The 130914-nt window shown below is 40.8% G+C and overlaps 5 protein-coding genes and 1 pseudogene across 9 annotated transcripts; 4 read left to right on the top strand and 2 right to left on the bottom strand.

Moving 5' to 3' along the window:
• Positions 1-6126: 6126 nt before the first annotated feature.
• Positions 6127-13100, bottom strand: PDP2 (pyruvate dehyrogenase phosphatase catalytic subunit 2). Of its 4 annotated transcripts, XR_002777302.1 has the most exons (3): positions 12924-13068; positions 8652-11047; positions 6127-7971 (listed from the first exon to the last, which is right to left on the bottom strand). XR_002777302.1 is itself a non-coding variant. In XM_011380420.2 (2 exons), the coding sequence occupies exon 2, from the start codon at positions 10990-10992 to the stop codon at positions 9376-9378; it is 1617 nt and encodes a 538-aa protein (XP_011378722.1). In that variant the 5' UTR covers positions 10993-11047; positions 13016-13100; the 3' UTR covers positions 6127-9375. The 4 variants fall into 4 exon arrangements, 3 of the variants coding, with proteins under 3 accessions (XP_011378722.1, XP_011378721.1, XP_011378724.1); XM_011380420.2 differs by having other exon boundaries at positions 6127-11047; positions 13016-13100; XM_011380419.2 differs by having other exon boundaries at positions 6127-11047.
• Positions 13101-25546: 12446 nt separating this feature from the next.
• CA7 (carbonic anhydrase 7) lies at positions 25547-34458 on the bottom strand. Its single transcript, XM_011380418.1, has 7 exons — positions 34315-34458; positions 31583-31780; positions 28813-28931; positions 27913-28008; positions 27746-27808; positions 26818-26973; positions 25547-26318 (listed from the first exon to the last, which is right to left on the bottom strand). The coding sequence occupies exons 1-7, from the start codon at positions 34352-34354 to the stop codon at positions 26196-26198; spliced, it is 795 nt and encodes a 264-aa protein (XP_011378720.1). The 5' UTR covers positions 34355-34458; the 3' UTR covers positions 25547-26195.
• A 4343-nt stretch (positions 34459-38801) lies between these two features.
• NAE1 (NEDD8 activating enzyme E1 subunit 1) lies at positions 38802-58072 on the top strand. Its single transcript, XM_011380417.2, has 20 exons — positions 38802-38905; positions 41461-41564; positions 41650-41710; positions 43075-43105; positions 43850-43921; positions 44154-44233; positions 44796-44905; positions 46476-46585; positions 47432-47494; positions 47896-47959; positions 48275-48366; positions 50186-50245; positions 50338-50471; positions 51838-51913; positions 52217-52256; positions 53479-53565; positions 54064-54156; positions 56560-56674; positions 56760-56809; positions 57832-58072. Exons 1-20 carry the CDS (start codon positions 38853-38855, stop codon positions 57939-57941), a joined length of 1605 nt encoding a protein of 534 aa, XP_011378719.1. The 5' UTR covers positions 38802-38852; the 3' UTR covers positions 57942-58072.
• Positions 58073-59384: 1312 nt separating this feature from the next.
• TERB1 (telomere repeat binding bouquet formation protein 1) lies at positions 59385-86727 on the top strand. Its single transcript, XM_011380571.1, has 18 exons — positions 59385-59449; positions 62054-62116; positions 64105-64215; positions 64411-64539; positions 66232-66363; positions 67195-67255; positions 67351-67466; positions 67569-67691; positions 71126-71278; positions 72521-72652; positions 73650-73775; positions 74919-75073; positions 78931-79280; positions 80318-80382; positions 80691-80786; positions 83010-83159; positions 83449-83514; positions 86504-86727. The coding sequence occupies exons 2-18, from the start codon at positions 62080-62082 to the stop codon at positions 86725-86727; spliced, it is 2226 nt and encodes a 741-aa protein (XP_011378873.1). The 5' UTR covers positions 59385-59449; positions 62054-62079.
• A 3925-nt stretch (positions 86728-90652) lies between these two features.
• DYNC1LI2 (dynein cytoplasmic 1 light intermediate chain 2) lies at positions 90653-113877 on the top strand. Of its 2 annotated transcripts, XM_011380416.2 has the most exons (14): positions 90653-90813; positions 90943-91016; positions 93277-93393; positions 96700-96930; positions 101524-101693; positions 102824-102917; positions 103888-104023; positions 106146-106257; positions 106797-106856; positions 107621-107662; positions 108053-108170; positions 109229-109345; positions 110622-110689; positions 111623-113877. In XM_011380416.2, the coding sequence occupies exons 1-14, from the start codon at positions 90707-90709 to the stop codon at positions 111647-111649; spliced, it is 1473 nt and encodes a 490-aa protein (XP_011378718.1). In that variant the 5' UTR covers positions 90653-90706; the 3' UTR covers positions 111650-113877. The 2 variants fall into 2 exon arrangements, with proteins under 2 accessions (XP_011378718.1, XP_011378717.1); XM_011380415.2 differs by having other exon boundaries at positions 110622-113823.
• LOC111731734 lies at positions 100204-100322 on the top strand (annotated as a pseudogene).
• Positions 113878-130914: the final 17037 nt, after the last annotated feature.

The raw sequence follows: 130914 nt of genomic DNA, 5'->3' as shown, positions 1-130914 counted from the left end.
TGTGAATCTCCACTTTGGCCATCCCAAAGTGTAGGCCCAGGGGTTCAGAGAAAGCAAGGTCCTTGCCTGAGTAGCCCAGCTGCCAAAAGGCCCCCTCCCTGCCAATCTGAAGGAGCCAGAGTCAAGTACAAAAGCACATTTCTGGAAAGGCTTGTGGGGATTTTCCAGGAACAACTCCATCCAGCTGGAGAATTCCATTCTCGGCTGCGCTGCTCAGGGTCAGGCTCAGGAGGGGATGTTCCGGCTCGTTCCGGTTCTGCCCAGATCCCGCTTCTCGCCTGCAAAGTCCAGGTCAGGGTGCCCACACCACATTCTCTTGCTGTTTGCTGTGGAGTATGGGGAGCCTGAAGTTCTGAGGTCTTCCTCAAGGCCCTGGCACAAAACAGTGCTGGACACACCGTTGGTCCTCTCTTGACCCCCATCCCTTCTAGGGATCCTCCTTTTCCTTCATCTACCATGTCCTAGCATTTTTCCCTGGAGTCAGCCCTTGCTCTCAAGATCACTCCAATAAACATGAACAAGCCAATATGATGGACACTGACTTGGGGAGAGATGGCACCTAACCCAGCTCAGGGGTGAGGGCTGACAAAAGCAGCTGGAGTGGGGAAGGGTAGCCAGGCCGGGACAACTGCCTGGGCAAAAGCCCAGAGGATAGGGACACACTGTGACATTTCCAAGAGGCTGGAGCACAGATTTGAGGGTGTCTGATGGGTACTGAGGTCAAGGGTGGGAGTTGGAATGAACTCAGTTATTTGCTGAGCTAGAATTAGACCCCTTTCCCCTCCCAGCCCAGGCCTCTTCCCTCCACAGCAACTCCCATCAGGGTTTCTCCCGGGTTCGTTAGGGTCCCAATTGGGCCCGGGGAACCCCAGACCTACTCTGCCATTTTATCTCAACTTCAGCCCGGCACCTGTACCCTATACAGTTTCCTGTACCCTATACAGTTTCGGCCACCATCTCCACCCCTGGGGAGCTGGAACAAGGCCACTCTCCACCCTGCAGGCCGGCACCAAGATTTATAACCCAGTACAGAAGTCTCTGAGAGCCACATGGGTGGAAAAAGTTACCCAGTTCTAAATCTGCCAGCCTTTGGGTGATCTCATCCCCTTCCCAATATAGTTGTGGTCCCCTCCCCCACCAGCTGGCCCCCTGACCAATGGGGTAAGTCACGAGGGAGCTGATGGAGGGGTGTGCGTGAGGGCTGGGGGAAGGGTTTCAACTTGGGGTCACAGTGTACATTCTGTTTTGTAATCTGATTTCCCACTCCACCTCCTCATTTACAAGTATTTACATTTAGCAGCTTCCTGTCAAATAATACAGATCTTCTTCTGTCACTTTCTTTTTCACTATTACTTGTAAAGTCCACCAGGATGGATACACCAGAATCTGTCTAGTATGTAGAAGAAGGACATGTCAGTAGTGTCCAGTTTCTCTTTCTTAACAAACACAAGAGCCATGACCATTTTTGTTCAAATCCCCTTGTGAAGTTGCCTGACCCTCCCTCCCCCTCTCTCCCTCCTTCTCCTTCCCTTTTCCTCTCTCTCCCTCTCCTCCTCCCACTCCTTTCTCTCTGTCTCTGTCTCTCTCTCTTTCTCTTTGTCTCTCTCTTTCTTAGAGAAATTCCGACAGGCGCTGGGAAGGAGAGCAAGCCTCACTGTTTGGTGAGTTCTGGGCTCTTCCCCCAAGCCAGAATTGCTAGGCCCAGGGCAGGGAGAGGGATCAGAGACTAGTCCAAGTTCACAGGGTCAGAGGACCAGAGCAGGTCGTTGTCTGCTGGTCCCTCCTTCCTGCTCAAGACCACCACTGCCCCCTTAGCTTCCACCTGCTCTTGTCCTCCCAAAGCACAAGCACGGGGCCCAGCCTCAGGGTTGGACCACCCATAGTCTACCAAATTTACATCTTGCCAAGTGTTCCCTCAACTTTTGCTAGAATGCTTCCATGGACTGACCAACAGCTCACACTTTCCTTCCAGGCTTTTGGAGAGCATAGAGAGCATGTTTTTGTTTTGTTTTGTTTTTTAATTAAATGAATAGCTATTTGACAGAATTGCATGATGGCTCAGCAATCCCATGACAGCTAATAGGCAGCTTTGGAGTCAGACACCAGGGTCTGAAACTCAACTCTGCTTTTATTTGGGCACATTATTTAACGTCTCCAGGCTCAGTTTCACCATCTGTAAAATGTGTTCATAATATTTGCCTTATACGATTGTGACATTTATTATGGGGGAGTGGCTCATGTGGTTATAGAGACCGAGAAGTCTCACAGTCTGCTGTCTGCAAGCTGGAGGCCCAAGGAAACCAGCGGTGTGGTTCCAGTCCAAATATGAAGGCCTAAGAACCAAAGAGCCAAAGGTGTAAGTCCCAGTTAGAGTCCAAAGTCCTGAGAACCAGGAGCACCAGCTGTCCTAAGGCAGGATGTCCCAGCTCAACGGAGAGAAAATTTTCTCTTCCTTCTGCTTTTCTGTTCTGTTCTATCCCTCAGTGGATTAGACGATGCCCATCTACCTCTTTACTCAGTTTACTGATTCAAATGCTAATCTCTTCCAGAAATACCTTCAAAGCTATACCCAGAAATAACGTTTACCAGCTCTCTGGGCATCCCTTAACCCAGTCAAGTTGACACATAAAATTAACTGTCACAACCCTCTATCAGATTCACCAATTATCAAGACTTCGCTGCACATTAACTTTGTCAATCTCCAGTGTCACTTTGCTGTGTTCAATTGGTTAGAAACCAATTGAACACAGCAAAGTGCTAAAGCCAGCCCAGTTTCGGGAGGAGGGGAATTAGACCCCACCACTTGATGTGAAGAGCATTTGTGGTCATCCTCAAAACTACCACAAGGAGCAAAAGGTGGAGGGTTCCAGGTTCCATCCCTAGGGTGACCAGGGGGGCCAGCCCAACTCTTGAAAGAGGTGACTCCAGCTTGTAGGGGGAAGACGAGACATCTTTTTCTTTTTTAACACTTCTCTGTATGGCAGTAGTGAATGTATGCCTGGAGGAGGAGAGGAGGCTGGGGAGACCAGCCTGGGGATGATTCTGAGCATTTTCCCCAGGGTGATGGGGAACCATGGAGGGGTTCAGAGAAGACTGACATAGTCAGATTTGAGTCTGACCAAGATGACTCTGACTGCTGTGTGCTGGGTGGGGTTGACTGGAGGGGAAACCTGTTTTGGGGTGGGGGAGGATAAAGATGGTTTGGACCATTCTTGGGGCTGGAACAGAAGGGAATGGACCCCAGAGCTGCTGGGAGGGTGGCTGCAGGGAGTGGAGGAGGATGGGAGTGGAAAGGGCTCAGAGGTGTGGGGCAGTCCACAGAGGGGAACACCCACCATGGGGGAGACTGGTAAAAGTGACAGCCATTCGCCCACCACCTGTAGCTCACCCTGGGACCCAAGCAGCCTCTTCCCCACAAGGCAGGGCTGAGTAACCACGGGACAGTGTCCTCCCCCAACCCCACACTTATTCCAGCCCCAGTGATGTTCAGGGTCTGGTGAGGCTTCCTGAAGGGTGTTCCAGGCTGCAGTCTCAGGGAGACCCTGCTCCGCCTCGGGGTGAGCCTCAGGGCCTCATCTCAGGAACACATTCTTGCTATTCCACCTGCTTCTGATGCCAACATGGCCAAATAGCGACACCTAGAGGCAGCCTCCTGCCTCATGTTGCTTCACCACAGAATCCCACAGCCAAGGGCCTGTGCCAGCCCAGGACTCCCCATTGGTGCTCTCATCATGCCATCCTCAGGATTTAGTGACAAAGCCACCAAGCAGAGCTCAGAAGAGGCCCAGCTCTTCCATCTCTCCATGCCAAATAACAGTGCGGGGTCAGCAAAGCCTCTGGGACCCCAAGTGAACCCATGGATACTCTTCCCTCCCAAGCCAAGAAACTTGTCGGCTTGTCCCCCACGCGCTGCATTGCTTTGTTTCAGAGGGTCATCTCAGCAGCTCAGGCAGCCTTTTCTTATGGAGCTGATTCCTCATTTCTGCTTCACCATCCAGGCCTGCCCTGTGTCCTGAGTCCCACGTGAGAATACACAGTGGCCTTCGCCTTTCTTTTGTGATTTTTTTTTTGGCAAATGATTCATTTCCACCCACCCGCACCCATGGTCTTCTCTGGTACTGGCCATTCCTCTCCCTCTCTCTTTTCTTCCTCACCACCACACATGGTTTCCCTCCTACTTCTCTGACCTCTCTCTCTTTCTTTTGCTAGTTCTTCTTCATCTGCTCCTCCCTTAACCATCCATCCATCCATCCACCCATCCATCCACTTGTCCTGCCCATCCTTCCTCACTCATTCTACTATCAATAGGACAGGGATGGGGGTGTGGAGGAGAAAAACAAGGACAAATGCCCAACAATACCTGGTCATAATGCTGTGGGGAAAGTGGGAGGATTGAAGTAGTACTTTCTGCATTGCCTTCACCCCTTTCCAGGCTGATGAAGAGCAAGTCACACCACAGTCCTCTGAGGTTGTTGCATGGCCTTACTCACTTCTCCATCCCTCAAGACCACCTGAGGGGCTCCTCCTTGCCCTCCCAGACACTTTTGGCTATCTCCTCCTCAGCCTTCACTGCAACTCTCATTCCTATGTCCACGATGCCCCGGGAGCCTGTTCCCAGACCTGCTGGTCTGAACCGCCTCTGTGCTTTTTTTCCCTGGACTGGCCCCTTCCCGTCCTCATTGTGCCCAGTGTCATGGGCCTCTCAGCCCCAGGTGGATGGGGCCATCCTTGGTTAGCTCTGCACACCTGACCCCAGGGATGGGCAAATGAGGGCTTTCCAGAATCCTGGAAAGGCAGGGATATTTACGATCTGCGATAAAGCTGGCTTTGGAAAGTCAGTCCCTCTACAGACCACTTTTCCACATGTCCGGCCTATTTACTCACCGCCAGCAAAGGTCAGAACTGGAACTCTGGCCACCTCACTCCCTGCCTGTTCCTCCCAGCAAGTGATTTCTCATGTGGAGCAGGTCAGGTAATGGGGCCAATGGAGCAAAGACACTCTGACCCATAGAAATCCTGTAAAGGTTCACCCATCCCAGAGGGAGCCATTTGGAGCATCTGTCATGCACGGTTCACAGGATCGTCAACTTGGGAAATACTTAAGGGCATTTAAGGGCATCAAGCAAAGTTAAATAAAAACTCTACAGGAGAAAGGAACAGTATGAGCTTTCTCCCTCTAGTTAAAGAATGCAAAGAGCTTAATTTTTAAAATTTAATTGTTTTCCCTTTTATCATGTTCCAAAATGATGAAATATTGGAATGTATATGTCAAATATATCTAGCTTCTTTTTAGCACCATCTACTTCTCTTCCTCATCCCAAATTACCTGGGGCCAAAATTGAGTAATAAGAGATGTTTCATAAATTACTGTACCTTTCTGAAAGCTCAGTATTAGGATAAGTGCATGGGCTGTAAACTTAGCTCAAATCAGGTTGTCAAGGGCAAGTTTCTAAACCTGTAGGCCTGTTTTATCATGACAAAAAGAAGGCAATAGGTCCTCTAGTCAACCTTATCAGACTTCAGACGCTCCCTTTCCACCTTTCCCTCCTCCAAATCTGCTCAAGGCCCAACTTACCCTAGTCCACACTAAGTGTTAATGACTGATGTTAATGACATTAATAATTAATAATAATGTATTTGCATTTTAAGAAGCATCCATTGGAGCAGTCCTTATGAACTGTACCACTCCAGCAGCAATGAGACCTAGTACAGTCAGTGGGGGTAGGAAGAAATGGAGACTTTAACTCTATGGAGGTGGCTGCCTAGACCTCTCCCCAAAGCTGGCTCTTCATTTAAGATTAACATAAATTTAAGATTTAACAAGCTCAGTTAAATAATATGAAATCCCAGCAGACAGGCTTTGGCACTGAGTGTGGAAATCCTCACGACAAAAGCCTTTACTTCCTTTTCCTTTTTTTTTAGGTCTCTGCACACATGGTTAACACTAAATGAGGACTTCCTGTGTGGTCAGCAGCCACAAAACATTTGCAGAGAACACTTCTCTTTTGGGTGGACTCTTGAACAGACTAAAATCTTCCATGGCCAGATAAAGGTAATGAAACAAAGACTGGTCTCACTGGTACCCTGAGGACCTAAAAAAAGAATATTCAAACCAAAGAAACCAAATTTCATTTGCCTCTTTTATTTATAAGTTTTACTTAAATATCGCTAATGGTTAGAAAATCAGTGTTAAATATGAATGTTGGCATACAGCTTTAAATACAAATGTCAGTAAATATTAAAGAACATAGTTAATAATTTTTCCAAGTAAATGCTTGATAAGAAATATTTTCCAGGAGGCAGGTTAAATATTAGGTGCCTGAGGCATTAAGGGACAGAGCCTCAGCCTGTTCAGGAGATGGTGGCACAGCAGTCCAAATGTGTTTTCCACTCAGTAATGCACATGGCAGCACACATGACAAGTGCTACCACCAGCATTCATTCCCCAGCTCTAAAGCTACATTGGGGCTCTTACCGTCATGGGAAACAGTCACATTCAGAGACAAATGAACCACTTTAAGATAGATAAAAGTAAGGTGGCTCAGTTCCAGGACATTCTGGCTTAACCTGGGAAGTTAAGGCTTTCCAAAAATTGTCAGACGAACATGGGTCACCAGGGGCTGATGGACAAAAGAGTCAAGACAGACCCATCCTGAACACATTTTCTTGGTCCCTACAATTATTCTCTTCTTTAACTCAAGTTTAAGCTGTTTATATTTCACTTATGTATAAAAGGTGCCAGCTCAATTGTGTCTAATCTGAACTTTACTCAGTATGCCCAACACTAGGGATCTTTTAGGCCAATCATACCTCTGGGAGAAATGTTTATATATAGTAACATACCTCAAAGTTTACATTTTCATTATAATAAATTAGCTTTAATGTTACAATTAACATCTCAGAAAACTGAATATCTAAGTAACTTGACTTAGCATACTAATTTGAATTTAGAATACCATCTTCTCTATCCATTTTGACTAATCCCCAGAATCAGCAGGGCTGTATTTTACTTATATATAAAATACCTAAATTAGGATAATATCATCAAAGTTTCTTATTTATAATAATAAATATGCAATTTAAAGCATCAAAGCATACTTTTGAATAAAGTTACAACTAAAATATTAACAGTTGAATCTCATGTTTTAGTTCATTTTAGAAGTGTCAAAATTGAAATCTTTACATAAAAGGAATGATAAATGCTTTTGATAAATGACAAATGATAAAAGACTTGACAAGTACCACCAAGCCCCTCTCAAATCCCAGTGCCCTAAAGTAGTAGCCCAACAGGAAGGCCTGTGACAACAGAACTGTGGTCAGAGAGACAAACACCGGGGTTTAACCAGAAGGAGGCACCCCTTGGAGCATTCACGGAAAGAACTGACAAAGTCCACAGTGGAAGAAGGCAGACAATAAACTGGCCTTTCTTCTCTCTCAATACATCGATTAGAAAGCAGGAAATCTATGAAGCAGAGAAACAGCTGGAAAGTCTGTATTCTCTCAGATATCCCACAAGTTACTGAATCAGATACATTTATGACCATGCTGGCTCTAAAACAGGATTCACTATACTCCAGGTAAATGCTCCGCGGTGTGCCAGGGTTAAGCGGGCATAAGGAACAAAGGTTGTCAGACAAGCAGTCTTTGGCTCTAGCAACGAACCTTCATAAGAGCAGAATGGTAGTATTTCACATTTTATTTCTGAAATAAGATCTAAGAGATTTGAAGGAATATTAATGGTTTCAGAATATTAGGACCAAGACTAAGCATTCGAAAGAGAATTTCTTAGATGAAGCCATATCGCTAACCAGTTGCACTGGAAAATGTACAGGGAAATGTCCTCAGGCTAGAAGTATCCCAATACACTTGAATAAATGTCACTGAGACATGAAGAAAAATGAGGAAGTTTGTTAAATCTAGTTATTTGCTTTTCTTTCAGTGGATGGCACCAGAGTGTGAGATGAGAAAGATCTGTGAATATAGAACAGGAAAATAAAAATGTCATTTTTGTGGGATTATACTGTGTTTCCATTTAAGGACACATTTTTTGTTGTTTAAATGACATAGGAATTCGTGGGAATATAAAACTCATCCCCCCAAAAAAGATTCACATGAATTAATTTTCTAAAAAGCACAAAGACTGTGCAGCTGATGGAAGCCGTTACAGGTTACATTTATTTTTGCCCCAACTCCTATGCTAAATATGGTCTAGTTCCTAACAAGTAGCAATGGTTATTTATCCCACATTCTAGGGGCAAGAGTTCCATCTGATGAATCTCATTCCTTCCTCCTCCCCACTGCCTCTCAAGATGCACATAGGAAGCCTTGATTAGTGACTGTTCTAAAGTCTTCTCCAGATTAAGGCTAAATTTTAAGTCCACAATCCACTGCATAAGCCAGTCCTACCTAAACATCTGACACAAGGAGATCACATTTTTCCTTCCCTACAACCATCTGAAGAAAAAGCATTCTTTCCAGGTAGTCAGCAGCAGGATGAGAGTTCAGCATAGCAAAGGTAGGAATTAATAAAAGAATTGTTGAGAGGTGTAATTAGAAAGGTTAAGTGCTATGACTAAACCTCTAAAGGCTAAGCACTGGAGGAAATGATAAATGTAGGAAAGGCCAGGAGTTAAGGCTTGAACAGTAGTTACCTCCTAGTATGGCTTGAAGGTTCAGGGGGTTAAGAAACAGTGCTGCACAAGTAAATTCCGTTGGTCCAGAGGCCTAGCCCCTCTCACTCTCAGCTGAAGACAAAGATGAGTCATTCCAAGCATGCTGACAGCAGGCCTGTTTGCAAGTTTGAGGACTCAGTTTTTTTAAAAAGCTAAAACAGAACTAGAATTCAGCATTATAAAATGTTTTCAGACGTATAATCACAAAAAAGGTTAGACCGTTGCATAGAAAAGTGTTCTGTAATATCCTTTATAAACCCAAGTCTTGGTAAATAAAAAACAGATAACACCTTCCTTCATAGTCTAAAAGTCCATGATTGTGATTGAGAAGAATGATCAAGTTTGCAGATTTTGAGCAAGACCCCAGAAGATCCTGAAGTCCTTCATGTGCTTAGAATCATGATTAAATTTATCCTATGAAGGCTCAGGCTGACTGTTTAACAACAGTGTCTTCATAAAAGGATTTGACCTACATGAGCTCAAGCCAATTCTATGGTCTCTATTCTCTGTCCTCTCTGCATAGAAGAGGTGACCGAAACACACAGGGATGTGAAATCACTGCTATTGTTTTTAAACTTAGGTTGTTCTTTTTTTTTCTTATATTAGTCTATTATTAAGCAACCTATATCTGCCTGTCCTTTTAACAGTAAGGTTTGAATAGCCAGTTTAAGAGTAAGGAAAATGTCTTAGATGAGCATTTAAGTTACTCTTGGAAATAGGATGGGAGATTCTTAACACTCTTGTAATATGCATCAATCGAGTCTGAGTTAAAATATACCACAGTGACAGTGATATCATCCCTGTACATCCTCGCCAAGTCCTCTGGCAACGTCAGCATTGCTGTCAGCCGCTCCGGCTCCATCTCGCCATACTCATTGCTCCCTATGGCATATCTGATCAGACGTGTGGCGGCATTTCGGTCAGGAGAGTGGAGACCCTGGACTTTCCTCTGCAGGAGCAGGCTCTGCATGAGTCCCAGGTTGGCAGGTCTCTGGGCCAGGTCTGGCTTATACCGATTTGCTTCATTCAGGTGCTCCATCACCAGCCTCACCACATTGTCATTGTCCAGCACATCCCATAAGCCGTCTGAGGCCAGCACAAGGAACTTATCCTGGGGCCTCAGCCTATGGTATGTGACCTCGGGCTCAGCAGTCAGGTAGGGTGGAGTGTAGTAGTGGGAGGGAGTGAACTGGTAAATGTTGAGGGCCTCGGTGTCAAAGCCCCTCTTCAGGACACTGCGCTGTAGCTCTTTACTCCACTTCAGCTGGACATCCCCAAACGCCCTGCAGGGCATGAGGACGCCCAGTAGCCTGTCGTCCATGATGATCGTCTTGTCTTCTGACTCAGGATGCTCCCTTTTCAGCCGTGACAGCTCAGCCTGGTTCCGGGCATTATGGTCATGGGTGAGGGGCAGACAAGACCACACGCCATTGTCCTCCTGGACACCAAGGATGGCCCGGCAGTCACCAGCGTTTGCCACATGCAAATGAATTCCATCAATATGGGCCATGCAAGCTGTTGCCCCAGAGAAAGCAACCTGGAGTGAAAGGTTTTTTGTCATCTCGTCTTCTAGAGGGGCCTGGATTTCCAGCGAGATGTCAGAATCCAGTCTCTGGAAGGAGTACATTAATGCTTCCTTAATGTTCAGTCCCATTTCCATGTGCAGGTCAAGTAGCTCCTGCCAGTAGACCCGGAGGTGATCAAGGTGGACTGATGTGACATCCTTGTAGATACTGTCCCCGGGGTGCTTGAGCCACTGCAGTATGGGCAGCATGGGCTTCATGTTTTCCATGGCTTTCTCCATCTGCTCCAAGGTCTGCTGAGACATTAGTGACACAGCCACATAGTAGAAGAGCCTCTCACTCACTGCTTGAGCACATGCATGGCCACCATGTCCATCAAAGATGCCAAACATCAGCCCGTTGGTCTGCAGGCAGGAGGCTACACCTCGCCGGTCCTCCACTGGGGAATTGGCAGCCAGCTGGTTGCTCTCAAACCGCAACACCGAATTTGGGACTCTACTGAGGTTAAGAATCTTGTGGGCTGACTCGCCAGCTCGCAGCACTTCATTTACCTGCTCAGGGCTGAGTTGTAAGTGGAAATCATCTTCCTCTGTCCATGTGTGTCTGTAGGCTTTCGGCAGAGCAAAGCTGCCATGTGGGGGATTGTTTTTTAGGGTGGTCGGTATCCAGGAAAAGAGCTTCCACTCTGATTTATTCCTACTTGAGGCACACCTTGAATACAAACGTCCACTTCCTTGTAATGTGGCAATACTGTTCCTTGCAGAATTTAAGATCCAGTAGGACGCAGTACTTGACATTCTGAAACTATACCAGCAAAATGTGTTTCTTGAGCAAGGGATTTTTTTTTTAAACCTGAAAATTAAAGAGTTTAAGAAAGTTTCAAATGTAATACCTTAATAATGACTTCTGAAAACATTTAATTTGCTACTATCCTGAACAAAAGTGATTTAAGGTAAACTGTTTAAAAGACTTGACTAAACTCAAAATACCAAAGCAAGTCTCTCTACCACCCGTGGTAACACAAAAACACATTCCAGAAAATGTGTAAAACAGGGATTTTAGATGCTCTCTGCTCTTACAGAGCCACTGAGGGTTCTCATTCCTCACTCTTTCCTCATGGCTGACCCAGCATCTCTCTATTCTTTTCCTTCCCAAATCCTTTCCCTTGCTACGGCTTAGCTGTCTAGCTCCCGTGTTCACCATCCCTAGGCAGACTGTAAATGTTTATTCAAATATCTGCTTTCTCACTAGTCTGTAAGCTGCATGAATTCAGGAACTGTGGCTGCCTTACCAGTGGCTCTCCAGGGCTCAGTCCTGTACCTGGCACACAACAGGCTCTCAAATATTGGCTAAATGTGCACTTTTAAAGGCCCAATAGCAAACTAGGTATAACACTAGATGTCCAGCATCAGACACACTGCCCAAACTCCAGCTGTCCATCTGTAGGATGAGATTACTAGTCATATAAAATTTGGTGAGAATTTAATGAAATATGACCCTTCTGCTCCAAAACAGGTAGTTATTACTTTTATCATTAGGTGTATACTCCTCCAGTCATTCGGTGCACATTTTCATATTGTTGTAACCACAGCTTTGAATCCAGTATTCCTGTTAAGAGCATTTTATTCATGAAATTACATTTCATGGATGTGTAAGATCTCATTTTGGTATAAACAATCACAATTTACTTTTAACTATTCTCTGTTGGGAATTTGAAGGTCATTTCTACCGCTATTTATAAAACATTAAACTGCACTGCCTTATGCATCCACCTTTTCTCTACTTTGATTTTATCCTACTTATTTCCAAAATAAAGAATTAGTAAGTCAAAGGGTGTAGGCTTATATTGCCAAACTGATTTCCAAAATGTTCACAACTGCCTCCACAATGGCATGAAGGAATCATTTCCTAACACCTTCAACCGCCTCTGGTGGTATTTTTCCTTAGACAAAAAAAAAAAAAAAAAAAGCTGCTCTATTTTCTACTTTCTATTTTTGCGGGTGACCCGGTAGAAAGAGCGTTTCCCACGTGTTTTGGGATTTCGTTTACGAATCTTAATTTCCCCGAGTTTGTCTGCTGGGGTATCGGAGAGCTCCCAGAACTGAGGATCGTCTCCCCTCACCCCAACTCACCCTGCCCAACTAAGGGGCAAGAGTCGAGGGCCAGGGCACGCAGAGGGCGCCTGCTTCCTTCCCCGCCCCAGGTCCTATAGAAAAGCTGGGTAGCACAGGCCGACGCCAGGCGGTCCGCCGCAGCCTGGACCCAAACAATTTCATGTTCCTAAAGGAAACAAGCAGGTCCCAAGTTCAAGTCTCTGACCCACGGCCTCGTACATAAGAGCGTGGCCTTCTGAGTCCACCAATTCCGAATCTCCCTCAAACCCCGGCGCGGCCGTGATCCTGAATCCCAGCTTCCCAGCCTATAAAATAGGGAGATTCAGTCAAGATGCCGCGCTCACAGAGGTCCTCCAGGGGCTCTAGCAGCTAGTGCCCCGGTACGCAGCCAAGGGTTCTTGGCTCGTCGCGAGACCACGTGGCGCGTGGCGCGAGTGGGGTGACCATGGCTGTGAACACAGCTCTTCCCTGTCCACTGCGGACCCGCCCCCTCACCTCACTTCGGCTCTCCACCCCATCATCTGAGGCAATGCCGCGGGAGGGGGAGGCCCAGGCCTCGGGGAGGCCCGGCGAGGTTAGAGGCATCCACAACCCGCACTAGTCCCCTTCCCTACCTCGGACTTTCGCACCGCTCTCACCAGCTTGCGCCACTGACGCGGAGGTCCCTCCCGCCTGTGCCGCAGAACTGCCACTACTCCAGCCTCACCTCTAAATGCTTCTAGCGCAGATCCAACTCAAGAAGGAAAAATCCTCTCCCCAGCCTTTATTGGTTCATCTGCGGAGGCGGGCCCTTGACAGACACTAGAATTGCCCAATGGTGAGGAGGGTGAGTGCGCAGGCAGAAGGGACGGACCAGGAGGGGCCAAATCCGGTTCCTCCTCTCCTATCCCGAACCCGCCTTGCCCCGCTCTGACCCAGAGTAGGTTGGGAGCGGGGCTACTCTATTCCAAGCCTCTCGTCTGGTCTCCCCACCTTCAACTTCGACTTGGCTGTAGCCACCCTTCCTCTACAGAGCAGGTAGGGTGACCCTTCTTAAACTCAAATTCCTGCTCTAAAATTTTCATTGACTCCCCACTGACATTAGACCTTGAACTGACAATTACATTGGCCTGACCACTGACAGTTGCCACAAATGATTAGTGGTTGCTAGGTTGAGAAAGGCTGAGAACCAGGACACCAAATATGTATTCCCTCGGTCCTTTCTCTTGTGGGCTTCCGGTTATCACCAGCTTCCTTATAAATTGCTTTAATGGAACTCCTCTAACTGTGATGAGTCAAATGCAGCCCTTCTCTGGAGGCAGGGAAAAATAGGAGATAACCAGAAAAGGCCACTTAGAATCCTGAGAATGTGGTCTTCCAGAAGGAAGACACACTGGTTACCTGGGAAGCCAGGCCAGCCCACCTGGACCCCCCAAAAATGTGCCTGCCATAAAACCGCTCCTGTCAAACTTGCCCCTGTTATAATAGTTATACTGCCACTCACCTTGGCCCTTTCCGGAAGTTTTACCAATAAGTGAGAATTTGCACTATCTCTCTTCCTGGATATTGAGATGACTGTTTCAAACTCAAACTAAAAATAACTAAGGAATTCTAAATAAGTGGATGTGTCCAAGTAAGAAGGTCCAAACCTATAGAGAATTTTTATAAGAGTTTATTTTAACTAAAACCAATGCCGTATGCTGGGGAGCAAGATTTCAAATGCTCCGGATTGCAGCTTCTTTTATGCATTTGAAATTAATGTGGGAATGTAAGGAAGATTATGTGAGGGCAGGAAGAAAGCAAAGTGGGGATTGGATTAGAATACTAGAAGATTATGTGCTTTCTTAAGGGTGGTTATGCCTCCAAGTGACCTGCCCAATTAAGAATTCATGATATATTACAGAACCCCTTTTTCGTCCGCAGGTACAAGGTGTTTTTTGTATAGATAGTTCATTTGGGGTTACAGAGGGCCCTGCTTCAGGACAGAGGCAGCAGAGTTTAATTACTCAGTCCGCAGGCATTAATGGATACCTACAAATGTGTTAGGCTCTGGGCCAACTACTGGAGACACACAGATGGCTGCACTACCACACTATCCTGAGAAAAATTACATCATTCCACTAAAGCTGAAGCCACAGAGTTTTTCTAAGTTACCACACACACGCCACTTCCAAAGTAAAAATGCACCCTTGAGGATTTTGTGCGTACTGGAACTTTTGTTTAAAGGCTATAACCAGCTCAGTCACCCAGTATGTGATGGCCAACTCAAGAACCCCATCCAGTCTTCTAAGGCTTCTTTGAACCAAGCTATTCTACAGAAAAAATGAAGGAAAATAATTTATTTCTCTCTTGAAAAAGAGAAAGCAGCAGCTCGGCTGCCATTTTTCTGAGAAAATATTTTAAAATGTTCAGCCTCACTCACAACCAAACAAATGTGAATTAAAAAGAGATGCTGATTTTTGTCAATCAACCTGACAAATATTAAGACGTGAATAATACTTAATGTTGGTGAGTGGGCATTGCCATCTTGGTAGGTGGAAGTGTGAACTGAGGCTACTCAATGGACAGATCTTTGATCTATTAATTCTACTTCTTTTAATTTATCCTAAAGAGAGAGTCAAAGATAAACATTACAATTTTTTTACAATAAACATACATTGCTACCTCTGGCATTATCTTACATAATCAGAATCATTTGGAAAGAGCAGTTGTGTGGGCCTCGTAGTTGCCATTTGCACTTTAAATTGCCAGTGACTCATATTATTTCTTGAAAGTAAATTTGGAGAGGAGCTTCAGGAGTCTGGTGTAGTGGAGAGGAGGCAAGAAGAAGTTGGGAGACAGCCCTGGAGCCCCCAGAAGTAGATTCAATCAGCAAGCAATGTCTAGCATGGTATGGCCTGTGCCGCCCTGTGAATGTAGTTCTCCAGGAAATTTACCCTGTGGCCTCTTCCGCAGCTTCTGGGGAAGCCCCAACCCGAGTGCCTGGGGAGCCCTTTTCGGCCCATGGGCAACTCCATGAGGTACTTGCAGAGACCCTGGGCTGGATGCAGAGTGAAGGGGTGGAGTGTCAGTGCCTAGGCCTGAGCAACGGCCCCCAGCACCTAACAGGACAGTAAGTATGAGGTCGGAAAGGCCCAAAAGAGACAGAATGTCAAATGGAAAAACCAGATTACAACAAAGAAGAGAGGACCTTTTGATAATAACAACAATTACTTATTTGTGTATTTCTTCCTTCCTTTTGTGTGTGCCTCTTTGTATGCAAAGTTTAGTAGGACACATGCCAGCAGTTAACAATGCTTTTTCTGGCTCACGAAACTCTATGAACTTTCATATTCTTTACCTTTCCATTTTCTTATTTACTTAAAACATTTTTTAACATGCAGCATGTATTTAATTAGGCAAATCTCTAATAATGTCTGTCCTACACATTTGCACATAGGAGCAGGAGGGAAGAAAACACAGCACAGAGAGATGTGGGCCGTCCTGGGGTACGGGAGGCCACCTGGGGTACGGGCAGGGCCTCCAGAGTGCTATTTTAGCTGGGAAATCAAGAAAGGCTCCTCTAATAAGCTAGGCTTTGGAGAGAGATCTGAAGTAACTTAGGGCATGACCCTGGTAATGTCTGGGAGAGAGCATATCTACAAGAGAAAACAGCGAGGACAAAGGTTCTGACTTTGTGGACCAAAGGAAAGGCTTGAATGTTATGGCCAGGACTGCCTGTCCCATCTCCAGCCCTTGGGCCAGAGATAGAAAAGACTTGAGAGAGCATCTCACTCGAGCTTTGCTAGAGTGTGCTCGTCAGAACACTATCCCAGGAAATGTTCTGAGAAAAAAGGGCACATCCCTACTACCCGCCATTGGAAGAGGTTCAAAATGAACAATGGCTTAGTTAAGACACTGAAAAGTCATGCAGAAAAATGAATTTGTCCAACTATACTGCAGCAGTCCCAAACATTTCGCCGAGAGCCTCCTTTGCGCTGTAATATCTAGTCACATCTGGCAGAACCCATATACTGTGTGAGACACCCATATATCCATTCTTTGAAGAGCAAAATGAAGTCTGCAGATCTGAACTGACTTCCCCAGGTTCCACGGGGGAAGTCAGTTCAGACTCCTCTCAGCCACTTTAAGCTTGTGGCTGAGAGGAGTCTGTGCTCTGCTTTCTGGACTCACAGCCAAGCTATGCTCCTAGAAGCTTCTTATCCACATTTAACATCTTGAGGGACCAGTTTGGGCTTCTCCAAATCCAGAGAGAGAACTCCTGTACACTTCTCCAGGGAAGACAGTTACCTTCTCACCATACATATTGTATTTTCGTTTAGCCCTCTTTAGGTAAAGACCAAAGTTTAAATAAGGCCTTCATCTCCATGGGTGCCAACAATGGGTGCCAACAATGGAGGTGCCTTTTCTGAGCCTGGTCCCCCAGTGGGCAATGCAGGCCTAGTGCATTTCAAACACACTCATGAAAAACCAAATATACTTTAATCAGCCAATAGCAACAATCAGAGCCTCCACCTGAATATGCCACTTATCCTAAAAGGCTGAGAATCCATGGACTGGGTATTTTTGATTCCCTGCTTAGAACCAGGGTGGCACTGTGGCCTTGAGGCTCATTTACAAAGTGCCAAGCCACTGAGCGCTTTTTACACTTGCTTTTCCAAAAGCAAATGCCTTCTCTGGCACAGGGCACCCATGTAATGTGGTGATTTCAGAAGCTGGGCCTTGGGTCAAGCAGACACGAGAACCCTAGCACTGCCATCTATTGGATATATGACTTGGGAAAGGAACCTCAGCTGAATTTAGAGCCTATGTTTCTCCATCTGCTGAATGGGGGCAGCCATTCCCATGTATGTAGTATAGGCAGACCCCTCCCCCAATCTGTGCAGTAGTTACACAATGGAGACACGGGGTGGGGTGTGGGGGGATGTTAAGGAAGAGCTGTCCTCCTTTCTTTGGCTCCAGAGCTATTTCTGTCCGAAGAACTGGGTCCTGTCACTGTAATCAGGACACCCCCATCCCCAGGCTATGCTGGAGACTGGGTCAAATTTAATTCAGCTTTATTCCACACTAACTTGCAGTTCCATATAACTACCTCCAGGGCCTTTGCTCCTGATGTTTCCTCTCAGGAACATGCTTCCGTATCCTCTATACCTTTGAGGAATAGTGGGGCCACTGCCTCAGGCCTCCGTGCCTGCCATTCCTTAGTAGCCCAGTGGTACTCAGTGGCACTGACCAGCTAGCTGCCTGCTCTGCCCAGGGCTGGAGCCCTGGACAACAGAGGAAACAAGAACTTACTGAGCCAGCGAAGCAGGAACACAAACAACAGCAAAATTATACAAATATTTTGACAATCTGCTGGGCAAGGTTCATTCCCAGCACAGTAATCCTAGACCCCTGCTGCTGGTGGATAGCTGGCTAAGGGACCAGAGACCAAGATACAGCTTCACGTATGGCCATGAGGGGGCGTAAACACACCAAGCATCTCACTTCCCAGAATTGGTGGAGGCAGTGCGCGCGCGCGCGCGTGTGTGTGTGTGTGTGTGTGTGTGTGTGTGTGTGTGTCCCCCTTCACAGTGCTTAATACCAGAAATTGACCTGTCAGTGGTAGAGAGGCCAACTAATACCTTTTAAGGGACCTAGAGAGTGGTGACTCAGATTTGGATCTGAGGTAGGCCAGTCCTGGCCCCAGCAACTCCTGCTATGTGACCTGGAGCAAGAATCTTAATTGATCTGATCCTCGATATTTCATCTACAAAATAAGGATAAAAATGGTACCCACGTCAAAAGGTCTTGGGTCTAATTAAATGAATGAATTCATGAATTGTATTCACTGGTTGGTCACCCCACAGGCACATGAAGTATGTTTTCATAGGCATCAAAGGAAGGTGCTTTTATTAAAATAAGGCATAATGAGGGAAATCAGAACCATATTTACCTTCTTTATAGTTACCTTTCAGTTAAATATTATTTTGTATAATTTTCATATTTAATTACATATGTGAGGTCCCCATAATTTTTGCGGTGCATGAAGGGCCCCCATAGTTTATTGTCCTTGCAGGGCCCAGGAAAGTGTAGGTCTTGGTGGCATCCTCTGGGGAGGAGCTGAGTGATGGGCAGCCAGGTCCACAGAAGGTCCCCAACCCTTTCTTCCCAGAGACCAACTTGCTACCCCAGGAGCTGGCCACTGGGAAGTCTTTCCTTAGAGCCCTCCATCAGTGCTCTTACCTGGGATCCCACTTCCTTCAGGCCATGCTCAATTCTCTACCCCATACCCTCATCAGGTACTCTCCCCCTGTGGTTCTCTGACCCCCAGATGGCCTCCCCTCTCATCCCTTTGACTTGTGGTGCCACCTAAAGACCATTTGGAGAATCTGGGGGTGGTTGTCACATGGTTGGTGAGACCCCAGGGGTGCTAGGAATCCTACAAGGCAGTTTCATACAACAAAGGATTGCCTGAGTCCTGCTCTACCTTTGAAGGTCTCACCTGGATGTTCAGACAGGTGAAGAATCCATTTATCTTCATTTGAGCCTACAACCTTTTTCCATTTGATTTGCAAACACAAAGTCATCTTTGCACAGTCTTAGTATAGCAAATTATTGTACTTTACATTGTTTGGAATTTTACAAGGAGTTGTTTACCATCTAAGAAAATCACACCATGAAGGCAACCATTCTCATGTTCATCTGCCCGGAATGCATTAGGAGCTGCCATGTTATGGGGCTTCTGAATATGGGGACAAACATCAGAAGACCTCATCACATCTTTAATGTCCTTGTGCTCCAGCATTCACATACTGACACACATATTACTTCATTAAAAATTACCTGTTTGTATATATTTTTATTATATATTATAAACAACTGCCTTTATATTATAGCTAAGGCATCAGATTGATTTTTGAAATCGTACGTATAGATAAATTATATTTTCTTTAATTTTTATTGAAGGCTTATAATGGGAAGCATTGCATTTATTATAAAAGTTGTCTCTGAGAATCTCACAAACATAATATGAGCAAAAATAGCCAGAAACTAAGGTGGTTTCTGATATGAATGATTTCATTTATTTGAAGTTCAAAACCAGACAAATGTGATTTATACTGTTAGAAGTCAGGATGGTGGTTCTTTTTGGGAGGTAGGAGTCTGATGAGGGTATGGGGGAATTGGGGGTGCTGGAAATGCACTTTTGTTGATCTGGATTGTGATTCCACAGATGTGTTCAGACTGTGAAAGTTCATTGAGTATATGTACTTTTCTGTATATATACTATGCTTCAATTTAAAAAAAGCAAAAACAAAAAGCAAAGTTAACATCACCAGTAATGGGACAAATCAGCATCATGCGCCTGAGGACAATACAGGATCATTTTTGCAACATTCCTACGAAAAGTTTATAACTTGAGTTTCTTCTTGAGGAAACGCCTGACAAACTCAACTGAGGAACATCCTACTCCCTAACTGGTCTGTACTCTCCAATCATATCAATGTCACGGGAGACGAAGACAGACCAAGGAACTGCCAGAGAAAGAGAGACTAAAAGGACTGAACAATTGAATCCAATGCCTGATCCGGGAATTTTGGGGGTTACAAAAAACATTATGGGGACAATTAGCAAAATCTAAATAAGGCATATTGATTATACAGTGGTAATGTAACAACGTTAATTTCCTGATTTGATCCTTGTACTGTGATTGTGTAAGAGAATGTCCTTGTTTTTAGAAAAACTGCTGAAGTATTTAGGGGTCAAAGGGTATCATGGCTGCATCTTATTCTCAAACACTATATATATATATAGTGTTTATATATATATATATATATATATAAATTATATTTTCTTTAATTTTTATTGAAGGCTTATAATGGGAAGCATTGCATTTATTATAAAAGTTGGCTCTGATGTGATATATATATATACCTGATAAGGGTATGGGGGAATTGGGGGTGCTGGATAAAACTCCTTGTTTTATCACATTTATTCTCTCTCTATATATATATATGAGAGAGAATAAATGTGATAAAACAAGGAGTCTGTGTGACCAGTTTGTGGGTCTTCGTTGTGAGGTTTTTTTTGTTTTTTTTCAATTTTTCCATAAGCCTGAAATTATGCTAAAGTAAAAAGGTTTGGGAGTAAGGGGCTCTGGGTCTAAATGTTAGCTGTTCCTTTCCCTCTTCCCAGTTATTCCAGGTATCAGCGTGAAGAAGGGCAGAAAGAAGGAACCAAAGCCTGACATTTCCTGACATGGCCCAAGTCACCGAAGGTCCATCTCTAGGGGTCTTAGCTTATAGCAAGAGTTCAGTGAATTGGCTGAGGTTGGTCAGCTCTTGACTGTTGCCAGACACCTGAGTTTCTTTCCTCAACATGACCTCTGACCTCAAAGGGTGCTGGGATGGAGGTAGGCACCCAATGACTGTAGAGCTGCTGTTGCTTCCCTGACTCAAGCCCCAGGAGTTCCTGGAGCCACCACTGGCGCCAGTTAAACAGGCAAGTTGGTGCTCAGCCCTCCACCCCAACCCAGGGTCAAAGAGCCCATGTGACCAGCTCTGTACCTTGCCAACCTGAGCCACATGGGGTGAGGAGCTCCCTTCCAGATCCCCTCTACATCCCCTGGGAACCACAGGCTTCTGGATTTAGTGCTGGGGCCAGGGTTTCAAAGGCTTGGCTGTCCCCAAAATGTCTTCTCAGCTCACCGGACCCTGTCTAAAATTACACCATTAGACCTCTGCTCTCCTAGGAGAAAAAGCATTTCCAAGCATCGACTTCTCCTAAAGTACAGATGCTGCTGTTGTGTGGGTCATAGTTCATGGACTTGCTTATGTGAAACACATGGAATGTCTTTATTTTCTGTAAATCAATTAAATCTAGCTCTGAACCCCCATTATACTGGGCTGGTAGGAATTTCCTGTCACATTGATAGGCAAAGGTCTCAGGGTCTTGTGAGGCTTTTGCAGTTATCTGTTCCTGCTGGTTTTAGCACAGCACCATAGCCCCTTTCAGTTTAAGGGGCTCATGGGTCACCTACATCCTGAAATCCAGAGCTATCTGCCTCCAGCTCGATCACAGCTTGACTCTGTTTCTGGAAAATCTGCTTCCTCTCCTCCCTCAAGTCCTAACTTGGGCCCCTCGGGGCTCCCACAGACCCATTTTATAGATACGGAAGCCAAGGCCAAGAGAAGAGGTCACACAGCAGACTGAAAAGATGGTGATAAAATCATACCCCCATATGGTGTTACTGACTGTAAGGCCCTCCAGGGGCACTTCATTTCATCAGGAGACCATGTCTTAACTGAGCACTGAAGCTCAAATGACAAGATTTCAGGCTCCATGACAGGCAAGTAGGGAATTATTCCCTGTAAAGGTCTTTTTGACATGTAAAGTTCTCCTGATGAGTGAACAGCACTGGACCGAGAGTCGTAAACCCTGAATCTCCCACCAACTCACTTCAGCAGACTTTGTTCCTTCTTTGGATCTCAGTTCTATCTGGAGAGTGGGGTCAGACCAGGAATTCTTTCAGCTTAGATACTCTGGGATTCCCTGGGCAGCTTATTAATTTCTGCCATGGCTTCCTCTGGCTGAAAGAGTTGTACTATCACAAAATTCAACTCTTGAACACTCAGGAGCAGCAACAGCAACAACCCATTCCCCAGTTGCCTGGAGGCCTGAGTAACTGGAGAGACAGGCCCCTGGATGGAAAGGTAAACTTCTGCTTGGCATTTGAGGCCTCTAGACCCTGGAGACCCATATTTCCAGCCACACACCCCTCTTTGTTGATACATGCTGAGCGAGAGCCAGGCCTTTCTCCTCTGTGTCTGGTAAATGTTCACAGGAGCTGCTGAGGCTCCTGTGCCTCTGCTGGAATGCCAACTACAGTTGACCCTTGAACAACACAGAGGTTAGGGGCGCTATTCCTCCATGCGGTCAAAAATCCACATATAACTTTTGACTCCCCCAAAACTTAACTACTAATGGCCTGCTGTTGACCGGAAGCCTTACCAATGACATAAATAGTTGATTAACACATATTTTGTATGTTACATGTATTATAGCAGTTCAAACCCATGTCGTTCAAGAGTCAACTGTACTTTGCTCTGGGCTCCTCTTCCAGGAAGCCCTCTCAGACTAATGAAGTCTCTTCAACCAAGCCAGGACACTTCTTGGGGATACTATCACCTTCCCACACTCTTAAAAGTCTCTTGTGGTCAGTTTCTTGCTGAGGGTCTTGGCCTTCTCCTGGGGAATAGCAAAAGTCCTGCAGAGTGGCCTGGGGTCAGGGTCAGCCAGGATGGAGTGAGGTTGGGGTTAGGGAGGTTTCTTGGAGGAGGATGGAGGGAGCCAAGTTGGCATCATATGTTCTGAGACTGCCCTTATGGAGGACAGAGTCTTGGCAGATCTGACTCCTGCCACCACCTTGCCTGGCTACAGGCCCAGCCAGAGGGCCTGCTTGGACTCCTTGCTAGCAGATGGCCCTGCAGAAAGTAACATTTATTTCAGGCTGTTCTATCCACTATGGTAACCACTGGCCACATGCACTCTTGGGCACTAGCAATGTGGCTAGTCTGAGGCAAGGTGTGCTGTAAGTATAAAATGCACACTGGATTTCAAAAGTTTAACCAAAAAAATGTAAAATATCTCCTAAATTTTTTTATATTGATAATGTTAAAATAATATATTTTGGATATAATTGAGTTAAATAAAATATATTATTCAAATTAAATATACTTGTTTCTTTTGATCTTTTAAAATAGAGCTGCTAGAAAATTTTTAATTACATATGTGGCCAACATGACATCATTTCCATTTTACAGAGAAGGACACAAGCTTCAGAGGCCTTGAGTGACACGTGGTGCAAAGCCCAGGTGTGGAGGATGGTGCATCTGCTCTAGAGTTTGTGAGCAGAGAAGATACCAAAAGGAATACATTTTCCAGGCCCTGCCTCTGGCTGCAGGACAAATACCAGAACCTTCCATGCTCAAAAAGTCACATTACCCACTCTTCTCAGAATCTTGATGAACCAACAGTACATTCTGCCTTTGAGGGTGGGCTCAGAGCTGATGCTGTGACCCATGGACATGGGAACTCCCCAGGATGTCCAGGCTGGGCAGACACTACTATCCGATCACCTTCCCCTCCCCCAGGCCAGTCCCAGCTGCAGCTGACAGGCCCTATCAGCTTGGACATCAGCGTGGCCGCCTTTCAGACATCAACTCTTCCAGCAACTTTGTTAAGTTACTTTGTAACCTTCAACCCCGGACCTGTCTCTGTCCCTCTTCCCAACCCTTGCTCAGGGCACGGACCACTCGCCCCACAGATGAGTGCCTTGGCAAGTCGGTGTCCCTGGCCTGCCCTAAGGGGAGCCCCTTCCCAGGGCCTCTGCAGCAGTGGCAGCTGTAGAGGTAACCGTGGAGTTGGGAGCAAGTCTTCTGCAGGCAGAGCTCTGGGGCACTGGGTCTTCACAGCCACCCTATCTCCAGAGACCAGCCCTGGAGAAGGGAGACTCTCTCTCCAGAGTTCAGGGCCTGGCTCCTCCAGGAGGTGCTTTGAGGGAAGGCTGTGCCCCTACCCTGGCCACAGACTGGGCATGCTGTGACCACTAGCCTGAGCCCCCAGCCCAGATCTCTTTGACAGCCACCCTGGCTCCCCAGAGAGGCCTTCTCAGGGATCGTGGGAACAAGCAGAGCCCATCTTGTCTTGGGTGCCCCAAATGCCCAGCATCACTTCCAGGAGGCAATCTTGCCTCAGTTGAGGATTCAGGATCCAGTCCTGGGTCTCTTGGAGCCAGGTTTGCTGGAGGCATTTGGGAACCAGCTGGGCATCTCATTAGAATGTAATAGGGTCAAAACTCGGGTTGTGATTATAACATAAAGAGGCCACTTTCGGTTTTAAAATAGTTTTAAATTGAAAAATGAATTAAGGAGAAGGATTTAGAGAGTGAGGATTCTTGGAAGCCTTGGGATGATTATTATAAAACCAGCTCCCATCTCTCAAGTCCTCTGTGGTGTCAGGACTGTGATGCCACCATCCTCGATTGAGGCTAGCAAGGTCCCTGGCACGATCAGTAGTATCAGACCTGTTGTGCCTTCTCCATGTGGCCACTACCATACCCATCTGTCCCTCTGTCGTACCAAGCTCTGGCACAGAGTAAGGGAATTTATCAAATAGACCCAGGTTCAAATCTTGCTCTCCTACTTGCCTACTTATCCTCCCCCAGCCTCATCATCGTCATCTGTAAAAGGGGGGTAATGACAGTTCTTGGATCAAGGCGAGAGAGCCAGATATCTGCCCCAGGCCCTTTGCCTGCCTTCAGAGGCAGCATGACCAGCATTACTTCCCTGCTGCCACCTATCCCCAGCTGGACAAACACTGTCTTCCAGACACCACCCTTCTCACAGTCTCCTGAATTATGGAGAGAGAAAAGGGCCTCTAGATCAGACCAGGAGTGCCTGCAGGAACAAAGCTGTCTTCCAGCCATCCTGGGTCCCCTCTCTTACCCACCGCCTTTGGTTAAGATGCTCCAAAGTAACCCCCACCCACCACCTCCCTCCTCAGCTGAGACCCAAACATCCCACTGCTTCCTTATTCTTCCCTCCAGGGGCCCAAAAATGCTGTGTGTCCACCCTGGTGAGCTCCACCCCAGTCCATGTGGAGGCCTCACTCTCCACCCAGGGAAATATCCCAAACTCTTCTCCCCCTCACAGATAGCCAAATGCTGTCTTTTGGGCTTTACCTCCTGAATCTCTCTCTTGTAGCCCTCTACTCCCCCATCTCCACCACGCTGTCCCCTCTTCTAGCCCTTGGCCACCACCTCCTTCCTGCTGCTACTCCTGCCTGCCCAGCTACGCTCCACAGGGATCTACCCCCTTTGAACGACAGGCCCTGGCCCCCTCTACCCCAGACCCTTTATGACTCCCCATTAGCCTTGGGAGAGAGTCCCAGGCCCTCCCCCAGTCCCACTGGTGCTTTTCAGCTCCACAAATACTCTGGGCTCTTTCTCAGCTCTGAGCTTGCACACCTGCCCTTCCCTCAGCTTCAAACATATTATCCCCTTCTCTCTGCCTTGAAATACTGAATGGAATTTAATTTCTTCACCAGACGACGTGGGCTTCCCCTTTTCTCTGTCCCCACAGCCCCTGCTATGCCCTCTATATAACCCTTACCTGCTCAGTATCCATGTCCCTCCCAACATACTATGCTTGACTCACCCCCCTCCCCAATGCCTAGAACAGAACTTGACATAGCACAGGCACTCAATGGGTATTTGTCTCATGAATGAATGAATTTATTAATCATTGCATGGATGGATTGTCATGTAGGTGGCTTTAGTGGCTGGGTGAAGAGAAGGGGAGATACTACATAAGCTGTAGCCAGTGTTTGCCCATGGCAGCAGGTGGCTGGAGGGAGACGGTCATGTCACCTCCAGCAGGCTGGGTGCTGATTTTAATGGCCTGGCAGTGAGGTTCGTGCATGGCGGAGGTCTGCAGAAGAGGTAACATCAAGAGGGTAGCTCTGCCCACCTCTAATTATTGCTTGAGTCTTTCTGGAAATGCCAGCTGCCTGCCCCAGATTGCTCAGTCTTGTCCATCACAGTGTGAGCTCAGGGTGGGGCTGCTGCCACTACCAGTGGGAGAGACAAGAGGAGGTTCCCAGGGGCCTTTGGGTCTCGAGAGCAGAGACAGCCCCAGGCTTGGACCATGCTCAGCTGCTGTCCTTCCAGTCCCCAAGGCACCTGAAGGGTGTCTCCCAACTCAGGATCCCATCAAGAAGCCGCCAGGGTAGCTGAGGAGCAAGCCAGCTGAAGGGGAGGGGTGCTCCACAATACCCCTAGGCAGGGAGCCTCATATGGTTTGGTGTCTGCTGACATGGAAGCCCTTGGGAAGCTGGTGCCCTAGTGGCCGGCTGGGCAGGTGAACAGCTCAGGCCCGGAAGGAGGCCTTGACCACACGTCCCTTCAGTGGCTGTGGTGGCCGGAAGTTGTTCACCATGTGGATCCTCTCATCGTCCTCTGAGGTAATAAGTAGGCTCCGGAATTTCTCCATCTTGAGGAGGCAGAACTGATGCTCAGGGCAGAATGGGGTGCTGTGGTCCTCTCTGATCCCAGACACATCATCTGGCATACCCTGCTCAGCCAGCTCTGTCCCTCTCTCCTCTTTTCCCTAGGGCTTGTCCCCAATCCTCACCACTCATTCTGTCTTTGGCACCCCAACTTCAGTTACCTTCTCACTAATGGGCCTCTGAACCTGGACCCTGCTCTACCCAGTTCCAGTTCCTATCCCATCTAGCTAAGACTTATCAGCAAATGCAGCATTAAGATTCTAACACAGTAGGTACGATCCCAGGATCCAGGGATCTCCCCTCCCAGACTGTGTCTAGGTCCTAATCACTATCAGTCAAGCTAACTCCCATCTAACTATCTAAATATTTATTAGCAAAAGATGGGACCACAGACTGTGGGTTGCTGATTGGGAGAATCATACTGCCCGGGGTGAGCGCTGAGTGCAGCATCCCTCGACCTGGTGGTCTACCTGGAGGACTCACCTGCCTTTCAGAGATGCTGATGGGCTCCCGAAGGATGATCCAGGTGACACTCTCGCTCAGTGGGGGCGTTGTTAGAGAGCCTGGGTAGGTCCAGAAGTGCCGGCTTGCAGGCAGGAGGCACTTGGGGTTGAAGCAGTTGAACTGGGCCTTAGTATCCTGGGGCAGGGTAGGGGAACCCAGGATTAAGCATAGACCTCCCACCAGGACCACACCAGCAGCCTCCCCACTCATTTCTGTCAGCAGGATCTAGGTTTCTCCTCAGCTCATTAATGCAAATTGTGGGTAAATGTCTGTGATTCCAGATGCCATCTCCCAGCAGGGGCCAGGCCCTGCCCACCCATTTGCTTGTATGTAAAAGCTAGGGCTCCAGGAACTTTTTAGCCATCATGTCCTCTCCTTTGCCTTCAGCGGCCCTTAGTGGCACTACCTGTTGGATTATATAGATACTTGTGCACAAGCACACTGATATAAAAACAAGGGTATGCATTGTAGCATTTTTTTAAATGTAAAAAATTACAAACAGTATAAATGTAATCAGTGATATAATAAATTTTGGTATACCTATATGGTAGAGTACTGTGCATCTTATAAAAAAGTATCTCCTAGTACATGCTATAAGTATCTCCTAGTACATGCTATAAGTATCTCCTAGTACATGCTATAAGATGCTTGTCACAACCATTAAGGGATGTGACAAGCATCTTATCAATCCTATACCCACCCGGCTGCATGCTGGGCACTCCATGGGGCCACTGACCCTGGAGAAGAGGAGTCAGGTGCAAGATACTGCAGGTGCTGACCTGCACCCTTCATCTCAGCGAGGGTTTGCTGCCAGAATGGAGGAGTAGATGGGTCCACTCTGTGATCTAGACCCTTTCTCCCTTTCCACCAGGCTGCTCTGGTCAGAGGCATGGACTCCTGGTCTCACCTTAAATCGAACCATGTAGAGTGCGTCAGTCAGACGGTTCATGCTGGGGTGCTCATCCCCTGTCTGTCAGGGAGAGGGTAGTGTGAGCCCAATATCACTGTGTTCTGGAACTATGGGCAGTACCTGACCTCCCATGCCCCTCCTGGCCCTGGGTAACCACCCCTCACCTCCAAGAAGACACCAACCACAGCCAGGCCATCGGGAGCTGAGGCTGCCTCTCCGAAGGTGCTGTACTTCTTGGCATTCCAGTGAACAAGGTGCAGCTACAAGAGTAACAAGAGGCCAGGCCAGTGCTTAGCGCTTCCCAGGGGCCATGGGAATTTAGAGTCAGGCTTCCCTCACTCTCACCAGGTTATTGGCCCCTCTACAGGAGGAGCAGGCTGTCACACCTCCCAGGCCTAGGGTCCAATGTGGCCCTGGGGAACCCCCAAAGAGCACAGATAGCATCCACCCTGCTCTGGGTCTAACCCTTTCCTGAGCCTCAAGGGACCAAAGAGGAATCTGGCTCAGGCTCGCCCTCCATGAACTATCTGTGAAAAAGATAATAGCCATCCAGTGTGACACTCCCTGGGAGGCAGCACCTGCTGCTGAATCCAAAGAATAATTAGGGGGTTATCAGATAGAACCCTGGGAGAAAGATATTCCAGGCAGACAAAACAGCATGGGAAAAATCCTGGAGGTATGAAACAGCCAGATGTGGGCAGGAGATTCACCACCTGCAGGTCAGCATACAGATCAGGGGAAGATAAGGCCTGGCAAGGCCAGTTCACACAGGGCCTTGAATGCTAAGCTCTATCCTTGAAGAACTGTTAGTAAGGATCTGGTGGGACTGGATTTGCTCTTCAGAAAATTCCTTCTGGACACACAGAGCAGGACAGCAATGGGCAGAGTTCAGGTGAAAGACCCTGTGCTGGTGGTGGGTGGAGGGTGTCTCTCCCAAAGGTCCCCAGATGCTCCTCCTCTCTCTCTCCAAAGCCCCATACCACGTACCCACCAAGCCCCTGCCTATCCAGTCCCCTACTCCTCCCCGAAGCAGTAAAAGAATTCAGGCTGAGGGAGGCCCTTACCTCGCTAGGGAATGACTTGCCATCCACGGTGTGCTCTGAGCCCACATTGTGCTTCTTGCCCCAGTGGAAATGGAACTGCTTGAGCCGGTAGGGCCCATCCAGGGGGCCCCCAGTCACCACTGCAGGTAGAAGCGGGGCGTGTAGCAATTGGTGTGAGAGAGCCCAACTCCCAGCAGGCAGTAGTGCCAGGATCAGGGCAGTGCCTCGTGGGGAGATGCATTTTTCATTTGGAAAATTGGTTGGGCTATTTGGTCTTGGGTCAGTCCCCACTCAGTTCCCTAGGCTCTTAGCTGGGCCAGGGCAGAAATCCTGGCAGCCTGTAGGTGGCAGAAGAGTCTGGTACCAATGGAGCACCTCTCTGCATTCTCTCAATTGCATGTGGAAGCTGGGATGTTGCCTCTCAGGACCCCAATATCACTAATAACAGTCCTCCTATGTCTGAAGCCCTGACCTAGGTTGGGTAAGAAGGATTACTTTGTTTAGTCCTCATAGTGGCCCACGAGGAACAGAACCCATTATTACCTTCATTTTATAAAGGAGGAAACAGAGGCACCTGAGAGGGCAAGACATTTGCTCAAGGTCACACAGCAAGGCATTGATAGGATAATAAGCTTTCATTTCTTTTGAAAGTCCAGAGCCCAAGTCCCTAGTCATCAGGCCTTGCTGCCACCTCAGGACCTGGTATTGTCCAGAGGGGGTCCTGAGGGTCCCTACTTTGGTGGCCAAGCCTAGGTACTTTCAATGACCCTCCCCCATGGCCTCTTTGATAGGCCCCATTTGTGCTGGTTTTGTGACTTTCTCGCTCTGATATCTGGTGAGCTGGGGTCATGCACAAGGCCTCCTGGGACTGATTGAATTTCTAGCTGAAAGAGATCTGGCAGTGGAGGGAGCCCCAGCTAGGCCTGAATGTGAGCCCCTGGATCAAGTGACGGCCCTAGGCTCAGAGTTCCACTAGGTCCCTTCAGAATGAGTCACCAGGGCAGGGCCTTGCCTGCTGTGGGCCCCTTGAAGAAGATGACAGGACAATCCAGAGGCCCCTCCTTGCTGCCCTGACTTATCTGAGAAGCAGGGCCTGCAGGATGAGACCCCTAGTATGGCCTGTGGGGGCCCACCCCTCTGAGCATACCCCACCTGGGACCCAGAGTGTGCTCTCTCAGAGGGTGAACTCCCTCCCTAATCCCTAGAGCTTGGCTCCGTTAGCCTCCTCCCTTCATCCTGGCCATAGATTGCATTGTCATTCACTGTGCATTTACTATGCATTTGGTAGTTAATAGGTGTCAAAGCACACAGAGACCTTGAGAAGGACACACTTTTATCCCTGTTGGACAGATATGTGGGGCTGAGGCTCAGAAAGGTAGGTATCTTGCCCAAGGTCACCCAGCTGGTGAGTGGCAGAACCCCAACTGTCTCACTCCTGAGCCAAATTTCTTTCCTTTGGCTCCCTGCCTCCTCAGGACTGGGCATTCTGGTAGGAGAAGAAATCCCAGCCAGAAGTGAAAGTGGGTCCCTGGGTCAGTGGTCCAGAGCCATGCCCCATTGGCCCCTCCCCCACCAACAGTGGCCTTCACCGAGCTACTGATGTCTGAATTGAACCCTCAGTGGCCTCTGAAGGCTGTTTAGAAGGTACAGGTATATGAAAAATTTTCCTTCATAAATTCTCATCTGGGGTCGTCAAGAACCCAATGTCCCTCCCCAAAGTTCTAGGTAAGAAGCTTTTCTTAGAATTCAGTACCAGGAAATGCTGTGTCTCTCTTCTGAGGTTCTGCTAGATTTCTTCCTTTCTGCAACAAGAACTATAACTGATCATCTCTCCCTTTTTTCCTAGCCTACCAGAGAACTCAGGGCTAAGCAACTAAGATAACTCCTATATGGCTTCCCTCCTCTTCTCTGCCCTTTGATTTTCTATTTGAAACTTAAGTTCCCTTCAGTGCTTTTATTATGTGTGTATGAGAGGGGCAGAGTTCTAGTCACTTCCTATGTAAGAAACTCTAGCATGTTTCCTCCTTGCCCCACTCCACCCTTCATAGGCCTGATTGTAAGCACATAATCCCTTCACTGAAGAGCACTCCTGAGGCCTCTGTCTAGGAATTTATCATAAAAGAACATGGACTTTAATCTCAGGACAAAGAGGCCTTGGAAAGAGGCCTTTTGCAAGTTTCTGCTGGCCTCTTTCTGGCCCAAGACAGTTGGGATCTTAAGGTTCTATCTGGGGTGGTGAGAAGACTTTTAGAGTTAGACTGGGCTGGTTTGGGCCCTCCCTAGCTTATTGAGTCTTTCTTGCCCATCTTAGAGGTGAGTTCTTGAGAAGAATAAAAGAGCTGCTTGTGACCTTAGCAAGGGGCCTGGCACACAGAACATTTTAGCTTACTTCCCTCTCTGCTGGGCTTGGCCAAATCACAAAGAGAAAAGGGTTTGGCCTTAGGCCACACAGCAGGTCAGTGATGGGGCAGGGAGTGAAAACAAACCCAACCTAATGTACTAAGTGGAAGAAAAGAAAGGGAAGTAGCATTTCTTGAGCTTCTGAGTATTTTGCTGTATAAACATCACCTCAATTTTTCATTTTTTCCTCTCTATGATCTTAGGGAGCAAAATAAGTTCCTATTGCTCCTATTTTATGCCTAAGGAGACTGAGGCTCAGCCCCCAGCTTTATATCTGCTGAGAGATGGAGCCTTCCTTCCCCACCACAGCATGCTGCCCCTCCTGAGCCTGTCCAAAACAGGGTTAGGCCCCCAGGTGGACGGATGCCAGGATCTGTTAAGGGTCACTTACCAGTTCGATCATCACTGTCATTGAACTCCACCTGAACAGAGTGGCCATTGTTGGCAATGCTGAGGGACGTGCAGGCCTCATAGGAAAGCTCCAGTGGCTTCAGGCTGGGTGAGTACACAGCCTGGCTGGATACAATATTGATTGGCGATTGGCGGTCTCCCTGGGCAATGGGATACAGCTTGTGCCACTGTGAGGGGCCTGTGGGGGTTGGGGGGAGAGGGCAAAGACTCAGGCCAGCCTAGATCTCTGGGAGACAGGCTGAAGGCACCAGCGGGGAATGATTGCCCTGGTCCTTTCGGACTTTAGCCGCTGCTTTGGGAGATGCGCAGTCTGGAGCTCCAATCCCAGCTCTGCCACTTCCCCTCCATTTCAGCTTCTCTTTCCTTGTCTCCAAAATGGCCTTGCTAAAACTCACCACCCAGAGCTGATAGGAGGCCCAAAGAGGTGACATGTAGAAGGGAACATAATACAGCCACAGGCTCAGGGGCAGTTTTGGGTCGTAAATCCTCCTCAATATCTAATACATGCTCAGAGAGGACCCCAGGCATCTGAAGTCCCTGACCTGACCCTCCCAGGCATCTGACCTCTTCTCGCACCTTGGACATGTTTGTATTGTTGTTTGTGATAATAATAACAAAAGCTCCCATTATCCTGGCGTTGGCTCTATGACATACATTTGTTCCTCACAACCACCTTGTGAAGTAGAAACCAGCATGATCCCCATTTCACAGATGAAGGAACTGAGGGCCACCCAAACATGCAAACACACATACACTTGGGCGCCGGTATAAACACAGCACATGCATGCACTGCCCCCAGCTGCCCTCCCTAGGCATGTGCCTACAGATCCATAGAGATTTTCATGTGTGCACACACGTGCACAGTGACCTGGGCTCACCGGGCCCAAAACGGCTAGGCCCAACAACACATATGTATACAAACACACACACACACACACCCTGCCAACTACATCTGACACACTTATATGCACTCTCACACACAAATACCCACTGTTGCTCGCCCAGGTCTACACTAAGAGACTACAAGAAAACACACACCCGCATACACACACAGACACACATACACACCTGTGTGCACACCCACGGGTGCCCACCACCTGCCTCCTAGAGGCTCCATCTGCAGCTCAGCATCTCCCTAAGGAACATCCTGAGATGCAGCCTATTTTTAGAGCTATTGCCGGCTGGTGCTTCTCCCTGGTTTTTTTTTTTTTTTTTTTTGCCTTCTTAAGTTTTCCTGAGAAAATAGCAGCAGGTGCTGACAGAGCTGTGTCCCCAGTGGATGACTCAGAATCGTGGCCCAGACTCACTGGGTTATTTTTGAAGTCCTATGAGCATGCTGCATGCCAGCACCTCTGTCCTTCCTTCCCTCAGTGCCCCTAGACTGGAAGACCTGGGTCTGGCTGGGTGAGGGACAGTGGTCTGAGAGTGGCTGGCCTAAGAGCAGGTCATATAGGATACTGGGTGCTCAGAGCTGGTGGGCAGGACTAGCAAGGAGGTGGGAGTTAGGGGACTTTGACTCTGGAGGAAGCATCCAGAAGCTGGCTTGGAGCAGGTTCTGAGGGGAAGATGATCTATAGGTTTTGTCAACTTGCCCCTTCTCTGCCTCTCTCTCCATCTCTGCTGATCTCCGTTGCCTTTTTCTGAATGTCTCTTTCCAGCTTTTGCATGACCAGATCTGGGGTTCTCCCTTCCAAAAGATGCTCCTGTGTCCTTGGGGTTCCAGAGGGGGCCAGATACACCACAGCACCTTTCTAACTCCCTCTGGTGGGTTGCAATCTCCTGAACCCCAGACTGTAGCCCAGGACCCTCACCCACTTCACAGAGTGACTGCCTCCCCTTTCAGCCATCTCCACCTGACCTGCCTGGGTCTCCTCCTGGCAACCAGGATCTTGGGTCCTCATTATTCATCTCAGGGAAAGGGGGAAACATTTACCCCCACCCCACCTCCCACCCCCAGCCTGGGTTGTAAGAAACAACCCAAGAGAGAACTGACTTGCCCCAGACCCACACTCAAGCTGTCTGGTTCTCACTTTCTACCTTTTCTCCCTCCTTCTGTATCCTAAGGAAACTGAGGCAGAAACGAAGAGCTTTTTTCCAGGTCAGGCCAGGAGGCTGGTATGGGCCACTGACTCCCATGCTTTGCACCGGGATGTGTTCAGACAACCTGACACATACCTGCACCCCCAAACGTCCCCTTCCCTTACGTACCTGTCGACAGGTAAGCTCGGACACCCCGCGGGGAAACTCTCTGCCAGGGACCCGCGCCCTTGCACACGCTGAGCCCGGCTCCCGGCAGGTCCCCGCACACACGCGGTGCGCGCTCCCGGCACTGGCACCCGCGCACAGCGCTCCTCCCCGACCGCCCCCGCTGCCCTAGGCCCCCTCCGTCCCCCGCGCCCGCCAGGGGTGAGTGAGTGAATGTCCGGGCCCAGGTCCGAGCGAGAGCAGCCTTCAGGGGCTGCGCGTAGGAGGCGGCACACTGCAGCTGGCGGCTGTGCCTGCTGGGGCGCAGCGAGGACTTTGCGCCAGGCGCAGAGGAGCCAGGGCTCGGGCCGTGCAGGTGGGCCGGTTATGTGGGCTGGACGAGAAGCGGGGGGAGGGGGTCCGGTTCTGGCCTGGAGGTGGGTGACTTGCGAGTCCGGGAGACCTGGCCGGACGCTAGGGTCGGGGGTGAGTGCCAGCGCATTGCGGCCGGCCGGGGTCTGCGCCTACCGTCGTTTTGGCCGTAGCCCCAGCCGTGGTGGCCGGTCATGCCGCTGCCGTTCCCGCAGCAGGGCACCTGCTGGCTGGGCTCAGTTTCGCTCGCTCGGGCTGCGGCTCCGGCCCCACTAGCTGCGGCGAAGCAGCCTCTTAAAGCTGCGGGCGGGAGGAGCAGTTCCCAGGAGACCCGCCCCCCCAAACCCCCCCCACGCAGGGCGACAGAGGCCGGTCCTGCCCCGGCCGGGTCTGCAGGCCAGTTGAGCCTCGAGTGGAGATGCGGGGGTAAGGGGGATGTAAACTTCTCCCCGCACCCCACTCCTGCCCTGGCCAGATGACTCTCCCTTCTTTTCTCCAGCACGTGTGCAGGCTCTGGGACATGAGAAGCAACTCATGCTGAGGGCTGCCCCGATTTCTCCACATTCCCTCCCCTCCTCAGGCTTGTCCCTGAGCAGTAAATCCCACCACTGAGGATCTAGGCTCTGGGCCCTGAGTCTTCTGGTATTGGAGAGTCTCCTTTAAACTACAAATTTCACTGACCATCAAGTGTTCAGAACTGGAGCTTTCCTGTTTGCCAGACACTGGCAGGTGCTGGGCCAAGATTTGTCATCGAATCCTCACAGCTTTCCTACGGCCTAGAGTGGAGTGGTACTTCCGGTAGCCCTTTACAGGGAATAGGGCATTGAGGCCTAGGGAGGTGAAGTGACTTGCCCTAGGTGATCTAGCCAGCTAGTGAGGGATTCATTCCCAGTTTGTCCCACTCCAGACACTGTGCTCTTTACCACTTCCCCTTTTTGCTAGGAGCAAGGGGCTCCTGTGGCTGTAGGGGTCTGGGAACCCTGGGGGAGGGGGAGGGAGAGGGCAGGATTAGCAGTCCGAACCCCTGGTCCAGGATGAACCTTAAGAGGGAAGTGGAGAGTTTTAGCACTAACCAGTGGGCATGAAGACAGACAGACCCACAAACACCAAACGGCTTCCCCCTGGAATCAAGTCTGAGGCCCCGCCTCCCACCCTCTCATTCTCTCCCCTGTTTCCTCCTTTTGTCCAGAACTCTTTGCCTGTCCCTGTGCAGCCCACTGCTTGTCCCTTTCTGCCTCCTCATGACCTTCTGCATACCTACTGGGAGCTCAGGCCTCTCACCCTGCACTCAACCTCAGTGCCTGCCTTGGCCCAACATTTTCCCACCCTCCAGCCCTGGTCCTTGCTGTGCCCTCCACCTGGTACATCCTTTGTCTTCCACCCACTGGCTCCAGCAGGCCCAATCTGATTCATCTTAGGATGTGGCCTTGTGCCAAAGCTAAGACATATCTCTAGCTAGGCCCTTGCAGACAGTTTTGGCAAGACAAACAGATGAATGGATGGAAGGACAGACAAATGATCCTACCCAGGGACCTGTACCCAACAGGAGTTAAAGGACCTTTTGTAAAATGTCTGCCAGTCTGACTTTGATCAAAGGAGACTATTTTAGGCCCTGCTCTTGGCTGACCTTGTGAAGAATTCTGCCATCCTGCCTGCCCAGCTCCCCTACAACTCTGTGGTTGTCTCAGTTTCCCTTTCCTAGGCCCTGAGCCCTAGTTCCCAAGGAAGAGTCGTGGAAATTAATTGACAACTTTCAAGGTCAGTTAGTGATTTCTCAGTTCTACCTAGATGCCCATCTCTAACAAAGGAGATGGAAGGGGCCCTTAAGATAAATTTGACCCTTGGACAGGGACAGGAGACAAGATCAGCATGACAGAGAATGCAACATTGTCAAAGCCCCAGATCTCCAATCCAGAAACGTCATCTTCAGGCCAACAAGATGAAGGCTTGCTTCCAAGTGAGGCCTGCAGCCTCCGTCCTTTATAGTATTAAAAAATAGAATTGAAATTATTCATACAGTTTTGTACCCAGTTTCATCTGCACAGCAGCCCTGTGGAGACTTTCACCCTATTTTACAGATGAGAAAAGCAAGGCTCAGAGAAGTTGAGTTACGTTATACAGTGAGTAATAAAGCAAGGATGAAACCCCAGGGATGTTGAGTCCCTTATTCAACTAGTCTAAAATTGCAAGGGGCAGGGGGAGGAAGTGAATTTTAAATTTGTCATTTGTGTACGTCTGCTTTGCCTATGTATGCAAGACTTTGGAAAGAGTTAAGAGAAGCCAGAGAGAATATTTGCCTTCAAGGAGGAGACTGGGAGACCAGAAGGGTGGGGGAGGGTGTAGAATGGGGATGGGAAGGACACTCTTTACTGCTTACTCCTTTCAAAAGAATTATTGCACAGGTCCAGTTATATGCAGATTTTTTTCAATAAATACAAACGTACTGTAAATGTATTTTCTCTTATGATTCTTAGTAACATTTTCTTTTCTCTAGCTCACTTTATTATAAGAATACAGTATATAATACATATGACATACAAAATATGTGTTAATCAACTATTTACATCTGTAAGGCTTCTGGTCAACATAGGCTATTCGTAGTAAGTTTAGGGGGAGTCAAAAGTTATATGTGAATTTTTAACTGCTTGGGTGGTTGGCACCTCTACTCTTGCTTTCAATGGTCAACTGCTTTCAAGGGTCTTTTAAGAGTCAACTGCTTTACCTCTTTAATAACGAAATAAAAATTGATCCAATTCTTTCCTTCCTAGAGCCTATCTGCAGCAATTTTCGCTAGGCATTGGAGTTCTGGGAACTTAGACAGGTGAGATGAAAGGATAGAGTCTGCCAGTCTCGGGTGAAGTCCTGGTTGACCCAGTAGCCCACTCAGGTCAATTTGGGAAAGCCTGTGCCCTTATTCAGGTGCCTCCTGTCTCAATTATGTGTTGTCTTTAAAGCTGAATTGATTTCACTGCTCTGGAGTGAAATCAATTTACTCTTTGGTTTCATTGGCATCCTGGATTTTGCTGTTTCTGGAGGAGGGGGAGCATGGGGATATGAGGACCATGATGAAGGGCTGAGGAAGAGGGAGGAGCAGCTTGCACAGCCACACCTCATTCATCCAGTGACTTTGACCTGATCTCACTTCCCCTCTAGAAGGTACGGTGTCTTCACTCTACCAGGTGATAAGGGAATCATCCCTGCCCTGCCCACCTCATGGGGATCCCTGTGAACATTGGCTGAGATAACAGATGTCCAATCCTGCACCAATTGGCAGAATCATACAGACACCAACAGGGCAAAACTTTTCAAAAGCATACATATTTTCATAGGCAGTATGACTCCCCTTGACCAAATTTGGGGCAGACCATGACTTTTGTGCAGACCATGACTGTACTCAGTATGAGAGGCTAAGCAGTGAACTCTCACCTGTTGCCTTTTGACCTTCCCATATTCCCTAGGCATATTTTATTATCCCTTATATTTTACCTGTCCAACTGGAGAAGGAAATGTGACTGCATAAGCACATGATGAGCTGGGAGAGCCTTATGCCTCTATTTCCCATCAGTTGTGTTCCATGGGTGTGGTTAGGGGGCCAGGGAAATCATGAGAGGGTGTGCCCTGACCTTGATCCCGAAGACAGCACCCACAAGCCTCTTCTCTCTTCCCTTTCCTCGGGGGTAAATCCTTTCCTTATAACCCATCCCCACAGGGCAGCCATCCTCTTTCTGAAAGTAGTTCTTTTTAAGAAAGCAGAGGGTTTTAAATTCCTCCTTGCTTTTCTGTTCATGGTCCTCATAATTTGGCCCCTGCTGACTCAAACCTCTCCTGACCACCCCCTACCCTTCTTCACGTAACTCTTTACCACACCAAACTTCCTTTAGCAGTTACAGCCTGCCATTTCTCCTCTGCCTCCTAGAGATGACACCTGCTGTTCCTTCTGCTGTTCTTCCTTGCCCACACCACATGAAACATTCCTGGAGAGGGGCAGTGAGTGGGGTTCTTCTGTGCTCCTCTCAGCTCCCCAGCTTCTATCTATAGGAGGGACACATTGTCTAGTAAGAACTTGTTTACTGTTCCTCTCCCCTCTCAGGACTGTGAACTCTCCAAGGTCACTGCCCCTGCAGCCGGGAGAAGCTAGCTTTGTGGTTCGAAATAGGCCCTCAGTGTGGGCTCGTTGCATGAGGATGGATGAAACGGATGAATAATAATGATCATAATAATGAAAGTTACTGTTCAGAAAGGACTTTTTTCTGAGTCTGGCTCGGTGTATTCGAAATCTCATTTAATGCTAATAGAACCCTGTGACAGAAATCCATTTATCCCCATTGCACAGATGAATAGGCAGAGGATTTGAGAGGTAAGGAGTGGATCTTCCAACTAGTAAGTTAAAATCCAAATTAGCCTTTTTCCAAAGCCCGAGTCCCCCACAATTACCGCACATACAAAGTCACCCACTGGCTGACTAGCGGGGCTGGCGCATCGGGGGAAGGCTGGATCACCAATCTCAGTCCTGGTGATCCTCGCTGTGGCCGCAAACAGCCGGGTGTACCGGCCACGCGTGCGCAGTGCAGTGGCGGCGCCCCCTGTAGGCAGCGAGTAGGAGGCAGCGGCGGCGAGGGGCACTTAGTGCGCCTGCGCGTTCGTGGAGGTGGTGGTGGTGGTGGTGGTGGTGGTGGTGGTGGTCTGCAGGGGCAATGGCGCAACCCGGGAAGCTGCTCAAGGAGCAGAAATACGACCGGCAGCTGAGGTGAGCCGGGCCTCACCGAGTTGGGCGGGCGGGCTAGCGGACAACCTCCGCGTCCGGGCCGGGCCTGAGCGAGCGGGCAGCGCGATCGGGCCTCCCTCAGGCCTCCCGCCCGGCCGGGCCGTGCGTGGCTCGGGAGCCGGCACTCGGGACTCCAGCCTGGAGCCGGGGGTACTCCTCTCCTCCGTGGGGCGCACCCTCCCTACACGTTGTGTGCAGTTCGAAGTGCGCGGTCGTAGCGTCAGCCGTTTCACCAGGGCGGCTGCGGGCCTCACCTCGCTGCTCCCAGGCGCCTAGTTTTGCTGAATGAGGGCATCACAATTTCCCTATCCCGGCGGCCGAGAGTGGCACCGAGTGTTAGGTATTGTTCCAAACCAGCATTGTTCAATAGAAATATAATGCTAGTCTCATGTGAGCCACATATGTCATTATACATTTTCTAGTAGTCACATTAAGAAGAAAAAAAGTGATGAAATTAGTTTTTAATAATAGTTTATTTAGCCCAGTATGTCCAAAATATTGCCATTTCAACACGTCAATCTACTGTCTTCGACATCAGGCATTTTACACTTACAGCGCATCTCAATTCAGACAAACTTCATTTCTAGTATTTAGTAGCCACATGTGACTGATGGCATCTCAATTCAGACAAACTTCATTTCTAGTATTTAGTAGCCACATGTGACCGTAATGGACACTGCAGGTCTAAGCCATCAGGCAGGTCTTTGGCTGTTTCCTCTACCCTGCTTTTTTTCTTTACACTCCCCATTCCTTATTTATCAAGCATCTTCTATTTGTTGAAGCTGCGAAAGTAACACAACTCTTGGCTCCCCTTCTTTTTGGAGCCTCCAAGCTAGAAATTAAAGTATGCCCTTCAGGACTGGAGCTCCCATTTGCACATACAATCTAGTGCTGTGTTAGAGGCTTTAGGCACTCAGTTTCCCCATCTATAAATTCTCTGCTTTATAGATGGGGAAACTGAGTCTTGAAAGATTTACATAACTTGCCCAGTTTCTCATGTTTTTGAGCCAGGATGTAAACTCTGGCCCTTTGGTCCTTTTTAGAGGTGGTACTCAGTCACGTACTCTGCTCCCAAGCTTCTGGGGAAAGAAGCAAGGTGGCAGAGCCCTTATAACTTGTAAATTCTTGGAGTTCCTTATGTTTTGAATGCAGGTACATGACAGCTGAGGAGATATTTTAGGTTACTAAGTAACTAACAAGAGTTTGCTGAGTCCAGTCCATTTAAGGACTGAACTTTATCTTTCATAGTAAGATCTGGTTATTGATTTTGAAGTGTCAGAGGGAAGCAGTTAGAAGTGAAGTTGTGCAGCCAGCCCCCAGTCATTCAGGCTCTTCCTGCCTTAGGCCAACGAGTAGAGAGGTTTGATTCTAGTTTGGGCCATTTCTTGAAACGTGTTACCTAGAGACGCACTAGTATTCTCCTAGGCTCACTCTCCAACTACCCAAGTATCCATCAACCAAATATGTTAAGTGTCTTCTGTGTACCCTACTTTCATAGGAAAAACAGATGTTTCCAGTCCTTCTGGTTCTTCTAGGTTTTTCCTCCATTCATTTGACAGCTCTTCAGTGATCACTCAACTCTGGGCAAGGCATAGGGCTCCAGTGGTGTATATATGGAGTGGTCTCTGCAGTTATGGAACTTAGAGTGGAATAGAAAGATGGATGTTCAGCAGATAAAAGCCAAGTGAGGCAACTACAGATGTGATACACTCCGGAGAACATAGCAGCTATGCAATAAGGGAATCCACTTTAGGTCAGGTGACAGAGAAGGCACATTAAAGTCTATCCGTCCTCCAGGCAATGGCATTTTTCTCATCTGGGCTGTCTACTTCCTATGCTGACAAGAAAAGAAATTAGTTAATAGGCTTTCTGAGTGAAGTTAACCAGGTTGGCCCAGATGCCATGATACATGTATGGTCATGTACCTTGCCCTATTAATGATATGCTGCTGTTAATCAGGTTATAACATATATTTCTAATCCTTATTATATCTTCATATTTGTTAATGCATTTATTAATCATGCTATTCAAGTGTTCATTGTGTATTGTATTTTAAAGTACTCCTGTAGAAGTCAGTGTGAGGCTTTTCAAATGATAATAAATCAGTTTTCTGGGTAAAGCTTTTCTCACTCTTACAGATGTCACAGTGATAAGTCCTATGTCAAGGTCTTAAATATGCTGGATCCATGTAACTTAAGGAGAAAAGAAATAGAAAATAGAATTGGTTTTAAATCTAAGGCACTTCTTTAATGTTAATGAGTATATATAAAGACTTTCTGTTCTGTAAGTTAACTGGCTTGAAAAGAATAATGGACAGGGAGCTTGAAGACCGTGTTTCTAGTGCTGATTTGATGCCCCCGCTCCAATTTGTCTTAGTCTTATGTTATGTAATCTCCCCCACCACTGTTCTTGTCTTATATGTTTTCCATGGTTATCACATTAGTTAGTCTGTGCAAGAACACTTTAAAAATCATGAAATAAGAAATATTATTTTTGTGAAAGTTTTAAAAATGCTGAATTTGTTTCTTGTTTTGTAGGTTATGGGGTGATCATGGGCAAGAGGCGTTAGAATCTGCTCATGTTTGCCTAATAAATGCAACAGCCACAGGAACTGAAATTCTTAAAAACTTGGTATTACCAGGTAATGTCGTTTTGTGGTTGTAAACTTATTTTTTAAGGTTTTGAATTAGAAATATATATTCTTGACTGGCTGTTTTGTCTCCCAGGTATTGGTTCATTTACAATTATTGATGGAAATCAAGTCAGCGGAGAAGATGCTGGAAATAAGTATGTTCTATTCTTTTCAAATAGATGCATGTTAGGGCAGGTAGTGTACTGTCACAGGAGAATGAGGCCTCAAGTTCACCTCTTTAATCAGGCAACTTGATTCTCAAATGGAAATAATCCCTATGTTTAGGATTATGGCGAGGATGAAGGGAGTTAATATATGTCAAGTGTCTGGCAAATAGGCCATTAATAAAAGGTACCCATCATTACTGTCTTTATTAATAAATAAAGTACCCATCATTACTATCATTATTAATGCAATGGATAGTCATTATTCCTTTATTTGTGAAATCTGGACACTTCCTAAGTCCTTGCATTGATTCCTAGTTGTTAGTAATAATTGTATTTTTGAATTATAAGAATAGTAAAACTACTTTTTGTTGTTGTTGTGTCTTCTAAGCTTAGCCTAGATATTTATCTCTCTCTACACTACACTGTCTCCATAAAAATATTGTTTTAAAGATGGCCTGTATGCCTTTCTTTAAAGATGATCATATTTAGACTTTCAGAGCATTCTCAAATTTGGATTTCAAGCTTGCCTTTTTAGGGATTTGGAGTCTGAGATCTCTCATTTTATTTGTCAGTATATAGTAGCAATGAATAAATACAAGGAAAACAGCATTTGGTTCATATTGAGCAGTGATATGTTTTCTTTGGGTGATAGTGTATCCACAACACAGCCCTTTTATTGATAACTATAAAGAAAAAGTCCTATTTTCTTTGCTTACTTGGTTGGTTAAAGCAGAATGTAATAGGAATAAGATTTCTTTTTCTTATGGAGCCACTGAGCTTGTGCTACAAAATGGCACCCTGACTGATCAGCAACCTCAGATATGTGCCTTGAGACATGACAGGAGTGTGTGTGGGAAGAAGCCTGAATAGATCTGTTAATAGTTACCTGCAAAAGCAAACAGTTCAATACAGCATTTCCCAAGTGTCTGTGAAACATTGGTTCTAGGGAATGTTAATAGCTGCTAAATGGCAAAGGGATTACATGGTCATATGAAGTTAAACATTTCTTCAATATAAGACTTGAATTTCATGTATTATATATTATGAATTTCCAATAGGGAAATATAACATATGGTGTTTCCTAAACTTTTTAAAGCCAGAGAGCCCTTTTTTTCTCAAAACATCTTATGAAATTCATACTTTGTGGTTCACACTTCTAGAAACATTTATTTATTAGCTTGTCTTTGATTGTAACTTTCATCCAGTTTTCTTCCTTTAGGAAGGATATTACAATCTATAATCAAAATATAGTTCGTTTTATACTATGAATGAAATATATCTGGTATTACAAATAACCTTTCCTTTATATACTCAAAGAAGCCCTTAATTTTTTTTTATTCTGTCTGTTTTAGTTTTTTCCTCCAAAGAAGCAGTATTGGCAAGGTAAACAATCAGTTTGTTATAGAGTATAGTTGAGTTTGAGCATCTTATGATGCCACTATATTTTGATTTCTTGAAAAGCTTTGACTTTAAACAAGCTTATTATTTATCAGAGAAAAAACTTAAATTAATTCATGTTTTCTGATCTTGTAAGTCTTTGTATACCTGATAGTTTAAGAATGTAGAAGTAATGTCTGTGCTTTTATGCTGTACCCTATATTAAAGCTAAATCTTGAGTGATGTTAATGTTCAGAGAAAGCAGTATTTTAGTTATCGGAGTTTTAACTCTGAGTTATCCAGAAGATCTTATATTTTTGTATTTCATATTAAAAATCTTACAAAGCCATTTCAATCAGCTTAGTACAATGTTCTGAGTGGAAATGACCATTCTTTAATGATTGACCTGTCTAGTGCAGGATTGCATATGTGAGAGATTAGAATAAGTCTGAACTTGATCCAGAATATCCCTGCTTGCTACCCAGGGTTTTCTGGTCATTTGCCTAATCAGAAAAGTAGGATGCAAATACTGTAGCCACTTTTAAGAACTCTGAATAATGATGGTTTAGTTCTGTTTTAAGTAATATTTTGTTTGAGTCTCAGTTTAAACCCCATGAAAAGCAGAGAGTCGTCATATCTATGTGTGAAATTTGGGTAGTTTTATAGTGTGTTTGCTTGATCTATAAATTGAGGGGTTCTGTTATAACCAAATTTTTTCTAATTCAAGTCAAATGCTTTGTTTTTAAAAAGAACCGAGCTCAAGCTGCCATGGAATTCTTACAAGAATTAAATAACGATGTCTCTGGGAGTTTTGTGGAAGAGGTATATATGTATATACATTATTATTTCTGTGCAGAAGTTTTATTTTTTTAATAGTTGAAAGCTCTAGGAATTTAGAATTTGAATATTTGTATATTACATTTAGTTGAGAGTTGAATTACTTTAACATTGAAGTCTAGCATGTTGCCTTTTTTGTTCTAAATAGCTTAACCGTTTCTTCCATGTTTAATATGATTGTGAAATTGTTGGATTTTTTCCCCCCTGTCCTATTTAGAGTCCAGAAAACCTTCTAGACAATGATCCTTCATTTTTCTGTAGGTTTACCATTGTAGTTGCAACTCAGCTTCCTGAAAGGTAAGTCTTTATATTAATTTGTTGTTATTTGGATCTCTTATTAGATTTGCATACTTTTGTTTTCTCTGCAGAGTATGGCTTTTAAAATTCTTAAGCTCTACAGAAACCTTTAATTGGAAGCAATTGTAAAACTCTAGCGTTGAGAAGATAGGAAAGAGAAAAATATTGAGGTGTGAAACTTAAAAAATAATATTTAGAGCAGTTAAATTGAACATTGCTTATTTTTAGTTAAAAAAATTGGAATTATAGGGAGCATTCAGGGTGTATGCAAGGATATGTACATTTTATAAATGTTTTCTTCTTTTGTATGGAAATGTTTAAGAAGTGTCTTTCGGTAACATTCTCCTTTATACAAAAGTCAAGGCTTTTATATCCTTTTAGTCCAAAAGATATGTTATCTTTGAAAACTACAGTCTTCTGGAATTGCTTGCCTTTCAGCATATCCTCAACCTGCTTATAATGTAACAGATATATCTTTGCATTAATTTAGTAATAAAGTTGCTTTATTTTAAAGCATTTTCATGTTTGACATATATCCATTTGCTTGTGCCTTCCTTTACAGTACATTACTACGTTTAGCAGATGTCCTCTGGAATTCCCAAATCCCTCTTTTGATCTGTAGGACATATGGACTAGTTGGTTATATGAGGATCATTATAAAAGAACATCCAGGTACAATTCTTGCGTATATGGGGGTTGCTTTTGGCTGCTTTAGCTATGATTTTAGAAACTTGACAATTTAGAAAGTCAATTTTACATTACAAAGCAAATTCTTAGCAGCACAACTCTGGTTATAGGTTCAAAATGTCAATCGAATTGGTAAGTTTTAATCTAGTATTTCCTTTACTTAGCATTATGGGAGGATACAAAGCAGGAGATAGAACAAATACAACTTCTTCATCTTATTAGGGGACCCAGCAGCTGTGCAAGTACCTAGCTTTTTTTGCCTCTCAACCCACATAAGGCATGTATGGCTGCCACAGGTGGGAGCCAAGGTATGTGGATCACACTGACACATAGAGATCACACTACCTTTTTCTTACCAATCTTTTATTCCATTTTCATACAGGCCTTTGGCTCCCCCAGTTCAGATACAATTCTATACAACAAGCAAAACATTTACCTAACTACTGTTCTAAGGAAACAGTGTTATAGGAGACCAAAGTCATTCATAGGCAGATTTGCATCAGCTCAAGGCTGTTATTAGCACTTTACTTAGAAAATTTTAATCTTAGATCGTCAACTCATACATTGCTTGGAGCCAGGTAGTTTGCTAGTACAATGATAGCCATTGATAGCAGCACTGAATGGTAGTATCTGCTTGGGCAGTTAGGGAGTGGTTTGTGAAGATAAACTTCTGGCAGATTGTGCTGGGCCATTTAAGAATTATAAGTGGGAAAGTGACAGGGTAAAATTTTTATTTTAAGTGGATCACTCTGAAGCTGAGTGGAGAATGAGTGGATTTGAAGGGACAAAGACTAGAGGCAATGGTTGCTGTTAGGAGATTTCCAGTGGTCTAGGTGAGAGAGAAAGAGCGAGCTCCTGACTGAGGGCAGATGTTGACAGGGAAGATGGAGTAGAGGATAATAAAAGTTAACATTGTTAGCTGTGTGCCTGTCTTTTTGTGGATTATTTCATTTAATCTTTCTAAAATATTTATAAGGTAGATACTATTTTATCTGCGTTTTACAGATGAGGATTCTGAGGCACAGAGAGATTAAATTATTTGCGTAAGGTCACACAGCTAGCAAGTAACAGAACTTAGCTTAAACATTCACTGAAATTACATACTTTTCTATATTCTTCTATGTGGAGAGTTGTGTATGAAGTGACATTAGGATGTGGGGAGTGACTGATGTTGGGCCAGGAAATAAGAAGTCAGGGATGACCATCAGGTTTCTAGGGTAGAGGTCTAGGTAGGTGGTGATGCTGTTTGTCGAAGATGACAGGTGGAAGGGTAGATTGTTAGGTGCTATCTGAACACATTTTCTCAATTTTGATCTTTTCCAATTATAATAACAAGAAAATTCTGCTCTAAAAAGAATCTTGTTTTACCTTTATTAAAACTTATGGTTTGTGCATTTAGTAAAATATGAATGTAAATTTACATCAATGAACAAAAACAAAACCTGTAGATGCTATGCCCATTTAAAAATTATGGATTTTCCAAGTTCCTGTAATGTAATATATTGCCAGCTGTATTACTAAAGAAGTAAATTTCTCTTGTGGGATTGTTTCACAGTCATAGAATCTCATCCAGATAATGCATTAGAGGATCTGCGACTGGATAAGCCATTTCCTGAACTGAGAGACCATTTCCAGTCTTATGATTTGGATCATATGGACAAAAAGGTTGGTCGTATGTGTGACCTTCAATTTATAGATAGGCTTAAGACAGTTCTTTTAACTTAGGGTTTTTGAATTACACCAATATGAGAAAATACTTTAATCCTGTCAAAATACTTTATTCCAGATTATGTAGTAACACTATATTGTACCTAATTTGTTTTAAATAAATATATTTTTCTGCAGAATTTAAAAGCTTTTTTATTGAAGAAAAGTACATTAACCAAATGTATCTGCATAATCAACACCCAGTTAAAGAAAATGATCCTTTCCCAAACAAATAGATTTGCTTTTTAAAATAGTTTGAATTTGGGGTGGATGTTGAAAATTGATTCCTCTTGAAACTTATTTTTAGTGTTAGAGAATTACCAAGGCAACTGCATATTTTGGTACGGAAATGATATTTGTAACAAACCATATAATTTAAGGAGTATTTGTATTTTTTCCCGACTACGTATTAATTAAAATGCAGGTATTTGGTTCAACGGAAAGCACAGAGGAGATCCTCTTCTTATAGTCTAGGATTGGTATCTGAAATCAAGAGATTTGGGCTTTATTTTTGGGTGGCAGTCCTTATGACTATTTTCTTGATGGTAAAATGGGAACAATCATAGTATATACCCACCACATTAGGGTCAAATTGGACACTCCAAAAAAATTTTTAAAGCAGTTTTTATTAACCCAATTCATTTTCTTCCATTCATTATTCCACATATATGGGGGTGATCATACGTATTATTGAATTTCTTGAAAGTAATGTAGTGTAGTGAGGAATAAATTTCTTGAAAGTAATGTGGTGTAGTGAGGAATAAATTAACTAATAGAATATTTTCTTTTATTCTTAAATTTTAGGACCATAGTCACACTCCATGGATTGTGATCGTAGCTAAATATTTAGCACACTGGTATAGTGAAGTATGTCCTTTTTTAAAAGAAGAAATTCCGTATGTAACTGTATTTTCAATTTATTATAAAGGATTTGATTGGAGGGGGTGGGAGATGAATTGTTTTTCCTTGTATGGCTTACGGCAGGTGGGTGCTTTTTAGTTTAAATCTAGCAGTTCCTCTTTTGATACTGATATTTTTATTAACAAAATTAAATTTGAATAAATATTATGCTGAAACTAGCAGTGGGGAATGAATGTAGTGAAATGGCCCACAGTTTCTCTTTTTAATCAAGTCAGCCTCTGATTTCACTGAGGTATATATTTGCTGATGAAATCTGTGTAGATGGGAGAATGGGGGAAACTTTGGACTCTTAATTTCCATATTTTAAGTTTTTATAACTAGATTTTAAAATTTTTTAACCAATTTAGACAAATGGACGAATACCTAAGACGTATAAAGAAAAAGAAGAGTTCAGAGATTTGATTAGACAAGGTAATATTATGGGATGTGATTAAATGTTGTATAAAGTTTGAAAAGCAAATTGCTTGAAGCTAATCTATATTGGATTTCTGTGGACACCTTGTCAGATAATGCCATCATGAGCTTTTATTTTATGTTTCCTCAGGGAAGGTTAAAGAGTCACTTTGTATAGTTTTAAGAAGGACTAATGATAAGTCATATTTCTTCTTGAGGTTCAATATCTGATCCTCCCTTCAGAATCTGACAGGGTTATTTCTATAATGTTGCGAGGTGGGGAGAGAGAGAAGATAAGAGCTGTTATTTGTTAACCAATTTCTGTTTTAATAGGAATTCTAAAGAATGAAAATGGGGCTCCAGAAGATGAAGAGAATTTTGAAGAAGCTATTAAAAATGTGAACACAGCACTAAATACAACTCAGGTATTAAAGGAGTTGCTGAGGGAGTCATATAAGATAGGTGTTTTCTGAAGTCCTCCTGGTGAAATAGTTGACTTTAAATTTAAGTTAATATTTTCTAAATTGTATAGTTGGTTAGAAATTAATATCTATAATACAGATTGACTCTTGTTTTAATAAGAGTCGGTATTGTCCTTGGTAAAATGGACATCGATGCTTCAGTGATACAGTGATTTATGCAAATTATTTGAAGTGATGATTTGTGAATAATAATAGTTTGGGGGTAGGGATTATATACTGAAGGTCATGTTTTGTTGGTCCAAAATAATGTTGCCTGAAAAGTTAAATCTTAACCCTGCATTTGCTTTTGACAGTAATTATTTGGACATAAGGAAGATGTTCTTAAATGACATTGTATACCTTAAAAATTAATTGGAAGATAGTTTAGATGCCTTTTTGTTGTTTTGTTGTTGAAACCTGTGAGGTCTTTGGGGAACTTTAGAATAATATAACTGGTAGATTTTCTTATAATTTAAATCAGCAAAAAATACTGTCTTTCAAGATAGGAAAGCACTTAAGCTGTCATTACATTGTTTTTGGAGGTAATTAAGTAGTGTTGCTAAATGATTAAAAGTGAGTACTTTGGAATCAGTTTTTTGGGGGTGATGAAAATTTTCTATGTCATAATTGGCGTGATGGTTAAAAGTACATATATAGTTATCAGAATGCATTGAATTGTACATTTAAGATTTCACTGAATGTAAAATTTCACTGAGTGCAAAATTCCTTTCACTGAATGTAAAATTTACACCAATTAAAAAACCAAGGTTCTCATAACTGGGGGACAATGAACTAAGCCAACAGATAAATGCAACAGGTGCTATGAGCAAAATTAGAATAGGACAAAGAGGTAGATAGAGCATGATGGTGAGGATTGAGAGGAGGTCAAGGAGACTCTCAAAGAGGTGTGTTTAAGCAGAAGCTTGAGTGAAGTGACATGCAGAGATTGGTGGAAGAGCTTTTCAGGCTGAGGAAGCACATGTGTAAAGGACCGGAAGTGTGATAAAGCTTGGCATTTGTTCAAAGATCAGTAAGAATGCCAGTGTAATTGGAGTTAAGTGAAAGAGGGGGAAACTGGTGGGAGGGATTTGAATTTGGAGAGGCAGAAAGGGCCACATCATAATAGCCTTTCAGGCCATTGAAGTTTTTTGAGCAGGGGAGTGGAGTAACTTAATTTATGTCTAAAAAATCATTCTGGCTCTTGCAAGAAGAGACTAGGGAACTGGGAGTGAAAACAGAGAGACCAGTTAAGTTACCAGTGAGAAATTTTTTTTCCACACAACAGTAGAATCAAAGCCTATAATTTCTGAAGTTTTTATTACTGTATAATGATCTTGCTAGCCTTAAAAGCCCTTAATTTAACTATGTAGTTTTTGTCAGAGTGATTCTTTCAGCAGTCACTAATTAGAGTATTAGGGTTTCAAATTTTGACAAGATGGAAAAATATGGACTATAAATCTAGCTTGGTATTAATGTCTGTGATTTTTGCTATATTTTCAAATGTAAATATATAAAAAGGTTTACTTTGGCTTCTTCTTTACTTCATTTATGATGGAAAAGAACAGGTCAATGCTAACAACAGTGGGAAGAAGGGCACTTTTTTCCATTTCCTCTTTCCTCATCAAATCTCCATCTAATATGATTCTAAATAAAAGTCTAAGCAAATCAGAAGTCTGTATTTGATTACAATTTGAGAATTCAAAAACTTGTTTAGAGAAATAACAGTGAAAATAAAGGTGGGCAAATTCTTAGTATAAGTAAATGTTTCATATTCCTTTGTTAGATCCCAAGGAGTATTGAAGATATTTTTAATGACGATCGCTGCACAAATATCACCAAACAGGTAACAACAACAAAAGGTAAAAATAGTGCTGCCTTAAGCTTTAGTTCAAATTCAAGTGCCACTTTATATTGATTTCTTTTTTATTCTTTTAGACTCCATCATTTTGGATTTTAGCTCGTGCCTTAAAGGAATTTGTGGCCAAAGAGGGTCAAGGAAATTTACCTGTCCGAGGCACAATTCCTGATATGATTGCAGATTCAGGCAAATACATAAAACTGCAAAATGTGTAAGTCACTGTTTTCAAACTGTGAAACAAAAATTGATTTGTTTATATTAGAGATGAACATATTTTACTAGTCTATCAGAAATGAAAGTCTGTTATAATCTAATTGCTTTGAAAATAAGCTAAATAACTTAGGGGGCAGATTTTTTAAAAATTGAATTTATATATTAGTATAGTTTTAGATTCACAGCAAAATTGACTGGAAAGTAGAGAAAGTATGTGGCCCTTTCTGCCTCTCCAAATTCATATACCTGCTATGGCACAGATTTTTTTTCTTAACATATTTCATGATGAAACCTAACGTTTGAGCACTAAACTCTGCTATGAACTATTCTATGTATTAACTAGTATTCACAACAACCCTATGAGAGAGAAACTATTATTATCCTAATTTTACAGACGAGGAAACCGAGGCATAGAAAAGGTAATTTATTTAATGTCAGACAGCTGGTAAATAGCAGAACCAGGATTTGAACCCATGGAACCCATCTCCATACTCTTAATTATGGCCCTATATGTTTTTTATCTGTAACTTAAAACTTTGAAGTCTTTAGTTTGGATGACTTTATTATTAATGTTTTATAATTTAAAGAGTTCGTGACTATAGATAAGATACCTGTGATCTAGATATCACTAGCCTGAACGCTGATAGACTGTCCTATGGATGTTTCTCAGTGGATATTACCCTTGTATAATTTGGGCATGGTTCTGATGAATCCAGAGCTGATGGCTTGATTTCTTCATGGGCCATATAATGTCACACAGAGAAGATCTCTGTTTAAACAGATTGCACTCTTCAGTTTAGTCATTGTCTAATTTTTGTTGTGCTAGCCTAAAAATTCAACTACTTAAAACTTGGGAAAAGTCAGTTGAGGATAGGAAGAAGTATGACCTCATATTGGAGGTAGTTAGCTTAACACTGATCATCTTTAGTGGGCGAAGATGTAAATAAATAGACTTAAAAGTTTTATGTGAATTTGTAGATGGGCAGTTTTGAAGTATTTAACTTTCCTTGAACTTGACTTCAAGGAGATAATAAATCATATTCTTCAGTAACATTTTGTCAGGTCCTCTGTCAGAGAAGTGTGGATCATGGATGCCTTTAGGAGGGCTGTTTTTAAGTTGGTTGCTGTTAATTATAGAGGGACCCCAGGTATTAATGGATTCCAAGAGTCTATCACCAACACTGAGAAGATCCCCAGTTACTAACAGGTGCTGTTGGTAGCATTTCCATGGCATTTTCTCATTTCGTATTTTGCCAGACCAGTAATTTTTTCATGAAAAGGAAAGACATTTTTTGTTTGCTTTGGAATATTTAAAATTTAATGATTTTAAAATTTAATATTAGCTTTTTGTTTTTCTTTTCCAGTTACCGTGAAAAAGCAAAGAAAGATGCTGCTGCTGTGGGTAATCATGTTGCAAAATTGCTGCAGTCTATAGGCCAGGTGAGCTGCTGGGCACACTGCACCTTTGGTGGACAGTATAGCTCCATGTAGGCCTTATCGCACAACTCCAGCCAGAAAAGGTTTTGAGATGGAGGGCATGGTACTGGCTCTGTGCTGCTTTAAAGGGATCTCTCACTTGCCTGCCTAATGAGGAAGACTGTTATAAGGAAACAAGATGTTTTTCCAGTGCTCTCTCAGCACTTGGAGAAAGGCTCCCTATCTCACAGTGATCGGCTTTGTGCTGTACCTTCTGTTAATCTTCTCTTTGATACTGGAGCAAAATCTGCATTTATCTCTTTACAGGCACCAGAGTCCATTTCAGAGAAAGAATTAAAATTACTCTGTAAGTCCCCTTGAATTAATTTCCTTATTTTGCTTGACAAAAATGTGCCACAGGGAAAGTTCCCAGGAATTTTAACTGGTTGAAATTTAATATTTTCCATGGTCTCATTGGTATAGATAAATATAATTATTGGGTAAGATTGGGTCAGAGGTAGAGCATATCTATCTATGGCAATACTAAAAAGACATGAAGATCAATTAATTGAAAGTTGTCATTAATACAGAATTATTTTCAGCTTACTAATTTTAAATAATTTGGGAAAGTTTTATCTGAAGGCTTTGAGTGTGAAGTCCTGAGTTACATGTACATTGACAGTATTGGTTTAATTACTCATTTTGATCTGTGTTAAGTGACTATAATGGAGTTAAGAATTTTGCCATGTAGTTTCAGAGTGGCTAGGCTCCTGGCATCTTTTCGATAATTCTTTAGTAGGCCTGAAGCATTTTTTATTTAAGAGTTAATTTAAGAGAATAATAAAATCTGTTTTACATGCTATCTGAAGATTTTTCACTGTAGCTACTGTCTCTAGTTTCTGCAAAAGTGTGTATTTTGCATGCTCTTCAGCCTTAAAATATATTTATCCAAGTTCTCCATTTCATGACTGCCACAACATTTGTTTAGGCTTAGTTTTAACGTTTTCTTCCATTATTAATCTTATACCTTGTTTCTACATTAGTGTTTGTTCTACTAGATTATATGATACCAGATTAAAAGCTGGATGTTGGGTATTTGAGGGTTTATTATTCTGTTCTACTTTGGGGTATGTTTGAAAATTTCTGTAATACATAGTTTTTTTTAAAGCCTTACCTATACCAAGAGCACGATATGTATAATACTCTACTTTGACTTCTTATTCATAATAATGATAAAAACTACTGTTCATTGAGCCCTATTAGGCATTGTGCTAGGTATGCACTTTACACAGTTGCACATTTAATCCACAAAACAACTGTGAAAGGTAAACAATATTATCCCCATTTTGTAAATGGGGAAATCTGAAGCTCAGAGAGGTGCCATCACCTCAGTGCTGAACTGGTTGTAGCACCAAGGACATGAATTTATGTTCTAGTCCCTTCTCAGCTAACCATTAAAGCCAAATAAAAGACACATTTCTATATCTGTGAAGAGTATACACACAATTTCCTGTTCTAAAAGTCACCTGTGATTTGGAATATTCATGTGTCTCAACGATTTTCCTCTATGATGTCTTCCCTTTATTCAGGCAGCAATTCTGCATTTCTTCGAGTGGTAAGATGTCGATCCTTAGCTGAAGAATATGGCTTGGATACAATTAACAAGGATGAAATTAGTAAGTATAATAATTTTTTGATGGTAGTTTATTTTAATTTTAAAGTTATAAATATTTTGTTTATAATAGTATAGAGTACATAATGATGATATAAAGGATAATGGAAATAGCTTTACTCTAAATTTTATTCTATAAACCTAAGTAGTCATATTTCAAAATATAAAACTTAGTATATACATAAGTCATATTTAGGTAGGTTACTGAGCAAGTTGTATGTTACATAGATAAGCTAAAGTCAGCATGTTACGACTTTAGTAGAGATTATATGGCTATAGCTAATAGTCCATAAGACAACTGAGTTTTATCTTAATGTATATCCTTTTATTTTACTATTATTTACCATTTTGTGACAAAACATATTTTATTTTGTCACAAAATATTAAAATTTTGTGACAAGATTGCCTGGTGTCTTGAAACTTGATATATAGTAAATTCAGTCCTTTGTTGTTTTTACGTCATGAATTACCCAAATTATACTGAATTTTTTTTTCCTTTCAGCTTCCAGCATGGACAGTCCAGATAATGAGATAGTATTATACTTAATGTTAAGGGCTGTGGATAGATTTCATAAACAACATGGTAGATATCCTGGTAAGAATAGCAATTGAATTATCAAATATAATGAAATCTTGAATAAACACTTGAATTAAACCTTAAAGTGTTCTCGGGTATTTACAATTGGTCTTTGAATTTTACATTATAAACAATTTACACCTAGTTCATCTCAATGTGAACTACCATTTGTTTTGTAAGTGTAACTATTTGCAAATAGTGTTTGATTCTAAACTATTACAGAGGAATATTTGTTGAATGCATGTAAGAAAAAACATTTTTTTCCTGTCAGTTTTCATAGTTTACTTCTAAGACTCACACTGAGTTTAATTTAGTGGAAATGAAAAGCCACAAGAAGTATGCTAGTGACTTCTGAACTCAGAACTTTGAAGATGTAAAGATTTTTTTGCTCAGATGCTAATTTTTGTTGCCTGTAAATGTAGTAGTAATTGGGGAATTGGCATAATCTCATAGATCTTCAGTTGCCCATAATATTTTTATTAAGATGATACTTTTGATTGTGCAGGATTATTACATAGCAGTACATTTTAGGTGTATCATAAAACCTGTTGTCCCGACTGGTGTTGTGTGCCCATTGAGTTAATAGTCTTAATGAGCAAGCTTACCAGAAGAAAGAAAACACATTCAACATGAATTGCTTTATTTGTATTATTTGATTAGAATGTATTTTTGGTTATCACATAACAAACCATCTCCAAACTTAGTAGTTTAAAATAATAAATTTTTATCTGATGATTTTGTGGATTGGCTGGGCTCAGTTAGGCAGATCTCAGTGGGGAGAGGGGATCTCACAGAGTTGCATGATGTTTGGGACTGTAGTCATTCTGAAAGCGTGACTGAATTAGACATCCAAGAAGGTATTTTCACTCAGGTGTCTGGCACTTTAGTCAGGATAGCTGGAACTGCTGAGGGCTGATCAGGCATCTTTTGCTGCATGGCTAGCTGGGCCTTCCTTTTAGCATGGCTGTCTTAGGATGGTCTTCTTACATGGTGGCTGGCTTCCCCACAGTAGCATTCCAAAAGACCCAGGTGGAAGGTACAGGCTCTTTATGACTTAGTCTTGGAAATCACACAGCGTCACTTATATTGTGTCCTATTGGCTTCATAGGGCCAGCATAGGTGAAGAGTGGAAGAGGACTACATGAGGACGCAAAGGGATGTTTATTGGGGAGCCATCTTGGGAGACTAGCTACCACATACAGCAACAGTGTCCAACCTTTTTGACATCAGGGCCTGGTGCTCCTGTGAGAATCTAATGCCCGATGATCTAAGTGGAGCCAAGGTGGTGATGCTAGTGCTGGGGAGCAGATGCAAATATAGATGAAGCTTTGCCCGCTCCCCCACTGCTTATCCCCTGATGTGCGACCCAGTTTCTAACAGGCCACGAAAGGGTACCAGTCTGCAGCTCGGGGATTAGGGACCCCTGACATACAGCACAGGCTTTGAACCTAGGTTCATATCCAAGCTCTGTCACTTACTGTCTTTTGACCTTGGATGAGTCACTATTTCCCTCCAAGTCTCAGCTCTCTCATTTATGGAATGGCAATAATAGTATCTACCATGTGAGACTGTTAGGATTAAATATGTGATGTAATAAAAACATTTAACATACTGCCTAGCACCTTGTAAGTAATAAAGAGTAGATCTTACTATTATGAGGAAGAGTGGTGGTTTAAACTTGAGTAGTTAAAAAATAGTTTTTTTTTTTTTATAGTGCCTGAATATTAAGGCGATTATATTTTTCCTTCCAGTAGTAGTAGTAATAATAGCTTACCTTTGGAGACATTATGGTTTAATCGTTAAGAACTGCCTGGACTCTTATCCCAGTTTTGCTATTTATGAGCTAAATAACTCAGGCAAATAACTTAATATGTGCCCCAGTTTTCTCATCTGTAAAATGGGGATAATAGTACCTACCTCATGGGGTGGTTGTAAGGATTAAATGAGTTAAATAATATCTATGGTGCTTAGAACAGTATCCAGCTCAATTAATGCTCAATAAATTTTACCTGTTATTATAGCTTTATGTCCTCAGTTTTATTTACTCTCTTGGAAAAATGGATAATAAACACCATTTTTATAAAAGGTATAAATAGGACATTACTTTCTCATTCATTCATTTCTTCTATCACATAAATATTGAGTACTATATGACAGATACTCTTCAGGATACTGGGTATGGAGCAGTGAACAAAGCAGACTTGTCAAACTTGAATTTTAATAGGTTTTGATGGTTCGATTATTACAGGTTTGTGTTATTTGCAAATATTGGTCTCATACTTTCCGTTATTTTTGTTCTTTAGTTTCACGTCTTACTGTTTTGACTAGAACATCTGAAACCAGATTAAATAAAGGAGGTAGCCATTCATTTTGAATCACATATTTATTTTAATGGAAATTAATTTGCATATATGTTTTTAGGGGTATCTAACTATCAAGTTGAAGAAGATATAGGAAAGTTGAAGTCTTGTCTCACTGGCTTCCTTCAGGAATATGGACTATCTGTAATGGTGAAAGATGATTATGTCCATGAATTGTGAGTATTTTTTTAGGGCATATAAGAGATAATACCTTACCTGTCATAAGCTAGTCTAAATTCTTGTCTCCATCCTTTCCTGTAGTTGCCGATACGGAGCTGCTGAGCCACACACCATTGCTGCATTCTTAGGGGGTGAGTTCAGAAGATGAAAAGACTCATCTTTTGTTACATAGTACAGTTATGAAGTTTTATTTTCTTAGCTATTTTAACTAGAGAGGTTATATATTAAGTGGCGTAACACCATTAGATTCCCTCACTTCTTTAAATTTTTTGTTTAAATATTATCTTCCCTATGAGGCCATCCCTGACTCCCTGATTTAAAACTGAGTCCCTCCTCTTGCACTCATATCCTCCTTCCTTGCTTTTTCTCCTTAGCACTTAAGAGTCATTTGACATACTATACATTTTACTTATTTGTAAATGATCTCTCTTTCGCTACTAAAAAGTAAGATCGGGTGGGGGGCGGTGGGGGGCAAGGATTTTTGTCTTTTGTACCCTACCTTATCCCTGATACCCAGAAGTGCCTGGTACTTAGTAGCCTTACATTTTATTGAATCAATGAATGTATGTGAAAGGCGAAGCTTCAGATTGTAAAAGATGAAGAATTTTTTTCTTGGTAATTTTTGTTTTTTTCCTGTTGTTTTGAGTAGTTACAGCAGTCTGGCAGTATTTAATATAGATTCTTTCCAAATTACAAATGTACTTAGAAAAAAATATTCCTTTAATCCCTTTTTATAAAAGTAAAGCAAGCACAAAGTATAATTCAAATGCAACGAAAGGGTGTACTTTGAGAATCTTCTCTGCCCATATGTATCCTTTAAAATACAATCAACCATATTACTGTTTTGACTTTTTAAATTTATCTTGCTAATCTTTTTAAACCACTATAATTAAAAATAATTCATTCTTTTAAACTGGCCTAATAACCCAATGTGTGAATTTATAAAACAAAACTTTTATTTCCTTTTAATAGCATAGTTATAAAAAATTGTAGTCTTTTATTTTGATATATTCAGTAGACTATGTTCTGGATTGCTTTTAAAAACCTTTGCTTTTGGAAAAAGTAAAGGTTTTCTTTATAAAATTGAATATTTTTGTATAACTCTTGAAATTTACTTTTTTCAAAGATTTGCTTTTCCTCTTTTTCCTTGCAGGAGCTGCTGCTCAAGAGGTTATCAAAATAATCACCAAACAATTTGTAATTTTTAATAATACTTACATTTATAGTGGCATGTCACAAACTTCAGCGACTTTTCAGTTGTAAAATAAGCACCCTAGACAGTGTGTTAATAATCGAAACTAATGACCTTCAGGTTGTGCTCTAATCTGTAAAATTCTGTTAAGGAATATCTGTTAAAATGTTTGCTCAATAAACGTTTTTTTCATTTGTAATAATGCTGCCTTGTTGTTTGGGGTTGGGGCGAAGGAAGCAGTCATTTTCCCCAAGAATAAAAGCTATCCATTTGTAATTGAATTTGTTATTTTCGGCATTGTTTCAAACTTACTTATCATAGAAATCTCTTGTTTCATTAGAAATAGCTTAAAATATTTTTTTCTTATCGTCTTTAATAGTGAATTTAATCCATATGCAGATTTTAGCTATGTTCATTTTAGGGTCATCATTATTTGTTAAAACTAATAGAATTGTAAAAGCAAATATTTCAGATGTATTAGTTTTGTCAGAAAACAAGGGCAGAATGCAGCGCATAGGAAAGGTGGAGAGAGGAATGAATGACGGCCCTGCTCGGGACTCTTGATGGTTTCCCCCACCAAGCCTGCACACACGTGCACACGCGGGACTCTCAAGGCCATGGCCCCAGAGCCCGTCTCATTGACCACGGAGCCCACCCAACTGACACCTTGGGGCGGACGCCCCTGTGAGCAAAGGGAAGCCCTCAAAAACCGAGATGGTGAGATGAGACGATCTCCCCCTAAAGTTATGACTTTCCATCAGTTCAAAACGCGTTTCTACTAGCTTATTAACCTCTGCCCTTGGGGGACTCTGCGTGAAGGCGGGGCGATGCGGCCGGAAGTCCCGCCCCCACGGAAGGGAGCCTGGCCCCCTCGCTGGGAAACGGGCTCTGGCGTCGAGGTAGGCTGGCTGCGAGGGGGAAAGGGCGGGAGATCGGTCCGCAGTAGCTTGAGGGTAAATGCCACGGTCTCCGCTCCCTGCGTGTCCGTGTCCGTGTCCGTGTCCGTGTCTTCCCCCAACCTCATTTTTCCCCGGAGCCGGTCCGTTGCCTCCTGTGGAAGGTGGGCTGCGACCCGCGGCCCTAATTGGCCCTCACAGCGGCTAGGACGCGGAACGTCCTGCTGTTTCCTTAACCAGCCCACGTGAGGGAATGGGTTGAGCTGGCGAGAAGGGGCTCTTCTGAGGAGGCATCAGACCCCGGCTGCAGTCCTCACAGCGGCTGGTGGGACAAAGAGAATTGGCACGTACCATTTAGTCAGGCATCTAGAGCCTGGTAGTTTTCGACTCAATTGAACTTCAGAATCCGCGGGCGCCTCCCCAGGTGATTCTGATGTAGGGAAGAGGTGGGAACCACGGGTGAGGTCGTTCCCCAGTTCGGGGGTGGGCCGCATGTTCTGCAGCACCTGATGTGGCGGGCATAGCAACTGGGCTGATTTTCGGGCTCACCGGCTGCAGGTGAATTGCCGGTGGTGGGGCCTTTAACCAACGCCCGGGTCCCTCGCAGGAGTTGGAGAACCTGGTCTAAGGAGAGCCGGAGGGACCACCCATGCTCTTCCAAAGGAGTTCTTCCAGCTCTTTAGGTGAGCCAGACCTCGGAGTTCATGAGCACAAATTCAGGAAACCGGGTGGGCTTAGCCTTCCCTCCTTAGAAAGGTCAGGACCGGTTACCTGTGCAAACTGGGATGAGCTGAGGAGAATTTACGCAAAAGGGCTGCTTCAGTCTCTGACTCTGGGAGTGTTAATGCTGTAGAGTGAACTGCCTCCTGGTACCCTCAGCTTGTTTTCAAGACCTCATTGATTTATTTCTCAACCTACTTAAACTATTGTAACAACAAAAAAAAAATTGTATTATATGTACTTGCATATTGGCCCTTTCTCCCTTGCCTCACCTAATTCAGAGGGAATTTTCAGCTATGTATGTCCAAGCTGAGTATCCACTGTCAACAACTTAATAATGGCATTTAGTAGAGGGATTGTCAGCCCTTACACAGAAAGATGTCATTTATCTTTGTGATATATTGGGGTGATATCTAGATTTTAAAAAGTTTTTTCTGTCAACATTTTCTGACCCAGGTAAAAGTACTGTTCAGCTAGATTTTTGTTTTTGCTTAAATTTGAATTTAAGTTAGTACTATTATTGGTAATATAGATAGAGCGAAACCTGTAAGTGGGATAGTTTCTTCCTGTTATCTGGAAAAATCCCCCCCCCTTTTGTCTGTGAGAATACAGTAAATAATTTTGAAATTTTGTTCATTGCAATTTGCATCTATTCACTAAATTACTGAAAACACTTAATCTGCTTACTGGGCAGATGTTTTTGTTCTTGGGACTAGGCTATATTTTATAATTTTAAATATAATTTTAAAATTATCAATCCCTTGAAAATTGTAACTTGTCCTTTGCTGTGGATGTTTAAGCACTTAGCTAGTGAATAGATGATTTGTATTAATGCAGATACTTAGTGCTTGGTTTGGTACTTAGCAAACTTTACTAATTTTACTGTGCAAAGTAATCATTTATTAGAAAATAGTATAAGAAAGACAAAGGAATAAGGTAGTATATGTTGTCAGTTTTAATTTCAAGACATTTGGATTTAAAAATTATATTAAAAGTAGAATAGATTAGTTAAAACGAAATAGTCTTTAAACTTCCTCACAAAGCATAACCTTCCACAAATCATACAGTAGTCCATTTTTTTAAGTCTTTTTAAATTTAGTCTTCTTTTTCTAAATCTTAACTCATTTGCTCAAATGAAATGCATATTTACATATGGCAGACAGTATAATACTAGAGGGCAAGAGTATAAGGCCTGACCTCAGATTTTCTTGCTCGCCATTCCAGCTCTGACATTTAGCTTGAACTGGGCAAATTCCAGCTCTGACACTTAGTTTGAACTGGGCAAATTATTTACTCTCTCCTCATCTATCTTCATTCTTATAGCTTCCTTGTAGGGTTGTTGTAATGTCTAAAAAGATATTTATAAGGTTTATAGAATAGCACTTGGCCTACAGTAGGACTTGTGGAACATTAGAAAATTTTATTATAAAAATTGTGAAAAATAGAAAACAGTGGAATAAAACACCATAGAACCACTAGTAAAGACAAGTGTTATTGTGTTGCTGTTTTCCATCTAGTTTTATTTTGTTTGCCTTTACATAATTAGAATCATGCTATAGATAAAATTTTGTCTTGCTCTTTTTGATTAACATTGTAATAAGCATTTTTCCTTGCTTTTAAACATTTCAAGTAAACTATCCTGTAGATATCCTATAATGTACCTAACCATTTCTTTTTGAATGGAATATTTAAGTTAAAAATGGCAAAACTAGTATATATTTGTATATTACTTTAACAGATTCTCATATTTATTATTTAAAAATTGGGGGGGGATTTTATTTTGAGAGTGAGAATGAAAAATAGACAGGATAATTTGGTATCTCCCTTTAACCATGTAGTGTTGGAGTACATAAGAATTTTAGAGTTCTGTTAGTCCTGGTTTATTGCCCTAAGAAGTTAATTGGACTCTAATACATTTTCTAAAGAATCAGTTTAACATTTTAAAGCACATAAGAGGCCATATTGGGGTTACCAGTTATTTAAAAAATTCTTTTAACAAATGATATATAAACAAAGATGTAAACTTAATAGCGGAATACTATGTTGAAAAAACCATGGGTTGTTAGAAAAATGTATAGTATTAAGCTTAGCTTGTGAAGAGAAATGCAATTCTAAAGACTGTGTGTGTGCAAGTGTGTGTGCGTGTGTGCGTGTTAAGCTTTTGATTCATGGCGGGTGCCCAGTCTGAAAGGATGGGATAAAAATTTACAGGAAAGAAAATAAGAAAGTAGAACCAGAAGAGGTAGATTCAGTTAACCAACTATTTGTGTGTTTATTGAATAAAATGTGTTGAATGCCTGTGTACTTAAGAATGCCAGATGCATTTTTGTATGTTTTCAGATTTAATTCTTGCACCAGCTCTATGAAGTAAGAATTTCTTGTTTTACAGATGAGGAAACTGACCCTCAGAGTACTGAAGCACACCCTATATCATACATCTAATAAGTTGTAGATTCAGTCTCTAATCTTCTGGCTTTAGGAAAACTCTTTTTTCCTACTCCTTTGCATTTATAATTCTGGAATTCTCAAACATCGATTTAAAATGAGAAAATACCTTTATCTTATAGATGAACTATAAGGAAAAAGAATACAGATGAGCATGGAAAGTGAGGACACAAAGAAAATACAAGGTGAGAAATTCCTGGATCATATCTGGAATTAGTTTTATGATATATTTGGGGACAAACTGCAGATTATTTGACAGGATCCAGGAAATGAATAATTCAGCAATTTACATAAATATTTATTGTGAACCTACTCTGTGCCTGTCACACTGACTTCAGGAAACTGACATTCTAATGGGAAAAGTCATATTGGTAATTAGAATACCATATGATAGCTGATTTAATGGAGGTATATACAAGAAGAGTTGGTAACCGGAGAGAACTACCCTAAAATTATGCCTGGAAGTACAGATTTCAGAGTTATCCTCAGAGAGATGGAAGTTAAAGTCAATGGGTATGGAGGAGATTAACCGGAGAGGAAATATTAAAAGAAAAGAATGAGGAATAGTGTTCTCCTTAACCCATACCATTACATAAGGATTTGGCTGAAGAAGAGGGCCCTCAAAAAAAGACTGAGAAAAACATTTCAGAAAGGTCACTGGAGAGTCAAACATGTAATGTGATATTTTGGAAATCAGCCTTAGTATTACTGACCCTTCTGGGTCGGGGGCCCAAACCAAGGTCCTTCTTCCTAGTGCCATTGGCACCAGTTGAAAGAGAATGAGTTTGCTAAAACAGAGCAGAAACTTTATTCTTTGATCAAGGAATGGAGAAGGGTGAGTTCATGCTTTAAGGGCACCTTCTCCCCAACTGGGAAGGTGCCCTCTGTATTTATAGGCTGTGGCATGGACTGATTAAATTCCTTTTTAGGGATGTGTAGTTACTCTTTTGTTGAACCCAGCCCTTTGGTGCATGGTTTTTTTGCACATGATGCCCCATCACCATCTTGGTTTTTAGACTTGGCACCTTGGTCCTCCTCATTTTGGGGTCAGGATTCCTTTTCAATTTCTGTAAGCAAGCACAGCTCCTGACATAGTTTAGGTATTGAGAAACATTAGCGTCTTTTAGATGGTAGCCCTGATGACATTAGGAAAATGCTTTCTGAAGATCACTTGAAAGCAATCAGTGTCAAATGTCCATAGTTTTTGTAGAATTGATATTTATTCTTCCTTAAATATTTGGAAGAACTTATAAATTAAGCCATCTGAACTTGGAATTTTCTTTATAGGAAGGTTTTTAACTGTGTTTTCAATTTCTTTCATAGAAATAGGACTACTTAGGTTCTCTCTTCTTGGGTGAGTTTTGGTAATTTGTGTCTTTCAAACAATTTGTCCATTTCACCAAAGTCATTGAATCAATAAGTATGAAGTTGTACATAACCATTATTATCTTTGGAATATCTGTAGAATCTATGATGATACCATCTCTCTCATTTTGATATTGGTAATTTGTGTCTTCGCTCCTTTATTCCTGATCAGTTTGTCTAGAGGTTTATCAGTTTTATTGATCTTCTCAAGGAACCAGCTCTATTGTTTTTCATTTTCTATCTCATTGATTTCAGCTTTGATCTTTATAATTTTCTTCCTTCTAATTACTTTGGGTTTAATTTACTTTTTCCTAGTTTCTTAAGGTGGAAGCTGAAGTCATTAATTTGAGAGTCTTTTTTAAATAATATAGGCATTTGGTGTTAATAAATTTCTTCCAAAATACTGCTTTAGTAGCATCCCACAAATTCTAAGATGTAATATTTTAATTTTCATTCAAATTTCTTAAGCAAATATAGCTCCTGACATAGTTTAGGTATTTGGGTATTGAGAAGCCATTTCTAAATGGCAGATATTTAAACCAGTATAGCTTTATGTAAGGAGAATAATATTTGGATTTTTTATTCCTATATTTCATAAAAAGGTCAAATCAAATGATTTCAAGAAGTTCAAGTTCTTTTATTTAAGGACCATATTTCTTTAATATGTCTTTATTAGATTATAAAATTAATGCATATGTACTATTTAAAAAGCAAATATTACAAAGATATGCATTTAGATAGTGAATTTAAATGGTTACTTTTTGAAGGGAAATGTTTAGTTTAAAATAAAAAAAATTTTGTTCTTTAGAAATGAAGACTGACCTGAACTTATTATTGGAGTGTCTGAAATATCAAATGGACAACCCTTTTTCACAAAAGGAAGCTCTAGTCACTATTCATTCAGTTTGTCAACAAAACAGTAAGATGTGATAATGAATTCTTATCTGCGATTCTAGTTCTTTAGTATTCTGATATATGAAATATGCATAGTTCTTTCTCTTCCACTCAGTTCCTCTACATGTTATGTTTCTATGTTCATGTCATTTATTTTAGCCTTAAAAGAATAATCATAATAAATATCATTTCTATTTTGTTTTGTCTGCACACCCTACAGGTAATGCAGGTGTTTATTTTCGAGAAATTGGTGGTTTGATGTTTGTACAAAATCTTGCAAAGTCAAGTGAACATAGCATGGTAAAAGAAGCAGCCTTATATATATTAGGAACTGTTGCTGAACAAAATGGTAAAATGTAAAAACTTTATTATCCTTCAAATATTGTGTTACACTTCAACAAACTACTAAAAAATAATTTTAGAATTAAATTCCTTTTTTATGTGTCTGGATAGTTTTATCCAGATATTTTATTCATTTAAATTAATGCATGCCAAAGATTATGTTTAACTTATTAACTAATGAAGGAAACAGTAAAATGTTACAGCTGTTTCCGAGGCGATGGCAAAAAACAATATAGGCATTTAGGAATGCTGAAATAGTTTTATAAATAGGGAGGTAACTGCTCAGTATCTGCAGGGTAATAATTAATTACATTCTGCTTTCCAAAATGTTTTGCATTTCTATGGATAAGAATAACTTGCATTATTATCAGTTTTCTACAATTTACAGAGTTGTAAAATAGTGCAAAGTCATTGAAAGGGCCCTGATAATCTAGAAGAGTATCCTAGATAGAACAGTCAATAATCACTTCCCTCCATTTCAAAATCTTTCACAATTCTTCTTCTCATTAGTTGGAAACACTTTTTTTTTTTTCACTCACTTTGTTTTTTACCACCATGCATAAGTTTTTTATTTTGATAGAAATAAAATTCATCGTTTTTGCTTTCCCCTTTTTGCTTCTGTATTTTGAGCCATAGGAAAGTTTTTCTTAGCCCCTGGTTGTAAGAGAATCTACCCACATTTTCTTTTGGTTCTTCCATGGTTTTTATATGTTACTTTTATACTTTTGACCCTTTTTGAATTTCCCTAAGGTATGGCGTGATGAATGGCTCCAGTTTTATCTTTTTTATATGGAAATACAGCTATCCTTACATTCTTATTAAAAATAGATCTTTTTTCACATTAATTTGAGATGATTCCATCTTCATGTAATGAATTTTCATATGTGGTGGGTCTATCACAGATGTTTCTATTCTGTTCATTGTCTATATATCTAGGTATTTGAATCAAAAGATGAAGATAACCTACGACCAGCTTGTATGTGGATAAATATGCTCTGGGTATACAAATTCATGTTGGCAAAAACATTTTTCTGTAGTATACCTGAAATGAGGTTGAATCTAAACTATCGGTTTGTTAAACAACTTTATATTATTATATATTCATTCATTGACTATTTCTTCATCAATTGTTAAGAATCAAGCTGTGTGCTAAGCATTGGGGACAAATAAGACATTGTCCTTGCCTTTAAGAGAGAGTCTAATAGCTGGTTCTAGACACTGAATAAAATACTGAATATATCTGTGTTTAAATTATTTTTTAAAATTCTGTTTATTGCATGATTATCACACACACAAAAAAACTCCCTAGTATTATGAAAGTATCATTTTTGTTTTTGGGAAAGATATTTTTATATCTAGAAAAGCTCTTACAAAATAGCATAAATATCATTTGTTCCTCTGAATTTTCTTAAGTTTTTCTCCTGCTATGTTTTGTTACTTACTCATCCTCTTAATGTTTTTGTCATATTTTAATTTTTTGCTTAGTTAGGTTTTAATTGGAAATTCTAAGAATTGCAGTTCATTTTTTAGAACCTATATCATGTATTTCTGATTAAGATATTGCTTCTTTGGTCTGCTAATTGATTAAGCACATATCAATTTGTCAGAAATTTTGTTATATGATAGCCAATAAATGTCAATGAAATGAGGTCTGATTTGTGCTATGCATAGAAATTAAAATTATCTTTTTATATTTCAGTTTACTGTCAGCAGACTTTATGCACTTCAGAATTATTTGAGGACTTAATTTGGTTCTTATGTAATAATGATTCAAACACAAATTTGAAAAGAATGTCTGTCTATGTTATTTTGGTTCTAGTTTCAAATAATAGTAAGTACATTCTTTTATGTTGTAGAAACATTTTTTAAAATAATAAATTGGAACAATTGTTATGAATTTTTTATTCTAGTCCTTATATCAGTGTCTTTTTTATTAACTTCTGAGAACTAGTTTTAAGAAAAGAATTAATAGTATGCATTTAATTGTCCAATATTTGTTAATTTTAAGAAATAGTAAAATGATTGTATTATTTAACACTTAAAAGGAACAGATTTAAAAGCAAAAAAATAGTCATTTTATGAATTAGTTTGGTTGATTTTCCACTGAATTGACCATTTAGTTACAATGTTTACTGTATCAGTTAGCAACTGCCTTAAATTTCATGTAGCTCTTGGCTAAAGTTTTTTTGTTTTTGTTTTTGTTTTTTCAGTTTTGTTTTTGGAATAGTTTTAGATTTATAGAAAATTTGCAAAGACAGTTATAGCATGTTATATATACCTACTGCTCAGGCTGAGATTATTTTTTAGCATCGCTTTATTTAGATTTTCAAATTGTTAGAAATTTTATAAGCATTTAAAATACTTCTAGATTTTTTATTTTTTCTATTTTTCTATTTTGAGTTTTTTTAAAATCTTGGAGCATATTTCGATCTTGTAACAGCAAAATAAATGTTTTGTAATTCTTAGAGGAAATTTGAGTGTTGTCATTCTCTAAGTAATATATTTTCCATAATCTCAATTACAGATTTGTATCTGCTGTAGTTCTGTTATACTTTGTAATACTTTAAAATGATTAAAAGTTATGTATTTAAAATGCTACTTAAATGCTTTCTATTTCTGCAAAATTCTAAACAAAGGTCATATTCATGACTATTCTTTTAAGGGGCTGGACAAACGCTTGTGAGAGAAACAGGTTGTATTAAAGTTCTGTCACAGTTATTCAGGTAAGCAGATATAAATTTCTTGTTATTAATTATTTATTACTTAAGATCTTAACATATTGGTATTAATTTACTTCCTTTTCTTTTTAATCTAATAGGGTAGTTATTTCAAAACATGAGTTGAATTTGTCAGATAAAAATATTTTCCAGAATTATCAGTTGTGGTCTTCAGTGTGTAGTACTCTGTGTGTCTGTGTCAACAATCCGCAAAATGGTAATTATCTCAAATATTTAAATATAAAAATAAAGATAAAAACAAATGAAAATTGGCATTTTTCAAATACATTAAAACGTGATTGACTTTGTCTCCTTTCAGATGAAAATCAAATGCTTTGCTGTTCACTTTTTCCACATGCTAATGACTGGCTAATAAATTGCATAAAACCTGAGATAATTCGTCCTCTTTGTTCATTTATTGGACTCACTGTTGCAAATAACAGTAAGTATTCATTATTCTTTAGGTTATACTCAAAGAAACTTATTTCAAAGCATAGTAAAAACCTATTGAATTAATGGATTAATTTTATCCCTGTAAATTGGGTAAGTTTGGGATGCACTTAGACTGTTGCAGATAGGAAAATCTTAAAAGTAGATCTTGTTAGGAAGATATTGGGAATATGATGATCACAGAAGCTTTGAGTATTCCCAGATAACCTTCACAAAACAGAGCTAGACAGCAAAAGAAAAAACCCACAGAATGTGTTCTCTGACCACATAGATTTAAATTAGAAATGAATAAAAATAATAAAACATCTAGAAAAGTCCCCCAAACTGGAAATTAAATAATTCAGTACTAAAAAAAAATTAAACAAAAAAACACAAATCTTTGAGTCAAAGAAATGTTTTTAACTGAATGACACAACTGAAAAACAATATTAAAAACTATGGGATGCTGCAAAAGCAGTGTTTAGAGGGAAATTTATATCATTAAGGCTTGCATAAGGAAAAGAAAAGTTTCAGGTTGTTTTAGTTTCTACCTAAGAAACTAGAAAACAAAGCAAGTTAAACTCAAAGTAAGCATAACGAAGTAAATAATAGAGAGATCAGAAACCGATGAAATAGAAAAAGAACAGAATAAAGAAAAATCGATGAAACCAAAAGCTAGTTCTTTGAAGAGATCAATAAAATGGATCCTTTAGCTAGACTAACCATGAAAGAGAAAGCCCAAATAACCAATATCAGGAAAGAGAGGTGATATCCCTATAGTTCTTAGATATGCAAAGGATAATAAAGGAATAGTAGGAACAACTTTATGCCACAAAATTGGACAACTTACCTGAATTGGAAAAATTCTTTGAAAGACACAAACTACCGAAGTTCACTCAAGAAAAAATAGATAACCTGAATATTCCTATATCTTTTTTAAAAATTAAATTTTTAGTTCAAAACCTTAGCTCAGAGGAAACTCTAGGCCCTGATGGCTTCACTAGTAAATTTTAGCAAACATTTAAAGGAAAAGAAATTCTACATGAATTATTCCAGGAAATAGAAGTGGAAGAAACACTTCCCAACACATTTTATAAGGCCAGCATTATTCCCATATAAAACTTAAAAAAGACATTACGTGAAAACTATAGCCAATATCTTTCATGAACAGATGCAGACATTCTTAACAAAATATTAACAACTCAAATCCAGCAATATATAGAAAGGATAAAACTATATTATAACTAAGTGGCATTTATCCTAGGAATGCAAGATTGGTTTAATATTAGAAAATTGACCAATTCACAGACTAGAAAAGAAAAACTATATAATCTCAAAAAATGAAAGCTTTCCACATAATTCAACATTTGTGACAAAAGCTTTTGGTAAACTTGGAATAGAAGGGAACTTCCTCAGTTTAATAAAGGGCCTATATAAAATTCTACAGCTAGCATACTTAATAGTGAAAGACTTAATGCTTTCCCCTTAATGATTGGAAAAAACATAAGAATGGCCACGCTCACAACTTTAACATTTTATTGGATGTGCAAGCCACTGCAATAGGCAACAAAATGAAATAAAGGTAATGAGATCGAAAAGGAAGAAGAAAATACAGTATTTATTCATAGATGATGTGATTGTCCAAAGAATCTACAAAAAAAAAGCTACTACAACCGATAAAGTGATTTTTTTAAGGTTGCGGGATACAAGATTATATACAGAAATCTATATTTCTATATATTAGAAACAAACAATTGACAACTTAAACTATACAATAATGTCAAAAAACTAAATAGACCACTAGAACTCGCACATTGCTAGTATATATATATTCAGATATTTAAAGCGAATTGTCATGTTTTACATTTAAAGGAACATAACTCTATAGTTCCAAAAATTGGAATCTATTTCCATGATGCTTTGATGTTTCCTATTTCTCTAAAAGCCAACTTGGATGAGTAGTAGTAGTTATAGGACCTCATTATTCAGAAAACTGGTATGAAATATAGATTAGAGAAAATTTGAAATCTTCAATGTACAAGTGTAGAGTAGGATGTTCTTATAAGTTTGAGTTTTATTTAGGCTATAACTAAAAATCTTTGTCGTAATGTGCCATTTTCATCTAAGCTTTTAAAAATACTTTTTTCAAGTTTTTTAAAATGAAAATATTTTGTAAAGAAGCCTGTTTTGGAGTCTCTATGATATTGAAAATGCTCATCCTTAAATAACATTTCCTAATGGTTCCTTTCCCAGATATAGAAAATTCTCAACACAATTTTTTTTTAGATTAAGGTCTTTGTGTTTTATGGAACAATACAAAAAGTAATTTTTGAGTTTAAATCATCTTGGCTCAATTTGTGGTCCTAGGGTAGACTGGGAAGATTTATGGCAGAGTTATAATCACTAACCCATCTATTCATTTGTAATAAGTTCATTGTTGGCATAGGAGCTGTAGAGACTATTGAATGTGCAGACTCACAGGATACTTTCCCATCAGAATCATTTTCAACAGGGAACAGAAGGCTTTAGACTTTTAAAAAAATGTATCTGTCATTTACTCTTTGGAATAGTTGTTATGACTCTCAATATGTTATAATTTTATGCTCCAAGAAGTATAAGAATTATATAAGGTGGATGAAACAGGTGTTCTTTTGGAACAGTTAAATTACTCTGCTCTTTGTAAATTAAAGCAAATTGTGCTGAAATTTGGAAAATAGGCAGCTTGCTAATTGCAGTACCAACCTAGATGAATGAATCTATTCTTTATAGCTCTATTGAAAGATTTGAGTTTAATAATGTCATTCTTGCAGAATTATCAATTCTTGCTAAAGGATACAAAAAGAGATATCTAACAAAGAAATACTGTACTGTACAGGTACTCACTCATACTATGTCAAAGTGAGTTTCTTACATAAGGAAGTAATCTATATTATTATGTATATGCCCAGGCAAAGACTCGATTTTTCGAGATTTTTAGTAAGTACACTTGGCCCTGTATCCATGTTTTCTGCATCTGCAGGTTCAACCAAACGACCAATTTAAAATATTAAAAGAATTATTTTGTTCCTGAAGTGTACTACGTAGTAAGGCCTACAATGGTTGTGTCTGTACTGAATATGTACAGATCATTTCCTTGCTGTTACTGTCTAAACAATACAGTATAATAACTACATAACATTTGACTCGTATTAGGTATTATAAGCTAGAGATGATTTAAAGTATACAGGAGGATGTACATGGGTTATGTGGAAATACTATGCCATTTTATATAAAAGAGTTGAGTATCCTCAGATTTTGGTATCTGTGTGGAACCAATTCCTTGTGAATACAGAGGGATGACTGTATTTGAAAGAGTCAAGTTAATGTTATATTTAGTGCAAATTAATTGAATGAAGCCATATAATTGTCCTCTGAGATATTAATAGTTCTGTTACTTTATTCCTTAAGCACGTGTTCAGAAATACTTTATATCTGTGGGTGGACTGGACGTATTGTCTCAAGTTCTTGTACAACTAGAATCTGATTCACACAAGACTCTTTCCAGTGCTAAGCTTGCAGTGGTGGTGACAAAGACTGTGGATGCGTGTATTGCTGATAATCGTGAGTGAAAATGCTTAGTAATTTTTCTACAATTACATTTTGTTTGACTTCAACATGGTAAGTATTGAAATGGTATCTTGAACACTAACATGGATTGGACTTCCAGTTTTTCACAAGTGGGAAAGAATCTTAGAAATGATCGAGTCTAACTCCTTATTTTCTTTCCCATGGAAGTTATAACTTCCCTAACGGGTCAAATCTAGGTCTTCTTACTTCAAGTGTCATGATAGGTTCTATCATTCCTAAACCTTTGTTTCACTTTAACAATAGCATTAAATTAAAGAGTTTAGATGAGAAATCAAGGGACATTTTGGAGACATAGGAATGGAACACCCTATTTATAGATTTTAAAAAATTATATAAAGGATTAAGTTATGCCTCTTTCTGTTGTGTGTGGTCTGACTTACCCAAACATAACTAGTGAGCGACAGAACCAGACTTGAACCCATGGATGCTTCTCACATGTACAAAACTGAGGATTGATAATCTATAAATCTTTGTAATAAGCAACTCCTAACATTTACAAATAACTGAAAAAATAAGTAGGTTTAAAAAAAATCAGTTATTGAGTTCCTGCTATGTGTTGGGCTCTATGTGAGCTCTGGAGATTCAAAGATGATTAAGATATAGTCCTTTGAGGAATTCACAACCTTTTTGTTGATGTAAATATTGTTAGACTCTGGGTGAACTCTGTTAAAAGCCTTGTAAGAAATATAGCTTAAAATGGTGGACTTCTTGAATTTTGTCATATCCCAGCGTAGCTTCAGTTATGCTTCACTGCATCATTAACATCAATAGAACCATGGCCAGTTAGCAGAGTATTTCACTGATAAGCAAGAGTTGAATACATAGGAAGGTCTTTACTGTCCAATTGAGATAAGTGTATAAGGAGAGAGTACACATATTTCACTTTTAGGAAGGTAGCATTATTGCTTCATATTACCAACATTATGCAGGACAATTAAGAAGAAACAGTTCTTCAAAAAATTTGCTGAAGTAAAATATCTTTAATATGAGAAGAGGGATTAATGAAAGCTATATAAGCCACCATCTTATTTCAGTGCATTTACTTATATTCACATATCTATATATATGTTAGATGAATATTGGATATTATATAGATATATAGTATTCTCCCAAGATAAAGATCTGAAAAAATAGTATATGTAAAGTATGAGAAATAATATACGTATAGTTATAAGTTTTAAGTTTGTACTTTTTTATTTTATTTTATGCTAATAGCTATGTTTGGGGAAGTACTATCCAAGTACCATATTGTTTCAAAACTTCTGGCATTACTGCTTCATGAAAGTCTGGATTCAGAAGAAAAATTTAGCATCATTCTTACTCTCGGTCATTGCACGGAGGTTTGTGGTAAGTATTGGATTTATTTAGTGTGCTTATTAAAACCAGTGGAATGGAACTACACTTTTGTTTTTTTCCTCCTAGAAATCTGAAAGCCTTTAAAATATTGCCTTTCTCCTAGTCATTCAGGTCCCAAACTGGTCATTTTGCTCCTCATCCTTCTTAATCCATTGTATTTAGTCAGTCCCTAAAACCTGTGGTTCTACTTCTGTTTACCCTTCCTTATCCCTTTCTGCCCAGTTTCAGTGCTACCCTCCCAATTTAGGCACTCAGCCCCTCAAACTCTTTCACCATTGTTATTGCAATAGATTCCTCCTTCTGTTTTTCTTCTATCTCCATTTTTCAATCCACTCCTCACACTGCTGCACAGATATCCTGTTCTCCTTTGCTACAAACCTTCAAAAGTTCTTTATTTCTCTACCTATCATTCTCACCGTTTTTCTCCCTTCCATTTTCCTCCCTCTTTCTACTCTTTCACCACTTTCTCTCTGTCCACTCTCCTTCTGCTTTCCAACTCTCTTTACTTTACTCTCTCCTTTTCTCTTCAATCTTCTCTCACCCTCCGACTTTCCACTCTCTTTTGTTTGCACTCTCTCACTTCTCTCCTCTCTTCTTTCTGTCATTTTCTATTTCCTCCATTAGTTTGTTTCTTTGTTCTTTCTCTTCTGTATGATTTAGGATTTAGTATACCTTTTAAATTTAAAATTTATTTTTTATTAAGGTTTGACGGATAACCTTTTTTAAAACCAAATAAGGGCATTTGTCTATGCTTATGAAGTATGGCATTACTCTGTGGCTGTATTTCAGGAATCATCACTGATGAGACTAGGTATTTTCTGAGTCCATTATTTCCTAAATTGAAAATTCTTTTGAAACTATTTATATTTTTCTCTAATTTTAAATTGGAACTATGTTCAAAATTATTACATGGAAGAATTATGACCTCCTGCAAATAGTTTATGATAAGATAACTGTCTTCTACTTTAATTTTTGATATGTTTTCCAGAGGAAAATCAGATTGACCTTTTTAAAAACAATGGGCTTCCACTCATGATACAAGCCTTAACTGAATCTCAGAATGAGGAACTAAACAAAGCTGCCACTTTTGTGCTTTGCAACTGCAAAAAAATTAGTAAGTTTTCTGTTACTTTAAAAAAAAACGGCAAAGTTTATAAAAGGGGAATTTATATCTGCTTTGATGAACCGGGCTCCTTTAGCTCTCAGGCTCTTCTTACATCTGAAAAGCTGAGTATATAATTTGGACATGACAACTAGAGTATTTCAGCATATAAAAAAAACTATATGGAAGAGAGCAACAGTATAGATAATTCATTTATTTTATGCAACATGGGCAAATTCAGTTGTAGGACTTAAATTTGAGGGCTATGAGAGACATGATTAAATCATAATATACATTCATTTATTTAAAAAATGTTTGCCTGTAATTTGCTATGCACTATGCTAGGTATTAGGGATATAATGATGAGAATCTGTGCGCTCATAGATATGAATTTAGTTTAATTGGAGAAATAGATAATAATTGAATAGTCTTAAAAAATGAATGTATTATTATAAGGTAATAAAAAGGTTTAGAATGGATGGAGCACAGATCTTAGAGCACCTGTAACAAAGGACTATGGCCTAGATTTGGAGAACAGGCTTTGGGAGGAAATGATTCTTGAGGCGAGACCTGAATGTATAGAGTTAATTAGGTGAGAAGAAGGGAATTTGTTATGGGCCAGTATCTCAGGCATAAGCTACAGTGAGGCATGAAGGCCCTGTAGTAGGAGGTCCCTGGTGCATCGAAGCAACTGATAGCCAGTCTGGCTGGAGCACGAGTTAGTGGGCCATGAAAAGGATAGTGGCCATGAAAAGGATTTTGGTCTTTGTAAAAGAAAAAATTGCTGCTGCAACATGTGAAAGAGAATTTAAAAGGTTATGGGAAGACACTACTTTATGAAAACTTTTTTTAAAAAAACAAACTACTTTAAAACCAGTATCCATACACCTGAGGGTGTTTATGTGCCTGACATAACATATTCATGCTATTCTTTTTCCTATAACTCTGAAGAATAAAGTCTGTTTTATAACTTTTGGGTCTTGGGCCTCTGCTAAACTCTTGCTTTCCACTTATTCTCAGTACTGCTTGGGTAGTAGAGATAGCCTAGGTGGGCAAAATTTAGAGAAGGGGGTATGAGATACGAGGTTGTCCTTATTTAAAGTGTTAAAATAACATTTCTAGTAACTAACTCACTGCTTTTTCCATATTACAAAGCTGAGAAATTAAGTCTAAGAGAATATTCTTTTGGTGAAAATGAAGCAGAACAATTAAAGAACATAAATATGAAAGAGAAGAATATTGAAGAGTACTGGAAGAAAGCAAAGGAAATCCTTCACAGAATAGAACAGCTTGAAGCAGAAGAAAATGAGGTTGGCTTCTTTGTTTCAAAGAATACAGAACTTTTTTCAAATATTTTTTAACAATAGAGGTTAGAGGGTAAAAGATTTTTCTTGCCAAGTTATTTTTTTTTTAATTTTAATGGTTTTAAATTTAAAATTTAATAGTAATACTTGAGGAATCATCTTTGAACCTAGATTTTTTAAAAAGTGGAAATGAAAACTAAAAAAGTAAGAGACATGGAAGATGGAGCCAAGAGATCTAACATTTATATAATAGGGGTTCAAGAAAAAGAAAAGATGGAGATGTAGTAATCTCTCTCTATTATATATGTATGTGTATATGTGTATGTGTATATATATATACACATACATTTCCATATTTTACTATGTAAGTATGCTTTGTGTATTCATATGTGTATACATTTTTAAAAAGAAAAACATAGTGTCTAACTTAGTATAGTATAGTAATTTCATTCTTTTAAATGGCTTAGTAGTCAATATCATAGGTTACCATAATTGATTTAACTAGTTGTTATTGATGGATATTTATATTATAATCAATTTATCACCTATGTAAACAACTCTAAACATCTTGTAACAGCTTTATTGAGATATAAATCACATTCCATACAATTGATCCATTTAAAGTACATATTTCATTGGTTTGTAGTATACTCAGAGCATTATGCCATCAATTTTAGAACATTTTCATCACCCCAGAAAGAAACCCCATACCTTTTAGCAGTCACCTTCCCTATTTCTCCATTTTATCCTCCCCTCTCCCCTGCACCAGGCTGAGCAACCACTAATCTATTTTCTGTCTCTATATATTTGCCTATTCTGTACTTTTTATATAAATCTAATCATATAATATGTAGTTTTTTGTGACTGGTTTCTTCCATTTAGCATAATGTTTTCAAGGTTTATCCATGTTGTAGTGTATATAAATACTTCAATCCTTTTTTTAAAAAAATAGCTTTATTGAAATGTAATTCATATACCATACAATTCACTTATGTACGTTTAGTGTATTCACAGATATGTTCAACCATCACTAGTCAATTTTAGAATATTTTCATCACCTAAATTTTGTACCCTTTAGCTATTTCCCTGCATCCCTTACCTCCCAGCCATAGCAACCACTAATCTACTTTCTATGTCTATAGATTTGCCTATTTTGAACGTTTCATGTGACTGGAATCGTGTAATACATACATGGTCTTTTGTGACTGGCTTCTTTCACTAACATAGCGTTTTCAGGGCTCATCCATAATTTAGTATGTATCAGTACTTTGTTCCTTTTTATGGCCTAATAATTCTCCATTGTATGATTATACCACATTTTGTTCACACATTTACTAGTTTTGATGAACATATTCTTTTACTTGTAACATATGTCTTTATAGTTAGCATGGATTTCTTGTAGACAGTATATAGTTTGGTCTTTTTTTTATCCTGTCTGACAATTTCTGCCTTTTAATTGACGTGATCACTCCATTTACATTGCATGTAATTATTCATATGTTTAAGTCTACATATTGTTGTTTGTTTCCTTGTGTCCCATTTGTTCTGTTCCTTTTTTTCTACTCTCCTGCCTTCTTTTATATTATTTTAAAATATTCCATTTCTCATCTTAATGATTTCTTAATGATTTCTCATCATTATTATTTCTCCATTTATTGGCTAAACATTCTTGATTTTTTTTAGTGATTGCTTTAGGGTTTATAATATACATCTTTAACTTATCATGGTCTATATTTAAATAATATTATTCCACTCATATATTGTAAGACTTTTATAGTAGTGTGCTTACAATTCCCTTTGTTCTTTGTGCTATTGTTGCCATATATTTTACTGCTACATTTTTTATTAACTACCCAGTAATGTTATTATTTTGCTTTAAATAATTTTTTTCTGAAATATTTTTATTGAGATATTTTTTACATACAATGATTGTCACACATTTTAAGTATACAGTTCAAGTTATGACAATTTTATACAGTGGTATAACTATTATGACAATCAGGATATAGAACATTTCACTCATCTTAAATGTTTCCTTGTGTCCCTTGGCAGACAGTCCCATTCCCTATCGTGAGGCCCAGGCAATCACTGGTCTGCTTTCTGTCACTAGATTTCCTTTTCTATAATTTCATGTAAGTGGAATCATATACATAACCTTTTGTGTTTGACTTATTTCACTTATAATGTTTTTGATTTTCACCAATGTTGTTAATATTTTGTTCATTCCATAATATGAACATACTATATCTTGTCTATTCACCAGTTGTTGGACATTTGGATTGCTCCCAGATCTTGGCAACTATGAGTAATGTGCTATGAACATTGGCATACACTTCTTTGTGTGCAGTATACATTTTCATTTCTCTTAGGTAAATACCTAGGAGTGGAATCACTGGGCAATTATACTTTACACCTTCTGGTGTCAAATCAACTGGCTGCTTAAGTATGTGTATGTGGGGGCTTAGGATTTAGTAATTCAATTACTTCTTAAACAGACTTTCATCTAATCTTCCCGTTTTTAACTCCACCATCTAGAGGTTCCTGGCCTCCAATTTCTGAGCCTTTTGAGAATTTGGTAGCATATCTTAGGTAGTTTCTTGGCTTTTCCCATTGTTAGCTTCATGTCAGGTTTATAAAGTCTGCTAAGTAAGTTTTCACCTACTTGCTTTCCAATTTCCAAAATTTTGTTGTCTTTATTTCTTCTTCCATTTTTCCTATCCTCGTGGGTTTATGCCTTTTTAAAAACTGTTATTCTAATTGGTTTTTTTTTTTTTCGGAAGGACTAAAAATAAATATGGGTGATAAATGCATTATCCTTACCTGGAAGCCCTCTTTATCCTTTTTTTAAAAAACAATTTCAGAGTATTCCATTAATGGATGAGCTAGCTCCCTTTCTGATGAACATTCAGGTTATTTTCAGCTTCTAGCTATTACAAACAATGCTACAGTTAATAACATTAACATTTTGTATGTATAAAAGTATCTATAGATATGCACAGTTTTTATTATGAAAGATACTGTCAAATTGTTTCTCCACAGAGGTTGTACCAATTTACACTCCCATCTGTAATGTATAAGAGTTTCTCTATCACCTTTTGGTCTTTGCCAATGTCATAAATGAAGAAAGTTATTTCAGTGTAGCTTTAATGTTCACTTCTCTTATTATAAGTGGGATGGAGCACTGTTTAATATGTTTAACAGGTATTTATATTTCCTGGGAACTGTTAATCTTTTTTGCCCACTTTTCTACACTGTTGTTATCTTTTTCACATTTTATTGTAGTAGCTTTTGGTAAACATTAGTAGAAAAATTATACCGTAGCCAAAGATATGACATATATATTCTTTCTAGGTGTTTTATCATTTAGTTTTACTTCTGGCCATTTTCTTCTCTGAGAATATTCCCTCTTATATTCTTGGTCTCCAGCAGAACTTTAAAAAAATTTTTATGTGGTAAAATATATTAGTTTTTCTCTTTTCTTTTATTAGTTTTTTTCTTTTATGATTCATCAATTTTGTGTAATAGTTGGAAAGGTCTTATTCTCTTTAATAGTAAAATAGTTTTCTTTTGGAACATATATAATTTCATTTTTATATTTCAATATTTAGTTCATTTTGACTTTATTTTTGTATAAATTGTGAAATAGGGATCCAATTTATTTTTTTACATAAATGGCTACCCAGTTGTCTCTAAATCATTTATTGAATAAACTTCCTTTTCTTTCTGATGTAAACTGCTCCTTTTATTCTGTATATTCTATTGACAATCATAAGCTTTTTCTGCATTATTTAAAGGGATTGTAAATTGGATTTTAAAAGAAATAGATTACCTGAAATTATTTACTTGTTATTTTTACATTATAGGAAAAAATACAAAGAGAAAAATATAAGAATAATGTTTCACCTATGAACATAAATATTCAAAATACATTGAAATACCTCCATGCAGATAGTATTAGTGGCGGTCCCAAAGCAGAAGATAAGGATGAAAGCCAGTCTAGAAAGCTTCAGAGTTGTAAGTCCCATGGATTCATGTCTAAAGCATGCACAAACGATGACCAAATGAAGACCCTGTTAAAGAGTGCAAATCCAGTTAATGCTTGTTATAGGGAGAGTGGGCAAAATGAGACTTTATATAAATCCAATTCAAGCTGCAATCAAAACTTACATGAAGAAACAACTTCTGAAAAAAAAGAACTTGTTTCTCAATCGAGGTATTGTTTAATAATTGTTTATTTTTAAATTTATTTAGTAATTATTTTTTATGCAGTTCTGTGTGCCATACCATTAAGCACTGGGATACAGAAATGATAAAATATGGTCCTGGGAGGAGCCTAAAGTAAGAAATGTTGGGAAAGGAGTTTGGACAGAGAAGTATGGGCCAGTTTATCTAGGGCCTTGCATGTTATACTCAGGACTGTTGGTTTTAACTCATAGGGTAGAGGGAGCCATTGATGATTTTAAATTGAGTGACATGATCAGATTTTAATTTAAAAAAATACTCAGAAAACTAAAACTGAAACCCTATACCTGAAGTAATGTATGCATTGATAATCCATCAACAATGTATCAAAAACCAGTTTGTAAGTTTAATAAAAGGGAGTAGTAGAGTGTGATGAAAATCTGGTTTAGGCTTGCTTTTTCATTTGTTCCCTGCACATTACCTCCAGTACACGTCTTTTCTCCCTTGCAGATAGATAGATACCCTGTGGGGCTGGATCTGGGATTGTAGCTTTTCTTAAATCCTTGTGTTCTGATGGTTACTGTGCTAGGAGGGAAACTTAAGAGGATGCTACTATGTTCTGGGAAGATTGCAGGGCAAACAACATATTAGAAAGATGGATTACGTCGTTACCATCCCTTTTTTCCTTTTCAAAAGCATTCCTGATATTGATTTCTCAGGAATACAGAATTGGGAAGTAGTGAGATGTACTCTTGGGCCAAATCATTTTGTTCTTTCCCTTTTTTGCCTCCATTTCTTCCTATATTTCTTTTTATAACTTTTTCTTCCATGTTTCTGTTGACATCAGTATTATTGTCCTCTGCCGTCTTGTTTAACTCCCCTTTTAGAAACAAGATTATAATCATTGAAGACCCCACTTTGGCAAAATTTGGTAGATTTTGGTAGATCCTGACTCCAGCTCTTTCTGCCTGCCGAACACCCAGAATCATACCATTGCTTACAGAAACTTTTGTACATCCACCAGACAGTATGTTTACCTTTAGTAATCTGTTTTCTATTTTCTTTCAGTGGCCATGTTTTTAAACATCCAGATCCTATTGTCAAAAATAGAAGGCAGCAGTTGCCAGTAACAGGTATAATTAAAAATGTTTCTTCTTTGACAAGAAAACAGATATTTAGGTGACTAACGTAGCTAAAAACGTACATTGGGATATCTGCCCTCTAAAGTATAAGCCACGCCTTTGACTCTCTTTCTGCTGTAAATGCTTCAGTCACCTAAATAGTTATCATATTTGTTGGTATCTAGAACTTGTTTATCCATTAGGATGACTGGATGTGTAGTGCTAGGGTAAAGTTTATGAAAATCTTGATAATTAATCTTGTAAATGTCAGGTCCTTTTCATTATTCAAAAAAATCTTGCATTTTGTAATTTTTTTCCAGATCCATTTACATTATGTTCAGATATAATAAATAAAGAAGTCATCAATTTTCTCTCAACTGACAATTGTTCCAAAACATTCAAGTACAGGTGCTCAGGTAAATATTTTTCAATTACAGTTGTTTCATAAATAAAGCTTTATATGATATTCATTAACTAGAATTTGTAATAGTTCTCCCTGTGTGATTTAAACTTAATTTCCTTTAGAGAAATAACAATCTGGAGTATCATAACATATTCAAAGTAATGCCTTCTATCTGCATCATCCTGTGCTGCCAGTATTTGTTTATGTGAATCAATATAACTAATACTTTTTTATTTTTTTGTCACAAGTAATACCATCTATAAGTTTAACTTTACTGGTTTTGGACCTAACAATGGTTGGCGGTTTTTCTGACCTAGGGATACTATAAAAGAATCACCAAGGTAAACATTTTTTATATTTTCAGAGAGCCAATAAACAGGTATATATTTTGGATTATGCTGTACACATTATAGGCATTAAGTAATAAATTTAAACTAATTTGTTTATAGTAAATATATAAATGTTTCTAGTGTTCCATGCCCCATTATTTTTTCTGCAGGGCTCTTGTAAATGTTCCACAATGTGTATTCCATCCCTTCTCCTTCAAACCCCAGTAATTTCCCTTTTTTCTTATTCTTGCACGCTGCTCAGTAAAGACCGAGGCTATTCCACCACATTAGGCTCAGAATACTACTATTCTTTATTCTTCAATGTGGAGTTTAATTCTATTACTCTAAAACTGATATCTAGCTATAATCTGAATCCCTGCTCTTTTTTTTTCCCTTACCATTTTAATATTGTAGTCTTTTCTTTTCGTTGTCTTTCTATCCATTAACTCCTCTTATACCACCTTAAACTGTTAATTTCTCCTCACCTTAAAGAAAATCCAAATATTTTGTGTGATTTGCTATTGTTTCAAGTAGTCATCTACTCTTCTTCCACCATTGGTTACTATTCTTGCTCTTGCTCCCTTCTTTTTCAGTGTATTCATTCCCTTTTTAACTCCCTGCAATCTGGCTTCTTTTATTGTGCTTCTACTAAACATTAATGTTAAAGATTACCTGAAGCCTCACTTTTTTCCCCCAAAAACCAATGACTTTTAAAAAATTTTTTATCCTTTAGTATCTCTGCATTGTTGACTACCATTCCTTGAAACCCTCTCCTGTCAATAGTTTAAAGCCACAGTTCCCAAACTGTCCACCCAGGCTTCCTGAGGCTCTGCAGTGAATTCACAAGGGCACTACACAAAATTTTAAATTTTGTAAATGAAACATAAAATTGTCAATATCTTTTGGACATTGCATGAACTACTAGCTCAAAGTAGTTCACAGTTTCAATATTAGATTGTGCTACTTTCCTTTTGAAGATATCATGTCTTTGTAGAGCTAGATTTTCAGTGGTTGTTGTGATAAAAATCAAGTACCACATGAAAATCAATGTGGCAGTGTCCAGTCTGGCTGGAAATGAAGATGACAATGTGCAGTCTGACTCCAGGATTTGAGAAGTTGTACTATACCCAATAGGTGCACACATCACATTAAGGAATAATCGTAGTTAATAAGAATGAAATACAAATATTTTTTGTTTGAATTATTTTTTTCAAATGGCTATTAAGTTGTTAGAACATAAGTACTTATTACATTATTTTGGAGGTTTTTTACAATGGTTGGAGGTTTTTTTCACCTAGGGATAGTATAAAAGAATCACTGAGATCAGTGTGGTAATGCTTTTGTGGGTTAAAAAAAAAAGAGTCCTTATCTGTTAGGGATGCATATGAAGTATTTACAGATGAAATAGTACTTTAATGCAAATTCCAGGCCTCGCAATCTAGTGTGTACATGGCAGGCAGAGCAGTGTACATGGGGTGTAGATAAAATATGACTACCAATGAGTTAATAATTATTGAAGCTGGATGATGAATACATGGAAGTTTACTGTACTTTTTTCTTTACTCTTGTGTGTTTGAAATTTTCCATAATAAGACATTAAAAACTACAACTGAGCATAAGAGTCGCTCCTTTTGGATCTTCTACGAGTGACTCCTGCTGAAAACTGACCAAAGTAGATGCTTCTTTTCTATATCACCATAACTCTGTTCACACCTCTATCATGACACTTATTTCACTGTATGGTATATGTTGTCTGTACTCTCTCAGATGACTTTGAGCTTCTTGACATATTTATAATTAAGTTCCTTATTTCACTTCAATTACCATCATAAAGATATTTGCTTTCATAGATTTATTATTAGATATTTTGTAATATTTATACATCACTTTAATTTGTTTTCTTTTAGGTTGCATAGCAGTAGGAAAATCCCTGAATAGCCGAAATTTTAGCAAGCTCTTGCACTCTTGCCCATACCAATGTGATCGTCACAAAGTCATTGTGGAAGCTGAAGACAGATATAAAAGTGAACTAAGGAAATCACTTATCTGTAACAAAAGTAATTAATTCAGCAGTATTAAAAAAACCGTAATTATGACTATATATTATGATCTAGAACATATATTAAAAGCTAGAGTAAAATAATGTTGAAAAGAAACTCTGTCTCTGAGAGACTAGTAATTTAAAATGTATCCAGGAAGTAGATTTAGTCTCTGGTGGTTTAAAAATTCTTCCTAATCCACCTAAGGATTCTTAGAACGGGGAAAAAAGGAAATACTATACTAATGGAATTGATGTGCTATTAGATCGATACTCTAACTATGCTAAATTTTTTCCATATTTTTCAGAAATTCTGCTGACCCCACGTAGAAGACAACATCTCAATAATGAACCTACTACCTCTGGAGGAATAAGTGAATATATTTATTAAATAAGCCAAAATTTCATATATTTCTGAGAAAGAAGAGAACAGCTCAGTGATTGTTCTCAGTCTCATTATGACTCTTAAATGATAACTTTTGACTGATGAGAGTCATACTTCCTAGGAAAAGAGGCTTTCCTCTTCCCTTCCGCATGTTGCTTGCTCACCCATTGCTTTCCAGCTGGGGAAGGAACAGGAGGAAACTAACATTTATTAAGCACCTACTATGTGTTAGATGTTTTATAGCTATTATTTGCTATAATTCTTATAATAACATTGTACAGTAGGTATTATTTTATTCCCATTTTAAGGCACACTGAGTTGGCAAATAGCAGAGCTTAGATTAAAATGCATAAGTGCTTCAGAGAGATTTTGCAGAAAGTTTTAATTTATAACTATAGCACTTCAAACAACCAAAATCGAAGAGACAAATTGTATAAACCTTAAAGCCCTGCTTAAAAATCAAAATACTTCTTAAAACAATGAGTTAATTTACAGGAATTTTTATTTAACTTCAGTGTTAACATTTTAAATTCATCACCATTCCATATTTATCGGAGAGTTAAAGAACATTACCATTTTCTTCTATTTATATGGAATTAGTACCTGAAGAGTAAAAATAAGCAGTTGAATACATTACTTTCCAAAGTAACCTGGAAATTAGTAACATCTATAGAGCCGTTCTGTTATTTATTACAAAGACATTCGGATGTGATACATCTGGGAAACATTTTGCCACTTACTTTTATTTGGCCATTTTAACTGCCAAAACTGAAAAACTTTTCAAATTTACTTTTTATATCTGGGCCTCTTTCTAGGTTGAAAGTCCTGCATGCAAATTAAAATTAAGTACATGTCACTATAAAGTAGCCTACTTTTTAAAGTAATATTTTCTGTATAAACTGTGAAAATGGGTATTTTTCCATAGAAACATGTTACACTTGGAAATCTTGTTTTTAACAAGGCGTTGGCATCAAATTAATATAGTTTTTTTCAGCAATATGTCTTAAAAGCAAATATATAACTAAAAATATAATCATTTTACATAGTAAAATCATTTGCAGAGCCTCATGAAATGTATGTATGTAATTATGGTTATACATTGATTATACAGAGGGATCCTAAATACTATTATGTGACATTCAGCTCAAAAATACACCTTTTTGTGGTTTAGAAGTGCTTTAGCTAAAACTAAATAGTTAATAATTTGGCCTGCTTTTTTAGAATGTAGAAAGGCATCTTGAGGAGGTAGTGATTAGATGGTCTAATATCTGTTTCACAAGCAGGCCAGGAATATTTGCTATATTGCCATTTTTTTCCCTTCTTGATAAATTTCTTTTTTGTATTAAAGACATTCATCACCATTCATTTGGTTATAGGTTACACTCAAATTTGAGACCATTCTTTTGAGAAGGGACCATTGTAGCATCTAAGCATTTAAAGAGCCTCAGGGACAAAGCTCTTTTTAAAGATGGTTTGGTATCTTGAGAGGGTTTGAATAAATCTCTAGAACTGAGCCTTCTTGCCTATCTTCTCCAGCTCTTTCCTAATGCCCAGTCAATATCAAGAGGATCAATTAAGAAGCCAGAGGGGAGCTTTGTGGTATACAGAGCTACTTCCTCCTTTTACGCTGCTCACCACCCTGCTGCAGTAACCCGTGAGGAACTGGGCATAGATGTTAAAGTGTAGGAATCAGTGAGATGGCAGCCGCAATGGAAAAGTGGGCCATGAACTTTAGTACCCTAATATGCTGAATGTTATAATAACCCAGCCAGTACTGATTATCATGAGTTCAAATCATTTAGTAAGTGATACTGAAATCATTTATTTCTTAGAAAACCAGAGTTTTCTAATAAACCCAAAAGTAAGGAGTAACTTCATTGATAAGCTTTGAAACAGTTTTAACAGGTACTAAAGTTCTAGTGACTTTTTTATTTCAACAAATCATTATTGATCACCTGCTATGTGTCAGATACTATTTTAGGCACTGGAGATACAATGGTGAGCAAAACAGAAGGCAAAACTCCCTGTCTTCATGGAGCTTACATTCTAAGTAATACCATTAAATCATAATCAGACATTATTTTCATTGATTTATCAGCCTTCTTTGGGTAAGATTTCTCTTCTTTTTAAAAATATCTGAACTGTGGCTCCTATCCTAGGAGAGGTGGAAAAATAGCTAACAGTCTTTACCTGATAGGGCAAGATTTTCTGACTATCCCAGCACAATTATTCCAGGTTCACACAAGTAAACAGCAGCCTTAAGTGGATATACAAAAAAAATCCTCGTCAGCATCAACCTACAATAACATGAATTAGCAATGAATGAAAAACTTGAACTATTTCCTAGTAATCATCATCAGAAGATATTTGTGTTTACAGATACCAACTGTGCATTCTTTATATTGTAAAAAGTATCCCTAAACACCAGATAGTTAAAAATTTTCTTGTGCAGCCTACTTTTTTGAGTTTTAACAAGGTGAGCATCCATATAGGTAGTGAACTTGCTTTTTAAAGCAAATTTCAAAAGACCCTATTCTTTAAAAATATTAAGATTGATCATTAAAGTAACAAGTGTCGATATTCTTTTCTATTCTATGAAGTTATGGAGCCCTTTGGGAAGACTCTATCTGTAAGATAGGTAAGCTATTTGTTAACTGTCCTCACAGGAATATTGAGAGAATTAACAATCAAATGTTTGTAAATTCTTATGTTTTTTGACTGAAAGATGTTGCAAATATTATTACAATATGATAAAGTTACAATTATTGAAGAAGTCACAGTGATATCATTTAGCTTAATAAAAGGCACTCTGTTTTTAAAAATTGAAGTGGATTTCTATAAGACGAGTAGCCCAGGCATTAAGTTTTCTCACAATATAGTTCTCATCTTTAGAATAAGTTAAGCACTTATTTGGGTCTCAAGAAGATTTTTTTTTTCCAGCAAGCACTAATATATTCTACAATTCTCATTAATTACAGAAAAAAGAAAAATTCGTAAAAACTTTACTAAAGAAGAAGTAAATTATCTTTTCAGTGGAGTTAAGAAAATGGGAAATCACTGGAATTTAATTTTGTGGTCTTTCCCCTTTCAACAAGGACGGAAGTCTGTGGACCTTGCTCGTAAATACTACAAGCTGACCAAATGCCCTAAGTGTGTGGCTCCTTTATTGGAAGACTTGTCAGTTTTTGGTTTGAACTCTTAAAATACAGTGCCTTGGAGATACAAAATTTAAAATATTCTTCTAAACTCTCATGAGACAGGGAATGTAGAAACAGAGATACTGTTTTCATTACATACTTTTTGTGATGTGATAAGTTGTAGCTCATCAAATTATTAAAATAATTTATAAAACATTTTCAAGGCATAGATTAGTATGACAGAATTCCTTTACAAGGTCATACATTTGTTTAGAAATATGCTTTTATTTTTCCTTAAGTTCAGAGAACATAGGTCAGAGAAAAAATTATCAGCCTTTAAACATTATTTAACATTATGTTACAATGAATACTATGTGAGACATGTAGATTTTAGTATCCTTACCCAGTGAAAGTCCTTCCCTAGAAAGACAGAATAGTTTCCCAAGCTGTTAAGTTCCCACATTCTAAATCAATGTTTGACATTTTGTTAATTAAAATGTTTCCTCTCTTAAAGGCCAATGATGCTTTGAATACTTCAGAATTCTGTGGTCATGTTCACTTCTTTTTGGTGTTTGTTTATTTGCTTTTTAAAAGTTTAAAACAATTTTTTTATTGTTTGTTTTAAAGTTAGTTTTCTTCTAATGGAAAATCAAAGTATTAAGTCTCAATTATCTATTTGTTTTACTCTTTTTAAATTCTGTCATGTTCCCCAAAGGATACTGTTACAGCCTCCATTAGACTTAAAATGCTGTTGCTGCGGCAAAGGGATCAAGTGTCACGGTGGGGAAAGCTCAGCTGTGCTGATGTACCCATTGGCTCACTGCTTCGTGTCACTGTAGTCTATTCTTCAGTCCCAAAGGGTATGTCCCCACATGTATATATTCTTTGACTTTTTCAGATCATGACTATTTCTTCTTAAATGAAACAGAAGTTTTATTCAATTTCTTATTTTCTAATCCACACAGAAAATTCCAGAGGGTTAATAAGCAGAAAATTTTCTATTTAAATCCAAATTTTCCTTTAGGCAAAAAAAATTTATAATTAGAAAAATTCCTTGCAACATTTAAAGTGTGACTGAGTCTATTCCATTATCTGTCAATATTTCCTAAACACTATGGGGATGATGTAAGTAGTCTTCCTAGGTTATTTTGATGTGTACTTCTCAAGATTTATGAAAGTTGTTTTAGGTCAAAAGGGAAAGCATTTTGTCTTTTGCCTCAGTCTAATTGGCTTAGGTAATCAGAAATCTCTTACAATTGTTCAGATAAAATTTAAACATTTTTCTACTTTCAGTGGGTCATAGTTAACAGTTTTTTGATTGAAAATTATGTATGTAACAGAATGATCAAATACTGCTTACAGAAGCGTTCCCAAGAGTATTATATATTGTAGCTTAGACACTGTTTTGTGTCGCTGACACTGTATTTAAAAGAACCAACTGCCTTTTGAAACCTTGAAATTTTATCCTAACACCTGGCTAACTTTTGGTTAACATGAGCTGCTTTTTCCCCCTCAAATGGAGATATTTGGTAATAACATAAATGAAGAAAATAAAAGGAAAGCCCAAAAATGACTTTAGAAGACTGTATGGCTTTAAGAATTCAGATCTGGCCAAATCAATAGGAAATAAAAAATTTTAATAATGACAGATCTTTGGAGTTGAAACTGACCTTAGTTATAGCTCCCTGCCAGAGGTATGACTTGCTCTATAACAATCTGGATATTGGTGGCTGTCTTTAATTTTACATATATCCTCAGAAACCTGTAATTTACTACTTTGCAGGGTGATAATTGATGTTCGGTTCTTCCTTAGACTAAAATGAAATGTGCTTTCCTGGAGTACCTTCCACAGAACCACAAAAGTTGAATCCCTTTTGCACATGCCAGCCCTTGAGAGAGTGAAACCTATCAAATTCCCCTCTTTTCCCTCTACATCTTTTATCCTGCATGCTGATGAGCCCCAGCTACTTTATGCTTCAGCAGAACAGTGTCATGTCTCCTTATGAGTCGCGGACCACTGGACACCTCTTTGTTTATAAACTGTGGCCAGAAAGAAATGTGGCCTGACTGGCAGAGTAGGATTATCAGCTTCTTTGCTAGGCCCAATGAAGTTTTATGGATCTTACCTAAGATGCTTCTTGACATTCTATATGACCAACTCTGAGATTATAGTTATTATAGTTAGGATTTACAGATAATTTTATTCCTATCTTTTCCTTATGCATTTATTTTTAACCCACTACTGGACTTTAATAATCCCTGTTAAGTTCCATCTTGTTGGATTTAGTCTATACTCAGTTTGTCATCCAGTATATTAGACACCCTTTCTTGTTTCAGGTCATCCACAACTTCTATGAGTGTGCTGCTGCATTCTCATCCAAGTCACTGATGGTACCCTGAATGGGGTGGGCCAGGGTAGGAGGTTGGGGTAGGTTCTTAGATGCTTCCTCTGGTGGTCCCTGATCATCAGCCCTTTCTGAGCCTGGTTTTTAACAAGCCTCAGTCCAGCCTACATTTCATTTTCTTGTCTATGATGTGAATTGCCAAATACCCTGTTAAAATCTGCACTTACTATGTCTGCAGCATCCTCCTACCTGGTATTCCTGTAAAAATGAAAGCAACTGTGCTATCTTTTCATTTTCCAACTGATCACAGAGAATTACACCTAGGGCTGATAAAGTTCATTGGCTTGTAGTTTTCAACATCATCTTACATCCTGTGAAAATTCAGATGCTGCTTGCCATTTTATAACTTACAATACTTTGTATGCTCTTCCCAGACTTCCAGGGGTGTAACTCTTAATGGGTTTTCACTCCCATTTTCTTGTTTGAACCTTACATTCAGGTTGGCAGGTAATCTGCCCATTTGCTGGATTCTATAATCCATGCTGCTCACATTTGGCAGAGCCAAGGTAGGAAGCCTACTCATCTGAAACCCATGTAGCTGGTTGCTTTTTTACCATATCTCACTTTCTTGTGACATTTAGAAATGCCCTGTAAAGTGAGTCTGTTTCCACAGGATAGCAAAAGCCCTTAGGTAGTGGCCACACCTAAAGTTAAGTTTGATAGGTGAAATGTATTTTTTTTCCATTACCCTCTTCCTTCCCCTTTCACATCTCTTCCTTTTTCTTTCCCATCTCTTCCTTTTTCTTTCCTTTTTTTTTTTTCCCCATATAGAAAGAAAGCCTATCTCTGACGTCAAATGCTGGCTTCCTGAATATATTTTTTAAAACCTATTAATAAAGTAAGCTGAAGTGTATGGTTCACTGCGGTAAAGATCACTACCTCACAATCTTAACAGTCAATGAAGGAGGAGGTGTAAAAGGGGATATTTACGAGGATTTGGAGGACTAATTTAAGGCTCATCTTTCAATGCGGGGCTTGATTAGAATTAGGCAAAGCTCGTGACGTAATAGGTTAAGATTGGTGAATAACATTGAAAGTATCAGGATGTTACCTTCCAGCATTGGGTCCTTGGGCAGGTTTCTTAAGCTTTCTAAGCTTCAGGTTCCTCCTCTGTAAACAGGTTAGATACGATTCAAGGAGATAACGTGTAGCACTGGCCCACGATAAACGCTAAGTAAATGGCCCCATCGTGTATTAGTTTCATTCCAAAGCTTGAGCTTCACGTCTATCTGGTTGCTAAGCCCCCGACGGCGAAGCAGGAGCCTCCTTCGCTGGGAGGACCCGGGGCTGGGTGTTGTTGCGCCCCTCGGCCGGGAGAGGGCGCCAGTGCGTTCTCCGCCCAGGCGGCTCCCGCTCCCGCCGCCGCCGCCGCCGCTGCCGTTGCCGCCCCCTTGCGCATGGCTGCCTCGGCTGCCGCCTGACCTACACTCGTCTCCTGCCTTCGCGGCGGTCTCACGACTCTGTGATAGCCTGCGGACATTGCGAGCCCGGCAGAGCGCGGCCGGCGGCGCGGACCCCGCAGGGCGTGCGACGTGTGGCGCGGCCTAGGGGGCGGCGGGCGGCGGGCTGCCCGGCCAGGGTCCTCACGGGTCCTTGGCGGACCCGGGGGAGGGCCCTCTTTGTGGCTGCAGTTGGCAAGATGGCGCCGGTGGGGGTGGAGAAGAAAGTGCTGCTGGGCCCCAACGGGCCCGCTGTGGCGGCCGCCAGTGACCTGACCAGCGAGGAGGAGGAGGGCCAAAGCCTATGGTGAGACCGCGCGGCGGCCGGGCTGGGCGGCGGGGCCGGGGAGGGCGTGGCGGGGAGCCGGCCGAGCTGGGCCGGACCGTCTGACTGATGACCTGTCCGGGGCCGGTCGCTTTGTCATTTTACCCACAGGTCCTCGATCCTGAGCGAGGTGTCCACCCGCGCCAGGTCCAAGCTGCCGTCCGGCAAGAATATCCTGGTTTTCGGTGAGCTCCGGCGGCGGGGCGTTGCCCGGGGAGCCGGGGTGGGCGAGGCCGGCACCCCTTTTACTGGTCTCAGTCTTCCTTACCCCCGCTGCCTGCCCCGCCCGGAGGGCCAAAAGACCCAGGTTGGAGAGTCGGAGATTGGCCAGTTCCAACACACTTAAGATTGTGGTGTTGCCCGTTTTGGGAATCCTGGTGATGCTGGCATGTGTTTGTCGGCAGTTCTTAGTCATTGGTCGTAACAGTAATCTTGATTTAAATGTCCCTGACGCCCTGCGCTCACAGCCCAAAAGTTCACCAAATCTAGGCGTGGAGAGGGGCATAAGTAGATGAAAGAGTTGGGTAGAGATGGGAGAGGAGGGTGACTTAGGGTCGGGGCTGTGGGGACATGGCACAGGAGCCATTTCTTGATCATGAGCAGTCGAAGGGATGCTGCAGAGGACAGCAGACTTTGGAGTCCTCATCGAGGGACTTACTGGATTATTCCAGTTCTCACTGCTGTGTTACCTGTGTCAGGTCCCCTAACGTGTTTGGTTTCATTTTCCTCACACAAGTGAGGGAGTCTGGCTCAGTTCATTCATACAGCAAACCCATTCGTTGAGTGAGTTTTGTAGACTGGGCACCAGACAGCACAGACATCCATCAGATACCACACAAGAATCTCAGTCTAGGGAGACAGATGTGATTGCACTACATACACCAGGCTGGGCATGGGCAGATTATTGCAGGGGCATCACACTGCTTAGTGTTGTTTTGAAAGAGGGTAATTTGGGGTTCAGGTATTTTGAAGGATAAGTGTTGAGGTGGCATGGCAGTGGCATGCAAGGTCACAAAGGGTTAGTGCTTGTAAGAATACAGAGGTAACGAGGGGGTGTGGGTGTTGGGAAGCTTCCAGAAGCTCCTTATGGAAGGTGACTGCTAAGGTAAGTTGGGGGAAGATTGTTTAAGGCTGAAGAATTGATGCCTTTTCCTGAAGGCCCCTGATTTTCAAGAGCAGGGGTCCCCAACCCCTGGGCCATAGACAGTTACCGATCTGTGGCCTGTTAGTAGCGGGGCCGCATAGCAGGAGGTGGAGCGGCAGGCAAGCAAGCAAGCTTCATCTGTATTTGAAATGCAGCGGCTCCCCAGCATCAGCACCTCACAGCACCTCACATCCACCTCAGATCATCAGGCATTAGGTTCTCAGGAGCACCAGTCTCTGGTGCCAAAAAGGTTGGGGACCTCTGCTCAAGAGCTTTTTATTTCACCTCCATCCCCTAAACCTCATGGGAATCACTTCTCGAAGATTTCCACTGTAAGGGGAGCAGATGGTCTTCTTTAGGTGATGATCATTGCAATAGGTAATAAAGGACCCTTAGAGATCTTCCAGAAGTGGGGGATCAAGGTCTCTAGATCTGTGTTGTAGAAAGGGAACTCTGGCAACAGAGTAGCAGGTGGCTTAAAATGAGCAGGTACTGAAGTCGGACTGACAAGTGTTCATCGTGGTCTGGGTGGGATGTAGAGGGCCTGAATGAGGTAGTGGTACTGGGGATGGGGAAGGAGACTTTTGATCTGTGGAATGCCTTTCTGTTCTCATGTTCTTTAAGTCCATATTACTAAATCCCAGGGGTGCCTAGTGATGTTTCTTGGTGGTGGTTCTTGATGTTTAAGGTTTCTTTTGGGGTCGATTTAGTTGATTGGAGGGGGATGATGAGGTGCTTGACAATATACTAAGATTGTGCTTAAGAGTTTGGTCAGGTCTATAATTATTTTCATTGGTTTCCTATCTTTTAGGATGCTTATGAAAGAGATGCACTAAAATAAAAAATGAATAATAGCTTTTATTCTTCATGATTGTGAGGCAGGATCAGACTTTTAGTTCAGAGTTCCTTGGTTTTAAGTTTCATATTTTGATGATTTCTTACTTTTCTTGTGGTAAAAGTTTATTTTGTGAGAAGCTAGCTCCACTTTTTACTTTCACTTCTCTAAATGCATGTTTTATAAATCATAGGTAGGGCCTGTGGACCTGCGTTAGTCCTTTCCTTGTAAAGTAAGGGTAACTGCAGTAGAATGTCATTTTAGATTTTGGAATTTGCCACCTTTCTTACCCCTCCCTACTGCAACCACTCTTACAGCAAAGCCTCCTTTGTTTATGAATTCAGGTGCGAGACCTCAACAGCAGACTTTGCAGGAAATTCTTAGTTGTTCTTTATGAATGTCAAGACTTCCTATCCTTGCCTAGAATAAACAGTACACTCTGTCTTCTTACATACATCATTTGTAGGTGAAGATGGTTCTGGTAAAACAACTCTCATGACTAAACTACAAGGAGCTGAGCATGGCAAAAAAGGAAGAGGCCTAGAGTATCTCTACCTCAGCGTCCATGATGAGGACCGAGATGGTGAGTGAAGTATTAATCCATGGTAAGGGGTGTGTACGGGTCTCTGACTTCTTGGTTGCAATGCCTGCAACATGGCCAGGCATTCTCGATTTTCTATTTAGTTCTAAAAGAATAAGTCAGAGGAATCGATGAAGTATCTGTCTTTGTAGGGCTTTACTCACTTTATAGAGAATGTTAGCAAAAGTGGGAATGGGGTCATCAGCTGCTGCTCTGGGTAGCCCCCACTTAAAGGGAGATACTGAAGGTAAAGTGTCAAATGCACAAAAAGGTAATAAGATGTTTTTTAAAGCTTTGTACTTCTCTATGAGGAAAACGCTTGGTAGACTGATCTGGGTACCATTGTTACTCTGCTTGGTTCTAGTGGAGAAGCTGAAGTTGGTGTGGTTCAGAGTGTAGCATCTCAGCTGATATTTACAGGAGACTTTTCTGAGTTTCTTTGTGACTGTAAAAATGCTCATTTCTTATGTTTCTTTCAGTGGAGGGAATAGAGGCTCAGAAGTGATAATGTTCACTTTCACTCTTAATTCCTCATCTCAAGGATACGGATAGTAATAGTTTCTATCTACAGGGTAGTTGGGATGACTAGCAGTGCATGGTAAGGACTCTTATAAGGATTAGATACCATTTTATAGTCTTTCTTGTGGGTATAATTATGAGATGGATTCAGGTAATGGTTTTTGGTTACCATTAATCAGTAATGCCTCCTTTATAAACTTTATTAATCAATAATGCCTCCTTTATAAACTTTTAGGCTCTAAAATAATTATTGGTGTTTAGCTTTTTATTTGTAGGAAATTTATCTATGTGGCGTAAGGATGAAATATTTTTGTTGTTATTTACTTTATATTTGCCTTTACGTAAACAGTAAAGATCATGAAGTAGAGGGACTAAAATGGCAAATCCCACCACCTCTGGTCCCCATTTCCTTATTGCTAAAATAAAGAAGCTGTACTCGGGTTCTTTCCAGCATGATAATTCTTTGATTTCCAGGTGTCATTTAATAGAGGGCATGGGTTTGGAGCACTTATTAAAGCTTGGAAATCTGTATTGTGTTAATGGTAACTTAGAGGTCATCTTAGAATCCCAGGATTTTATTCCTGCTCCTCCTGCTCCCAGCTTCCTTTGCCATGATGAACATTCCTTGAAGGATGTGAAAGAAAAGTAGGAAGTAGACCCGGTGCTGAGAGCTCTCCTTGTATGAGGGGGACAGAGGCATGCAGGTGCCCATCTAGGCCCGCCGTAGTCTGATTGGGTAGGGCTGGGACTCGGGCCGCTGAGCCAGGCCTATGGGGGTCTCATGTGTCTAAGTCTTTTGCTTCCTGTCTTTGTTAAGCAGTATGGTTATTGTGGAAAGAACTTGGGCTGTGGAGCCAGGCAGAATTGGTTCAGACTGACTTAACCACTCTGCTCCTTAGTTTTCTCATTTGTAGAATTGGGTAATGGTACCTGTTTCATAGGTTGATAGAATGAGAGGTGGCGTGTCACATATAATCAAGTGCTTGAGACAGTGGTAGTTCTAGTACCCTTTTGAAAGTATAAAATACGATGTGGATACTCTGTGAATCTCTGTAGCCTCTTGTTTCAAGATGGCATAAGCATATTTCATGCCAAAGCATCGTATTAAACATATTCGCTTGCCTTTGAATTGAAGTACATGTTAACTTTTACATCAGATTCCTTAAAGTTGTCTTAAAAACATCTTGGTTTCTGCATTTATGGGATTTTTCTAGGCCATCTATTTGCATGTTCCTCATTGAACCTGTGGTTAACTATACATCTCTCAGCTGTTGTCTTTTTTGTTATGTGGTCTGACTGGGTTATAAATACACATTTTGTAGACAGTCACCTAGGTGGAAAAAATAGTCTCTAGCTTGTCCCTGGTCTGTGATGGGGCATGACATGTCAAAGGACCACTGTCTTCAGTGTTAGGGGCATCCGTTCAATGCCACATGTGGTGTGTGTGTTCTCCATGCACATAGGTGAGTTATGTGTAGTAGGCAGTAGGAAGAGAAGCTGGGAAAAAAAAAAAGAATTGTGTCTGGTAAGAGGCAGGCATTAAAATCTGGGCTTCAGGTACAGAGCAGTATTTTTGAAGGAATTTACAGAACCCAAACTGGAACCGCTCTTGAAATCAAGAAATGCTGTTGAAATCAAGTCATGACTATAAATTTTTTACATGTTAACTGATTATACTAAAAAAGATAGGTAACAGAAGATAGATTTTTAAGTGTATTTTGGAATTAATCAGAAAATAAATTTAATGAAATTATGTTTTTGATGGTAAGAGTACTTCCTTAAGGTGCTTTTGTAAAAAAATCAATTTTTTTTCCCTCAAAAACAATGACTAAAAAATTTTAAGAATATGTTACCATTTTGGAGAGTTATCTTTTATCATTTGATCATCTGGGTGTGATATAGGAACCATATGCATCATTAAATGTCAGCACTTGCACATTTGTGTGAATGTGTTTTTAACTTTTTATTAATGGAAAACAAAAACTACCTATAACATAGAGACTAGTATCATGAACCATGAACCCCAATATACGTAATATCTGTCTTCAACAGTTACCAGTTCTTCATCAATTTTATTTCAGGTGTTACTCTCCCTTTACTTCACACTGGATTATTTTGAAGCAGATTTCATGCATTATATCATTACATCTGTGAATACTTCCATATATATCTTAAAGATAAGGATTTTTAATAATAACCATATTATTATATCAAAAATAATTTCTTAAATCATCAGGCATCCAGTAATTCACACCTCAATTTATATAAGTAATTTAATCTTAATATTTAAATACAAAGGTCCTGTCTCGTTGGCACCCTTTGTGGTACGTGATTGCACTACTGAGAGTGACTGACAAAAAGAGATTGTTTAACCACAGGCTCTTTGGCATGTCTTGCTGCCTCACAGATTGCTGATATTTTAGAGAATGGATTATTTAGACTATGGCACAGCTGACCAGTGAACATTTATAGCTTTTATTAGTATCTTTTGATTCTTATTGAAAGCTGAAGTGTCCTTCACTTCTTACTCCTAAACTTAGACATTGCTGGAATCTTTTTAGATGTGGGCACAATATATTATGGTAGTTTAAAAAGTTTAGATAGCTCGCGAGGCACCTTGACCAAGGGTTGATATCTACTGAGCACTTGGGACCTTTTCTGGTTAAGATTTCTTTTTGTGTTCTGTGGAATTTTGTGATTGTCATTTTCAGGTTCTTCTTGATATGGCTCTTTTTTAGCTGTGCTGCTGGTCATTGTCAGGTAGTAACTTAGCTTCACTTCTTTTCTTAGATCACACGCGCTGTAATGTGTGGATTCTGGATGGAGACCTGTACCACAAAGGCCTTCTGAAGTTTGCAGTTTCTGCTGAATCCTTGCCGGAGACTCTGGTTATTTTTGTTGCAGACATGTCTAGGCCTTGGACTATGATGGAATCTCTACAGAAATGGGCTAGTGTTTTACGTGAGCACATTGATAAAATGAAAATTCCACCAGAAGAAATGAGAGAGCTGGAACGGAAGTGTAAGTAAAATAAGATTTTCTTAATTGGTAAATTCAGTAGTCTCTTTGGGTGATTTCAACCACCTTTCTTTTCAATGTCAAGAGGCTGCAAAGCTGCTCTTGCATAGTGTTTGCGTTTTGTTCGCACCATTTATTTCAGAGTTGCTCTTGTAAATTCAGTAGTCAGAAAGTATTCGAAGCAGTTTTTAATCTCAAGTGTCGCAGTTGAAGAAAATAAATGAATTTATATTCCTTGTTATTTTCATTGGTTCTCTTTTAAAATAAAGATTCCCCCTTACCTCCCAAAATATGATCAGTTCTGTGAGGCTGTTTGCTTTTCTGTTACTCTGCTAGTTAGCATCGATAAGGGTAGAGACTTACTGTGATCTCTGCAGCTTGAGTCCATTTCCTCGGGTTCTGTCGAGGTCCTATAGACCCTCTTGTTGGCAGGTTTAAAGAAAGCCCTACAAAAGACAAATCTTTCAGCTCCTACCTTAGTTCATTTAGGGATCTGGCAGATATGATTTTAATTCATATAATGAGAAGGCCATTTTTTTTTTATCATTAAAATTAAAGGCTATTTTAAGACTAAGGACATCTGAGTCCTTTGAGAACAAAGAACTTTCAAATTAAAGGAAGTTTCCCCCCACCCCCTTAATGTGGTTCAGAAGCTTGTTTTTCTTTTCCCTTGCTTCTGTACAGTTACGTCAGCTTCTGTCCACTAGCCAGGGAAATGGGAGGAGTAGGGGCTGGAGCTGTGGTGGTGGCGGTGGCAGCAGCAGCAGCAGCAGCAGCAGTCTTGGCCAGGGCAGGCTTAAATCAGCTTGGCTTATTTCCACAGAATGACATCATTCCCTTTAGTGAATTAATGAGTGCTTCTGGGGCATGGCACATGGGATCTTCACACTTACTGTCAGAAGAGTTCAGAAATTTTGATGTGCTTTTCCAGTCAGATTTCTTGCTGTGTGTCTTCCTGTCATAACTTCAAACTTGCTCCTCTCCCATTTTAGCTAAAGCAGGGAGTTTTACATCTGATCTTTGGTTTGCTGTGTGTATGGGTTTCCCAGGTCACCCGCATGTATGCCACAGTGATTGTTATGCAGCTCAGCTGGTCTGTCTTCAGCCACTGACCTTTCTAGATAATGCCTCTTTTCCTTCTGAAATAGAGATCCTAAAAACAACTTCTCAGAATAGTTCTGAGGCTGAAAAGCTGTTTTCCTTTCACTGCACATTCAGTATCGGACCCAGATTAGTGAGTAAATGCACTCAAGATTTCAGTTTCTGCACTCGTTTTCTCAGAGTTATATATAACCTTATAAAGATATATTAAAACAGAAAAAAAGAGATTAAGCCAAGGAATATTGTTCCCTCTCAGATAGGAAAATGTCTGCCTTGTACCAGGTCTGTTCTAGGCATTGGGTGTGCATACAGCAGGCAAGATGCTTACTCCTTGAGAGCTTTTGTTCCCATGGCACACTGAATTTATTTTGTGGTCTTCATCATTGATGGCTGTCACTTCGGATTAGCTGCATGTGACACAAAACCCAAAATAACAGTGGCTTAAACAAGACTGATGTTTATTTCTCTCTCTTATAAATGAAATCCAGAAGTAGGCAGTTCAGGCCTGGAAAGCAGCTCTGGGAAGAAAGGTCAAGGACCCTGGCTCCTTTCTGCTCACTTCTCTGTCATCTCTAGGGTATGGTTTCTTCTTCTGGACAACTAGAGCTCTAATTTGTTCTAGGCACCAGGATGGAGGAGCAGGAAAAAAGTGCTAAAGGGCGCGTGCCTGCTTTCTTTCTAAGGAGGCTAGGAAATGTAGTCTCTGTGGCTTTGTGTTCTAAGTATCAGGGTTTGGTTATAAGGAGGAAGAGAAGAGGATACTGGAGGGCAACTAGCAGTTACTAGAACCACATCCATGCCTGTCTATGCCTCATGATTCTGTTAACCTTCTGAGGACTGCTCTTGTTTTGACCACTGCTCCTCTGAGATGTTTGGAGTGGTAGTCAGGCCTTTGCATTGCATATTGAAGGAGTTCCTTTGTTACTGCTGGCTTTTGGTTACATTTTAATAAAGCAGTTGGCCATCCTCTTGCTCAGAGGACTCCCACTTTCCAGATTAATTGGATTCTAGGTGTTGTATGAACGAAGGGCTGTTACCCAATTTAGTTTCCAATCCAACACCAATCTCCAAACTGCTGAGTTTGGAAAGCTGTTCCGTAGTGGGTCACTCTTTCAGGATTAGGTTCCCCAGTGGTTGGGAATCTGTGGCAGCTGTTTGGCTGCAGGATCCATCTGAGTGAGAAGGTGGTGTTTGTGGGTAGGTTAGTTTTCTTTCCTGCTTTATGTCTGGAGTTTCCTTTGCTTATCAAGTAGAGGAAAAAGATGAGATGCAGTCAATGGGGACTCAGGACTGTGGAACCAGTGGGTGATCAATGAAGTAGGAGAGAAAAAGTGAGAAAGCGGGGGCAGCAGCAAGGGTAGGGTATTCTGCGATCTCCTTCCCATACCCACTCCCATCTGATGTTAAAGGGGAGTCCGAGGTGGGCCGAAGGCCCCTGCTGTGAAATACTTGCCATCCCCCCATTTAGAGAGAAATTGTTAATTCTATGGTATGTGGTATCCTAAGGGAAATGCACATTTTATTACATGAATTACAGCCCTCATCATGTTTTTATTCTCCCTTTTCACCAACCTGTCATGAACATTGCTCTGCCTTCCAGCTTATTTTCTAAAATGCTGAGTTATTAAAAACATGTGTGTTTCCTACTGTTGTGGACAGCCATAATTAAGTCATTCTTTTAGTGAGTGAATAGTCTAACTCAGGGCTGCCCAGCCATTTTCACATCATGCCACAAGTAGAATGCAGTAGAGTTTGTGCAGCACACTGGGTAATGGAAGTTCATGGAGCAGACCACCGGAGCAGACCACCAGAGCCGCGTCATCCCTGCCTCACTTCCCATAGTTACTTAGCTCACCCGTAATCTGTTTCGAGCTCTGCCATGCTCACGGTCTTAAAAGCACTGGTGGGTGCTTCACATGTTCTTGGGAAGTTACAGGTATTATTTAGACAGTTAAGCCATTGTATTTTTCATTGATTTGAAGATTTGTTAAAATGCTTTTAAATAGAAAATGTGAGAACCTTTGATTCCTTCAGGATTCTTCAACAACCATGCTAAATTGATCACAAAATCTTTCTGGTTTTGTCCAACCAAAATGCAAAACAGAGCTCTCGAGTAGATTGTTTATGTTGGCAGTGAAGCTATGTGAATGAGCTTAATTAAAGAGAAGTTGCAGAGACTACGGCCATGCCACCCTGAACATACCCAGTCCCGTCTGATCTTGGAAGCTAAGCAGCATCGGGCCTGGTTAGTACTTGGATGGGAGACCACCTAGGAAGACCAGGTGCTTTAGGCATTAAAAAAATAATAATAATTAAAATGATTAATTATTGTTAGAATAGATGAAAGAAAGGGAAGTTGCAAAGATGAAATGTTACCGTATATGTACTTTAGGGCTTAATCAATAATTTTCAGTTTGCCCAGTATTGTATGAAAGACAATGTGCTCCCAGATAATTCTAGAAGTTATATAATCATAACCTAGAATTTTTGTAAATTAAAACTCATTGTTTTAAAATGTTTAAAACCTATTCTGGGGTGGGGGGAGAAGGAGTATGTGTACCTTTCTCTAGCTTCTCTTTAATCCAGTTTTTTGCATTGTCTTAATGAGCATGTGAATGAGATTATAAAAGGCCCTTTGGTCCTTTAGTCCTATTGGGCATAGAAGAGCAGAGCTGCCTGTTTGCTCCTCTGGCTTAGAATAACTTTAACCATCATGTCCTTATTCTTTGGCCTGACATACGAGCTTTGAAGCAGCCATGCATGTCTGTGGGCTTTGTGTTACTTGGCTTAACCAAGGCCTGAAGGCCCTCCTACGGGGTTACCTTGGCTAGAATAGTCATTGTATGTGCTAAGAAGTGGATGTTTTACCTCTGACCCCTGCTAGTGTTAGGCAGGAACAGATATGTGAATACTACACATGCAACTCAGAATCTCCTAATGGTGAGACTGAGTCCACAAGAGTGAGATGATGAGGAGATTCGGATGGTGCTGGGCAAGCCCAGCCTCTCTGCTTAGTGCAGACATACCTCAGCTGTATGGAAATAGCATGTTCTTGTGGAATTCAGATGGTTTTATTCTTTCTAATGAGGACTCTGAGGAGCTTTAGAAGTTATAAACTATTTTTAGTGGTCACCTCTGTTAAAGTAACACAGTTCAACTATTCTGGCATTTTGAAAATGTAAGATATATAAGAAAAGTGGCTTTTTTCATAGTAGGAACTGTCGAAGCCTTAGAAGTTTTTAAAAACCTGTTTGAGAGTTCAATACAATTGAAGATATCCAGGAGAATGTCCTTGCTGCTCTAAGGTTATAATGCTCAGACCGAATATGTCAGAATTGGCATTTTGCATCATTATCCCCAAATCCCTAATATTGCAGTAGGATGCAATTAGGGTTTGTCACAACTCTTTGTGTTTTTGTGCTGCTTTTTCAGTTTTCTAAAGCTGATATGTATTTTTATATGTGTGTATGTAATTTTTTCTTTTTTCACCTGTAGTTGTGAAAGATTTTCAAGACTATGTTGAACCTGAAGAAGGTTGTCAAGGTTCCCCACAGAGAAGAGGGCCTCTGACCTCGGGTCCTGATGAAGAAAATGTTGCCCTGCCTCTTGGTGACAACGTGCTGACTCATAACCTGGGAATCCCCGTGTTGGTGGTATGCACAAAGGTGTGTGCCAGGGAGCTGTAAACTTGGCTGGGTTTAGGCAGTGAGCAGTCACTAAAAAAAACTTAGGGTACACTGCATATGCCAGGATAGAAAATATTGTCATTTAAACAAACATTGCTGCTGGAAACATGACATTCAGTTTGCTTACAGCCTGGGTTAATCTCTCCATGAAGCACTCAACTTTATTTAGTGATTCAAACTCAGAACTAAAAACAGTTTTTGTAAGGCTATGTAAGCCGTTTTATCTAGTCTAAACTAATGATGAAAAACTAATATGGAAGAGCAGAATTCTTTTGGGCTTTGGTCTCTAAAGTCTGTTGGACTCAAGATGATTTTCAGAAAGGAACATAACCCTGGTGGGAGAAAAGAAAGGAACTTAAGGTTTGAGTTTCTTCTACCCTGTAGAATTATGAGGTGGGAATAGAAATTTAAGTTCATTCATAGAGAAACAAAGTTGTATCTCTTACAGAATGAAAAAGAAGTAGCTTTAAAACATTTTGGGAAAGAAGCAGCCACATCAAGTCTGGGAGAATCGTGGTCTTCAAAAAAAATTTTTTAAATTTTGAAAAACATGCAGTAACTGAGTATGGTGACAATTTGGTGTTTTGGCCATGTAATGTAATTATTGGCAAAAGAATTCAGTGGACCAAACTTGCTCATGGTTAATCTATAGCTGAAACTTAAAATATGAGCGATAACTAATTTGAGAGAAGGTCTTAAAAAATAAAACATTTGGGTTTCAAAAGTACTTTATTCCAAGTCAGAGCCACCATGTTGCCCAAGTACAAGGTGTGCCGTTTGCATCACATTCTGTGAGAATGGAGTCCTATGGAGTGTGCAGTGCATAGCCATGTCCAGTGGGCCTGTTTCCTGATGTGACCTTGTTTGATTCTTAGAACAGCTGTGAGGTGACCAGGGCTATTACATCACAACTTTATACCTATGGAAACTGAGGCCAGGATGAAAGAGAAAAATGTCCAGTTGCTTTCCACTCTTTTCTAATTAATGCTTGGACCTTTGCCTATGGTTTTCTTCTTGGAACTGTGATACCTTATTTTTGAAGAAGATGCTGTTCCCATCTGCAACAGTCAGAGATGCAAAAAGGTAACTTCTTTCTATCTTCCCGGCAGTGTGATGCGGTGAGTGTCCTGGAGAAGGAGCATGATTACAAGGAGGAGCACTTTGACTTCATCCAGTCACACCTACGGAGGTTCTGCCTCCAGTGTATCCTTGGAGTGCTATGTCAGGGCCCAGGGGCACAGGCTTCCTTCCAGATGGAGCATCTTCAGAGATAAAGTAATTCCTGAATCCAGAATACCAGAATAGTCTTCTGCCAGGAAGAAACTGTATACATCTTTTTACTAGTTTTATATTTTACTATGTTGGAATTTGAGACTTATTAATTGTGCCTGTCTTTGATCTCTTTTTATTTTTAATGCTGTACGTTTGATAGGCTTTCATACTTAACAAGAAAGCTGATATATGAAAATTTTATTACCACATTACTTTTATCATATCTTGGGAATCTTTTTAAACTTTGCTTTTTTTGCAGAAGAGATTAATTACCCAACCCGATATTGTTCTAGATGCTACAGTTGTTTCCCATATGTTTATATTTTGCTGTCCATGAGAAAGGTGCTATGTCAGCAGTCTTATGAGTCCTGTTTCTGTAAAAATCCAAGGCAGTAGTGCCATAGTCCTACATCTTAGGGCTGGGGTGAGGGATGGTCTTCTATTGCTTCTTTTGGGCCCTTTAACTTGTCCAGCTCAGTGGAGGTTACCAATACATGTAGCTACCCATCTCTTTATAAAAGGTGTGCTTAATGATAAACTTGATCACATGTGAGCATTTGCCTGGGAAAGAATCTGTGTCCTTTGGTTATGCCAAGGGTGTTTTCCTGGACTAGCCTCAGAGCCATTAACTTGACTCTTTGGAAAGCAATCTGATGGATCAGAAGGCACATTTACATGTTAAAAAATGAAGTGCATGGCCCGCTAGCATCAATATGCTTCATGCTTTTGACCTGATTCATCTGATAGTATTACCTTTTTAGTTTAAAATTTTAACACTTTCTGTTGGTCACGTAGTGATCAAACACTGATCAACCTGTGAGTAGTACTATGAGAATTGTGTTTGTATGTGTTTGCTTTTGTCTCCTACAGTGCATTGGTTTTCCTTAAGCAGATTGATTAGATGGAGCTGCCTTGATTTACACATCAGTGAAGGAAGAGAAAAACCTCGACTTGTTGTATAAGTACATTGTCCATAAAACATACGGTTTCCACTTTACCACACCTGCCTTAGTTGTGGAAAAGGATGCAGTTTTTATGTGAGTTCTTTATAGGTGATGCTTTCAAACTCTTTATAGTACATTTGCTCTTTACATTTTATCCTCCCAAGTAAGCTGCCTCTGTCTCTGTCTTACATGGCCAGCTTTCTGCTGCCTTGGGACAAAGTGCTTGGGCCGGACCTCTTAGGTGATAGGTGCACGCAAATTGCCCTCTCCTCTTCTTTCCAGATTACTTGCCATTCTGCCTGCAGTCCAAAGATGGTGGGTGGTATGAGATTGGGGTGCTACTTTTCTTCATTGAGAGCAACTTGCCAAAACTTAAGCCATTCATTTTTGCCATTATTGTCAACTCTGGTAATATACTTGCTGGAGGATGGAGTTGAAGTAGAGGGAATTGGTGCTCTGGGGATCCTGAATATTTTCTGTTGAAGTATCTGGTTCCTTTACCCATCAGCAGGCATTCCTGTCAGCATGAGCTTTGGCTATATTGCGTGCTTATTGTGTTTCTAGTATTTTACATTTTGAGAGCCACTGGGCAGGGACTTGGATACCTGTTTGCCCAAATTTGTGTCTCTCTCAGTGGAGAATGGTGAGCGTTGTGGATGCATAAATAAATGTTGAAGTTGTCTCTGAGACAACTTGTGCCAGTAGATTAGTGTTTTTAGGCTTAAATATCTTTTCAACTTAAAAAAGAAGTACAATTCATTCAGCAAATACTGAACACCTCCTAGGTGCCCAGGTTCTGTGCTGAGGACTCAGAAATGAATGAGAGGCGATCCCTACACATAGCATTGTAGGGACTGACACATAGCCAGGGATGGGTAGGGCAGTAATGGGGTAGTAGAGGCAGTGTGGCAGGGAAGGCAGAAAAGATAATGTTGGAAGGATGAGTGGTATGTGCCAGGCAGGCCAGAAGGAATAGAGGGGTAGGAGGGACAGTCCGTGAGAAGTCTGAAGGTGTGAAAGCCAAGAGCTGTCAGGGGACTGAATAGGTTACCCCCTGAACATTCAGGGAGAGCCTCACTCGGGCTACTTGTAGACAGCAAACCTAGAAGCTTGGATTAATTTTAGAGAATTGTTGTCCAGAACGGTCAGGCAGGCACCAAAGACACAAGTACAATGAGCGGTATGTTTTTGGAGTGAAGCAGTGCCCAAATCACATGTGATCCCGGGGAGCAGGAGGAGCATGGAGACTGGCTGGGTTTGGGGCTGGTCTGGAGTGGATATGCATCTCGCAGCTTCTGAAGGCTGCATGGGTCATGACGGTGTCTTGATCACACCTTGTCCCTTTGCACTTTTGGTGCTATATGTTGTTGCCTATTTGGGAGCTGGTAGCATCAGCAAAGTCGTTTGGGCTAAGTACCATCTTGGTTATAGAGCTCTGGAGCAGGAGTTAAGTGGAGAATGAGAGGCCTGTAAAAACAACCAGTTGCCATCTTTTAGAGCTTCTAGAGTTCAAAAGTAGGTCATGTAGGGCATTTTATAATTGCTCCTTTATATAGCTATATAGCTTAATGGAACCTGGATGCCATACTGCCCTGAGATTTGAGCGGGTAGCACCCATGTAAGAGTGTCATGGACTCCTTTGTCCGTTTGGTTTGGGGCCTAGAATAGTGCAGATCCTGGTCTCCCCCTTGGCTCCAGGGTACATCTTCCTATACCAGTAAAATTAATGAACCAATCCACAAGAAAACTGTTGTCAGGAGAGTTCTCAGAGAAACAGCTTACAGGAGGGGTGCCCGCATGCCAAAGCCCACGAGAAACAGTCCCATCCTGAGCTCTGCCCTCTGTTCTGCTCTCTGCATTCTCCACTCCGTTGGAACAGGGCCCCATTGTGTCCTTGATCTTCTGGGTGGAGTTGAGGGAAGACTCTGAACACTTGTTGTAAGTCAGCATGTGTAGTCAGATCACATTCTGGCTCCTTAGGTCTTGGGTCCCATGAGCTCAGTATGGAGCAAGACCGGCGGTGTCGATCTGATGGGTTATACCTGCGATAAATTTTGGCTTGTCTACCGAAAGTTATAACCCAGCCCCAGCAACTACAGATCCTGTGGGAAAGGAACTTATCCAGGAGTCCTGTCTAACCCAGAAAGTGCTTTGAGTATTCTACTCTGTAAGGCAGTCATAAGAAAAACAAGTCAACCTGTCTTTCTGCCTTTAGACCTGCAGGCTGGGACAATGAAAAGAAAATAGCTATTTTACATGAAAATTTCACAACTGTGAAGCCAGAAGATGCATACGAAGACTTTATCATGAAACCTCCTGTGAGAAAGGTACCCAAGTCAGTAACTGTAAGAATTACAGGTGTTTTTTTATGGGAAAAGAAACCTATAAAGAATCAGGTCTTACACATTGAGCCATCCTGGCGGGGAAAAAAAGCAATCTAAGGCCCTTTTTAAAAAAGTCTTTAGATGAAATCGGGGCTTATATAAATGGATCTGGGAGGTGGGGCATGAGTGATGGAGTGGTCGCATTGAGTGGGGTTGAAGTTTCCCGTTAGGTCCTGACAGTGCCACTGCTGCCTCTGGACTACTGTCAATAGATCCTCTTGCTTCTGTTGAGCCCCTGCAGACTGATCTGGGAAGTGTTCAGAACCTGCCAGACTTTAAAAATGTCAGTTGGCCACATGCCAAGGTTGGTCTTGGCACAGGGTCTGTGCCAGGCTAGAAAAAATTCCACAGTCTCAGCAGGGACTCTTCCTAGATCCACGTGGAGATCTGAGCCTAAGATTCTCCTTTTAGGGTGAATTTTAACAGTAATTTGAGTGTTCTTGGCCTGTGACCACAAATGAGAATGTCTCTTCCCTTCACAGCTGGTCCACGACAAAGAGTTGGCTGCAGAGGATGAACAGGTGTTCCTAATGAAGCAACAGGTAAGAAGACCAGTGAGGCCATAGCAAAGGCCTTCTCATGAGTGAGATGCCAGTTCCCTGGGGCGAGGTTACAAGTATCAGAGAGCTTGCAGCACTGAGGGAGTTGTGACCAAGTCACCTTGTTTCCTCCCATTTCTAGGATTGGTACAGAGTAGGGGTTAGACTACCTGCCTCGGGGGATCCCCTGCCTGCCTTACAGATTCTACAGTGATTGGCTTAGTTTTTTCTTAAGTACACTTTCTCTTTGAAAATGTAGGCCTCCTGTCATAATACTTCCTGTGTCGACAGTTTACCAAGTGCCCTGACCTCACTTCCATTATTTCACATAGTCCCACACAGCCCTATGCATGAAGGGAGGTGATGACTTGATATACCCATTTTGTAGGTGAGGACAGTAACTTCCCCGAGCTGACAGTTCAGAATACAGACTCAGTCTCACCTTTCTGTTTCACTTCGACTGCTATTAAGACATCACGGGTCAGCTAATGGTACAGGCAGGTCAGCAGGGGGCGTTGACACTTCTTTTGCCAACTTTTTCTCCCTTCTGTGCTCTCCTTGCTTCCTTAGCTTCAAACTGGTTATTTGGTAGTATTTTTTTCACCACATACCAAACTGCTCCAAATATTTTGCATTTATAGTGTAAAACCTATGACTTGGTTGTTGTTAATGGTGCCCTCTAGTGGAATACTTGGAAGTGTTTCTCCAGACCTTCAGTGTATGCTGCAGACCCTTGGTTAATGGCCAGTGTGTCCCTCTCTTTGCAGTCACTCCTTGCCAAGCAGCCAGCCACGCCCACGAGAGCTTCCGTGAGTACCTTAAACAGAGGGTCAAGGGCCAGTGTCATGGGTGTCTTCAAACTTTATACCATTATAAAAGCTTGTATGGACTTCTGTAATTTTAAAGGGAATTTGGTCCCCCTAAAAGCCCAGGGTGAGGAACATAGTAGGCATTGAGAAAATGTCTGATGAGGGAATACAGCTCTGGGAATTAGAGTGAACTGACTCTGTTATCTTGATAACTCTTCTCTCAGAAGAAACAGGTCTAGAAAGGGACTGAGCTGGGAGCAAACTCCCAATCCTGCCACCCTTCTTCCTAGACTGTGAAAAATATCCTGCAGAAGCATGGCTTCATTTTTGGAATATGTGTGCTCTGTTATTTTTATGCCTGTGTGTGACTTGGGCTGGTTTTGGACTTAGGAATCCCCTGCGAGAGGACCCTCTGGCTCTCCAAGAACCCAGGGCCGGGGAGGGCCAGCCAGCGTGCCTAGTGCCTCCCCAGGCACATCAGTAAAGAAGCCGGACCCAAACATCAAAAGTATGTATCCTGTCTCTGTGGAGAATGGTTTAGTCCTAGGCCTAAGCTCTGCAGAGGTTTGGGAGGTAGAGACTCATGGTGGCTGGGCTGTTTTCTTCTCCAGCAAGGGCTACTTTCCACATCCTCTCTTGAGGAGTGGGCTCATGGTTGGCAAGGGCCAAGGCCTTTTCTTCGTTGGAGTCGGTAGTCCTTGCACCTGGCTTTGTGTAAGTCTTCGGTTAGGCTATGCAGATTCCTTCGGAGAGGAATACAACATAAGTCATATTAAAATGTGTGTTTTGAGTCCTTAGTTTTGTTTCTCATTATGTTTATATCATTACCATTTATGAACTGTGGGACTTTTTACCCCCTTTATTTTCTTGTTAAGCTCAATTACTTAATAATTTAAGGAGCTCTTATCGTAGTGATTTAGTCATACCCAAAGCTGTTGGCTGCAATGAGACCCTCAAAACACAAGTTTATGTTATGTTTGCATGTTTGATGGCTGTCTTCTATTTTGAATGAGAGCTTTTTAGAGTAGCTTTGGAGTGTGGTAGGCTAATTAAACTTTGAATGACACTTTTGTGGATAGAGAAATGATATAGAACAGTAGTCCCTAACCTTTTAGGCACCAGAGACTGGTGCTCCTGTGAGAATCTAATGCCTGATGATCTGAGGTGGAGCTGAAGCGGTGATGCTGGTACTGGGAATCGGCTGCAAATACAGATGAAGTTTTGCTCACTGGTCTGCCACTCACCTCCTGCTGTGCAGCCCAGTTCCTAACAGGCCGCAGACCAGTACCAGTCCACAGCCCAGGGATTGGGGACCCCTGATAAAGAGCACAAGTTATCTCTTAAGCCTCCCAACAGGCGAGAAATCTAAACAGGTTTCCACTTAATCATGCTAACATGTAACTAGCCTTAGCAGTGGCAGTTTATAAGGCATTGTAGTAAATGAATGTGCTCAGTATCCTAGGAAGATGAAGCCACAAATGGATAATTCCAAGCTGAAAACTTTTTGTTTATTTGTTTGAGTCATCCAGTTTGTATGATGCTTTTTTTTTCTTAATGTTTCCTTAGATAATGCAGCAAGTGAAGGGGTATTGGCCAGTTTCTTCAACAGTCTGTTGAGTAAAAAAACAGGCTCTCCTGGAAGCCCTGGTGCTGGTGGGGTACAGAGCACAGCCAAGAAGTCAGGTACTGAAGAACCCTTGGAGACTTATGATCCTTCTGGTTGAGGAGTGCTGGAAGCTGGGGAGGCAGACAGGAGTGTCTGCTTTTACCTGACCTGCAGACCTTTGGTTTTCTGAACAGCCAAGCAAGGAGGCACTTCTCTGCTATTTACTCAGCAGTATACTTTATATGTTATCGTGCAGTGCAGGTTTCCTGGGCACATTTAAGGTGGGATTTTTGTACCTTCAGATTGTCAGGAACTGATTGTTGGGTGAGTTGAGGTAGATCCTAAACCATACATGAGGTCTTGGTATAGAAGCTCTAGCCATTAGAAGTCATGGTCTAGGGTGTACCATTGACATTTTATTTAATTTTCTGTGATGCTTCATAAGGGTTTTGTTTACCGTCCTCAGTCTTGCCATGCGCTGGAGCCTGTGAACTCTCCCTGTCTCACTGGAGGGTTGCCATTTCCTCCTCCACAAAGCTCCCCTCATTGTCACACATACATTTCTCTCCATGTCCTTCCATGTGGGCTGGTAGGGCAACTGTGTGTCTTGAAGGTTTCTGAAACAAAGAATCAAGTTCCTTGGGAATTACACATTTTCCCTGAAAGCTTGAGACCATTTAAAAAGTTCTTTGCTTTTAATTTTCTGTTGGCTGTAAGAAATGTTAATACAATGATTTCCCTAATTGGTGTTTTCAGATCAAAGGAAGCCCTGAAGGAAATCATTCCATCCTCAGGTCAGCCTGGACCTTCAGGGCCTCCTGAGTTCTTAGAGACTCAGAGTCTGGTCTGGTGGCCCAAGCTGTGAGCTGATATTCCCTGGCAGGAAATAGACATTTCCAGGCTCCAGTTAGTATTTGATAAGAAAAAGATATGAATACCAGCGTTGTGCAAGATTGAAATGTCTGGCCTTAGTCTTATTTTCTTATTTTCTAGGCCGTCCATATGAGTCATTTTAGAGTGTTAGAATTAGAAACAAAATCTTAACTCCTTTCTATTTGAGGCACAGAAAGTCATTTGCTGCATTTTAGAAACTCAGATACCACCTCTAGGAACATGGCAATGAGAGTGCATAGGGGTCAGGTGGGGAGAGGGTTTTCAGAAAGTCCCTTGTTTTTGGCACAAAGGCATTCCCAGTCTGTTTCCTCATAATCATTGCAACGATAAAAGGCTTTCCTCATTCTTATTGAGGTTATTGTCACCACAAATGATGACAGAAATCTGTATAGTTTTAAATGTTTCTTTTTAAAAATCCTAGGCTCCCATCACTGCTGCTTTTTTTTTTTTTTTTTTAAGGACAAAAGACTGTGTTGACAAATGTTCAGGAAGAACTGGATAGAATGACTCGAAAACCAGACTCCATGGTAACAAACTCTTCAACAGAAAATGAAGCCTGATCCTTCTTAAAATTGCATATGTAAAATGACCAAATAACTATGTATATTGATCTGCTAAGACCAGGATTTTTCTGATATGGCACATGCTATCAGTTTTTTGGGGCAGGGGAGATGAACTTAAAAAAAAAACTTCATTGGCTTGTCCGAGTGTGAATTGCACATTTAGGAAGGTTATGTGTCAGACCCCTTTGTTAAGGATAACCCTTGGACTCTCAGGCATATGGCTCTGTGGGAAGCAAGTGCAGCTGGGGCTTCTTGTGGAGGGGAAGGTAGATCAAGACAAAGAGGGCCTACTTTCAGGGTGGAGCAAATGAGACCAGGAATCATTGATCAGATGGTGGTTAGTCTGACCAGTAGTGTGCTAACAAATCACTTATTCTTGGGAAGCAGATTAAGTGGGAGAAAGTCCAGAAAATGGAAAAGGCTGAAAGGAGGAGTGAGAGAAGTGATAGTGGGGAAGCTGAATGTTGAAGGAGGTAGAAGGAGGAGATGAGCAGTGTTAGTAAATACCGTGTGTTCAGTAGAACGCAGTCATTTTTAAGATAATATCGGAAGCATTTCCAAACTAAACACTAAGCAAAATGGGGATTAGACTTGTTCCAAATGCATCTTTAACTTATAAAAGATGTGTTAAGTGTGAGGCTGCCTGAGTCAGGTGAAGCTGACACAGATGTGGGGAAGATGGCAGCTGCCCAGGACCCATGTGCTTGGCCTAAGCCAAGTCCTTGTGGGAGATACTGGGCTCCACACATGTGCATTGTGGAGCAGCAGTCACGATGGGGTGTGTTTAACGTCAGCAGTTACAAAATTAGTTTACTTTGAATTGTGTTTTCTAAGTAGCTCCTGCTTTGTTTTTTAAATTAAAAAAAACTTTTTTTTTTTTTTTTTTTACTACCACAGGCTGGCCTACAGATAGAGAATGGGTGACCAACCTCTCATTTTACCATAATGCAATGTGCTACAGAAAGTTTGAGGGTAGTTTTTAATGTAATTGCATACTGATTAATTGGCTTGTACCAACTCCTGCCTTATGGTTTGTGGAAGCCATCATGGAGTTCCACTGATGCAAAAGGGTCTTGTCCTAGCTCCCTGGTCTGTTCAGTGCTATCAGGTAGACAAATAAGTATGAATGTTTTATATCTAAAATGGAAATGATGCGTTTTTCTGGTTTTGTGTTTTTCATAAAATGTAGCGTTTTTTTCCTTAGAGAAATAAGAGTTCCAGGTGTCTCCATTTAGGGCAAATTCATGAACATTGTCATGTCACACCACCATTCTGAAAATGACTTCTGTGGATTTGAAATGGCACTTTAAATTTTATACATGATACAGAACATTTAAATGCAAACACTACCGTTAATTTAATGTATAAAACATTTGTTGTCAAACCAAGGGAGAAACCACAATTCACTTATGTGGAGTTTACTTTTTTTATATGAATATTTGTTGTACTGTGTCTGAACATAACTTCCCTAAAGTCATTACTTTTACATACCAGATTCAACTGACCACTAACATAGTACTGGGCATAACTTAATATCCTGTGTTCTATAACAAGACTCTAAAACTCTTGATTGCTTTTTTGTAAATCTTGATTGCTTTTTTGTAAAGGTCTGAACACTGTTAAAGAGAAAGCTGAGTATTTACTTGCCTTTCTGACGAACATAAAAACATGTTTCTTGTGCCAGTTTTATTGTTGAAAATATACTTTTCCCCCCCTTTTAAAATTCATTTATTTAAAAAAAAAATCTTTTGTGGCTTCCAATTATCAAATTGTCCAGGCAATGACAGTAAACTATCTGTCGAATGATAATTGTGGTGTAGTGACCAACAGATGTCAAACAACTTGTAGCTATACTGTTGGTGGGGTCACTTAATCCCTCTATAGGAGCTGGGGAGTGGGGCATAAAAATGAGTGATCTCAGAAACAAGAAGGAATTTTTGAAGAGGCACATGACTAAGAGCGATATAGAGTCATTTAAAATTTTAGTGCATAATTTTACTTTTTAATTTTTTTATCATTTAAACTGATAAAGCACTTTTATGTCAATATAAAATATACTAAAACTGATGAAGTGCCGAGACACCTGTCTTGTAAAGGAAGCTTTCTTGAAGATCACTTTTAGTTTCTCATGACAAGTGGATGCTCCTAGTATCGGAGAAACTAATACATAATGTCATGTGCTCAGTGGTTGCCAAAGTCTGCCAACTTTGGGGAGCTGCAGGGTCCTGTTTGGGAGGTGGGAGGAGGGGAAGATATTTTTCGTTGTTTTTGCGTTTTCAAGCATTGGAACCAAAGGCCAAATAGTAAACAGCCTTTACTTTTTAAAGTAAAATTCATTTTATTTATAGAATACACTTGTATGGTAGACTGTTAAAGACAGTTTTGTGACTTTATATACATTATAGTGGTTACATGTGCTATTTGACTTTAAAATGGAAAAATCAAAGAAATAAGCCCAACTTTGAAGATGTAGCCACATTAAGGTCATGAATTGATCTTTCCTGAAAATGCAACGGGTATGCTGCTAGAATTATTTTATTTTTTTTTTTTGCACTTTTTGTTTTTGATTGGCATTTTAAAATCAGTATTTAAATTGAAGACACCGTGTTTTATTAGTTTAACAAAGTTGAAAGTGACTGCTCTGTACATCATGACCATAACAATGCTGATGCTGTAAGTGAAGGTTCACTGTTGTCTCTACACTAAGTTTATTGGTATTTTTAACCTAAAATTAGGGCTGTAGATTATTCGTCCAGCAGCCTTATTAGTCCAGGGGTGTGGCCCTATTCAGATGCAGTGTGCAGTCATGTGGAACCTTGCTTTCTAGTGCTGGAAAAGAAGATGTCTCATTACTGGCTTCAATAAATGCGAATCCAGACTGCTTACAATTTTTGGTGACTTTTTTATGATAAATTATCCCACTGGAGATAACATTGAATTGTCTGCTGATCGTGTGGGGTATCTACCGTGTAGCTAAAACTACATACCTCTCTCACTTGAAATTATCAGAAGTTCTGTTAAAGAAAAAATATTTGAAAGCCATGTTTTGAGGTATGTGGAGTTCTACGCTGTGAGTAAAATACAATGGGGTTTGTGAATTGTCCAGTGTATTTTCTTGCCTCTCAGATAAATTCGTGATTGCCTGCATTAGACTAAGTGATTTTCACTTAACTCATTTAGAAGCCTTGAAGATTCATAGAGGAATTTCAGAGCAACTATGCCATAATGTTTTTCACCTATTTCCGTGGGGAGCAGTAAAATATATTCAGGAAAATCAAATTATATTAGAGATGCATTGTATTTTTGATTATTATATTTACTCTAAGCATGTTGAATTTTTTGTTCTATTATACAAATTTTCCCTCAACTTTTTATTTTGGAAACGTGTAAATCTACAGAAAAGTTAAAAGTATACTGAATACCCATGTTGTTTTACATAAATTCACCAGTTATTAACTTTTTCCACATTTGCTCTCTCTCTCTTCCTCTCTCCCTCCCACCATCTCTCTCAACACACACATGATGCACTCATATGCTCTCACACACTTTCTCCACCGTGGGTCATTTAAAATAAGTTTGAAGCATCAGGGTATTTCACCCCTAAATATATGAGCTGAGTCTAGGCCAGTTATCTTACAGAAAATCCTACATTCTAGACTTCTGATGTTCATGATTCAATTCAGGTTAAACATTTTTTGCAAGAATGCTATGTAAATGAGGTATTTGTTCCAGTGTGTCACATCAGGTTGTCCTTGTATTTGTGATGCTGGGTTTGAGTCCTTGGTTAAGGTGGTGTCCTCCAGATCTGTCAAATGAACTGTGGGATAATACTGTTGAATATCTTGGTCTTAAGCCACCTTTTACACATTGCATCCAGTGATGATATGATACTTGCCTAAATCAGTTATCACATTAGGAGTTCTTCAGTGGTAATTTTCTTATCCCATCACTCCTTGATTTATCAGCTGGCGTTTACCTATAAAGAAGAGTTTTCTGCTCGCTCTCCTTTTTGGATGATGGTTTTCACTGAATTTTTTTTTTTTTTTTAATTAAAAGTGTTATAATCTAATAACTCTTTGATGCTCATCTTGAGCCATACAATTCACAACATAAACCCATTTTAAAATGTTTCAGGGAATTTTTGGTATATTCACCATGTACACCCATTATCACTATCAAATTTCAGAACATTTTCATCACCCCAAAAAGAAACGACATACCTATTAGTAGTTGTCAGTCCCAATTCTCTCCCCACCCCCCATTCCCTGGCAACCACAAGTCTATGGATTTGCCTATTCTGAATATTTTACACAAATGGAATCATACATTGTGTGTCATTTTTGTATCTGGCTTTAGCATAATGTTCTCCAGGTTTATCCACTTGTAGCATGTATCAGTACTTCATTCCTTTTTGTGGCTAAATGTCCCATTGCATGGATAAACCACAATTTATCCATTTATCAGTTGATGTACATTTGTGTGGTTTCTAATTATTGGTTATGAATAATGCTGCTGTAAACATTCATATTTAAGTTTTTGTGTAAGCATATGTTCTTTCGGCCATATAACTAAGTAGGAGTAGAAGTGCTGGTCATATGGCAATTCTGTTTTTACTGAAGAACCACCAAACTTTCATAGCAGCTGAACCATTTTACATTCCCACCAGCAATGTATAAGGGTTCTAATTTCTCCACATCTTGGTCAGCACTTGTTTTCTGGGAGTTTTTCATTTGTTTAATTATAGCTATCCTAATGAGAGTATCTTTTCATGTGTTTGTTGGCTATTTGTGGATCTTCTTAGGAGAATTGTTTAATCAAATCCTTTGCCCATTTAAAAATTAAGTTATATGTCTTTTTATTGTAAGAATTCTTTTTATATTCTGGATACTAGACTCTTATCAGCTGTGTCTTTTTGACAACACACCTCTATTGATCTTTGAGCATTTCTTTGCTTTTTGGCACCAAAAAAATGTTCCAGGCTTACTTTGCATTTCCCTTGTCCCTGACCAGGAGTTGGCCATTTTTCCAAAGACTCTTTGTTTCCTTTAGTGGGGATTGGCATTTAGAAACCAAGATCTGGACTGTAGGCATGCTTAATGTTACTAGGTGCTTTTGCATCTAGGCCTCTTCAGTGGGCATGCAATATGTACTTTTTAAAAACTTAACATTGTCTAAAAGTTGGTTTTTATCAGTTCGGTCTTTATTCTTGTTTATGGCTTCATAGCACTCAGTTATGTGGATGTACCGTTCATCCAGTCTCTTACAGATGGACATTTGGGACAGTTCCAGTCGTTTTTACATAATGCCTCAGAATAACCTTGTACATGTGTTTTTATATGTGGAAATGTATCTTCAGGGTAAATTCCTAACAGTGGGACTACCTAGTCAAAAAGTATGTCTGTAGTTTTCATTTGACATTATCAAAGTCCCTTCCATAAAGGTTACATCATTCAGCACACCTATCAGCAGTTGTAGAAATTATTAACTCACTGTCAGTTTTGCCTTAAAATTGAGTTTAGGGGTCCCTCAGTCTCTGCCTCTGAGAGGAGACCACACTCTGGAGTGTTACCCTTTTTCTAATAAACTTTCCTTTTGACTCTAAAAAAAAAATTGAGTTTAGGAAGTCCAGTGAATAGACACTTATTTTGGGGATTATTTGATGACACTAGTAGTACCGTAATAGCAAATTCATTAGAGATTGCTATATACTAGCAACTTCTCATATGTTTTGTATAGATTTAATCTTCACAACAGCTATGAGGCAAGTACTGCTATCATCTCCACCTTAGTTTCCAGATGAGAAACTAAGACATTGAGAGGTTAAACAGCTAATGAGGTTAGAGCTAGAATTTGAACCAAGCAGTCTAGCTTCTGAGTTGAACTAATTGTAGTGCTGTGCAGGTATTCATTGTACTCATTTATAGCATATGGAGAAAATATGTCAACTGAAAGATGTTTTCATCTGTGATCCTAACCACAGATGTACTGCTGTTCAGCCTTTTTGCCTTTCTGTCATGTATGGAAAAGCCATTCTTGTCAGGTGGGAAAAAATAGCAGAGAATGTGCCCAAAGAAAATTTACACTATACCTATAAAAGGGGGGAGGGGCCACAGTCACTTTGCTGAGAAAGGCAAGTTGAGATCCCTGCCACTCTTATCTTGGAACGACCTCTGCCTCTTAAGGCATGAAGAACTTGGGGACGGAGGGGGTCACCTGTGGTAAGAGCCCTTGGCAGACCGTGAAATGGCGACCTTCACCAGTTCAGTTGTTCCTGAGTGTGTGTGCAAGACCATCTTACCTGTTCACCTGCTGTGGCCTTCACACACTGCTGGTGCATTCTGGATTCTTGCCACCTCTGGATTGGGAGCAGCGCATGGAAGGAGGCAGCTGGAATGTTGGGAGGGCATGGGTTCCTGTGGGTTCCAATTCTTGTGGTTCCTCTGACCTTACAGAAAGTCTCATTACTTTTAAATCAGGCAAATATAGTTTAGATGTGAGAAACTGATCAAGAAGCAGAACAAGAAAACTAGGGAATTTCACTCCTTTTAGGACTCCTTCCTTTGTAAAGTGGAGATGAACTTTCTAGTCATTGTGAACGTTAGAGGAAGTATTCATGTGCCTGCATAGGGTAGGTCTTCAGTGATTGTTGACCCTGAAAATACCTCTAGGAAACTCCCTAATTAACATTGTTCTAGCATCTCCATTTGTACCCCTGTAAAATCTATACCCTTTCCATTTGGGGCATTTTACATTTTGTAATTTAAATATTTCTGAAGAAAGCAGGGGTTGGAGGAATGGATACCCTGTAACCACTTGCCTGGTATAGTTCCCATGGGATGCCACACTTGGGTCCTCGATTCTGGAGGCAAGGACAGTGCTTGCCCTTTAGTGCTGTATTCCTTACCCTGCAAGGCCAGCACGTAGCCTCAGGGATACAAAGTGCTATCTTTATGCTCTCTGACTTGCTTGATGAGGCACAGATGGTGTGTTCTGATCAGGAGACAGAAGACAGGCAGTGTTGAGAGCAGCAGGAAGAAGCCAGAACTTGCACTGTGGATGGACAGTGCACTCTGCTGGTGCAGTGAGCCAGATCACAGTTGAGACATGGCCCAGAATTCTCCCTGGGCTCTGATTCTGAGGGAATCGTACAGCTTGAAGGGAGAGGAGATGTTGAGATAGCAGGGCTTTGAGAGCCCAGGAATGGGGGGTGCAGGGAGTTTCCACATTAGTGGGGATCAGGGTTCTGTGTGGGAGGTTTGAGACCTTGGGCAGCATTTCAGACAGGAGGAACCTAACTTTTCAAATGTTTCTAATCTTGTTAAATTCCTATGTGGATGAAGTTAAAAGTTTTTTCCAGTACTATTTTTAACTTCGTGTCAGATCGCAATTGTTTTTATCAAGCAACTCAAGGTAAATCACAAGAATGTCGAGATGTTTTCATATATGATGTTTTTCTAGAATATTTAATTGAACTTATTTCTTGTGTAGAACTAAATCAACATTCCTAAATGATCATCAGTCTCCTCCATCTTCCCTGCCCAGCCTCCTCATAAACCTACCTTACCCGGTCAGCTTCTTTAAAGAACTATTTAAAGTTCTAGAAAAAAACAAGATATGAACTTCAGATTATAAGCATCTTAATTTTTTGTGTGTAGAAGAATTCAACAATTTAAAACTATGTTCCTTTTTAAAGGAGTAATTTCTTCTAAAGAGTGGGAGTGCCTTGGTCAGCAGCCTGTGGCATGTTACATCTGTCCTTGATATTTAAAATATTTGGCACCATTTTACCGTGAATCCATTTTTGACCTACTCGGAATCATCTAACAAATGTTAGCCTGGAATTAAACTTTGGAGTATGTAGGAAACTAAACACTGCTTGTTTAAACTTTGTATACAGATAATATGTGCATGTAGAGAAGGTATTTCAGAGGTTCCAATTACTGTTAGGTGGTTTTGCATCCTGAATACCCATCTGAGAGGATATGTTCTCTCTCATAGCAGGCCCACAGGAGGTGAGCAGACAGCAAGGATTTGCTTTGCACTGTAGCGACTGCTCGAGAATGTCCCCTGTCCTGGGGCAGGCTCTGCCCCTCACTGGCAGCGTCATTCTTGACAGTTCTCTTCCCATTTGTCAAAGCCAAAATCTGGGTTTCCCAAAGTATTTTCTGGGCATATGTTATAGGTAGTCAAATAGGGTTGGAAGACTCAAGTTAATCTAAATAGATTCTTCTTTTGATTTGTTTTACGAGTGACTGAGTAGGTGTGACTCTTCAAAAGGGCTCAACCATGGGCTTTCCCAGCTGCCTGTGACTGGACGTCCTCCAGGCACCACAGAATGCCCTTTGAGAATGTTCACACACACGGCTTCTAAAGGCTTGGTCAAGGTATGTTGTCTTGGAATTTGGACCTTGGTGATCTTTCCGTGTGGCCTCTCAGTTTTTTCTGTCCTGCCCCACCTTCTCTTCCCTCTCACTTTCCCTGCCCCAGGGGAAATCAGCATCTGTCATAACTAGGACACCTGTGTGAGGTTTTGTCCCTGGGAGCAGATTTCTCCATGGTCCTGAGTACAAAGGGGAATGCAGCCAACACCTCCCTCCTGCTGGCTTTGAGTCCTCAAGCAAGGCATCACCAAACACAGCCTCAAACCAGTCATTCTGCCAGATGGTTGTCGCCCACACTCGTAACTATAAGTATTTCTGGCATTGAGCTGAATTGGAGCTGCTCTGACATCAAAGGAAAACTGTAGCCCACAGCTCCAACCCTGACACGTGGACTGTCTCAGCTGAGATCCCCGAGTCAGGTAGACTGGGGTTGGAGTGTTGATTCTAGAAGTTAACAGTTGGGCAAAAATAGACAAATAAGTCACTTAACCTCTCTGAATCTTAGTATCCTCTTCTGGAAAGTGGTGAGAAAAATCTCACCTACCTCAGAGGGAGGCTGGATGCTTAGTGCAGTCCCATGCATACAGATGGTCCTAAAACAATTAGTCCTGAACTACTTGTGTGAGAGACAAAGACCTTAGTTCTTGAAAAGGCCTTAGAAATCACCATTTTTGAGATGGGAAAATAGGCCAGGGAAGGAAATGACTTGTCAAGGTCATACGCAGAAGGAAGCAGACTTGGGACTGAAAATCCTGGAATCATTGCTGATTTCCTCTATCCAATCTGCACACTTTCCCCCAGCCCGGACAGTGCTAAACACCAGGTCTTAAATTTGAAGAAATAAACTGCTAGTTTAGACTATGAGCAAGAGAGCTATTTTAGGGCAGACAAGTGTTCAGCACACCATAAATTCCATCACCTGGGCAACTGCCTGATTTCTTGGGCAAAGCAGCTCTCCACCATCTGCATGCGTGGGCTTCTGAACACATGGTTAAAGTATGTGAATGTGGCCCCCTGGGGCTGCCTCTCTGGTGCTTCTCAGCAATTGCCATCATCCAAGGAACCGTGAACATGACTGGGTGACATTCAAGATGCCAGTGATAGGGAAGTGAACAAGGTGAGCTCTGCCCTTATAGGGGTAGTAGTCTTCTGGGAACAACAGGCAAGCCAACTGATGTCAGCTAACACCACAGTCAGCTTCTCTGCTCTAAATAAAAACCAAAGTCTGTGGCAATCCTCTTTTTCCTCATTGATTTGGCCGTAAAGGCTTTAGGTGGGCAGAGTATGGTAGGTGGCTGGGCCTCGAGCTGGGGTGGGGAGTGTGGTGACCCAGTGCTGATTTTTGGAACCTGGGCAGGGTGAAAAGAGTGTCTCTGTAGATGGAGAAATGGCCTGGTATGAAGCATTAGCCCCAGCAGGGTGAGGATGTGGTGGAGAGGGGCACAGGGTGTCAGCCCAAGTAGGGTCAAGTGAGCAAACCTTGTGGGGCTGGCCTGACTCAAGGTGTCAGCCTAGGTGGGGAGAGGAGGACATCCACATGGGGTGTCAGAACCTGAGTGGGGTGAAGTGAGCCTCCACCTGAGAGGGGGTCCAATGTGGGGTCATGTGGTAGGGTATCTGCAGAGATGGGGGTGATGTGGGAATGGGAGAATGGTTACTTACAGGTACGTCGATCAGATAAGTTAATGTATGAAAGATAATAGCCAAGTTTCTCACTGCCAGAGAGAAATAGTTACAAGTAACAGAAAGAATACTAGAATGTTGGATTGGAGCTAGAGATAGCAGTGTGAAATCATGGTTTTCTTTTATTTAATTATTTAAAAACTTTTAAAGCTTTGCAGTTACAGTTGACATATAATATTGTATTAGTTTCAAATATACAATGTAGCGATTAGACATTTTTATAACTTAGGAAATGATCACACTAATAAGTCTAATACAGTACCATACATAGTTATTACAATATTATTGACTGTTCCTTATGCTGTATTGTATGTCCCTGTGACTGTTTTTATAACTGGCAATTTGTGCATCTTAATCCCTTCCCCTTTTTCATCCTTCTAACCCTACTCGCATCTGGCAACCATCAGTTGTGAACTCATGGTTTTCAATACACACACACATAAATATAAAAAATATATATATGGAAATATATGTGAGTATATGTGTATGTTTATATACATACTTATATCCCCTAGCTGTTTGGAGTGAGAGGGCCCGGGAGCAACAACAGCCTAATAGCAGTGAACACATCTTGTGCGTAGATGTCAGATTCTAAATACCATTCTTTAATAAAATAAATCAGGGCTCCTTGGAGAAAGGGCTGATTCCAGGGCTAGGACAAGGAAAGCATGAGTGAGCTTGGAACATCTGTGCCCGAAAGAAAGAGAGAGAGAGAAAGAAAAAGAAAGAAAGGGCTCAAAGAATGATGGAAACATGTCAAACAAAACAAAAAGAGCCCACTGCCCAAATCAATGACAATTGGAACATCAAAAAAAAAAAAAATCGTAATGGATTATAACCTATTGAATCAAACAGGAAGCCATGAGTCTATATTGATATAAATTGAGAGTGTAATAAGAAACAGCATTCTATTTCTTCATCGAAATTTAAATTTATATGATTTATTTAATGAGTTATCCATTATTTTCATTTGGATGCTCAAATTATCCCAGGTTTTTTCATTACAAGGGGAAAAAAGTAACTTACAGTGAAGAAGCCTGGTGCACACAAGCCGAATCGACTGATCAAAGTGAACATCATTAGTAATGGGACAAAGAGCAGTCGCATGCCTCCTGATAGGCTGCACTGAGGACACCTCACTTTTAGAGTATTTCTGCCAAAAATTTTAACCTGAATCTAATCCTGAAGAAATGCCAGACAAACCCAAATTGAGGGACATTCTGCAAAAAAAATTGGCTGTAGTCTTCAGAAGTGGGAAGATCATGAAAGACACGGCCGAGGAACACTTCCAATCTGCAGGAGACTAAAGAGACATGACAACTGAAGGAACCCATGATTCTGAATGGGATCATTTTGCTGCAGAGACAGGGACATTTGGCAAAACTTGAATGAGATCTGAGAGTTAGGTGGTAGGAATGTATCAATAATGATTTCCCGGCTTTGATGGTTGTATTCTGGTGAAGGAGGAAGATGTCCCTGTTTGTAGGACATGCCACTACTAAAGTATTTGAGGGTGAAGGAGTTATTAGGTCGGCAACTTACTTTCAAATAGTTCCGGGGAAAAAGATCTCTGTACTGTACTTACAGCATTTTCTTCTTCTTCTTCTTCTTTTTTTTCCTTTTTTTGGTAATTTTAAGATTGTTTCCAAATAAATACCTTAATTAAAAGAACCTTCAAGTCTGCCCATTTGTACAAGCTAAAAAGTGAAAGCGATGTGATATTCAGGCCTTTGGCAATAGCTCTTAAAACCTCTACCCCCATGACTTCTTTAATAAGTATGTTCCTCAGCCACTATTTCATTCTCCTTTCCTAATCTCTTGGTCTCCCGGGGTCAGCCCTTGGTATGTCCTAGCATCATGCTTTCCTGCCCACTCTGATCACCTAACTAAGGCTTGTCCGTCCTTCAGGCTTAGCTCAGGTGCCCGTGGATTAGGAGGACCTTCAGCTGTCCCCACTCTAAGAATTAGGCACCCTGAACTCTTGGGGGACATTTCTGGCTGCCCTAGGGTTTTCCCGAATGGATCTGGGGACCCCTAGGGATCCACAGATACACTTTTGGAGGCTCTGAGACTTTTTTAAAGGGCTCTGTACATTATTCAAAGTAACATTGTCTCTACTACCCATTTGATACAGAAGATAAGACTTTAAATTATTCATCTGTGCTTTTCGTTTTCACCCAAATCTGATCATGTCAGTCCCTTGCTTAAAGAGTAAAATGTGGCTCTGATGGTTCCCTTGACTTCTGGGGCCTTCAGAATCTGTTCCTAGCATACCCTACCCATTTGCCCCTGCCCCTGCCCCTGCCCCTGCCCCTGCCCTTTAAATGCCTTTAAACATCTTGTCTGAACAGGAACTCAGACTGCTCACCTGTTTCTGAACCTCTCAGGCCTTTCCATCAGGGCCTTAGCTTAAAATAGCTATTCTTTCCAAAATGCCTTGCCCTGCCTTACTTGTTCAGAATAATGACAAAAATAATGAGTAAACATTTGCTGAATGTCTGCAGTGTCTCAGACACAATTCTAAACTCTACATAGTTTACAAATATGGAAACAGGCCCACAAGGGTTAATGTCTTGTCTGAGGTTACACAGCCAATGAATATAACCCTGTGTTATCCAAATCGTTCTTTGCATGCCTATCCTGCATGTGGTCCTGAGGACACAGCAGAGATAAATGAGGCCTTTACCCTCTGGCAGCTCATGGTCTGGAAGGGCTGCAGATGGACGAGTAAACAGTGAATCATAACACAGTGTAATAAATACTTTGGCGTCAAGGGCTGTGGAAGCCAAAGTAGGAGCTCCTGATCCAGCCTGGGAACTCCTCGATAAGTTGACATCTAGCCTGAACCTAACAGCAGCGGTCCCCAACCTTTCTGGCACCAGGGATCAGTGCTCCTATGAGAATCTAATTAATGCCTGATGATCTAAGGTGGAACTAAGGTGGTGATGCTAGTGCTGGGCAGTGGCTGCCAATACAGATGAAGCTTTGCTCGCTCGCCTGCTGCTTGCCTCTTGCTGTGTGACCCAGTTCCTAACAGGCCACAGACTGGTACTAGTCCATGGGCCAGAGGTTGGGGACCCCTGATACAAGATGTCCAGGAGTTAGCCCTCCTCATTGGGCTCTTTTGAAGATTAAATGAGTTAATATATGAAAACTAAGTAGAGCAGTGTCTTGCACATGGAATGCACTAAAAAAGTATCTCTTCCACCTCTTCCTCCTACTGGCCTCATAAAGGAATGGATGTTTTATTGGGGGGAGGGCATCAGGTGAGATTATGAATTGTATTTTGGCCTTATGGAATTCAGGACACCCAAGGGTAATACCTAGTGGGCAGTTGGATCTAAGTGACTGGAGCCCAGAAGAAAGGGCCGTATTCATAGGAAAGGAGATGAAGCTATTACAGTAGTCCCACCTTATCTACAGTTTCATTTTCTCCAGTTTCAGTTACCCATGGTCAACATCAGTCTCTAAATGAAAAATTTCAGAAATAAACAATTTATAAGTTTTAAATTGTGCGCCGTTCTGGGTAGCATGGTGAAATCTCGCACCTCTTGCTCCCTCCTGCCCAATATGTGAATTGTCCCTTTGTCCAGTGTCTCCATGCTGTGTACAGCCCCTGTCAGCCGCTTAGTAGTCAGATTGGTTATCAGAACGACTGTTGAGGTATCACAGTGGTTGTGTTCAAGTCACCGTTATTTTACTTAATAATGGCCCCAAAGCGTAAGAGTGGTGATGCTGATAATTCGGATATGGCAAAGAGAAGCAGTAAAGTGCTCCTCTTAAGTTAAAAGGTGAAAGTCCTTGACAATAAGAAAAAAATTGTATGCTGAAGTTGCTAATATCTACAGTAAAAAATCTAGCCATGAAATTGTGAAGGAAAAGAAATTCTTGCTAGTTTTCCTGTCGCACCTCAAACTGCAGAAGTTACAACCACAGTGCACGATAAGTGCTTAGTTAAGATGGAAAGGCATTAAATTTGTGGGTGGAGAACATGAACAGAAATGTGTTGTGCCAGAAAGCATCGAGCCTACAGGAAGACTTCAGCAAGCATTCCCCTGAAATGAGTGATACCAAGCCATTCACTGCAAGTAAGGGATGGTTACAAGATATTTTGAGAAAGAGACAGCATTCACATAACTTTTATTATAGCATGTCGTTACAGTTGTTCTATTTTATTGTTGTTAACCTCTTACTGTGCCTGATTTTGTAATTTAAGCTTTATCATAGGTATGTATAGGAAAAAGCATCACATATATAGGTTTCAGTACTATCCTTAGTTTCAGGCACCCATTGGGGGTCTTGGAACATTCCACAGCAGATAAAGGGGAATGACGGTACCCTGAGAAACACCGAACTCTAGAGGCCAGGCCTAGAAAGATGACTGAAAAGAGCAACCAGAGAGGTAGGAGGACAATCGGGAGTGCCTGAGGCCATATATGCCAAGCAAGGAGACTATTTCCATCAAGAAGGCAGACACAGTTCATAGGATGACATGCCGCTGAATGAACTACTTAGTGTTTAAGCCCCAGGTTAGCTTCTTGAAGCTTTCCCTGCTTTTTCCCTCCCCAGGTAATTGTACTGGCCTTGTAGTCCTATAGATACTTACAGCAGCAGATTCCTGTCCCCCCACCTTAGGCCTTAGCATTAGATTCTTGGAGGAAGTTTTGAGAATCTGCGCTTCTGCATGCACATGGAAGTTTGTGAACCCCTGCATTCTATAGAGAAGAATCTCAGGGTGGGAGTCTCATTGGCTCTGCTCAGGGAGAGGATGGAAAGGAACCATGACTGGTCATTCTTGGGTCAGGTGCCCATTCTTCCTGAGTGAGCATCACCTAGGAGGTGGAAGTAGAAGAAGAGTAGCCCCAGAACAGGGTGTGGACGCTGTCATTAGAAGCAGAGGGTTGGATGCTTGGCAGACAGAAGCAAGCATGTCTACTCTGGTTCTATAGTTACTACCCCCACAGTTCTTAAGGCCCCAACATGTGGCCCAGTGCCTACCTAGCACATAGGGGCAGGCCACAGGCAAATGTTTGGTGTATGCTGCCTCCTGGCTACCTTAGCAGCTCCCCGAGCTTCACAGGGTGCTGGAGGTAAGGGAAGGCAGGGCCCACATTTCCCGAATATAGCCACACTTTCCCCCTTCTTCCCCAGAAAATCATCTTCCTTTATTTGCAATGAGAAGAGAAGGTAGAGGGCACCCAGGGAGAAGTGAGGCAGCTGCTGAGCAGATAAATCTTCCCCTGAATGTCAAGTGCCAGCTGGGTCTGGAGGCAGCAGGAACCGTAAACTGGGGTCTTACAAAGGGTGGGATTTCACTGGAGGCTCCAGTTAGAGTTGCAGATGGATTGGCTCGGGTTGTCCTTGGTCATAGGAACCAAAGGAATGTCAAACTGGAAAATCCCAGCAAGCACTATTTTTAGAGAATTGGAGAGCATTTTTCTGGCCGAAGGGACAAGTTTTTTCGGAAGAAGCAGTTAACTCTAACCCCTGAACCTCTCTGCCTGGAATTCGCCCAGCCCTGGGCCGGGTCCCTCCCTCCAAGCATGTGGGAACACTGCTGGAGGAATCCTGTCGTTCCCCCCGTGGAAGACGGGGGGCCTCTGTTGCTTCCAAACACCAAAATGGGTTGTTTATTTTTATATCTTTGAGTCTAATCCTTCAGACATAAGGAATTTACTTGGGTACTTTGAAAGACCTTTCAGAAGTAGAATTATATCAAATCAAGTTGTTCGTCATGTAACACAAAACATAAGATTTTCTTGGGTCTTTGGTTCATGCTTAATGTTGATAATTGTTAATGATAAACTTAGTCTTCCCACTATATACTTTAAGCTTGAAATGTTCTACTTCACTATCACTGTTTATTTTTTTCTAAGTCTCTAGGGCTCCTGCTAATTACTGACCTTCTTAAAAGTAGTAGATTAGATCTGTTGCTTAATTGAAGTTATGGGAAAAGCTACCCCAACCCCCAGCACTCACAAGGATGCACTGGGAAGAGGCCTGAGAAGCAAAGTGAAATGAGATCCTCCTCTCTCTTCACCATTATCAGGCACTGCCTCCAGGGGCCGAACATGCAGGTTCTACAGTTTGGGAAGGTGTTTTGCTCCCAGCCCTTCATGGAATTTAGAATCTAAATTCCTTGGTTCTTGTAAGACCATTGGCTTTTGACGTTAGGACTCTCCATGAGTCCATAGAATCAGTGTGTTTGCAGAGCGGGGCTAGAGTGAGGATCCCCCAGACTTAGAAGTGGTTGTTCTTGGAGGGAGCCAAGCCCAGGGCTAAAAGGAGAGGCTGAGGGACTTGGGAAGAGGCCAGGGCTGATCCAGGTGAACCATGGTATCCTGGGGGATAACCCATTTATAAGGATGCTATACTCCGAACAGCTCTTTCAGGATGAGTTCTGGGACTGAGATAAACAGCATTATGGTTGCTGGCTGAGTCTATCCACGGGCAGCAATAAAGTACCATCTGCTTTATTCATCAGTCTCTTCTGAGTCTGGTTGCCTTGAATCAGCCCTCAACATGTGGACCAGACCCTGAAACCCAGCAACCTGTCCAAGGGCTGCCTGCCTCTCTATCATTTATTATCCTCATTTTGACTTCAGCACTCATAGACGCCTGGAGGCACAGTTATAGCCGACAGACTCATGGTGTATTGCAATTTAACACTGAGGAAGGCGCCATAATACCAAGTTTTATCTACTGTTACTATGTGAGATTCCCAGGAATGCTTTTTGGAGGTCTGAACTTCTATTAAAAAGCAGAAGTAAAAAATTTGAGTCTGTCCTTGGAATTAAAACTTAAGCTGGTATCCAGGGACAGGAAAGAGTTAATAAGTACTGGAGGGGAGCCTCCAATCTTGCTTCCACACAATCCATCTCCCTCTTGAAGCCTGAGAGAACATTCTAAAAGGTCTCACTGCTTAAAAAGGCTACTCTCCTGCTTAGTTACTTTCATTCAGAGTCCACCCTCTCACATGGCCCACGAGGCCCTGCAGGGACTGGCCCAAAGCTACATTCCAGGTTCAGGTCTTGTCTTCCAGTCCTCCTTCTTTTGAATTCTGCACTTGAGTTTCTTCTTTGTGCCTTCCTTTTGCTTATGTCTGGGTCTTTGCACATGTCGTTCCCTCTGCCCAGAACACCGTTCCACCCACCCTTACCATCCCTTTGCTTAGCTAACTGCTGTTTATGTTTCAAATCTCAGCTGAACTTCTGACTCATGGACTCAGATCCTGGCTGGAACTTTCATACCACCATGAACAATACTCAGCACATGCTGTTGTATTTACTGGGTTCAATACTTGCTCTTCACATCCATGCTGGCAGGGGCTCTTATCTGTCCTGTTCGCCAGCGACTCTCAAGTTCCTTTTTTTAAAAAATCGCTTTTAATTTGGCTTTTATTTTTATTAAAGTTATATGTACACAAAGTTGAGATAATCAAATAGTTCTACAAGGCCTAAAACCCTACTACATTTCTTGCACCTAAAGGCAACGCTTTTAAACTTTTAACTATTTTTGTTATTTACCTTTATATTGTTAAGTAACATACATATACTGCTGCCTCTTGGTTTTTCAGTTTTAAGCATCTGCTGATCTCCTGTGATGGATGATGAGTAGTTAGGTCTCTTGTACACCCTCTCCTTCTCCCTATCACACAGAAGACAACCTGGCCTCCCATCCTCTCCTCCAAATATGGTCACATACTTTTGGTTAGGTCAGCATTCATTGTTTACATTATTATAATTATGCAAATATTCACAGCTGAGCCATGTGATTTACCATAGTTCTCCTATACTATACATCATTTTATTTTCCCTGCAGTTAATTCCTATGAATATTTGCTTAGTTTCCTATGCCTTTATCATGAATTATCTCGAAACTTTCCCTAAACTATGTATTTTTCTTTTCTGTATATTCAAATGTATTTTTATTTCTAAATGTATTCTTAATTTCATCTTGAAGAGTCTCTCAAAGCTTCTGGCTCTTCCAATCTGGGCTGGTTGACTCCCAGCCCTGCTACACAGGGCAGTGTCTGCCCTCTTCACCCAAGAGGTCCTTAGCACCTCTCTCTAGGTTGCATCCACCCTTTCCTGGAACCCCTGTCCTCCGCTTCCTTGGTTTAAATCTTTGTTGTGGTGTATCCTCCTCTAGCAGCCTCCTGAAAAAGAGACAGAGGGAGTCTTTGCATGTCTGAAAGAGTCTTTCATCAATTCTTATACCTGATTGACACTCCAGCTGGAACCAGACTTCTAGATGGGGATCATCTTTCCTCAGAATGTGGAAGGATTTGCTCCATTCCCTTGTAGCTCCTACAGTTGCTATGGAAATTCTGATGCCTTTCTGGTTCTTTTACAAATAAACTTGCTCTGTTCTTCCTAGGACCTTGAGTATCATCTCTTTGCCCCAGTGGTCTGATGTGGCTGGGTGCCAGTCCATGTCCACTCACTATTCTGGGTACTGGTGGGTCCTTTAAATCTGAAACTCATGTCCATTGGTTCTGGGAAATGTTATTAAATTATTATTTTATGTTTTCTTCCCTCCATTCTCTTAATTTTATGGAAGTCTTATTCTATTAGTCTCTTGGACTATTTCTCTAATTTTCTTTTCTTTCATTTTCCATTTCTTTGTCTTTTGACTCTATTTCCTGTGAGATTTTTTTCTTTAACTCTTCTATCGAAATTTTTTTTGCTTTTATATTAATATCCAGAGATACAAACACACACACACACGCACACACACACACACACACACACACACAATTTTAAGTATGGTACTCCTACCCTCAACTGTGCCTAATGATCCCTAGCTAAGAGACTCTGTTTTACCTTCTCCAGAGAATAAATCTCATCTTTGGCGATGGACGTGAAAGGGGAATCCAGAGAACTAACTGCTTCTTAAAAAAACTTTAAATTGATTTTTTTTTAAATTCCTGCCTCCACAGCCACTTCTAGATGTGCTTGCTGCTGCCTCAGAGTTTTTGTTCTGTGCTAGGTTGCATTTCTGCCTTTCCCTCTGTCAGCTTAGGGTTTAGCTTTCTTGGATCTGCTAAGTCAGTTACCACTTGCCCATTTGCTTTTCAGCTTCCAACATTTTGTTGCTGTTGTCTCCTTTCCCATTCTTTGTCCCAGTGATTTTATCCCCATAAAAAATAAATCCCTGTAACTGTCATTTCACTGGAATTTTGGGAGAGAGCAGAGGTCTAAGTCTACATCCAACCATTCAACTTGTCATCTTTAACTGTCCAGTCCCTAGCATATTGCTTAGCATGTAATAAGTACCCAATAAATATTTGTTGGTTTAGTAGAGAATTAAAGTTACTGTGTTTCCCCTGTTTGGTAACCAAAAGGTAAGAACCCTTTAAATTGCAGCCTCATAGTATTTACTGCTTCTCAGCTTTGAGTTCACAAGCCCATCCGAGTTGTACATTAGGTAACATTGTGTAGTGAAAAAAGTTGGAACCTGGGCTCTGCCCACCAACTAACTGTGTGGCCTGGGATAAGCTACTTACGCTCTGGAGCCTTAGTCCTCTTTTCTGTAAAATGGGAACGATAATACCTTTCTTGAGTGCCTTGCTAAATGTCTAGAGCATGGGAAGTTCTCCTCACATTTGTGGTGTGTTAGAGTTCAATACCAAAGCGACAATTCTTAGAAAGTCCGTGTTTTACTTAAGCTTAAAATTCGCCTTCACACTTGAATTGCAAATTGGTCCCTAATTAATGCCCTCCAGCGCCAAAGTGTGTGTTTAACCTGACTCGATTAGACAGAGATCGCAAAATCTTTTCAGCCTAAGAGAGGAAACCAACGTTAGTCACCGAGGGTCTACTGTGTGCTAGCGCCCCACTTCGGTCAGGTTGGTGGATCCAGAACTTAAATTGGGAGTTAGTTATTCACAAATATTTACCGTATGTCTGTCCTGCAGACCCGTACTAAGCAACCCCCACTAACTCGACTCCTCACTCCTGCCCAGTTCGGCCCTGGCCTCAGAACCAGGTGTTGCAAGGCGCCCAGCGTGGGGAGCCCACTTGGCCCCGCCTTGTCAGCCAAACAGTCCGAGTCAGGCCCACCCTGGGCCACGCACTGTTCCCACCACCAGGATGGCGCAGCGCATCTTGGTTTTCGCCGGTT

The sequence above is a fragment of the Pteropus vampyrus genome, unplaced genomic scaffold (assembly GCF_000151845.1).
Source record: "Pteropus vampyrus isolate Shadow unplaced genomic scaffold, Pvam_2.0 Scaffold394, whole genome shotgun sequence".
In the NCBI taxonomy this organism is placed as follows: domain Eukaryota; kingdom Metazoa; phylum Chordata; class Mammalia; order Chiroptera; family Pteropodidae; genus Pteropus; species Pteropus vampyrus.
Note: the sequence above shows the minus strand (reverse complement) of the source record. Positions and strands in the feature narration are given on the sequence as shown.

Coding starts and splice junctions, on each gene's coding strand:
- PDP2 (XM_011380420.2), bottom strand. CDS start 10,992: ATGTCAAGTACTGCGTCCTACTGGATCTTAAATTCTGCAAGGAACAGT.
- CA7 (XM_011380418.1), bottom strand. CDS start 34,354: ATGACCGGCCACCACGGCTGGGGCTACGGCCAAAACGACG. Junction 31,781..34,314: donor GGGCTACGGCCAAAACGACG/GTAGGCGCAGAC, acceptor CAACCCCCACAG/GCCCCTCACAGTGGCACAAG. Junction 26,319..26,817: donor TCAGCATCTCTGAAAGGCAG/GTGAGTCCTCCA, acceptor TGCCTCCTCAAG/ATGGAGAAATTCCGGAGCCT.
- NAE1 (XM_011380417.2), top strand. CDS start 38,853: ATGGCGCAACCCGGGAAGCTGCTCAAGGAGCAGAAATACGACCGGCAG. Junction 47,960..48,274: donor CAGAGATTTGATTAGACAAG/GTAATATTATGG, acceptor CTGTTTTAATAG/GAATTCTAAAGAATGAAAAT. Junction 50,472..51,837: donor TACATAAAACTGCAAAATGT/GTAAGTCACTGT, acceptor TTTCTTTTCCAG/TTACCGTGAAAAAGCAAAGA.
- TERB1 (XM_011380571.1), top strand. CDS start 62,080: ATGAGCATGGAAAGTGAGGACACAAAGAAAATACAAG. Junction 62,117..64,104: donor GGACACAAAGAAAATACAAG/GTGAGAAATTCC, acceptor TTTGTTCTTTAG/AAATGAAGACTGACCTGAAC. Junction 73,776..74,918: donor TTGCAACTGCAAAAAAATTA/GTAAGTTTTCTG, acceptor CATATTACAAAG/CTGAGAAATTAAGTCTAAGA.
- DYNC1LI2 (XM_011380415.2), top strand. CDS start 90,707: ATGGCGCCGGTGGGGGTGGAGAAGAAAGTGCTGCTGGGCCCCAACGGG. Junction 91,017..93,276: donor CAAGAATATCCTGGTTTTCG/GTGAGCTCCGGC, acceptor CATCATTTGTAG/GTGAAGATGGTTCTGGTAAA. Junction 106,857..107,620: donor TGTTCCTAATGAAGCAACAG/GTAAGAAGACCA, acceptor CTCTCTTTGCAG/TCACTCCTTGCCAAGCAGCC.